Here is a 139,210-nt window from a genome sequence, read left to right as displayed (position 1 = left end):
GGCATGCTCCACAGTGGTAGGAGCTGCAGGAATGTGGATGGGGCACCGTATGTGTTTGCTATACCCGTTTATGAAATATTCTTTTTTAAAAAACAAAAAAGCATTGGTGGATTTCTGTACTCTTTCTTTTTTATGTAAGAGAATACTTCTTTATAAAAAGAGAAAAAATAATAAAGAATTCCATGAAGAAAACTACAACACACACACACACACACACACCCCAAACAAAGAAAGAATCTATCTCCTGAGGAAATATATCATGCTGAAAAGCAAGGATGATAATAGTTTTGCTACACGACTCAGCTCTAAATCACACAGACTTAGTTATAATACTGTAAACTATGAATATAAATTGTAACAAAATTGCAATATGACTTGATGGAGAGAGGTTGAGGGGATGAAAGAAATATGTGTGTGTGTGTGTGTGTGTGTGTGTGTGTGTGTGTGTGTGTGATGGTGATAAGAGGGTAAAGAGGGATAAATCCTCATTTTCCATAGTAAGAAATCAATAGATATTGCCTAAAATATAAAGACCAATAATAGCAATACACCCAATATTTCAAGATATGGAGATATATAACAAGCATACTAGCTAAAATTTAAGAGCGGTTGCCTCTAGGGAAGGAAAATTGGGGCAGAAAGAGAAGATGACCAAGGCTTTGCTCTTTGTCTTAAAATTCCTTTTAGAATTATTTGACTCTATTTGGATATACAATTTTGGTACACACACACACAAAAAAAATTTTTTTAAAAGAGTGAATTAGAGGTCAAGTGATGTGTGCATGTGTGAGCAGCCCTTAAGTGGTTTGGCTTCAAGATGGAGCAGACAAATGAGACATAGCTATAGGAAAATACAAAGTCAAGGTAGGGTATTTTAAAAAGAAAGGAGAAACTCGAGCAAATTGTGTGCTGACGAGAATGATCCAACAGGGAGCAAGAGGGTGATAGATGGATGGAGGTCCTTAGGGGTTGGAAGCCAGAGGACAAGTGAAGATGTGCTTTTGATGGAAGGCAGGTAATTCATGAAAAATAAAGTAAAATAAGATGAGTACAGATGCCAGCCCATTGGTATAGGTGGTGGGAGGATGAAGGTTATTTTCTCATTTAAGTACGAGGCAAGGGCATTAGTGAGAGAGGGCCACACTGAGAGCTAGTGCTCTAAATAACATAGGCATTCCTAAGTATCTATAACTAAGTATCTATAACTAAGCTTAGGTACTGAGATACTCTTCCCTCATAATTTAACTATATATTATAAAAGTCATCAAAACTGAAAAGACCAAGTATTTTACACTAAAATGAAGAGGTATAAAAATTAGGAAACACAGAGCAAAGTGTATTTTAACCCTTCAGGTACACAGGTATTCTCAGTAAGGTGGTAATAGTTAAGTAAATGAGATTGATAATGTTGTCAGTCACTTACCTTGGTAATATTGGAGTATTCGTCTCACAAGTTCATCTGGGATAAACAGAATTAAAAAGATGCCTCACATGTCAGAGGTAAATGGTCACCAGGATTGCATTCACCCCCTCCCTCCCCGTACTCCCTGTTGTTAAATCCTCACCAGCTGAGAAACAGGTGTGATAACTTGAAGCCAGGCAGGGATATTTTATTTTCTTCCAGAAGGAATCACTAGAGATTCAGGAAAATTTCCTTCTTCTTGCTCAGTTCAAATCTCTGGGACTTGCTGGAAGCCAGTCTGCAGGGGAAATGACCCCTCTAGTCAAGGCAGTTCCATTTCTCTATATTTCGCATATGTGAAGAAGATTCATGAAGTTATTTAAACACACGTCTTCTCCAGCAGAGGAATTTGATTGAATCAAGAACAAGATAAGAGAAATAAGGCTGAATGAATCCTTGAAATGTCACTTACCGAATTTCATTTGAAGCATTTCATTGTGGTTATCATTGCCATTTTTTTCCTTAGAAAACAGCTCCCAAAAAGTGAATTTCATAAACCCAGTTACTAAAAATTATTGTATTTTAAAATTATGGTTTGTCCATAATTCAAAGGAGATCTTCACGGTGAGTAGAAATACTTGCTAAAATTCTAAGTGTTCTACTAATCACATGACCTAGGTAAATCATGTAACTTTTCTGAGAATGGGAGTCAGTTGGATAAATTTATCTCAAAGGATTCTTCTTGTTCTAAAATTATTCTAGGATCCTGGGTTCTGAATTTAGGTGTCATTTATACCTGAAAATAATAATTTAATGAAAACCATGAATTATCTTTAAGCACTTTACTATATGTAAAACACTGTGCTAAAAATTTCTATATGTTAAAGTAGCTGAGTAATACCTAATGGGAAGCAGCACCATGTGGCTGTGTATATCAATAGCTCATTCCATTTTATTGATGATAAGTATTCCATTGCATGGTATTATGATTTTATTAAATTAACATTTGTTAAGTGGAACACAGGGTACCAGATAGTGAGTTGCTATTCAACAACAGACCCACAAGAGAAACTAAAATAGAGAAGTTTATTACTCATAGGTCCTGGAAGAGGTACATGGTACACCTTGAGGTGCCACATTGGAGGTCAAGATAGATTACAGACAGAAACAGGACATGGGGCACGTATCTTTGTTAGGGTCAGCAGGGGGAGTGCTTTGAATTTTCAAGGTTAGGGCCAGATTGGTCAATTCAAACCAAAAAGAGCAGGGTTTGGGTAAGCTCCGTGGGGGTCTTATCTGAAGGGCCTGCAAAGGGAAAATCCTGGGTGGCAAGGGAGACTGTTGATCACAAGGGCTATTGAGGAAGTCATTTCAGGAGCTTTTATCGGCTTGTGACTCTGCAGGCTGTTATCTAGACTATTCTTGCATGACGGGGCTAGTGCCAGGTTAAGGCCACTTGGCCAAATAAAATGGGTGCTGAAGCTGCAACACTATGGAGTTGCTCAGCTGAACTCTTGACATAGGGATGTACTATGATTTGTTTATTCATCCGTTGAAGGATATTTGGGTAATTTCACTTTGAGGCTATTGCAGATAACGCTGCCATGAACATTTATATACAAGTCTTTGGACAAATGCTCCCCCCACCCTGCCCAGTAAATACCTAGGAGAGGAATGGCTGGGCTATATAGTGGAGATATATTAATGTTTTGAAAAACTGTCAAAACCATTTTCCAAAGTGGTTGTAAAATTCCTGCCTGCAGTGTATGAGAATGGTAGTTGTTCCATATCCTTTGTCAACACTTGGTATGGTTGGGTTTTTTAACTTCAGTTGTTATAGTAGTAAGCAATGGTACCTCACTGTGGTTTTAATTTGTCCTTCCCTAATGACCAGTAATGTAAAACATCTTTTCATGTGTCTTTTTGCTATTTATGTATATCTTCTTTGGTTAAGGGTCTGAGCAGATCTTTTGTTCACTTTCCAATTGAATTGTTTGTTCTCTTATCACTGAGTTTCAAAAATTTTCTAAATATTCCATCTCAAACATTTATTTTTTATCTCTAGAAGTTCAGTGTGGGTCTTTTAAAAAACTATATCTTCCATGCCTCCCTTTAACATGAGTAATCTGTTTAAATATACGCAAATTTACTGTTTTAATTCTATTATCTGTGTTTACATCTCTTCGTAATGATTCATTTTTTTTTCATTACAAGTCATATCTTTCTCTTTCCTTCCTCTCTCCTCCTTATCAGACTCCTGATATTGTGAATTTTACTTTGTTGAATGCCGCATATTTTTGTGTTCCTATAAACATTCTCGAGCTTTATTCTGGTCACAGTTAAATTACTTGAAAACAGTTTGATCCTTTTAAGTTTTGTTTTTAGCATCCTTAGGTAGTATCAGAGCAACCTTGATCTGTGACTAATTGTGTGCTACTCAGAACACCATTTTTAGGATTTTGTCCACTGCAAGGTTTTCCGCTCTGGCTAGTGGTAACACGATCTATTTACTGCTAGTTGTGAGCTCCAAGCATTTTTCCTCTGCTCCTTTTGGGTGGTATGTTTCTCTGTCCTCCATTGGTTTTCTCACTGTCTCTGCTCAGGTGGACTTCCTGCCATCCCTGATGCTTTCCCTGTGGTACTGTCTCCTCTCAAGTACACTGCCCTGTCTCCCAAACTCCTAGCTCTAGCTTCTTAACTCAGGGAACTACTGCTTTCTGCCTAGGTCACCCTGGCCTGCACTATAGCTTGGAAGCTCTCTCCAGATAGTAAGCTGAGGCAATTATAGGACTTACTTCATTTATTTCCCCATCCCTCAGAGATCACTGCTCTACCCTGCCTTGTATTCAATGTCTGAGAACTATTGCATCATATGTTATATGTTGGGTTTCAGTTAGTTGTGGGAAGGTACATCCAATCACTAATGCCTTATCTTCCCAGCAGCAGAAGTTGCTTTTTGTTGTGGTTACTTCGAAAGTAATAACTTCCTTGCTTTTTTTTTTAAGTTTCACCATTTAAATGTACGCCCCTGGATAGTGTAATTTAGTCTTAACAAATTAAAAAGTACTTGTCTTTAAACCCGTTTTAATCTATAAATTTACTTCTTCATCCTTTTCACTTCCTCACAGCATCACTAAAGGGGAGTGGGGTGCTGCCCTTGGTATATCTGGAGATAAGCGGAGTCTGTAGAACTGAAGGCCAAAGGAACTGCACGTAAGCGCGGTACTGTGCTTTGGTAAAGTCCTTCCCTGTGAGGGTACAGGTTAATGATCCTGATGCCGCTATACATGTATAATAGAGCTAAACGGGTAAGTAAGTGGATGGCACGAAGTGGGAGACAAGTTTCTCCCTGTTATACTGGGGTTCAGATGAAGAGGGGTGCGAGTTGAGAGGAGGCTAGAATGATTCATTTGGTACCAGATTAGAATGGGAGACATTAGTAAGTACTCATGTTTAGCCTAACATAGATTCATATGATTACACATAGAAATATGGATAGACATATGTGTGTGTATACATATGTTCTGATTTGCATGTGTATATTTTTTGCTCAGTCAGCCAAAAGGGCTCAAAGAAACAATACCCCAGTAGCAATGAGTATATCTAGTGCCCAGATCTTGGTTTCTAATGCCATTTCTAATAAAAGAAATCAAGTTTTCTTGGACAAATGGTTGATTCTAGGACTGCTGAAGAATTGTACAAGATGAGCAGGGAACATCTTGGAGTTTTAGGAACTAAGGAAGTACAAAAAAAAACAAAAGCAGTACAAAAAACAAAAGCAAAACGAAAAGCTAACCACCATTCATGTGGGTCTGTGAAAAGAACACAGGAGCTAAATGAAAGTGCTCCCAAGGGCCAAGGCTGGAACAATTTAAGCAACGAAACAAAGTAGTATTAGGCTTCACAGATAGAAAATAAATAACCATGTGTCCATACTGGTATAAATAAATGAGTGAATACATGGGAGAGAGACAAATCTTCCATGCAGAAGAATTCTAGATAATTTATGTAAATATTCAACTCTCAAGGAGCGGGAACATACATCTCCAGTCCTTAAATATGGACTGTGCATACTCCCTTCCAAATAGTATTATGGAAATGAAGAGAAAAAGATTAACTACTCAGTACAGAAACTTGATAAACATTACTATGTTAGGTAATCAACACCAACATCGACAATGATAAATTATGTTGACAATATGTACTCTTGATGTGACATGATGAAAATGACACTTTACCTCTGTGATCTTCCTCCAAAAACCCAAGACTGCAGGTGAATCATGAGGAAAACATCAGACAGATTCCAGTAGAAGGATAACCGACAAAATACCTAACCAATATTCCTCAAAACGGTCAAGGTCAAAAACAAGGAAAGTCTGAGAAATTATGACAGCCAAGAGGAGCTATGGAGACATGACAACTAAATGTAATGTAGTATGCTGGATGGGCCCTGGAACAGAAAAAGAAATTAGGTAAAAAGTAAGGAATAAACGATGGACTTTAGCTAAGAATAATGTATCCGTATTGGTTCATTACGTGTAACAATGTCCCATACTAAGGTAAAACGTTAACGATGGGGAAAACTGAGGGTGGCGGTGTCTAGGAGCTCTGTACTATCTTAATGTGCCTCTGTACATGCTCAATTTTTCCATAAAAAAAAAAAACAGTTCTGGATAAAAACTACTTTTTTAAAAAAGGATCCTGACACCCCAAAACAAACACATTTCTTTCTTGTACTATATCCCCAAATGCTCAGCATGCTGTGAGCCTGTGTGGACAACAACAGCAGCAGACAAGTTCTGTTCACTCCTGGCATCTCAAGTGAATTTCTTCTACCTCTTGAAAATTGGAACTGTATCCACTGATTAGCTTGGTGTTCAGGTGTCAATCTTCTATCTATTCTCAGTGACATTCTAGACCTGGCACCTCTGTGGACTTAAATTGAATTTTTTGGGTGCTGTTCCTCACTCCTCAACACCATCTCCTAATAAATACCCCAGGGAGTGACTGCGTTTTTGAATCCCCTGTAGACTTATTAGTGAGTGGCCTGCAAACCTTTCTCCCGGTTTTCTATTACTGCCTAGAACAGCTCTGCTTTAGGCATCAACTGAATTTGACACAATAGTTTCAGCTTTACTGTTGTCTTTGCGTTTTCGCCTTCCACCTGTGCTCCCTACTATAATTCTTGATTATTCCTTTCTGTTAGTCGACGGGGGAAAATAACATGCCCAGAACTAGAACTGTTAGCATAAATTTCTGAGATCTTTTAAAGTCTCACCTACAGCCAGCTTCTTCTGCAGTTGTTGACTAAAGAGTTTCTTATAAGAGTTGAAAAAACTGCCTGAACGGTTGGTTTGCCAGCTTACCCTACCCTGTTCTACCTGTTGTTGGGCCCCCTAGTGAGAATTCCCACTGGGTTTGCATGCTGGTGAAGGGACATATAATACTGGTACTTCTCCTCTAACAAGACATTTCAATAAAGTGCTTTCTCATTTTGAATAAGAGATCATAGTCCTCCCTCCCTGACATCATATGTTAATTAGACTTTTTCAAAGAGTAGGAAATAGAGACATAGATGGGCTACCTCAGTTAATGAGATTTTATTCTAAAGATGTGTGAAGAAGGGGAAAGAAGGAGTGTGTTCAACAGCTGCACACCAGGATGATGAAGAAATCGCACCTTGGGTTCCCTGGAGTGGAAACTCACTTACTTATTCTCAGCTTCTGCTCCTACAGCTTCAGCCCCTACCAACTAACTGGCTGGTTTTCTCATAGTCAAACTACGCAAGTGACAGGCTCTACGATACGATTTAGGCTACCCGTTAGCCTAAATTACTCTCACACCAGGATATCCTTTAAGTGTCTGGCCAGCCTATAGAAGCTGCCTTTGGGTCAGGTACCCACCCGGAGTCTAGTCACCTGTGATCAGCAAAGGAAGTCATGTAGTCTAACGCACAACATTTAATTCATTAGGAAGCACCTAGAATGGAGTCGTAGGTCAGGGAGAAACTCAGAAATCGTATACTCCTCTCTTACATAATAATGTGTTTTTCCCAAAGTTTCTTCCCTGGAAACATCAATTTTTTGTAATGTCAAGGCTGTTCTGTGAAATAGGATCCTGTGATAAATCTCATTTAACAAATATTTATAAGGAAAGCGCCAGGCACAGTTCTATGCACTTGGTGTTTGGTACATGCAAGATTAAACAAAGTAAACAGATTTTTATACTGCAATTCCAAATTTATTAAACTGGGTGCTCTTTTTCTAAAAAGCATTTCTTAAGCCTCAGAGTACATAAAAGATACATCCGGAGAAACACTGGGTTTTACACGTGGGGATCCAGGGAGTGACGTTGTCGAGGGACATGTGTGCTGTAGTCACAGGTCCCCACAGCTGCCTCCTCTCCCCTAAAGAACCAGCCCTGCCTGTATTCACACCCTCCTGTGGTCCTCTCCACACTGAATCCTGGCTGACCCTGTCACTTACTTTAGCCAACAGAATGTGGCAGACGTGACTATGTCAGTTCCAGGCTTAAGCCTGACAATTTAAGAAATCTGGCTACCTGGCAAAAGAATTACGTGGAGAAGCCGCATGGAGGCTGAGGGTCTCTGCTACCACACGGAAAAGACCAATGAACCCAACCTACCAGAAGAACCGATGCCCCAAATATCGGACCCCAGTAGCACTGTTTCAGCCAAGCCCCCCTGTTCTATCCATCCTAGCTGAAGTGGCAGATGTGTGAGTGAAGAAGCCATTCTGGACGTTCCAGTTCCCATGGTGAAATAAACAAGTCATAGCCAAATCCCAATCCGCAGAACTGGGAGGCATAATAAAATGGTGTTGCTTTAAGCCACAAAGTTTTCAAGTAGTTTGTTAGGCAGCAATAAGTAAATAAAAAATACATGAACTGTTTTGGAAAAATTATATTGCGTAAACTTAACACACTGCCTGAGTTATATTTATAAATACATGTGTCTGTTTCAGAAATGACCCATTTTAGAGGATGTCAAGGTGAGAAATGTCCAAACCTGTAAAGAATTTTTATAAGATTTTATTTGAGCCAAACTGACGAGATGCCTGGAAATAAGATCTCAGCAAAGCGAGAGACATTTTCTCAGAATGGCAGTGTGCAGCTTCTTTTATGCACTGGACATTAGGGAGGGAACTAAGGTAGAGGACATGAAGGTGGGAGAAAGTAAGGCCAGGATTAGGTTACAGGACAGTTAACAAGATTCTGTACTTTCTTCAGGGTGGTTACACTCCTGAAAAGAGGTGTGCTAACGAAGATGCACAGAATGGACAGGGCAGAGATAATCTTTCACTGAAAGTTACATGCCTATGAGTGACCACTCACCATGACCTGCCCATTTGGCAGTTTATGATCACATCCACCTTTGAGGTTACTTTTCAGAGAACCACTTTTTCGTCCACAATGAAATACGTTAGATATTTATTCATAAATACTTAAATGATTTCACCATTTAGTACAATCATTTGCCTTCATTTATTTCTTAATATAACTACTTTATCAGTGAAAATTGAAAATCAAATAAAGTTATGAAATATTTAATCACAGAAAAGTGAATTTAATTGTGTATATGTCTTGCAGTAAACAAAATCAAAATACGTTCATACAATAAGGAAATAAGAAAAAAAATGGATTGAACTCGAGACATTCATTTGCTTATAACAGGAAAATCTAATTTAAGAGCACATCTCCTTTTGGCTGCAATAAATATAAATAGCAATTAGGAAATTATAAATTCTTGTCACAAAAACAGGTTCCTTATTTCAGTCAAGGAATATTATCCTATTAGTTACAGGCTTGGAAATACGAATTATTCACCCTACAGAGGGTAAAATGCACCAGTTAAACACAATTATCTTTCTTTCCTCCTCCTCCTTTCTGCTTCCCTCCTGCTCAGCCTTCCCCTCACCCTGAATCCCTTTCTCTCTGGATGCCCAGAGTACTTAACAGGTCACGCTGGTATGAGTTTTTGTGAAGTAGGATGCTGAGAAACCCATGGGTTTGTTTTATTTTTATTTATTTATTTTTAATTGTATTTATTTTTTTATGGTGACATTGGTTGACTAAATCCAATAAATTTCATATGTACATTTTAACAGTAAGGCATATATATATTTACACTGTATGTTCACCTCCCATAGATAGATGTATTTCTGCCACCACATATTTGACCCCCTTTACCCCATCTACCTCCCCGCTGCCCTTTGATAACCACTAGTCTATTATCTATGTCCATGAGTCTCTGTTTGTTTGTCCTGTTTGCATTTGTTGCTTTTAGGTTTATATCCCACATGTAAATGATATCATGTGATTTTCAACTTTTTCTGTCTGGCTTATTTCACTCAGCATGATTATCTTGAGGTTCATTGATGTTGTCTCAAATGGCAATATTTCATCTCTTCTTATGGCTGAGTAATATTCCATTGTATATATGTACCACAGCTCCTTTATCCAGGCATCTATCGTAGGACGCTTTGGTTGCTTCCACATCCCGGCCATTGTAAATAATGTGGTTATGAACACCGGTGTGCAAATATCTTTCCAGATATGAGTTTTTAAGTCTTCGGAGTAAATACGCAGTAGAGGGATTGCTGGATCATATGGTAGATCAATTCTTAGTTTTCTGAGGAACCTCCATAGTAGTTCTTTTCCATAGTGGCTGTACCAATTTGCAGTCCCACCAGCAGTGTATGAGGACTTAAAGAGGATTTTATGAATTTGACCTCAAAAACAAGGGAAGTAAAAACTAAAATAAATGAATAGGACTATATCGAACTAAAAAGCTTCTGCTCAGCAAAAGAAATCATCAACAAGGTAAAGGACAACCATCCAAATGGAAAATCAGCACCTCCAATAAGAGCCTAAATCCAAAATATACGAAGAACTCAAAAAACTCAACAACAACAACTACAAAACAAACGATCCAATCAAAACATGGGCAGAGGACCTGAACAGACATACTCTTCCCTAGAAGATATACAAATGGCCAACAAATTTATGAAAAGATGCTCAACATCACTAGCTATTAGGGAAATGCAAATCAAACCACAATGAGATACCATCTCGCACCTGTTAGAATAGCTATTATCAACAGGACAAGTAATAACAAATATTGGAGAGGATGCAGAGAAAAAGGAACTCATGGGTTTGTTTGAAACAAGCCAGTCGGAAGACCAGCTGTTGCATTACTATGTTCTCATGGTGAGAAATCTCTCCTGTTTTAGGATTTTCCCCTTTCTAGGTTGAGCAATCAATCCAGCATAAGAAGATGACAGAATCCTAGATCACAGCTCTTCACTCCTTAGTTAAAACTTATTCTTGGTTAACTTTATTGGACATGACTTCCAGAAATACACTCAGAAATATTCCATATAGATATTTTAATAAATGAAAGTCACTAACCCAAAGTTGTAGAATAAGAATTTAAATATTAAAGAGTAAGTTTTTATTTTGGAATTATGGCAACACATTATAAGATAATATGAAAAGCCACATTAAGTAACTTGTCCAATAAAACACAAAGTTAATAATATTAAAGGAAAGACTAGAAGGAAAGAAGGCTTTGTGAAACATCAGAGACAAAGCTTTCAGTCTTCACTGTGTCATAGTGATTGCTGTGTCTGAATGTTTATGCTCTCTACCCACCAAAATCGTATGTTGAATCCTAACCCTCAAAGCTGATGGTGTTTGAAGGTGAGGTCTTTGGGAGGTGACTATGTCATGAGGGTGGAGCCCCCATGAATGAGATTAGTGCCTTATAAATGAGAACCCACAGAAATCCTTAACCTCTCCCACCATGTGAGGGGATTGGGAGAAAGCATTATTTATGACCAGGAAGATGCCCCTCAGCAGAAGGCAACCATGCTGGCACCTTGATATTAGCTTCCAAAACTGAGAGGATTGACTCTATTGTTTACAAGCCTCCCATCTGTGGTATTTTGTTATAGCAGCGTGAACAGACTAAGACAGTGCTCATGTCTATAGTGTCCACAGGGCACTCATTTATGTCTCAGTTTGTAATTTGCGCGGAAACACAAATCAAGAACTAGATTATTGATATATTCAAGCACAATATCTTTCATGAAATATTTCCTCCAAAGTAGATTTAGATTTAAATTTGAGATAGTAATGTTTCTTTTGATAAAACAGTTGTTCTTAACATTGGTATAGTATGATCTGATTTATGATGAGAAGACAAAACACAGTTGAAACTAGGTACTAAAAGCTAAAATATGAAATATAATAAAGTAGGGTACTATTGTTACTTGATAGAGCTCATAAATTCTTACAGGAGACAGAGAGGTGCAAGTCAGCCTAAAACTATAAGACTCTTCTATTAAATATGTTTTTATATTCCAGCAGTTAACTTGGAACAGTCAGATGTAGAAAAGAGATTGAGAGGTAAAACTTGAAAGTGAAGCCACACATATTAAAAAGAACAAATGCAGTTAACCCTACACTGACACCTTGACACTCAGATTCAAGAAATGGTAAAATAATTCTTGGTTATATTCAAGAGTAAACCTAGAAAAATCAAAAAATACAAAGAATATATCCAAGTATGTTTTATTGCTCATCAGATCCTAAAAAGGTCATTTTATCTAAAGAGAAAGAAACCAAGATGAATAAAATCCTTGAAATATTTACTCCATTTTTCCTTAGTGTGTGTGGAGAGGAGTGTATATACATTTGTATTAAAACAAGGCCAAGTTTTTTTCTCATTTGAACACAAAGTTAGAGGTACTATAAATGTTCATTAAAGCAGTGGTTTTTTTTTTTTTTTTTTGAGGGGAACTCTATACTTAATTTAAACAATAAAATTAGTCAAGAGTCTTTTTGTTCCAAGTGATTGAAATCATTCAAAATAGATTTAAGCTAAAAGAGACTTTATTGGCAGAGGTAGCTGAGAAGTCCACATGCAGCATGGGCTTCTAGCATAGCTGGATGCTCATACCCCTGGATGCTCAAGGGGCATGAGGACTCTGTGTCTATCTCTCAGCTCTACTTTCCTCTGTGTCAGCTTTACTTTCAGGAAAGTTCCTATCAAGGCATATTGGCTTGGGTAGCAGTGGCTCCAGGCTTATGTCCTGTAACCATAGCAGAAAGAGAGGAGCCAGAGAGATGCAAGTCCGTCGTGCTAGGAAATGTCCTAGGCTGAGTCTCAGTGTGTCCTGGACAGTGCGCCTACCTATTCCAGAACTAATTGCAGCTCTGGGGAGGAGGCATGGTGTGTGTGTTCTAGTTGGCCAAACAGAGCCGTGAGTCTTCCGGAACTTTGGCAGAAGTAACAGAGTAGAAGATATTATCTCTACACAAACCACAGAGAAAGACAAGGGGAAAGGATGATTCACTAAGAAAACTTGGGGGTTCTTTTATTAGCATAAGACGGAATGAATACTTGGCAAGCAATGTCTTTCTATTAAGCTGCTTAATTTCTTACAAAGATACACAGTAAGGTGAAGAGAGGAGTCCAACTATTTGTTCTTAATATTTATTTGAAAACTAGACAAGGGAGAGTTTTAGCCAATGAAAATAAAAATATATTCAAGAAAAATTTAAGGAATGTAGAAAGGACAAGTAAGTCTCAGAGAAATGTACCATCAGAACAGCTTGTCAAAGAATCATACTGCTGAGGTTTTAAAGTTGATTCTCTGGCTTACCACCACCCTTGGAGCACCCTTTCCCTGTCTAGGCAATTTCCTGCCTTTTGATTCACCTCCCATGGCAGAAGCCAGAGAACTCATTCTCCCATACTCACAGCTGGGCTGCTGGCATAGAACCTAGGTTCCCCCAATCATACACCCATGCGAGACATCAAACCGGAAATTAGCTACATGACAAGTCAGGAGTGGCAGAAAATCCATTTTATTTTGTTGTTTTTGTATTTTTTATTTTTTTGCAGAGGTAGTTTCTGACATGTTCTCTTTCACGGTCAGAAGATGGAAGTCCCAGCACCTCACTCCCACAGTGAGAACTGTGCCCTGTGCACTGCAGTGTCTGGTTTCACTGGAGCGTGTGCTGGGCACAACCTCACAGCATGGTCTGCGGTTTACTTCCGACTCCACAGCCTCCAAACCTGGCTTTCTGGTCCTCCGAAGATTCTCTGAGCTATCGAATATCCCTGAAGATTTGTCTTTTTTCCACTTAAACTAGTGAAAATGGGGTTCTTCATTTTTCTTTCTTTCTTTTTTTCTTTTGTAAATTAAGACTCTGATCGATATAGTGACTGTACTAGTTTGCTAGAGCTGCCATAACAAAGTACTACAGACTGGGCAACTTAAACAACAGAAATTTATTTTCTCACAGTTCTGGAAGCTAGAGCTATGAGATGAAGGCTCCACGGAGATGGTTTCTTTTGAGGCCTCTCTCCTGGATTTGTAGATGGCTGTCTTTTCCCTGTGTCTTCATACAGTCTTCCCTCTGTAATTGTCTCTTCTTTTAAGGGCACAAGTCAGATCAGGGCTCACACTAATAACCTCATATTAACTTTATTATCTCTTTAAAGACCTTATCTCCAAATACAGTCACATTATGAGGTAATAGCGGTTAGGGCTACAACGAATGAATTTGTGTGTTGGGGGGGGCGGGGTGAGAGGAAGGTGGAAAACACAATTCAGTCCATAATAGTGGCCATAGTTGTACTCAGAGAACCAAGAGTTGAAGCGAAGAAATTTACCATTACTACAAATAAGTTAACATACACACTCTATAATTAAAGCAGAGTACTATATTTTTAAATGAAAGACAAATTTATGTGCTAGAGTTCATCAAGAATATAGTACAGATGTAAAAGGGAAAACAGAGCAATTGTTAGATGACTTTATCAGTGTAAACACCAGATCCAGATAATCAAAATAATAAAATTTGGTCAAAATAATTTGGATAATTGACTAAACTTTCTAATGTTATATGTTGACTCCAATCTATTTAGAAGTAAATATGGCACGTGGATTAAGAACACAGACATCGAAGCCAGCTTCTTGGTTTAGACAGTTTTGCCACTTACCAGCTTATAACCTTTTTGTAACCTCAACTTTCTCATCTTTAAAATGAGGGTAACAGAGTAGTTATAAAAGCCAGATATGTACTATATGCAAAGCATTTAGACTATTTGGCACTCACTAAACACTCGACTAATGATAGCTTTTATTATCTAAAACAAAAATCCTTCAAAAGTTGTAAATGTCCAATACATTTTATTTGGTAATTTTTCTATCCAATACATTTCAATGACCAATTGCACTATTTCCTACCACTTCAAAGATTCAACTGTCTTCTCGTGTTTCTTATTCATGCTAAAGGACCCTGCCTGCTCATTTATCATTTTCTCTTTGTACTAACTATCCTCATTCATCGCGTCCTTGCATGCATGTACACATACTTCTTCAGTAGCCTCCTCTTTTCTTTCCTTAATTTTAAAAACTGCTCTGTTACCTCAAGAAACAATCTTGACCTCTGGCTCCAAGTTCAAAGAATCAAGATCTTAACTACATTTTGAAATGATCTGTTTAGATTACAGTACTTTTATGGGGACAATTCTAAAAGGGACCACTAGATGGCAACATTCCTAAATTGTGCTGTTTTCCTAAGACCAAGTTTGATTAAGGCAGTTGCTGAGAGCCTCACGTCAAAGTAAATGAGTCTTTAATTTCTTGAAAAAAATTTTAAATCAATAAGGCTTTGATTCTCTCAATAAAGAAACTCTATAGTGTCTCATTCTTTAAAATAAAGTATTTCTTTTCTGCCTTGCATGATCACTAATCTTTACCTTTTTAAAAAATCGTTTCCCTAAAATAACAGAAACATAGAATGAATCTATTTATTGTCAGGTTCTGTTTGTGAAATTTTAAATAGAATTAGTTCTTTCACATAGCTAGTAAAGTTTTATTTAATTTAACACAGATCCAGAAAAGATATTTTTACATGACATATACACAGAAGAATACACACACCTTTTTCTTTATTCACATGTTTTTCTGGTGGAAATTTGAGCTCAGGAACTAGCAAATAATAGCTAAGAATTTTCTCATAATAAGGATGAGGGAGAGCAGAGGTGTAATTTTTTTAAAGGGGAAATGTACAAATTTAATTTTCCTTAGGAAATTAAAATATTAACAGATTTCATCTCTGTAAAATGTAAAATTTTATTAAATAAAAATACATTTTATTATACTTAAGGCAAAGAACTTTTAATACAAAAGCTAATTTAGGACTCCAAGACAAAAATGGACAAAGGATATGAAAAATAAAGAAAAAATGCAAAAGCCACATGGAGGTTGAAAATCACTAACATTTTAAAAAATAAAAAAAAAATTGTCTTTGCCAAAAACGATTGGTTCCCCACTCCCCAACCCTTCTGATACTGAGCACTAGAGAGAGTGTAGTAACAACTTGGTTCAAACCCCAGCTCAGGAATCTACCTATTTGATGTTGGTCAATTTTTTTTACCTTTCACAGCTGTAGTTTCGTAATTTGTAAAAGAGCTTAATTAGTAAAATGAGAGTTAAATGAGTTAATACAATTACAGTTCTTAAAAGAATTCTTCACTGAATTGGTAATACTTTGGGTATTCAGAGTTAAATAAAATATATTTTAAAATTTTTAAAAGAGTACCTGGCACATATATGTTTATTTAATATATGTAACAGTTGTTTTAGTACTATATAAATGTAACCTGTAGAGTATAGCAATTATAATTTTTCATAGAATAGAGGATTGGGAATAGGATATTTACGGAAATAAAGAGTGGAATTATTTAAATTACAATCAAATTAAACAATGGAATTGAAGATGAGCAGGCAAAACAAGACTAACAAGAATATCCTTATGTGAAAAAGAAGCAACAGGATTTTCTAGAATGTCAAAATGTTAATTTTGAAAAAATCAATAATCAGGTTTAACAGGTTTTAAAGATATATAGAAATAAATTTGATACATAAATATATATGAACTAAACTCACCAATTAAATGACTGGTTGCACAATTGTATTCAAAATCTAACTAAATACTATTTAGAAGAAAGAAAAACTAAAACATGACATAAAAAGTTTGAATGTAAAAGTAAGTGAAAAGATATACTTGGTAGATAGTAACTGAAAGCTTGGTGTTATGTTAGTACTGAAATAGTTTTCATGACCAAACAAAAACCCCAAAATTTTGTTAAGGAAGACTGAGTTCATCAAGAGGCTATAACAATTTTAATTTTGTGTGTATCTGATAAAAGAGCCTTAAATATATAAAGCGAGTTGTTAGAATTATAGGAAGAAATTAACAAATTTATCATATAACGGAAGTTTTCATTATCTGTTCACTCATTTTATTCAATAAATACTTTCAAGGGTCTTCATAGGAGGAAATCTTCTACTCAATTGTTATATGGCTGTAAATGAAACATAAAAGTCCTCAAGCTTTTGAAGTCTATGTTATAATGGAAAGAGAAAGAAAAATATACAGATAAATACAATAAAATCCTGTGAAAATACACTCAGGATATCATGCATTCTGAGATTATAGAATAGTTGATTTACTCCCATCCACCATCCAACCCACAAATGGAGCAGTGGGAGGCAGGAGGATAAAGTTCTTATGTTCTGAGGCTGGGGAATGAAACAGGACACAGGGTGGAAGGGGGAGCTGGGCAGGAAAATAGCACAAAACCCAGAGGGGAGGTGCAGCTTGAATCCTGCTTGCTTAGTCATCTCTCAACTCAATACTCCCAAACTGGGCCAACAAAACTGGTGCCATCTAGCCAGGAATTTCCTGGAATCTTTGATGCTTTCCCCAAGTGCAGTCAACTACAGACCCTGAATTGTTCCCATCAGTATGTAGGCTGGAGTGGACAACCACCACCAGATGGTGCCAAACTCTAGTGGGTTCCAGCATGGGTCTGGATAGTGAGGTAACAGCCCCTCCTGTGCGGGCTCTCCTACTCATACTGAAAGATACAAAAAAATAAATAAAAAACAAAAGGTTAGAAAGGAAGACAAATGGTTTCGTTTTTTTCACAAATGATGATAATCTATAAAGAATCTAAAAGACAACGTCTTAGAAATAATGAGCTTACTATAAGATCAATATGCAAAATTCAGTTGCACTTCTATAAAATCTAATAAGAACATTTCTATAGCAACAAGCACAGAGAAAACCTAATTTTAAAAGAGATTTCATTTAAATAGCTCAAAATTAAGATATCTAAAATTAAATCTAATTAAAGATGTATTCGAATAGTAGAAAAAAACTATGAAACATTAAAAGATATACAGAAGACCTAAATAAATGTAGAATATGCTCGTGAAAAGAAAGCCTCAATTTTTTTAAAAAAAGTGAATTCCCCCCAAATTGACCTACCAAGTTAATGGAATTCCAATCAAAATATCAAGAGATTTTTGTGAAATATGAGAGCTGATTCTGACATTTTTATGGAAAAGCAAGAATATCCAAGGAACTCTCCAATAAAATGAGGGAACTTGGCCAACCAGACATTGGTGAAGTCATAACAATTAAAATAGTGTTGTTTTGGCACGGTGAAGGCCAAATGACCGAAATACTTATGGAAACTTGATATATGACAGAGGTGGCAATGCTAATCAGTAGGGAAATTTTATATTGAGATTAAATAAATAGATGAGTTTCTACTGAGGACAAACAAACACATAAATAAATTAGAAAGAAAGAAAAGTTTTCCCTTATAGTAGAATTTCATGTAGAAGTTATGATGGAGGTAGAAAAATTGCCCTTTGCCAACTATTGTAGTAATAATGGAATCAGATGCAATTGTTAATGGATGCCAAAACTATTGGGTTGAAATCTGATGAAGAACAAGATAGTTGCATAGTATCAAAGTAACTCTGCCCAAATTACTTATTAATTATAATGGGGAAAATAAGACTTTTGGAGTGGATAAAACTAAAGGACATCACCTTAACCAAGTAATCAAAATTAATATCACCAAAAATGGAGAAAACTGACATTATATGCTTCCTGAGTGTTTCATTGAAAAAGACACAACCTCTATAGTATTTTTTTATCAAAAATTCATAACCTAAATTTATTTAAGAAGAAACATCCATGAAGAAAATCATGAAGTCATATTGAGGAAAATTCCACAAAATATTAGCCTGAAATGTTAAAAAATGTCAAGGACAGGAAACGCAAAGACTGAGGAACTGTTGTAGATTAAGGGAGACCTGAGAGACAACTAACATAATACGTGATCCCGGATTAGATACTATAGGGGGCTGAGGAGTTAGGTGTGGAGGGGTGGACTAGGATGGCTATAAAGGATATTTTATTAGGACAACTGGTGAAATTTGAGAATGGACGAACGATAAGATATAATATGTATCAGTGTTACATTTTCTGATTTTGACAATTGAATGTCCTTGTTTTTGGAAAATCCATGCTTGGATTTAGAAGCAAAGGGGCATGATATCTGCAACTTATTCTCAAATGGTTCAGGAATAACAACATGCACAGAGAAAATGAACAAGAAAACAAATCTGGCAAAAATGATAACAACTGTTGGATCTGGTGAAGGGTATACAGGAATTTTTTTTATAATATTCTTTAAGCTTTTCTGTGCTTTATTTTGAAATAAAAGGAGAAAATAACAAGGGAATGATATCTACAAAACAAAAAGCAGGGGTTAGTTACCTCTGGGAGTGACTGGAGGCCAAAGAGTGGGAGAGGAGGGAAATCATAGTTCTGATGATGTTCTAGTTCCTAAATTAGGTAATGTGATTGTGGGCATCCATTTTATTATTTAGCCCTAACACACACACACACACAGACACACACACACACACACATACACACACACATACACATACATACACATGTTATACGTATGTTTTTGTACATATTAAATATTATTTTTCATAATAAATGGAAAAACAAAGAAAAAATATAATAAAGCATGAGTACGATGTTTCTGGTAAGTTATGTGTATGTGTGAACTTTGTGTCCTTGAGTACGTTTCTTTTCCTCTCTGAAGTTCACTTTCCTCACCTACGAAAAGGAAATAAAAGATCTATTGTGTAGCTCTGTTGTAAAGTGCTTGGTAATAAGCGCTCATTAAGTGGCAGCTGCTGTTATTTTCTCTGCTAAGGCAGAGATAAGGGAAGAATACCCCTAGTGATGGCATTGATAAAAGTGACAGAAGTTTAGAATAGACTTTGCGGTCCATTGGTAGAGAAGTTTTCTAGGGAGTAAAATTGAGCTAATGTTGGCCATCGTCAAGTACTTATAGATACAATGAGCTTTGTGTATTTTTTTTTCCAAACTGCATTCCATAATCTGGAAGTAAGATTTGGAAAAAACAAAACAAAACAAAACATAATTTATGTTGGAAGGTCTTACAAGAAAGTCAATGGAGCAGAAAGGGCTGCCGAGAGTGAGGCAGGTGTAAATGGTAACAGGGCATCATGCCTAGGCAGTAAGCTTTCTCCGTTATCTAAAATTTTGAGAAAGGAGACATCATTTGGGGGAAGTAAAAGATATAAAGTGAGCTGATAATTTACTAGATCGACAAGAGACTGCATATGAAAGCAAGTCTAGCAAAGTAATGATTTTCTAGCACAGAATAAGAGAATCTATTCCTATTTTTCTTGCATCAAAAAAAAAACAGTTCTTACATGATACATATACACCCAGTTTGGACAACTTCCGTATAGTTTTCCTACTTTTTATATACCAAAAACCTTAAACAAATTGCATTAACAAAAAAGCAACAGCAACAACAACAACAAAGCAAATACGTATTGAGCAGCCACTTCATTCAAGAATAGCCCTGCTGTGAGAGATGTAACAGAGGAGCTGTTATAAGCCAGTCTATGATTGATTAAAAATTTAATTTTTCAGTGTTAATTGTAATATATACACACAACTAATTTGCACAACCATTATTCACAAAACTAAACTCAGAAAGAATGAACAGTAGAGCAAATCTGATGATGCTTATATTTCACTAACAGTCAATTTAATGAAGAAAATAAATATCAATTGTTTGACATCTCAAACTCCAAATATTTTCAATCTAGTAGTATACAAAGATAATCTGTCACCCTAAGCTACTAGAAATATTGCCAAAGAGCTACTTACTATGGGAAGTACTTTTGGTTTCTTGCTTCCATGTTTAATTTCTTAATTGTTAATTATTTATATTATATTATAGGTTAACTATTATCACCTCATTATTATATTAATATGATACATATTCATTAACACTGTGTTATCCATTATTTCTCCTTTCTTTGCTTCCTGTACTAAATGCAGACAATTCTAGAGATGAGGGTAGGTATACACAGTATTAATGTTAGGGATTTTAAAAGAAATTTACTGTAAAATTCTCAGTTATATGTGAAAGAATTGTTAGCGTAAACATTGTGTTGTTTATACTTTTACAGCTTCACATCAGCCACTGTGTTCTCCAGAAATATAATTATATAGAAACGTTATAATAACTAATACAAATTTCCTGAGAAATGCAATTTTAAAGGAATCGAAGAATAAGGAAAGGGATGATACTTAAGAGACATAGGAATGTTGTATCTGAATCAATATAACAAATTGATTATGAGGAAGCATTAATGAAAAGGAAAGATTTTTAAGGGAATGATAAAAAATCACTTGTGACAAACTAAAAATCACATTTTCAAAAGCAGCTCAAAGAATGATAATGCTACTCTTAATCCCCATGTTTACAAGAAAAAAGGAGGATGCCTCAATTCATTACTTATAATTCTGCCAAAATTATCTTTGAAAAACAAATTCCATAATGAATAATAAAGAAAATGATACACTACTATTATAGGATTCTAAATAAAAATAGGGATTTCTGATTCAATGTGGTATATTCGAATAGATGTATCATTTCCATTTTCTCCTGAATGCCTATGGAAAGGACAATGATAATATCTAAAATATGTAAGCCTAAAAGACAAAAGAAAAAAGAAAAAGAGAAAAGAACAGGAGAAAATACAACAGGGCATAGGATAGGAAATAGCAATGTGTTTTGGAGGATGGAAATCTGATGACTTAGAAGACTAACAAAAACTGAACCTAAGTTTCTTTGGAACAAAGAAGGTTCTGCAGAGGCTCAAGAATTGGGTTTTACATAAAGAGAGTATGAAGTGGAGATCAGGAATTAAGAGAATTATTTGAAAGTCTGTATAAGAGACAGACCTCAAAGAGCCTGGCGACATTCCCTCTGAATTCTCAGACTTGAGGCTGATCCCTTGTAAACATAAATCGAAATAATCCTGTGCTCAAGGTCAGCAAATACAGAAAAGCTCAAAGGCAGCTGAGCAACTGAAAATAGAGCAATTAAATGGAAATCTATATTTTTATCAGAGAAACACAAACCCACCCTCCACCAGCCCTCTTTCTCTGCCCAGGTCCCCAAACATCTGCAGCCATGCACAAGACCTGAGTGTCTTTCTATGCAGAAATTGAATAATTCCTGAAAATATTTTGCAGATTCGAAACCATTTTCAGGCATGCAAAGTCTCAAACAAATAGGGAGAAACCCAGGAAAGAAGAAAACACAATTTAGAAAACAAAGAATCCTATAGAGATGAGAGGATTGCCCAGTATAATAGCAAAAGAAAGTGACAGAATGACAAATCATAACATGGGGCTAAAAAGCAGCCAGTCAAGATCAAAGCAGGAGAGCAAAAGTTTTTGGAAATAAATTCAAAATGGAACTCTGATTATCTGACAACTCTTTTCCGCCTGCCTTTCAATACCTGCCTTTCTCTCCCCGTGCCCTCTGCCTACATAACCTTATTTTCCATTACATTATAACAGGCACCTTCTGTTCAAGTTAGATGGATCTCTTAGAACCATGTATGTCTTTACTTTTTGGGTTAAGCTATTACCTGGCTACCCGGGCCCATCTCCTCTGTACCTGAAAAAGACTTTCTTGTCCCTCAAAACCTGCTTGAAGATTGGCGGACATTTCTTATCATAATTCTGCTATTTTATCACCCTTGAAATTTTGTTTTTATTATTAAAACTTAAAATACTACTAATAGGAGGGAAAAATGAATGAGAGACACCCTTTATAAACTTCTCAGGCAAAAGGAAAATTTAAACATGTGAACATTCAAATTCAAGAGACTGTGCTAAATCTATAGGGTTGACACCATACTAGTAATTTTCACAATGTGATATTCCTGTTTTTTTTTTTTTTTTTTTCAGCATTATGGTATTCTCTTTTAAAGAAGGTTTGTCTTTTTAAAGCATTTTTTTCCCAACAACATGAACACACATATAATTTGTTATTGTCTATTTGAAGGGATAAATAGCAAATCAAGGGTGGATTGAGATGTCAATAAATCTGATAAGAATTTATTTTTATATTGATCTTTTCTGTTAATTACTTAAAGGTTACCATTTTCACTGTATTTATTGCCTAAACAACATAATAATAATGCCAGGAAACAAAAAAGGGAAAAACATCAGTACTGCCACCATCCAAACTGTCTTCAATTTTTTATGTACTGTTTTATTTCTCACCTCTATACCTACATAATTTTATGTACAAAGCAGTCTACTTTTTGTTCTTGGTATTATGCTATAAGCATTTTCATGTTGTAAAACTTCCTTCACACTTGACATGTTAGTATTTATATAATAACTCATTATTAATTCTATGTAATAATTCATCTATGACAGTACGATAATGATAATTGTGTCTCTGTTGCTAGTCATTTATAATTCTTTTCAATTTTTTTGTAAGCCGTGGGCAAATAGGCAGTCTTATACTCTGACAATACTTATCAAATTTAAAATGCCTATGCCCACTGCCCTAGCAAATCCATCTCTTGGTATCTATCCTTGAGAGATTATTACAGAAGTGTATAAATATATATGTGCTATTTGCTGCATTATCTAACAGTAAAAATTGAAGATGATCTAAATTATGAACAATAAGATAGTAGCTAAATAAATTCTGGTGTACTTATATATAATATATTATATGGTCATTAAAAATGAGTTAGATCTGTTTGAGTTGACTTGGAAGATATCCATGATAAACCAATGACTCACCAGTGGGAGTGGGAAAATAAGTTTTAGATAAATAGGTAAAGCTTGTTGTGGGGAAAAAAAAAACTATATGTGTGTATTTATAATAAATATATACATACATGTTTGCACATAAGTAAGAAACAGATCTAGAAGCCTCCACAGCAAACCGTGAATGGTGATTACCCTCAGGCAATAGGTTTGGGTCAGGCAGTAAGAGAAACTTTTACTTTTTGTCTTTGTATCCTTGAGTATTATTTGAATTACCATAAACATGTATTACTTTTGTTATTTTTGAAAAACAAAGAGTATAAATTATCTAAATAAAACTTATTAGAAAATTATTGCTTTATCTTCATAGATGATCACTGCTCCAGAAGGAACAGGAGACTCGGCCAGGCTGGTCCGTCTTCTCTTCCGAAGGTGAGAGGAGGAGAGCCCAATTTTCTCTGGAGTTGAACTCATTCCGGATCACCAGTGTGTGCGTTAGGTAAATGAAAGTCAGCTTTGTATTTTGACGTCTTATGACTCCGAGTAACAGAAGGGCCTAACCAAATCCATCAAAAATGTGGGATCTTGGAAAAGTTATTTAACCTCTCTGTCCCATCATTTCTTTATTTTTAAAAGATATTCTCATGGAGTTAAGAACATATTGTACAGCTAGTACGAAGATTAATGGATTTTTGTAAAATGCTTAGAACAGTGTTTTCCATAAATGTTGTCATTTATGATCAGCATTATCATCTTTTATGAAAATATAATATTCCTAGATTATCTTTGGAAAAAAAATATAAGAAAACTAGTGACAGTGGCTTCTACTGGGCAAAGATGTGGCTAGGGGGTCAAGAAAAACATAGTTTATACTGATGTTTTTCGGAGATTTTTGAATTTTTCTACTATTACTATGGAAACATTTTTTTAATTGGTTTAGTTTAAAAATCTTTTTGAGCATATGTTGAACTGCTACCTTATATTTTTTAAACTGATAGAGCTTCTGAGTAGCCCTTTTTCTTCAGCTGCTAAAATAATAAAAATCTGCTTGTTAGTAGATAATCAAGTAACGTCAAAATGTTGACTTTTTTTTTTTTTTAATATTCCTGGGGGTAGCAGAGAAAACATGGAGAAGCTTCATTCATTTCCAGTCACTTAAGAATAATAACAATTTTGTCTGATCTTATTGGTTAAACATCTTATTTTATAATGAATTCAAAGAACACAGTGAATCCACAGAAATAGGAGGGCAAAGTGACAGAGTCTTCAAAATAAATGTAAGTACAATGTGATTTTGTACTTACATTTTAATATAAGTACGTCTCACCAGCACAAATGTCTGTACTAAAAGTCACTCTAACAGTGGAAAGGCACTAAAAGTGAATTTAGTAAGTAATGACAGCAATTTATTAGAACATGTAGTTCTAATAGTGATAGGAGTGCATTTATTTGAAAAGTTTTACAACTAAAAGCCCACTCCAGTGAAATATGAGAAAGGATCAACTATTAGAAGGTAATAAAGAGAAAACCTAGATTTCCAGTCTAGCATATGAGAAGCTTAGATGTTACCACTCTGTCCCAACAGCAAGTAAGAATATGAACAAACTGAAAAATCATCAAATCTTCTTAGATCCTTCAGATAAGTGAAACCACAGGGCAAACCACTGCACTAAAATTTAGAGGGACAGACAGGAAGATAAAGAGGATCACAACTTACCAGAGCAGAAAGCTACATGGGAACCAGTGCTGATGACATGATTGTTTATGTAATAAGTCTAAAAGAATTGGGGGAAAAAAAAATCCTGGTACTAATTGGCAATTATAGCAAAATTGTAGGATGCATGGTTGATATGCAAAAGTCAATCGTTCTTCTATATACAGCAATGAACAAATAGAATTTTAAATTAAAAAACATATTACCATTTATTAACCAAAAAAAAAAAAAAAGAGAGAGAGAGAGAACTACATACACACCTAACAAAATATGTACGAGATCTATATTAGGAAAACTATAAAACTCCAATAAAAGATATCAAAGAATAACTAAATAGGGATATATTCTACGTTCATGCATAAGAAGACAATATTGTCAGTAAAGTCAACTGATCTTTGACAATGCAGCAAAGATAGTCTTTTCAACAAATGTCCTGGAACAACTGGTCATCACATGCAAAAAAATGAATCTAGACACAGACCTTACATCCTTCACAAAAATTAACAAAAAATAGATCATGGACCTAAATGTAAAATATGGAATTTTAAAACTCCTAGGAGATAACATAGGAGAAAACCTAATTGACTGTGTGTGCGGAGATGACTTTTTTACAATATTAAAGGCACAATCCATGAAAAAAAAGTAATTGATAAGCTGAACTTCACTGAAATTAAAAACTTGTGCTTTGTGAAGGGCAATGTCAAGAGAATGAGAAGACAAGCCACAGGCTAAGAGAAGATATTTGCAAAAGTCATATCTGATAACAGATGGTTATCCAAAATATATAAAGAAGTCTTTTGTCTTCCTCTAGGATTATTTGGCACGTTTACATGTAAAAAATTAAAAATCATTTGATACATCTATAACACACGTGCACACACACACACACACATACACACACTATCACTGAGGCATTTATCTTTAGAATTTGAAAGAAGAGCTATTAGATAAGGCTGTAGCTGTAGATTGAACATCAATTGTCAAACTGAAAGATTCTCTTATTTATCTCAAATTTGGAGTAAGAAATGCTAGTTGTGCAATATTAACCATCTCTCTTAAAGGTACATTCTACCAATGCTTAAACATGACATTTATCTTCATTATACACAAGTCCATTTGAAAGCCTTTTGTTTGGAAGTTTTAGCTGATTAACTTAACTGGCAGCCATGATACCTGCAGCCAAAATTTGGAGCATATTTTCAAGCCGAACTGGATCTCATATATAAAAAAAAATAACTATGACCTAAACCTTAGTAAAACAACCCATAGTAATCACAAAATCAAGATGAAACTGCTAAGCTATGTTAAAATTATATTTATATAAAAAACACAGAAAAATATTTTCTTTAAGGGTCAAAATAAACCAACCAAAATGTTTGGTTTCCTCCCTTCTCTTCAATTAAAGAATATCTCTAGTGTGTAGTACAATTTAGTGGTTGAGATTGAAGGTTCTGGAGTCAGACAGACTTTCTGCATTTGAATCACACTTCTCACCTACTAGCTCTGGTCCCCTGGCCAAGTTATTTAACTTTCTCAGGTCCTCAGTTACACCTTCTGTAGGGGACCGGAAGAAGTACTACTAGTTTCATAGGGTTGTTGTGAGGGTAAATTAGAAAATGCAAGTAAAACGTTTAGACCAGCATCAACGTAGAAAACATTTGCTAGTTATTGTTATTTAGTATCAGTGTAATTTCTCATTTAGTTTCCCAATTTTTCACCTGGGTCTCTCAACTTAAGAATATAAAATTGCCATTGAGCCGGAATTAGGTCTGTCTTGCTGATGTCCCCACAGCTAGCACGATACCCATGCAGAGCACTGACGTGTATTATGGAAGAAGGAAGGGAGAGAAAAAAAAGGACAGAGGCGTGAAGGAGGAAGGGAGGAGGGGAAGAGAAAGAGAGAAGAAGAGGGGAAAAGGGCGGGGAGAGGAAGGGAAGAGCCAAGGAAAGAAAGGTACTGGAACTGCAAATTTATAGGCAGGGGTAGAAAACCAATAATAATAATGCTGTGATTTCATGTTTGGGAATAGAATTCTCCTATTAAATTCACAGTTAGCATAATTGTTCTTTTTCTAAATCTACTTATTTAATACTCTTTATATATATGTACAATCACAGCAGACATGCTTTCTGGTTAACTTCCCAAACATTTTAAAGCACTTAGTTCATTTAGTTCACACCCAAACATTGAAAAGTATGAAGGGAAACATAGAATGAAGCATAAATTCATGTACACAGGCTAATTCAAAGTTTCGTTTTTAGACTTATTTACCTCATGGACTTTCCATGAGTAGATATTAACCAATTAGGTAATTTAATTTGTTAATTTAAAAGTTTTATAACCTTAATAAGAAATAATAAGGTTGTTATTTAAGATAAAAATGAAATTATTTACTGCATAGTGAAATTATAATTATATATAATATAATTATATACATACATAATAATAAAAATGATAATAATATAATAAAATGTAAAAATAAATTCAAACCTAGTAATTATTTTGCTAATTTAACTAAATCAAATTAGAATAAATCTGAGAGGTCTAAATGATCTAGTTTAGTTGCCTTGATTTTCCCCTAATAAAAAAGTCTATTTTTCTTTTCACTTTGTATCTTATAACAAAGGTATTTGTTTATAATTTCAGGTGACCTATTTTTCATGATATTCCGGTAATGCTAATTCCTATAGAACAAATATTTTCTTAAAATTTTGTGGTCAGCTGATAGAATATTTTTACCCACCAAATTAACATTTTCTTGTTTATATTCTTGTGTGAGCTAGTTATTTTTAAAAACACTCTAATTATCCATTTTGTTACTTTACAAGTAGGGTCATTTTTGTGGCTGTTTCATTTACTGTGGAAATAATACAGTGTTTTACTACAAAAGGAGACCAAAAAAGCCCTTTAATTCTGGTACTTCTTACCCATGAGTCATAAAAACAGGCTAGGGTTATGGAAGAAAAAAGATTAGAAGGCAATGTTTATAATCTAAGGCAAAACTATACCCAAAACTACTTACAAAAGTATGTCCTTTAAAAAACATTACACTCAGAACTAGGATTTTAAACCCCTTAATTTAACTTTGTTTTGCCTTTGAAGGCAAAAGCCCCTTGAACTTTAAATAGCTTTTAAAATTTAACTCTACTCTCTCATTGACTTTTTCAAGTCCCAAGGCTTCTATTTGTTGAATTACAAATAACATTTGTAAGAGAGGCCCCTCACTATGTACATGTCCTTGCCAACTACCATTTCTAGAGCCAATTCCCATTCTAGTGACCAAAGGGTAAGATTATAATAAACCCAGTGGGTAGAACAAAGACTAAAACAGCAAAACTCTGTTACCTTTGAGATCTTTCTCATGTTGAATTTTAAAATGTACTAAAAATAAAAGTGGAAAGGAGGAGAAAGTAGAGAAACTGTATTCCCCCCTTGCCCACCCCCTGAAGGGGACTTATAAAAGTTTGGGTAAATTCCAACATTAAGTCTCATAGGAAGTCTAGGTTAATAGATGCAAATGTAATAACGGCAAAATGAAAAAATGTAAACAGGTAAAGTTAAAAGAAATCTCCAAAGAATTTTGCCTGCATAAGTGGTTTTCAGCTCCAGTACACATTAGAATTATCTGGAAAACTTAAAATAATATGAAATGCCGGGGCCCCACACCTCTGAGATTCCAACTTAATTGTCTTGCCATGGAACCTCAGTACTGGCATTTTGTAAATCACCAAGATGATTTTAATGTGCAAGAGGGCTGATAACACAGATCCATATCTTACCAAATAAATACTCAGGCAGATTTTTAACCAAAGGAACTAGTCGCTTTAGTACCAGTAAACCCTCACTAAGGCCCTGGATAGTGCCAGGAAGTGTCTTAGGCTCTGAGGAAACAAAAATATCTGAAAATTAAAGACTTCATAACATACCTTCAGTTCATATTCCTAAAAGAATAGTGATTTTTTTAAATCTTCTTCTTTTCTTGTAGATATACCAACATACATTTCTGATGAAGTAAACTCTTTAAAAATACTAAGATCGATTTAAAAATAAACCAGATTTTGAAAATAAGAACATAATTGGCAATAACAATGAAAACATTTACTAATAAAAAATGAACATTAATGGTTCTAGGATTCGGGTCAACACTAGAATCATGAGTTCAAAGTAGATGGCCAAAAACTTTCTTTCAGATTGATATACATTAATTTTTAATGAAAAATCCAGAGAGTAACAATGTCCATCACTTAACAATGAATAAGCCAAGAGACCTCTCTCAACACAAAGGAGATGGAAATCACAAATGCTGAAAAGCAAGAAACTGCAAAGAAACCAGTTCAAGCTAGAGCTTTGTGATGGAGAGAAGACTGCTTTTTACCAGCAGAAAACTTGAAGTGGTGAGATAATTTTGAAAACTCCCCAGCTTCCTAAGCCAGAAATTTATCATGGCTTTAATTCTCTTGATATTTGAATGATAAGGAATCATAACAGTTACTATTCAACTGTGAAAACAAAAACATACTTCAAAGTTAAGTGAAATTATCTATAAATTATTAATAATAAATGAATTAGAAACTTTAACTTGATCCATAAAAGGGCACTTTCACAAAAAGTGAGAGATTGATCTTTAAAAAGCATAAACAATATCTCTAACTTGAATACCTGAATCATAAATATTAGTGCTAGTATTCTGACCAGCTGTAACATATATTGGTCTGATTCCAAAATTAGAGCTAATAAATATGTTTCATGAGGAAACTCTGAAAAATACATATCACCATTATAGGATATTGATTAAAAATACGTAGAGCTTTCCTCAGATGTAAAATGAACCTCTATTCAAAGGCAGCCTGTAAAAAAGCATTTATTTTGAGAAACCATTTATTTTTATTAGCCTTTATTTTCATTCTCCTTGTATTTGATTTCCTGAGAACTGAAATGCTTTTTCAGTCAGGAGTTATCTGAAGGAGTTCTTGTCATCTAATATCTTTGGAACAGTCCACCACTTTTCCATATTTTAAAAATGAGAGAACTGAGGCTAACCAAGATTTTTAAATTTGCCTGATGTCACAGTATTAAGAAGTGGCTGAACTACAACTGAAGTTCTTTAGTTTTCTTTTTCTTTTTCTTTTTTTAATTTGGAAATCTAATACATTCCAGCAATATATGCTCACTGTAGGAAAATTATAAAATATAGCAAAGTCAAACAGAATTAAAAGGCTTAGCCCTGAAAGATAGCTATTGAAACATTTTCAGTGTATTTCCTTCCTATCTTTTTGCTGTGCGTTTTACACCAGTGCCTGTGATCTCAAGTGCCAAGTTCTGCAACCCTCCTGAGCTTCCTTCTCTGTGCATTCAAGACCTGCCTTTTTAGAGATTCCTGGGTCATTCTCTGGCTCTGTGCTCTAGTTAGAAGTACGCGGACATGTACAAGTTGTACCTCCCTTCCTACCTCCCCATGGTTATCATTCCCTCGGCCTTGTCTTTCCTTTGTCAAAACTGGCAAAAGTAAAGAAGTAAAACTTTTTGACCAGACAACCAAGGATTTCTTCAAAACACATCAAAGTAACATAATCAGTCACTGGGAAACTGTGTGTCCGGTCTCAGAGTGTACAGATAGAAATTACCATCAACCCAGAGAAGACAAATACTCCATGATTTCACTTATATAGAGAATTAAAAAAAAAAAAAATCAAAGCAAATGAACAAGCAAAACAAAAACAGACTCATAAAGGGAAGTACAAGAGAATGGTTGCTGGATGAGAAAGGGATGGAGGGATGAGTGAAAAAAGTGAAGAGAGATATAGTCAACAGTAGTGTGAAAACAACTTCGCGTGGTGTAGATGGTTACTAAACTTATTATGGTGAGCACATCATAAGATGGATAAATGTCGAATCACTATGTTGTACACCTGAAACTAATTTAATATTATATGCCAACTGTATTTTAATAAACAAACAAAAAAATGTCATCAACCTACATCTCCGAAGAATGGATAGTGTGCAAGATGGAATCTTTAAAGTTCAACAGGAATCTAATGAAATATGCTTTAAGCTCTGAAACACACACACACACACACACACACACACACACACACACACAGAGCACACAGCTTTTAACTGGCTCCCTAATGACTTTCTTCTTGAGACGATTTTCTGAAGCACAAATTTCAGAAATCAGATATTGCCGTGACCTCTGCGAAGGGCATTTTGAAAATAGCTAGAAATGTAAAATATACTTACTCTTCGATCAGTAGTTTCATATCTAAAAACTTTTTCTTCAGATCCACTTAAATAAATACACATAAAGTATGTATAAGAATATTAGTACATCATGGTTTGTAATTGAGAAAAATTAGAAACCACTTACATGTCCATCAATAAGGGATTATTGTAGGTGCTGGGGACACAGGAGAGGTGTCTGCCTTACTGGAGTTTCATTCCAGTGGATGTCTGACTTACCCTGTGGGCTAAAGCATGCTCTGAGTTTGCATTCTGGAACGGCTTCATTGCTACCTCAGATGGTATCACGGAGATCATAAAATTAGCTTTTTTTTTTTTTTTTTTTGCTTTTTTTTTTTTTTATGTGGCAGAGCGGAACAACTAAATGGAGAACCAGCTAAGCTGTGTCATTGTTTTGTTTAAATGCTCCAAGAGTAACATAAAATTAATCCACCTTAAATTTTAAGAGTTCTACTGGAACTCTTTCTCCCCAAAGTGGCAAGGAATTTACATTCTCTGTTGCCTTCCAGATTCTCTTGCAGAGAGAGTGACAACGTGAGTATCCAAATCAGATTTAAAAACACCAGAGTGACCATAGGGGTCCTTCCAGAATTTCCATGGCTTGCAGAATTGTGGAAGCTTGTGAGAAAGAGTGAAATGCCTTCACAACCATTCTCTCCAAGGGGAGAGGTTCAGGGACAAGGATTATAATGTGTCATACTCTGAACATCGAAAATTTCAGAATGTGAGCAAAACATATCTTTTGGAAAGGAATAGAAGAACAACTATTGTAAACCTTTCAGTGGGAATTACAGCTTGCTATTGTGTGTGTTTTCTAGAAATTATCTACTCTTTTTTACTGACGAAACTACTTAGGGAATGATGGGAAAGATCAGATCAAAATCAATGTCTAGATTATATATTTCCTTTAAATAGTAATATTTTATATTTTTCATTAATATTACTCTCATTACTTTCAACTTTTTGTTATTTTCATATCTCACTTTCCTCTCATTATATAGTAATATGTAAGTAACTACCACCATAAGAATCATGCCAAAAATTTTAACGAAGGACATAGAGTGTTCTTTTTTAGGTTAAGACATTAACTACATACAAATTGGACTCCCAGATTTTGAAAACAGTTTGTCTCAGTCTCTCAAATCTCACATCCACTCTACATTTCTATATCAAGCAATTTTGATAAGGCAAAGGGAAATTTTAACATAACTAAATCTACTCTGTTATCACAAATTCAGAATTAGTGAAAATATAGAATTTTATGGTTGGAAATTTTAAAGTTTGTCTGGTTGAACCATCCAACATTCTGTAACAACCTTACCAATCAGTAAGCATATATGTACTGAACACATACTATGTGCCAAGCCCACAGTAGGTGGTTTCTAGCCTTTTCTGAAGAAAATCTCCTCAAGGAGAAACTTCCCACATCCCAAAAGCAGCCCATTTCTCTAACAATTAACTCTAAATTGAAACAATATACCCTCTAAAACTATTACTATGTTTGCCATCGAGTTCCCTGTTACAAAAATCAATGTCCTGTTTTTTTAATTTCATACTGCTTGAACTACCTTGAGCATTTGACACTAATGAAAATACCGTTTTTTGAACTAGTCTAATTTCATTTCTTCTTCCTAAATCAGATCAGGTTGCCTAGTGAGACATTATTATAGCATCATACTTTTTATATGAAACACGATGAGAGTTTGTAAATAAAAGCTTAAGGGTGTGGACCTCGTTGCCAGACTGCCTGGATTCAAATCCTGCTCTAACACTCACTCCTGTGTGACCTTGGGCAAGTTTTTTTTATACTCGGTTTCCTCATCAATAAAACAAGTATAATGATGGTACCTATCTCACAGGTTGTTATGAACATTAAATAAGTTAACATATACAAAGTGCTTAGAACAACGCAAGTGGCAAAGACTAAGCACTATGTGTTTGTGAGTCAAATAGATGATTTGATTAAAATTGGTGGTCTCTACTAGATTGTAAATTCCATAAAGATAAGATGAAATCATGTCCTTTCTGCTTATCATTTTATATACACTGCCTAGTTCTGTGTCTTTTGCACTAAAGTGTTTGTGGAATGGGTAAAAGAATGTACACAAACCAAACTTTGTAAGCGGAATAGATTTATTGTCTTAGATGAAGAGTATACACACCCAAGAATTATCCATTGGGCCTATAACAGTCACTGACAAACTTCTAGACAATTTCACTGGAATGTTCACTCCTTCCGGACTACACTAAATGAATATCCTTGTTCTCTTCTGAATTTCACGTTTGTAATTACACAAGCTGAACTTTAAGGAATGCTTCTAGCCCTTTCAGTCTTGGCAACCTAAATGGATACCACTTTCCTGCATACTGAAGGGGCCCCACCTTGGCCTTCATTTTGTTTACTCTCTTGATTTTGATGTTTTCTCAAAGCCTAAGGTTCACAGCTGGTATATGTTTAAGTTGACACCGGAACCCGGGCCTTCTGACTCATGATATAAAATATCATTTAAACTCTAAAAAGCTGCAGTTCTTTGATGGAAGGTTGAGACAATTTAGTACTCAGAGTACTTTCTATTCTCTTCTTCATTTCTCTGAGTTGGGATCTTTCCATTGCAGCCAGATCTAAAAGTGTGGTCCCTGTTCAATGTCTGACTACTATACATTTGATAAAGTCAGCTTAATATTTGCAACTTTATTTTGTTCTTAGAGCTGTTGTTGAGTTCTCTGTCATATTTTAAAGGGAATATTTTATAGCATTTAGATCCTGCAAAACATTTGGACTATGCTAGAAATTATTTAGCAAAAGAGAAGATCACAGGAGTACAAAATCAGCACTGCTCTAAAATGGTAGCAAACATCCTCATATTCTCTAGGTCAAGAGATGATAATAGCATGTAGAAGGAAAGAAATAACAGTGAATAGATTTTATTTTAAAATTTAGTTTCCTCATGTAATATTTAGTCATTAGATTGTGACTATGTGCCCACTGTAATATCTAGGCACAGAAACAAAACTTGAATGCTGCTACATAACAAATTCATGGGTATAAAAATGAGTTAATCTTTTTTTTTTTTTTTAAGAATTTTTATGAGTTTATTTAAGTCAAACTGACGACATATGCTGAGGAACAAGATCTCACATGCTCCCAAGTTTATCTTTCTATGTTCATTTCCTTCAGACAGAATAATTAGAATTTGGTCAAAGAGGTAGACGTCTTGGCCCTTGAAAGTTGAGAGAATCAGTAAACAAAATCATAGGAGAACTAAGGTCAAAGATCACAAAAAGTGCTCTTCAAATAAATCATTTCTCACCATCTCAATTTCCCTTCTGGATAGTTCTCAAGAAAATAAAGCTAGCAGTGCTTGTTAGATAGACATAAGTAGACTCTATTTACTCGGAAACAAGTTCTCCTGTAAGTCTAATATTAGCAAAGTGGTAGTAGAGTCAACTTTAAATTTGGGGGCTTTAATAGTTATTAAAATGGTCAAACTCTTTTAGATATACATGCACAAGCATGCACAAACACATGTCACATTTCAAAGTTAATATTTGAGAATTTTTTGTAAATGTTAATTTCCTTGTTATAGTTGTTGAAGATTTTTCTGGTGATACCAGTTGCTATTTACATGGGTGTTAGGGTAAATGTTTAAAATTTTGTATCAAAGAGACTCAACACCTCAGTGGACTAAAATAATGAAGTCTATTTTTCTCTCATTTAACAGTCCCACAGGGAGAACAAGTTGGCTACCCTGCTCCATAGAGTTATTCAGGGATTCAGGTTCTCTCCATCTTTCTCTTACTTCATTGCCTTTCAGAACATGACCTGATATGTCTCCTATCTTTTTGTTTTTCCTTCTCAGTTTGGGGAGAGCTAATTTTCCCTCATCTATCTCACCTCTGAAGGTTAGGGCACAGGGTTCAGTTCTTAGATTACTTATTTTTCCTATATCACCCACTTTCTAAGTGATCCCATCCAGTCTTGTAGCGTTAAATAACATCTATGATGATGACTTCTAAGTGAAAAATCTTAGTAGGGATTCCTCTTCTGACCTTCAGACTCATATTTTTATTGTCCACTTAACATCTCAATTGGAATTTAAAGGGCATCATAAACTTGCCATGTCCAAAACTGAATCACAGTTATTTCCCTCTTATAGTTGTCCTAATCAAAATTAACAGCAACCCCATTTTTCAAGTTCCTCAAGCCAAATTTTGGTGTTACCCTTGACTCCTTTTTCTCTCTTTCTCTCATACCCCATATCCCATCCATTAGCAAATCGTCAGCATCCTATCAGAATGCAACAGCTTCTCCTTCCATTACTTCGTACCACTATTTGGTCTCATTTCATTTCCTATAATGGCCTTATACCTAATACCTAATCAACATTTCAAATCTCCCTTCCTGGCCTTATTTTTCTTCTTAGTATTTATTTCTAACAAACTATACATTATACTTATTTGTCATTTTTGATTTTCCATTTGAGCTTAAGAGAGGCAAGGATTTTGGTGTCTCATGTTCACTGATGTATTCCAAGCATTTAGAATGTTTCCCACATGAAGCACACTCAGTAAAAATTAGTTTCAAGAATGAATGATTCTTGTTTCTCCTTCATCATCCAGGGTGTTTTTCTTACCTGCGTGGTTGAGACTTGATACCAGGATAGTCCATGTTCAGCATCCAGAAACAGGAAAGAGCATGAAGGAGTGTACAGTATTTCAGGGTCTGAACCTAGAAATGGCACACTTCACTTCCATTCATATTCTATTAGGGAATATGCCTGGCCACATCTAGCTCTAAGGGGGGTTGGAAATAGCACTCCCAGTTTGTAAACCATGGGCTCACCTACAACTTTATAATTTAGAAGAAAGGTAGAACATAATTTGGTAGACATCTAACAATCTCCACCTTACTTATTATTTACACAACACATTTTATCCAGAATGTCAACTCAACCCACTTTGAAGTCCCAGAAGTAAATTACAGGCTGAAGGTAGACTGAGCTATTCAATAGAGTGCAAACTCAAGTGTTATATAAACCATTGATACCAGTTTGTTCACTAAAGCATGGCTGTCGATTTTTATTATTTTATTGTTTAGGGCAACTTGAAAAAAGTTGCCCTAAACAATCTAACAATCTATGAAATGATCTTCAGAGAACTGGATGATGTAGAAGTATGGGGTGTGGAAAATTTACAGTCCAAAGTCCAAACATAGAGCTTTGCAGGAAACATAATCTCAGGTGTTGAAATTAATCAGCACACTGGAAATAACATTATTGTGCTTTACCTAAAGTTAAAAAATCTTAAGTCCTTTTAAGTCTTATAAATTAATTAATTGAAGTTAATTCCCACATTTAGCAGATAAGAGTTTATGTTTTTATGTTTCAGGAGATAAATTAACACAAAAAAGTGTTTGTTAAGAAGGCCTACTCTTTCAGCAAAATAAAATGTATTAAGAACCTGAAAATAACCATGGATCATATCAAAGAGGTTTATTATTGCCTCACTGCAAGAATTTATAACATGTTAGTCAGTAGGTTTGTTCCTCCGCCAAAGAATCCAAAGAAACAATTTCAAGTAAACATCCTTTCCTCCAGTTTTCACTGTGTCCCATGAAGGGTGTTCAAATAAAGGCAGCTGGTGGGAGCATGCCATTTTTACAGCTGAGAAGAGATAATTTTTCTGGTATTCTAGTATGGAATCATCTGGATTTTTAAAATGGGGCTCAATATGCAATTAAGAATCAGTAAGAGTGATGATGAAGTAAGTGTTTATGGAACACTGAGTCTATAGTGGTTTTGTTATGTAACATTTTATAGCGAAACTGCCTAGTCTAGCTGGCTATATCCGTTATCTATGGTCCAAGATTAGCTCAAGGATAAGAATGGTCTAGCTGTGCTCTCTAGAAGGCCAACTTCACGATCTTGTGGCAATAGAAATTGAGAAATATTTATTCAGCCCTCATACTGTTCAGTTCTGTGGATCCAGCCCCAACCTGTCAATGGCTTTAGAATTATTTTTCTTTGCTACAATATTTCTAGCTGTCAAGTAGGCTATTATGATTTTCCCACTTTTCTTAAGATTGTGAAAATGAGACTGAGGAGTTTTTTTTTTCTCCTATGAAGGCACACATAGGATAAGAATTAATTCAGATTTATTGCCTAAAGACTGGAGGCTGTTGATCATCTATTGAGCAGTGTGCAGAGTTCTTATATACTGTGCATATTTAGCACATTTCTGTCCTCATTCTCAATCTTCTGAAATAATTAGTCCATTGCCTCTTCAACCAATTCAGATTCATTCTGTAGCAGTTATGTCTGTGATCTGTACTATTTACTTAAAGGCAAGAATTCATCATTCTTCTGACCTGATACAATTGTAAACAATAGATCATATAATCCACCTGGTAGTCTATAAATCTTGTTTTTAGTCAACCACTTTCTTTTTTTAATATATGATGGTTGAACTCATAAAAACATAATTTGAAATGATAGTCTTCATCTCTATTAATCCAAAGCTTTCCCCTTTTCATTGAGGTTGTAGGTTTTGACACATAATTGTGCACATGCTTCCCATACACCAAATTTAAAAGAAAAAGAAAAGCAATTTGCAGGTGAAATGTAAAACATGTTGACTTTCATATTTACACACACACACACACACACATACACACACACACACACACATTATAAGATACGCTCTCCTTGGGATTATTATTAGAATTTTAATCAAAACCAAAAACTCCAGCCCAGGCTTTGCAGATATGGGCAGCACCACAGGCATTCTTTGGAATATTAAAGATTTTGCAGCTTGGTATTTTTTGGTGACTCTTTCCTAAAAATCAAAAGAAAAAACAATTTTTTCAAGCTTAAGAGAAAGGTCCAGTTAGTGAGTTATTTAAACTGTCCTTCTGTTTCATGAGCTGAGGGTAGGAGGGAGCATCTTGTAAGGAGAGGTTCTATTAGGGTGGGATGGTAACTGAACAATTGCCTTCGGATTCCCCTGTCGGCAGGGACTCTCTCTGTTCACTGGCTCTGCCTTCCTGGATGTTTGCACACATGTGCTCATGGCATTTGAGGTCTGGGGGTGACACAATCAACATGAAGTATTTTCCTGCATGATTCTATACCTTTCTCACAACCTTGATAAAGCACTGTCACCATCATTGATAAACTACAACGTGTTATGAGATCTGACCCAGTTTCTCCAGCCTTGTGCCCAAGGTCACACTTCAATCCCTGTTCACTTTCAAGAACCACTACTGAGCAGCACTATCATCAGATCAGCAGCTGGGGTACACCTCAATTTATCTGCCAGCTGCAGGTCACTGACAAACACACTGTATCCTTAGAATCAAATCACAAATGCACAAGACGGCCTACGGAGCCCTGAATGGCATGACCCCTGCATGCCTCCAGCTTCAACTCATACCCATCTCTGCCTCAGGCACCACATGACAGCCACATTGCTTTCTTTCAGTTCCTCAAAAGGGGCAAGTTTATCCCACAAGACCTTTGCTGTTCCTTCAGCCCAAGATACTTTCTATCTCCCTAGCACGTGACCTGCACACACACAGGCACAGGTACACACACACACACACACACACACACACACACACACACATTCTTCTCTCTCTCACCCCTTATTCCTTTCTCTCTTTCTCTCCTAACTCCAGTGCCAGCCTTCAACTCTCAGCTTAACGTCATTTACTCAGAATATGGCCTTCCCCAAACCTCAAATCTAAATTAGGCTCTCCTATAATAATGCCTCAAACAATGCTGTACTTCTCTTTTGCAAGACATATCACTATATGAAAAAATATATATGTATTTTTGTGATCTGATTTTAGAGTGTTTTTCCCTCATTAGGCTAATAGCAAACTCCATCAAGGTAGTCTCGTCTCTCACTTTCTGTGGTAGTCCTGACCATTAGCACGTAGCGAACGCTCAATAAATAAACATTAGTTAAAAGAATGAACTTCATTTCCATCTTGCAAGCCAGGAATAAAGACCTCAGAACATTTGCCAACCATTTGCTAGATTCCAAGCCCCTGTCCTACGATGAAGTTTTTGAAAAGGGCCAGGATATGCCTTTTAACTGTCAGAGAGCTGACCTATGCCCAGAAATTGCTAACCAGCCTTGGTCCCCTGGTCACTCAACCATTTTTCAGAAGAACAGCTAGTTCATTCCCTTCCTGGTTGTCACAGATGAAGGCTTGGTACAGGTGGCCACAAAGTCTGCAATAACAATCAGAAGCTATTTGTATGCTTCCCTCTGTTCTCCACACAGATTGTACATTCTCTCCACTTTCTTCTGGACAACTTCCTCCACTCACACAGTTAGAAAGCATTAAAGCACTCCCAATAACTGTTTTTCTTCAAATGTTGTCAGGTGCAGTTAAAAAATATCGTTTGCAAGGCCTCAAACCAAAATGGCGTGTGTTGTTAAGCCTGATCTCCAAGGAGATCGCATTGTATAAGTGCCAAGTCCAATTCTTCATCTCCGAAGTTCTCTAACTAGGAGAAGTTAACGTGCGTGCCTCTGCTTTGATGCAGGATAGTGTTGCCTCAAGACCGCCTTATGCAGCTATGGCACAAGCCACTGCTGAAGCATATTCAAACTAGCAGTGTCACGGACCCTGATATCGAACACATGCCACTTTATCTTATGCTTTTTGGAAATTTCTGTGCTTATCGTGACATGAGGAGAATGCTGCTCAGGTATAAAGGATGCAGTCTTATGAAAGGAACCTGGTGGCCCTCTATGGGCAGTCATCTGTGGAGATGAGCATGGTCCCAGAGCCACTTGTAATAATAACCCCTGGTGCTAGGCAGACATTGGGTCCCATTTACCCTGCCACAGCTGGCATCTCATGGCCACAGCCACATCAGAGACATCTGTTAGCATCCTCCTAGGCCATGAACATGACTAGTAGCAGTTACAAATAAATTGTTAGAAATTCTTGCTCTAAGCCAGCTGACTGTACAGTACTTGGGCCATTTGTTTTAAGTGTGGTTCCCTTGCAGTTCCTAATAGGTCTTGGCCATACATAATTTATGGCTCCTATTTTAAAAGTTCCATCAGAAATCAATAAGAATATAAACACACCCGCTGTTATAAATGTCCTCACTGAAATTGTCATCCCATGCCACACTATTCTTTTCACAGAGGTAACTAGAACAACTGATGTCTTTTTTATGTCAGTTGTTTTCCTCAGGTTGGGCCACGGTCACATGAAATGTTAGCTAGTGTTAAGGAAGAGCATTCTAACCTAGATGCTCATTTAAAGCCTAGTTACAACTGAGCAGCACTGTAGCACATTTGAAGTTTCAATATATTAAAGAATGTATATGCTATAGGTTATATTGGGATAGCTTTTTACCCAGAAAATCTAATTAGATTACTACCATGCTAATTACTTTTTTGGTATTTATTGAAGTTTTGGAGTATACTACATGTATTGGTAGTTTAACATTACAGTGTGATAGTCGCTTAATTAATTATGACCAATAACTTCATTAAGTCATTCGATAAACATTTATTAACTGCCTACTATGTTCTGGTCATCATGCCAGGTATTGGTGTTACCACACTGAGTCAGTCTCTACCCCTGCCTTCAAGGTGTGTTCAGTCTGCTCCATGTTTAAACTCTTCCCTAAATTCTAAAGAATAGTCAATAGGTCTCATTCATCTCTATGTTCCCAGTGTATACGGAGTGCTTGGCACACAGTAGGTACACAATAAATGCTCGTTAAATAAATTAATAAATAGACAAATGAATTAATGAAAACACAGAAGCCAGCAAACAAATATTTAAAGATCTAGGCTGCCCAGAGACAAATCACCAGACCAAGAAGCAATATCCATTTTTCTCTCTCTTCTTTGAGTTTAGAAAATAGGAGAGACACACTCTTTCCCGCCATTTCTACACAGCCCCTAATAACTGTATTCCCACGAACATATTATTTCTCTTTGCTCTTTCATTTTTGTAGATGAGAAGATTGTTTAGAGTAGCACAAGGACCAAGGTGTTTGGTTTAATGAGCAGCTAGTTAGCGGGGGTTCCTTCCCCTTCCATTTCCCAATGCAAGTCACATCTCAGTTACCATTAGATTTGTATCTGAGATTCTCTAACATATGAGTTTTCTCTGTGACTTATTAGAATGGAGTACTGAGTTAGTCTACTGTTCTCTACCGGCTTAGTCTATGGGCTGAGAGCTGCCTTCTTCCACCAGGTCTTCATAGGTGACCACTCGGCAGGTTCCTTGAAGGCTCTAAGGCATCCGGCACTGAGCACAATTCCCTGAACATTTCCACAAACAGACCCAGGAAAAAATTGGGCTTTCTAAATTTAAATGGTGGGGAAAGTTCTAAGTAATGAAAGAGAATGGTCAATATAGTATCACTTCTCTCAATATAGATCATTAAGCCTAGACACTTTCGTTTCTAGGTGTGAGGCAATTGCAATTGACAAATAATATTGTTTTCAAGACTGTAATAACTGTGTGAATCAGAAGGGTTCTTTGTTTAAAAAGACACTCGTTTATTTAACTAAAATACCTACAAAGTGACAGGCAGCAAATTAGGTGCTAAGGGTGGGTGTGAACCAATTCCTGTCCTGAGGGTGTCACAATCAGGAGAATGGAAAATTCCTGATGGGTTAAGTACAATGAAAGAAATTACACAAACTGCTCTCAGAACAGAGATAAGAGCAACTTCATCTGTCTTGTAGAAAGGAGGCCGTGGTTATGCAGTGTTCCCGAGCTCCAGCTCTGGACACAGCTGCTCTGCCCCGCAGTCCAGCATCGAGCCTCACAGGGTGTGCGGATTAAGTGAGCTAAAACAAGCACTTATTGACACTTAGCATTTATTAGCTTCTCTCCCCAAACTAAGATGCCTGGCTTGTTCTTCTACCCATTGCTATTTAAAACACTATCTTTGTCCCATGTGTAAGTTCATTTTTCCCGCTCATTACTGACTATTCATTCCCCTCCCCCCAAACTTTATTGAAAACCTAAATGCATATTGTTGTTGTGCATGAGCTGCTGAAAGCCATTCCCAAAATTAGTGAGAATAACGCTCCCCTCCCCACCAAAAAAAAAATAGTCTTGAAAGAACCTAGGCCTCAAGGGCATAGACAATTGGAAGTGGCCCCAAGTGCAACACCAAGGAGCACTCGTCTCTCAGTGTCTAGGTAACCAGTTTATTCAGTACACACTCATGCCCTAGAGCCTCAGGAGAGATGGAAGGACTCCAGCTAGCAAATTTTAAGGCATATTTCAAACACGCAGTTCCAAAGACCTATTTACTCCCAAAGCCATCCTCAAGGTATGTTTTGGGGAATGAGGGTGGGAATGTTTCCCTACTTTCTCATTCCCACAGGAAGCAGATGAAAATTTTAAATCCCAGCTTTAGGAGGAGAGAAAGGACTAGGAGCACTTCTGGATGCTCTCGAAGCCACCACTCCCCTTACTCCTTCCCAAGCAAGACACGGATGTCTATGGTGATGTTGGGGGCGGGGGAGGGGAAGGTCAGAACTTATCTCCAGTCCCTTTCACTGTTTTAGAGGGCCTGGTCTCAGGATACTGAGGATTGAATTGTGTCCCCAAAAGGGAAATGTCGAAGGCCTAACCCTCAGGACCTCAGGATGTGACATTATTTGAAAATAGGGGCTCCATAGAGGTGATCAAGTTAAAATGAGGTCACTAGGTGGTCCCTAATCCAACACAACTGCAGTCTTTATAAAAAGGAGGAATTTAGACATAAAGACAGACATGTATGGAGGAAGGCTATATGAAGAGATGAGGGAGAATGCCATGTGACCATGAGGACAGAGAAAGGAATTTTACTGCCTCAAGCCGAAGAGCATCTGGGGCTACCAGGAACTGGACGACACAAGGAAGGACCTTTCCCGGCAGCTTTCAGAGGAAGCATGGCCCTACTGATACCTTAATCTCAGACTTCTAGCTTCCTGACAAGTGAGACACCTAGTTTGTGGTACAGTAAGTTCTCACTTAACATTGTCAATAGGCCCTTGGAATTGCAGCGAAACGACGTGTAGTATAATAAAACCAATTTTAACATAAGCTAATCGATAAAAATAAGAGTTAAGTTCGTAAGGTATCTTGTCAAAATTATAAGGAAATGTCTTTGAATGAAACATTATTTGAAGACCTGCTATACTTTGTTACAGCAGCTCTAGCAAACTAATCCACAAGACCGACACTTTCGCTATTCGCTCTGCTATAAATGACCCTCCCCTACAAGAAAAGCCTGCATATCCATCTCAGCCTGAGACTGAGAGGCTTGAATCAAATGAGGGTCAAGTGGGTAAGGCAGGGAGGTGGTGGGTCACATTAACAAACCCATTATCAAGCCTCCTTCTCCAAACAGCTTTTATTGGTAGTAAAGCCTATATTTGATCATTATCATATCTCTCCATTACTTCTGAATTTCAAGTGGGGAGAGAGGCCTGATTTTCTGACCTAATCCTTCAAATCGAGGCTGAGGCACAGAGTTTACATTTATTAATTCATCAAATCTTTATAATAGCCCTATAAGTGCTATTATGCCCATCTTACAGATGAGAAAGTTTAGGCATGAAGAGGGCAAGTAAATTAAGCAAGGATAATGAATGCTGAAGACTGAGGGCCAGAGTCTGTCCTCGCTGCCTCTGCAAAGGCTACATCCCACAGAACAAGCCATTAAATGGTCTCATTGAAAGGGATCCCATAGCCAAATGTATGAAGAGAACTCCGAGTGAAAAAAAGTAAACTTCAATCTCTCCTGATCTTCTCAGAGCCTTTACAATCCCAAGGTGCCTTTTGACTCTATCAGGATACGAAGTGCTGCATTAGACCACAGAGCGCATTTTAGGTTGCATCCCTTGGGACTAATGTTCTAAGGAACACCAGTTTGGGAAACATTGAGAGAATACTTTGGGGAAGGAGCTGCTCTTTCATTTAAATGTAGTTCTAGGACTTTGGGTAATTTCTGTATGCCAATCAAATACTCAGAAATTCCCTCATTTAAATTTTACAGAGTTCGATAGGTGTGCATTCATAAGGCTGGGCCTTGCAATGCAGGGGCTGAAGCTGACACGTATCTAACCCACCGCAATATAAAACAACGGAATGGCTATAACAGAGCAAGGTCAGCAGAAGGTAAGGCTCATTCTCAAAGGGAAAAAGGAAAGATTTATGGAGGAGTTGGGGTTCAAGCAGGCCTTGAAGGATAAGTAGGACTTGAGACAATCGTTTTGGATTAACTACTTTAGGCCTAAATTAGTTCTACTCCAGAATATGGAGTCAGAAACCTTAGAGTTTGTACAGGGACAGTATTCCCTTCCCCAGGAAGGAGGTGGCCAGCAGACCCTTGTTTGGCCAGCACAATGTGGCTGGTGTGTGTGTGTGTGTGTGTGTGTGTGTGTGTGTGTGTGTGTGGATAAGCACAGATTTAATTTAATCCATGCACCCGTGGGTCCCACCATTGCTCCCAGTTTACTTACTTGTCTGGTGCCTGAAAGCATCTGAGTTTCCCTCTTCTCGCTGGTGTAACCACATGCCACAGGTAAAAGGTCTGGTGCCTTCACACCTTATCAACACTTCAGTGTGACGGACAGTATCATGGAAAACATCAAGGCGTTAGGTTCTTGATGGGGAACACTTTCGAAACACCCCTCCGGAAATGATTGGACGGTTCCTCCCAAGTTAGTTACCCTTCCGTCTAAGATGAATTCCCTCTCCAGGGCAGTGGCACATATTTGTGCACTAGCCCTGCCTATCGCATCTGAGTTCAGTAATTTTTGCAATGGATCGTATTACATTAAACTGTAGATCCGTCATTCTCTTAAATATAGTGGGAAAAGGAAAAGGATAGGATGCCAAATAATTTAAAATGTAATCTTTAAAAATCATTAAATAATGATCTTTGATGATCAGCTAAGTCATTTTCCTTAGGGGCTTTTTATGTTTGTTTTGAAATCTTTTATAGGCACCTGAGTGCAATTAACTGTCCCTACCTACAATACTCTTATTAGAGGTGTGACCACGAGAACTATTCTATGCTTCTTTATAATTATGGTGTTACAGGGTCTGGACAAAGACATAACAAAAAGTTTTTGTGAGACTCCTCACCTTTTCTTCTCAAGGAAGGCAGAGTTAGAAAATCACTCTATTCACTTCCTCAATTAAGTTCAGGCCTTACAGCTTTAAGGGACAGTTTTCTCTTTCCTCTTTGCACAGGCATTTCCCTAGTGAGGACCCTGATTCTGAGACATCATAGGCTTCTGTAGAGCAGAGCCACAGAAATGCCCTCACTGTACCTTCCTAGCTTTCCCTTTGGGCAGTCCTCCCTTTGAAGGGGCTGCTGGTGGTAAGACCTGGGCAGAACAGTGTGCCAGCCAGGCGGCTGACTCACGCAAAAGTGCAACATTTCTCTCGCTTGGCAGAAACGCTGTCTGTGCCTTCCTCTCCAGGCAGGAAATCATGCTCGCGCATGCTGCGTGGGAGAAGCCATATGCTTAAATGTTTATAAGTGAATGGAAAATGATGAGTTGGAAAGGGAGAGGCAGGAAACCTTGATGTTCATTATAAATCCTGCACTGTATTTGATTTACTGACTAGGTATTACTACTTTAATTTAAAAAAAATATTTAAATCCACTCAGGCGAAGCTTCCTGAAAAAGCTGTCCTCACTTCCTGTCTCCCTTTTTTCACCTCCTATATAATATATTTAAACTAGTTACAATGTGTAACTGATTTTTATCCAATATATGCAAATAATTTTTAAACGTCAAACTCATATGACAAGGTTTTAGTAAAAACTAACACACCCCTGTCCAATCATTGATGCTGTGTCTACTAGTAATTATGTACAAATTTTTAAATTATAAGATTAGACTGCTATTTCTTAATCTATTTTAAACATTTTCTATGGACCTCCTCTTACAGGTGTTAAAGTATCTAAGGCTTTTCTAGCCTCATCTTAACCAGTTATGCGGCAGGAGGTGACCCCGCTGACCCTTCTCTCCTTCACACAACTCCTCTCCAGGCGTCTCCTGGTTTCCACCGACATTACTGTTTCTAATTATTTGACTCCTTTATTGGTTTCTTCATCTCTATCTGATGTTGACATGTTGGCATTTCCCCAGTAATATTGAAACTTCTCTTTTCTAGTCCTGTTTTTTCCTTGAATAATTTTATCCCTGCTCATAGCTTTAACTATTGTTCACTCCAGGTTAATATTTTTTTAAATCTCACCTTTGCTCTAAGCTCTAGACTTATCTATCCAAACATCTATTTGACATCTCTTAGACATGAGATAATTATTTTTACTCATTCGACTAGTATTTATTGAGTTCTTACTATATGACATGGAATATTCTAAGTCCTAGGAATATATTAGCATCAATTCACTCTGTTTCATGATGCTTACATTCCAGTGAGAGAAGACAAAGGTTAACAATTGACCTTATGAAAGGGTCACAGTACAATGGAAGGTGATGAAATAGAAGCACTATGAAAAAAGAAATAGTAGAGTGCTGGGGATGGAAGAGCAACTTTAAGTAGCTCAGTATAAATCTCATTGAGATGCTGAAGTTTGGGCAAAAGTTTGAAGGACGCGAGATCAGGAAGATACCTAAGATACATGTAAAAAGAGCATTCCATGAAAAAGGAGACACTGCGAAGGTCCTAAAGTAAGAGTATACCTGGTGTGTTCAAGGAACAGCAATGAGGCCAGTGCGGCTAGAAAACGATGAGCAAATAGACATGTAGAAATGAAGTAATGACTTTGGCCTTCACTCAGAATTAACTGCGGAGTTGCTGGATGACTCTGAGCTACAATTTAAAAAGATCCTCTCGCTGTTGTACAGTGATACTGTAATACTGTAATGCAGTATGAGTAAAACAAGGGATACCAGGTAGGACTCTAGTGTAGAAATTTCAAACTTAACATGTACAAAATTAAAGTTTTCAATTTGTTCCCCCTAATCTTTTCTTCCCCATAGTTTTGCCTACATCGAAAATTAGCTCCCCCTAAAAGCTAAGGGCGGACATCTGTGAGTCGTGCTTGTTTCCTCCTTTTCTATCATTGTCTTCTCCCTAAATCCACTAACAAATCCCATCCCTGACCTGTGAGCTCTTTCCCTTCTCCGAGTCATCATCCTGGTCAACAATCCTTGTCTCTTATCTCTAACAAAAGGCGGCAGATAATTCAAATAAGGTTTTGGCATTAAATTCATGACAATTAGTGGGGTCTCTTACACTGGAATTACCAATGCTACAGGGACATATCCTCTGATGATGGGGTGGGGGGGGGGCGTCCCTCACTTAGAGATCCTCTTGTCTTCCTGACTCCCATTATCCTTCATCCATCCTCCAAAAAGTATTTTTTCCTATTAATTATTAAATTTCTTCCTTTTTATAGAAAGGAAAACAATGCTGATATAATCTTTAAAACAATTTGTTGCAGACAAAACCACCAAAAACGATACAGAAATCAAAAGAAATAGCAATAAAATTTTCCATTTTAGGAAGGGAAAATAATATAACTACAAAAGCATTCCTTTCCTTTTTTCTCTCTGCCACCCAAGTTCTACTTGTACTTGACAAGGCCAAACTAAACTTTTTGCCTTGTTTGGAACTGCAAGGATTTTTCCATTCTTCTCTTTTCCCAGACCACAGCAGTTGCCTTCTAGCATAGCTGGTTTACTTTAACCTCTTATTGTAAAATCCCATTGGATTTCTCTCCCTATTTTCTCTAAAGAATGTAATATGAATACATATTTCAGTGCCAAAAAAGGAAACTTTAGTTGTTTTTTAAATCACTGATTACTGCTCAGTAAAGTTGGAGCACCCTGATTTTAAAAAAAAAAAAAATCTTTCTTTCATTTGTGTTTTCATTTGGTGGGAACTGCGCATTCATCTTTCTGCTGTGGGTACTGTGGAAGAGGTCTTGGGAGGCTATCTGAAGTACTAACAAGTTGCTGTATTAAATGGTGGTCTCAGTTTGTTTTGCTTTATTGACTATTTCATTCGTTTCCTTAACGTTTCTGCAATTTGAAGCATTTCTACTCATGCATAGGAAGACCTTTACAGCAGTTATGCACACAGTTGTTCAGAAGCCAGTTGATTGGGTTTAAATCTCAGCCTGGCTTCTTCTTAGCTGTGTGACCATGGGCAGGTTACTTAACCTTTATCTCTCAGTTTCCTCATCGTGTTGATGTAAGATTGAGATCTGCCCAGCACATTCTAAGTGCAAGGTAAGGACAACCTACATCTAAGGGCCAGGCATACAGCTGTTGCTGAGAATCAAGTGATAGGCAAGACTGACACCATCTTGCCCTGTGGAGCTTTCTTGCCATAAGACTTAAGCAAATGATTTAACATAAGCCTTGGTTTAACTATTTGTAATCAAGCGTCTCCCCCAAAGGATCGTTGTGGGAATCATATGAGATATGCCAAGGAAAAGGCTTAAATAGGGTGTGGTGAATGTTAAACACTTGTTGCGAGCTAATATTGTCCATCAAGACAGGTAGATAATGAAATGGCTTAAAGAATACAATAACTTATGCTAGGAGAAGTTCAGGGTGCTATAGGAGTACCCACCAGGATCTTTAAATTGAGTCTTGATGATGCAATACAGGACAAATTTCCCCCAAGTGGGCCTGCACCGAGAGAGAGGGGGTTCTTTGAGTGCAAGAAAGAATTATAATGCCTATAAAAAGCAGCACAATTTACAATAACCAAGATATGGAAGCGGCCTAAATATCCACCAACAGATGACAGGATAAAGAAGTCATGGATTATTTATATATACAATGGAATATTACTCAGCCATAAAAAAATGAAATCCTACCATTTGCGACAACATGGATGGACCTAGAGGTTATTAACGCTGAGTGAAATAAGTCAGACACAGAGAGATAAATACCACATGATTTCACATATAAGGGACAAAAGAACAAACTAATCAAAAACTGGCTCACAAATGTAGAGGACAATCTGGTGATGGCCAGAGGGGAGAGGTGTAAGGGACTGGGAGAATAGGGTGAAGGGTTAAAGAAGTACAAGTTAGTAGTTGATAGATGGCCACAGGGATGGGGAGCAGGGCATAGGGAATACAGTCAGTGGCAAAGTACTGGCTAGGTGTAGAGCCAGAGGAGAGTAAGAGTAATTAGGAGGATAGTTTTATGAACTGTATAAATGTCTAACCGATGTACTGTATACTTGAAACTAATAAAATAAAATTTAAACAAAACAACAAACAAAAGAAAGTTATAGTCAAAAGGAAAGAGAAGGGAAAAAGCAAAGACCAAAAACCAAGACAGGAAAAAGCCCTGAGTGTCAGGGAATCCAGTTTATATACCATTCTTAGTTTCTGTGAATTACGGTTTAAAGGCTTTGTTTACACATTTTCCTTTGATATGAGCATACAGCAAGAAAAGGTGAGAGTATGCAGCATGAAAAGATAAGAATATATAGTATGAAAGGCCTCCTGGCAGTTCCTAGCCTTTGATCCATAGGTTCCCCATGATTTTAGACATAAGAAATGAATGATTTTGTGTAGGGCACAACTCTACACAAGACTCTGTTTTTCTGTTTTCCTTTTCTCAGTGTGGGGAAATAATTTGTTAGCAATCCTTGCTGAAATCTTCCTTTGTTCTGCAGGTTTCCTTAGGTCTAGTTGTAGGGCTGATCAGTGTATTGCAGTCTCTGAATATTGCTTGCTTTAACATTTTAGTTCTCTTGCCTCCTCCCTAAATTACTGATAAGTAGGGAAGAGTTAGCCAGAAAAAGAAGGGAAAGAGACTCCCCAGAAGAAGAAGCCAGAGATCCTCACTATTTTGAACATACTGAAGTTTAATACAGCGAAGCATAGGAGCTGAGAGTGGCAAATTTAAAAAGGGAGTGATAGTCAGAAATCAAGTAATATCAGACCTTTTCATCTACACTCTGAGTTGCACTCTATCATGAGAAATGGGAGAAATGGGAAGCCACGTATTGGGCTTAAGCAGGGAAATGATAAAACCAGAATGGCATTTTAGAAAGAGCTCAATGGTTGCAGAATGTGGAATGGAATGAAGAGGAACAAGGCTGGGGGCAGTACTCCCTTTGGGAAGCTGCTGCTGGTTCTAGGTTCTAAATGAGGGCTGGAAGGTGGAAACCTGGGACAGAATAATAACAATGTGAGGCGAGACCTGGCGTCTGTCTTTCCTCAGCTCTGCCTCTTCAGTGACCACTTGACGCATTCAGTTTGAAGTCTTCCTTTTTCCTATGCAGATGCCGTTTGATATGATCACTTCTGTGGCTCATCTCCTCTCACTCATTGCAGCGAGGTGTCTTACTTGTCCTCCTGAAACATTCCAAAACATCCTGCCTTGGCAGCAGAGCTGGAGAAGAGTTCACCAGTGTTTGCTGCTTTGAGTACTTAATTACTTCCCATAAAGAAAACAATTCTTAATCAATTGTTGCTTGAAGCTTGTACCATTTGTTTTATGCGCTGGCATCTGGGGTTGCCCCCAGATATGTCATGCAACCTCAGAGATGATGAGGATGGCAGATTTCCATCTAGAAAGTTAATGTTTACTTCCCTGGGAGAAGAAGTACAAGTACTTCATAAAATAAAATAATGAGTTACAGACTTCTTCACCGCCTGACCATACTTTATCCAACTATTCTAGAACAATTCCTTGGAAATGACTTACCTGCTGGATAGTGGGGAGGGTGTGTACATAAACTCTTTCATAGGAGCCCAACCCACTCTAATCACCTAATCACCATCAGAGTTCAATGTGACTCATAATCCAATATAAAGTTTGTGGGTTTTAACAAAATACATGAGCAATAAATATCTCATTCAAATAAAGAAAAAAAATGCTATTTTAAGGTCATTGGCCCCACTCTTATTTTCTCCTAAACTCTTATAGTATTTGGAGTTGAGAGAGTTTTATGAATTTTATTTCTATTGTCATTCGTGCTCAATAGAAGCCCTAATCAGAATAGCCTCAAGCAAAACTGCAATTAAACAAGGTGAATTGTGACATGTTCCACTTTTCAGTACTCTGCACTCCCAACCTTCAATGCCTTAACCTCTTGAAAGCAGGAAAATGAACTAATTCACAATAAAGCTTTAGTATGTGTGTCTTAGTGTAATGTGGACCCAGGGAAGAAAAGGTGACTTCAGACACAGAGGGCCCAAGGAGTTTGCTGAAAAACATGAATTTAGGGTCACAAAGATAACAGGAAAAAGTGCAAGTCAGAACCAGTTCAATTCAGATCAATATCCAATCTGAGGGCCCTGAACAGCAGGGTCCCCATCTCCCCTCTGGCCATCCGCTGTGCAACCTTAACATTTAGCTTCACAAATCTTCCGACCCCCTGACCTCTAACCACCACTGCTGTACCAAGGTTCAACAACCCTCTGGTACTTCGGCAAAATCTCACAGACAGATTGGCTTCAATCATATCACTTTAGAACTGCACGTGCTCCAAAATAATAAAATTAGAAATCTCTGTCTCGGAAAACACTGTCCTCTGACTTACACTTCAAGCTCATGGAGATGTCAGTCTTTACTCCTTTCGTAGCTTTAGAGCCTCTATTAATTCCATTCCCTTATTCGCTAAACTGAATTTACGTTATACTAGACATCATTCTAGAGAAGTTGTTTTCATTCTTGGCTCTATACACTGGAATCATTCAGAGACCTTTAAAAAAATACTGTGCCTCGACCCACCCATTTGATTGGTTCATAGTGCAGTTGAAGTATCAGGGATTTATCTTTCTATTCTACTTGCTCTACCAGGTCCTGGTTCTAGATGAAACCATCAAACCACTTTATCTACTCAAGCACAACATGTCCCTGCACAGCCGTGTTAAGCATATAACTCTGCTGATTAGCTTCGTTATAAATTTATGAGCTTTATTCTCAGCTTAGCTCTTGACATTGGCAAATTTTTACTTATCTTTTGCCAGCGTCCTTTTTCATTTCTGATAGCAGATATTTCACATCTTTATCTCCCTCTTAAAAGGCCATATCAAGATTCTGCCTTTCTCTCTCTCAGCCAATGACTCGACTTCTTATTTTAACAAAGAAAATAGTCGTCATTGTAGTGAAATCCCTCAGCACTCCTTTCCACCTTAACATTAAATAACTTTTCTTTTTCTTCTATCTTTAATTTCATTCTCAGACCAGAACCTTCTCTACTCTCTACAAATGTGCTCAAGCATCTGCCTATTGAACTTAATTAGAATCATTTATTTCCTCTCTTCTTTCTTTCACTGACATATATCTTAAAAGAATTCTCTATACTTGGAGCCTTCACCTGCATTTCTCCACTTGGTCCTTTTGAATTTTTCCTTTTTTTTCTCTCTCTTTTTTTAAGGCGAGGCAACTCTTGGTTGATATCACAGATTATAAGCACCATGTCAGTTTATAATCCCTTATTTTTTATTTTTTACGCCTACAGCACTTGGTCTTCCTAGGTGGTCTCCCATCCAAGTACTAACCAGGCCCGACTCTGCTTAGCTTCCGAGATCAGACTGGTTGGGGCTTTTTCAGGGTGGCATGGCTGTAGACTCCCGAATTTCAATTTGACTTCCACTGCTATTATTTTACAGCTGTGCTCTCCAAACTTTTCCATGTCATAGCAACTAGAGAAAATTATTCTATCTATTTGGCTCCTTGAGGACAGCAATCAAGGTCACTCTACCCCTTCCCCAACTGTGTCAGGAACTTAAGGGGCTTATTCTTCAGCTCACCTGCAGTCGTTCATGGATCACCAGCCTACTTTGGCTTACCCTCCTCCTCTGAAACTGCTCTGGCAAAGGACACCAGTGACCTCAGTGACAAATGCAATGTCTGCTTCCCTGTCCTCATCAGTTCTGTAGCAGAGTTTATTGATTATGGAGATTCTTTACTTAAAATGACCACAGTTTGGTCAAGATAATATGGAATTGGTGGCCAGGATGTAAGTGGGGATGAGCAAAGGAGGCTACTTTCCTTTCGCTGTCTGCTTCGCTAAAGCCCAGTAATTCAGGAGAACTCTGCCATTAACAAGCAATGCCTGGGATCCATGGTCAGATTACACGACCAGAGAAGGTCATTTCCTTCATGCAAAGGACCCCAGAGCCTTCACTGACTAAGCAGTTGGTAAACCGCAACTCTCAAGAATGATTTGGTGTATTACTGTATCCCTCGAATATTTTCACAAATTAATTCTAATTAATTAAGATCCTGAGCATGGATTATCTACATATTTCTGAGGAGAGGCTGCTTAGGGAGTCTTTACATTACAAACCTTGGGATGATTTTTGTTGTGTGTGTGGTTTAACTCGGGATTGTCCAGGACAAACCCTGATAACTGCTAGCCTTACCTTTGTGTTGGCCTTTTTATCTTAATTGGCCTTTACCATAAAGGTAAAGGTTTGGCCTGTCAAAAGAACATTTTCTCACCAAAATAAGAGAGGATGGAGCATGAACAACTAAATTTTGAGGTCACTGGTCTCTTCAGTTTGCCTTATTATAACTATTCCCAACTATGCTGCAGATGTTGGAGTTCGCTGCCTTAGAAATACCATATCATAAGTTCACCTGCCACGGACTTCCAAAACTGTATAGGGAGTTGGCCTGTTTATTGTACACTTGCCCTTTTAGATCCATTCTCACCCTTCTCAGCTCTTTTCTGTACTCCTGGACACTGAACCTTTACCTACTGCATCATCTGGACTTCCTCGCTCATCAACTTTGAGTTAGGGTCAGTCACCAGCAAGAAATCTGAAGGCAGGAGGAGAGAGGACAGAATCATTGTTCTCCCTCTCTCTCCTCTTGCTGCAGTTCTGAGGGGCTACATTTCTCACCTAAGGCCCCTCTCCTCTCTGGCAGCCCCTTTTCCACAGTGGTAGCTCCTAACTGACCCCGAAAACATCTTTCCCTCCCCACCCCCCTTCTGTCCTAGAGGTGGTAATGACTTCCCAGTGTCCCTGGGTGCTTCATCATTCTTGTTGTATCTTTGTGCTAACCTTTCTGACTAGACTTTACAAATAGTCTCTTCATTAAACCCTTTTTAGTTATACTCTTCGGGTATGCCATCTTTTTCCTGCTAAGACCCTGACCATATAAGTACATGTATAATCAAATGCCTATGGTTCAACATTTTTCTTAATGTAATTACTATAATCTTATGTTTTTCTCTTAACTTGTGCTATTGATTTAGTTATCTACCAAATTACTTAGCATGTTTCAAAGGGTGATGTCCGAGGGATGAAGGGGTAATGAGAAGACAGAAAGTAGCCTGTTGGCACTGGTAGACACAATTAAAGTGGATTCTAAACAGATTGGTATGCTGTCTGTTAGCTGGATTGAAAACCTTTGAAAACAAATGTGAAGTAAGTACATTAAGTTTTAAGTGAATTCCAAGTGAAATATGATTACATTATTAGAATGTAATTCTAATGTGTTTATCTTATTTTACTAACTGTATTGATAATGCTTTGAAACCAGATATATATGCCACACCTTTGTCTCCCTTACAAAATTCAGCATGAAGTAGGTAGTACTTTATAAAGCTTATGGGATAGATGGTCTCAAATGGGTGAAAAGTGTAATTAATGAAATGTATTTATTGAGTAGGGTAGCTATAAACAGGTTGCTAAGTGGGAAACCTAGAATACATACAATAAAAGTAAGATAAAATTTTTGCTTCGAATTTAACTAAAAGAAAAGTAAATATAAGGAAAGAAACCAGACCAGAGGAAGAGAAGGTTAAAAGAAGGACAAAGTTAATTTATGAGAACTAGATTAAAAAAAGGGGGGGGAGGGCAAAGGCAGGAATGAATGAAGAATGTGGGGTTGGATGTGTGCGTGTGTGCGTGCGTGTGTGTGTGTGTGTGTGTGTGTGTTAGGGAGGGGGTTATGTCAAGAAATTAAATAGAAAACTGCATCTTAAAAACACAAAGGAAAATATGAAATGTTTTAAAAATATATTATATGTAATTACTTCCTTCTGAATCTTAAAGCATTTGAACTTAAATACTGAATACAGACTAAGGAGTCATCGCAATTTGATTTAAGAGGATGTCATAAAGATATCATAAATCAATTAATGATATCTGAAATACTCTGGTTCTTCTAAGTAACAACATTAGTATAAAAGCCAGGTGTTATTTCATATTGAATTTATAGATTGCATACATATAATATATATTTTAATGCCCGTTGTCTGAAAACACACCTAAGATTAAAAGGGTTGAAGAAACTGAGAGGTCAAAGATTTTTGTCTATTATTACTCTTCTTCTATATCTCTTTATCTCTGGCTATATTTAACTACTAGGAAGCTGTAAAGATGTTTTGTATAGTATATATTACATATTCAAGGTCATTGACTGGGTAGTTTCATGTAGAAAGCACATCACTGTGCAATTATTACCTACCCTACATTAAGGAAGCTTAGATCAACAGGAAGACTTTGTACCTTTTTTGTTAGGCATTTTAGTTGAAGCTGACAGGTGAAAAGTTAGGTCTGCATAAAGTTAGTTCGTCCTCTTGCAATATCATCCTTCTTTGTATTTTAAATTAGGAAAAAATAGTCTTTTAATTTGCAGTTCAAGTCTCATCCCCTTTAAGGAGGGCCAGTTTGAGTATGGTAATATGATTACTTAAGGTACCCTAATAAACTGTGTGGAGGAGGATGTATGTGTGTGTGCACATTCTAATTGGAATAGAACCGGGGGAAACAACTGGAGAGGAAGCCAGTGAAGAAAGTGGGTGCAGCCTGGGAGATAAGCAGGCTGTCTCACAGAGAGTCACTTTCCTGGTATGGACACCAATCTGTGACCTCTGGTCTTTGGTTTATTTGGTAGGCTTAAAATTCAACTGTGCTGGAATAGCAAGATGACTAGCTTTGTAGACTGACTCATGAGAATTACAGTCACAAAACACTCTAAACATCAGGATATAACTATTAGGCTCATTAGTGAATTCTCTTTCTCTAGACTAGAACTTAGACAAGTGACTGTCAAACAGGGAAGGAGGTTGGGGGTGGGAATGGTAGGGGATGACCCTCCCTATTAAGAAGGAGCCTCAGTCTCACTAGGGAAGCTGTTTAATGCTACTTAAGTCTCCTTTATCCTCTCTTCCCTCCTCCCTCTTACCCAGCCCCAAACAGCCCTAAAATTCTGATAGCCCCTTCTAAAATGTCATGGTCCTTGATCGAAAACTATGGCTAATATTTCTTTAAGAAGGATGTAATTTGCTCAACTACCTTATGGGGAGCGGGGCAGGCGGTGGTGGTAGAGAATCACTGCCTTAGGCTAAAATTTTCCAAATTTTTTTCAACAGAAGAATTATCTCAGGCACTTACTTTAAATGGCATGTGAAATCATTCCTTTGAAGATTCATGTGGGCTTCACATGATAATTCTTATGTAACTGGCAAGTTTGGGCAATGTTGCTCCAGACTAATCAATCTGGGAATCAAATCAAATTGTCATCGTGCAAGCCTCCTTTTTGCTGCTGCTGAATTTTCCAAGGTGCCTGTTCCCATTACCCTCCAGGAAACTGAGAACTTTATCTGTCATTTCTCATGTGGCCCTAGTGCTTACCCCTTTGTGGGGGGAAGTGAGGGTCATACAGTAAAAACAAAGCAATCTCAATGTTAGTCAGTCAAGTATACACATAGAACCCCAGAGGTAAGACCAGTCCTTACTTCTGTTTCAGGTACTATATTTCAACCAACCAAATGCCCCCCAGGTGATGAATATTTTGTACTGTTCTCTCACCCCAATCAGTTTACTCCCTTTCCATTCCTGCTCTACCACAGCTGTATTCTACCCTAACAGACATTTGGCTTCCTCTCTTGATCAGTAGAGTGTGGCTCCCCAGCCTCCACCCCTACCAGAATTCTATCTTTCCCAAAAAGGACCACTCAGTACTTTTAACCCAATTTCCTCCTGCTTATTCCCAACATATTGGTCATGATTTGTCATTATCAAGTATATCTGAGTACAGCTGATTAGGGGCAGGTTAGTGTTTTCTGGATCCTGAGAGAGGAAAAAGGGAGGGGCAGGGATCCTCACAGTAGTTAGGTCTCTGAATGGAACAGCTAATATTAAATGAGACCATTTGTACTGATTAACTTCCTCTTGACATATCTCCTGCACTTTCTTATGCTAAATAAGTATGTCTTCATTGTAGCCTTAAGTTACATTACACAAGACTACTTTCTACTATCCTAGCTTCAGGAAAGGATCATGCTGTCAGCTCCAGAAAAGGTAGGGGTTGCGTTTAGGAAGAAAACCTTCTCAGCCCCACTCACGGGTCTGTTTTATCTCCATACACTTATTTCCATAATACTATGTGATTTATTTTCTCTAATCTTCCTGACTCTACCCATCACTCCCTAACCCTTCCCATGTATCCTCTGAAATCCCTACTTTATGATTGCAAACTCTCCAATGTGCTCAATCATTCTTTGGAATATTCCCTATATTTTTTAGTCTTAACTGAAATCTGGGGACACACTTTCTCTGGGGCCTGCTGAGGATGTCTGATGATCTTCGCACACTCTATATACCTTAGAGTTGAAAGGTAAAGTCTGTGTCCCTTTGATTTCTAGAGATTCTTCTGGTCCAAGGTTATGCCAGGCTTTAGTGGAATGCCCCTCTCCTTTGAAGCATTCACATCCGCTATGCCATCTTCTTCCTCTGCTCATTCCCACTTATTATTATTAATTGTTTGGCACCTGATTTACAGTCTTTTCTACTTCTGGTCTGGCCATCATTCTGGGTAACTTCAGCATCCATGAGAATGACTCTTCTGATGCCCTGAACTCTGAAGTGACTTCTTTCTCTTCTCCTTTCCTCTACCTCACGCATCCGCTCACAGCCATGTTCCAGGCCTTGCCATTGACTCAGACTGCTCAAACAGTTTGTACACTTTGCCACCTGATCTCTCATGCTTCCAAATTCTCCCACCTATTATCCTTGGTTCACACAATCTACAATGTCACCAGGATCCCTTGGCCATTGATCCTTTTACTTTTATCCTTTGGCCCTCTCCTTCCTCTCTTTGCCTCTCTCCTGACATCTTTTATTCCCTATTCTATTGTTTCATTGATACTATCCCAAACTCCCTCCCTCCTTTGCCTATCTGTCTCATCTACCACCTCCATTCTCTGTGCCATGCCCAAATGGCTGAGTGCTGCTGGAGAAGGACATTCTTGGTACCTCTCTGGCCTCAACTTCAATTCAGTCTTCTGTGCCATCTGTCAAATTTATGAAGATTCTCTAGTGAATGCATATTCTTACTCTCCAGAGTGGCTACTTCAAGCTGTTCCCTTTCTTTTAAACACCTCTCCCACCTGTTCCACTTCCTTATTCTCACTTGATGATGTCAACTTGTGGTCAACAGAATGGGCCCCCCAAAATGTCCACACCCCAATCCCTGGAGCCTGTGAAATATGTTACATTACAAAAGAACTTTGCAGATGTAATTAGGATCATGGATCTTAAGGTAGAAAAATAATCCAGAAAGAGCCTAGATGATCTAGGTGGGCCCAATTGAATTACATGAGTCATTAAAAACAGAAAACTTTCTCTAGCTGAGGCAGAGATGAGACAGAGGAAGTCAGAGAGATTCTGTGAGGAAGGATTCAACACATTGTTCCTGGCTCTGGGACAGATGATTCTAGCAGCTAAGGGTAGCCCACAGCTGACAGCCAGCAGAGAAATAGAGACCTCGGTTCAGCCACTGGTGGGAAGCTGATTCTGTTAATAACTTCAATGAGTTCGGAAGCTTGCTAGAGCCTGTGATAAAAACCTAACCAACCTTGCTTTCAGCCTTATGAACCCCAGAGCTAAGAAACCAGTAGAGAAGTCTGTGGGACTTCTGACCTGCAGAACTGTGAGATAATACATTTGTGTGGTTTTAAATAGTAATTTTTTGATCCTTTGTTATAGCAGCAATCAGAAACTAATACATACCTCCTTACTCACACAAAAAATGGAAGTATCAGAAGAAATGATTTCAACTTTCTGTGAGCAGTCTATAAACAAAACTGTGTCAATCTCATGCTTTTCTATTCATATTTGTTCCTCTTGTATTGGAGATGATATTTCTTCTCATCTCTCAGGCCATTTTTTCCCATTTATGTTCTAGATACTATCTCCTCTGGACTTCTCCTGAACCTTGACTATTGATTGCCCTCCCATTATCTCTTTCCTCATCTCCTTTACTGATTCCTTCCCATCAGCATTCAATCAGTTATAAAACATTTTAATCACCCCAGTACCCTGTACTCATTTAGCAATCACTCTTCGTTTCCCACCAACCCAAACTGTACTTTATGAATTTATTCTGGTAATACTTTGGAACTCCTTATAGATCAGCGTTCCAGAAAGCCAATTCACTGGTCCCCTACTGAGCTCCTCCTTACCCCACTCCATCAGGGCTGTGCTCCACCATTGCATAACCAAACTCCCTCTGGTTAAGGTCAATGACCCTCCATGTCACCAAATCCAATGGACTTTTTTGGTCTTTATTTTACTTGCTCTCTCAGGAGCATTTGATATAGACGGCCATTCCACCTTCCTTAAAAAGTCTTTTCCTTGCTTTCCTTGACAGTATATTCTCCTGGTTTTCTTCCCATCTCTCAAGTTCTGTATTTGCAGGCTAATCTGCAGTGTTCTCCTTTATCAAGCCTATATGTTGGGCTCTTTCTTAGATCTCTCCACATCTCTCTTTGTACTCATTCCAGGCACTCTCATTTTTTCTTATGGCTTTCTTATTAACTATGCTGACTATTCTCAAATGTATATCATTAGTTCATGCTTCTTTTCTGAGTTCCAGACAAATATTATCAGCTGCCTACTTAATATCTCCATTTATACACTATGCATCTCAAACTCATCACGTTCAAGTCATCATCTTCCTCTACAAACCTGTTCCTACCTTGACATTCCCTGTCTTGCATAGTAAAAGGCAGTACGATCTAACCAAGAGTTTGAATAAATAAGCAAAAAAAGTAAGAGTTCTCTTTGGCTCTATCTCCATATCTAATTGATATGCAAATTCTACCCATTATACTTCAAGTCCTCTTTGCTTCTTATATTGTTATCACCACTTTCCTAGCCTAGACCACTGTCATCTTGTACTTGAACTGCAAAGCTGTTTATTGCTCTCCCTACACCCTCCCCATCTTGCTCCAGTCCAGAAGAGCATGGAAAATAATACTAATAAGAAGTAGCACATAGTACCTTTTATTTACTTTTCTCAATACCCAAAACGCTTTAATTAGAATATTCGTATACGTAGTATAGTAGTACTAACTATAAAAAAGATAGTCCAAGGGTTTTCATGAACAGAAAAATGTAAAAATATTATAAACTGCTCCCAAATTAATAATTAAGCTACTAGATATCAGATTAATTTCAATATACGCTACACATGCACAAGCACATACATTTTCTGGCACACTGTCGAGCCACTAATATGATAATCATGAGAAAGAGCATATAAGATAACGCTTGAGTTAAAAAAAAAAAAACAGAATAAGAATCATAAGCATGATGTTGAAATTATCTAAAATAATAGAAATCAGACACCAAATGTTAACAGTGGTTTTATTGTTTTTCTTCATTTCCAATAGCTCTATAATATGGCAGTATACCTTATATTATATTTTGATCAAATTTAAAATAAATGTTTTAAAAACTAAAAACTCAAAAAGTAAGATTATTGTTACAGGAGGAGAATTATATCAGTGTAGATGCAATTTAAGGAATAGTGGTCAAAGTATGAACTTTGGGGCAGGAAAGTCCTGGATTTATGCCTTGATGATGCCAATTGAGTGTGATCTCAAAAAAATGACCTCTCTTGCCTTTTGTTACCTCATAGGTAGAGGAGGGCATTATGAATACTTACCTTAGAAAGTTGCTAAAAGGATTAAATGAAATAATATGGGGAAAGTAATTTGCATGGTCCCTGGCATACAATACTCAGTAAATGGTAGGTGTTCGCTCTTCAGATGGGCCTGGTACAGAGCAAATATCTGAAACCTCAAGTCCACAGAGTGAGCAGCCTTAATCTCTAGTCATTCCGGGTGTTATTGTCTCTCCAACTAGACAGTAAGCTCCCCTATGTCGTGAACTCATTGTAAGTTCCAAAAAGTAATTCAGGCTCATTGAAAAATAGTCCAGAAATACAAGTTTTCCCTCCTCACACTCTGTCTTTTCACAACAATGATGTGTGTGTGTGTGTGTGTGTGTGTGTATTTTCTCTCTGCTTGTATTTTTCACTTGACAAGGACAGTTTTCTGAGTCAGAGCTTATAGAACTATTTTTTTTTTTATTGTCTACATAGAATCACATAACATGGAGTTACTTCACTATTGGTTTGTTCTCTAAGTCTTGTTCATTTGTTTATTTCACTCCCTCAATAATTACATGCCTTGCACCAGGCTGGATTCTGGGAAAATTTTAAATAATGTTGCAATAAACATCCTTAAGCAAAAAATTTTAAAAAGTAAACTTTCCCATTGCTGAGACATATATTTAGAAGATCTACATGGTGATTCTTAGATAAACATTGTGGGCACAAAGTGGCAACTCGATAAACATTTATTGATTCAGTGAATGACTTAGGTACATCCAGAGGAGTTATTATAAGATAAATACTACAGATCCATATGTTTCCCTAACTTAATCAGTATATTTTATCAGACCAAAGAAATAGCTGTAAAACTTGATTTACAGTATGCATTGGTTTAGAAAAATAAAATTGACAGGAGCATACCTGTCAGCCTTTACTCTCCCATAGAGAATTTAACATTATTATTTTTGGAGGGTGACTAATCAGGGACTTAGTAAACTTGGCACATCGTGAGAACAAAAAGGTATAGTTAAAAAGAAATCACCTCTCTTTGTGAGATGGACAAGACACTATTTTTCAAAAGAGAAATTAAGATGAATAATTTGCTTTCTCATATGTTAACAATGAGTAGAACGGAAAAACTTCATGCAACACAATCACAATGATACTATTACATTTACTGGGGGATATTTAAATGGTATAATAAAATGACCTAATCATTTATTTCACTATATTTAAACTGGGGCCCCGTAGTAACCACAAATTCAAAATTACTCACTAAGCCTCCCAAACAAACAGACCATCCTATCCTATGGTAAAGCTAAAGGATTTACGTCATGCAACAATGCAGACAGGATGGCAGGCTTTGATCTTTTATACTTCATCCATGTACTCAGGCCCAAAAGCCCACAACATTTTCTAAGATCTGGAAAAAATCTTATGTACACATACCTCCATAATGTCCAAATAATTGAGTCATGAAGTAGGGAGCATAGGGATATTCACCCCAACTGTTCTGTGGCTAAGCATTTGAATCTGGTCCCTCTGTGCTACCCATGGACAGGGCATCCAAGCTTCTGATTATGTCTGTGCCTATGAAAACTGTTGGTTTGAATTGCCACTTCCTTTGACTGCATCCTAGCAAACCAATCCATTTGCTATTGCCTTCTGGGCAAGATGCCTGGGCTTTGTAAAATGAAAAACGAACTCCTATTGAAAGGAAAAAATAGACCCAAGGAAAATAAATTTCAATCGTTGGTGTTCTGAGTGCATTTTCCACAACAATGATTGGAACCTTTGGTTAATTTCAGAAACATTTTCATTTGGAGGAGACTTCTCTAGTTACATCTAAGAGCTGTCTGTTTTGGGACTGCCCTATGTTTTGTTTCGTTTTCTTGTTACCATTGTGTTTAATATCCATAGACAAATAATTATGTACCCACATGATTTCCGCACCGGGCACCCAGAGATGCCTTTGGATTATTTTTGTTGATTACATGGAATCGCCCATAAGCCAGTGCACATCTCAAACCTGTCCTCAAGTGGAAATTAACAGAAAACATTTCTGTCAATTAAATTCAATAAAGATTTGGCCAAATTCCCGCTTCATCCCAGTTAGAATTTGAGGCTGTCATCCTTACTTTGAAAGCTGCCCAGCAGGTGTATGAATAGCAACTCCAAGAAATGTAAAACCTCGACCATTTTTAAGAAGGCAACACCCCTTCTAAAAACGTAACTGCTGAGCTCATCGAAGAAACCACACACGAACACCTCGTGCCCCTCAAACTGCAGAAAAGTGTAGTGTTCAGTTGAGCAAAGAACAACTCTTTCATTGTTTATTTTAGTTACGGTTTCTTATCCTTAAAGAGAAGCAAATTAATAGAACAAATGACACGGTGGTTAGTCACTGAGGGGAAAGTAGTAGCCTCATTAACTTGGAGCACCCTTCCAGCTCACACCTAGAGTTGCCACGGTGCGAACCTATGACTAATCCTGCTAAGCAACTCTGCAGTTTAGACACCCACCTCTCTGACTGAGGCCCCGGCAAAACCCTTTGAGTAACCGCTAGTGCCTCCAAGCCCACTCACATCGACGTCAGGAAGCAGGTCCTGAATAAGGCTAGGTGCGGGGGTGGGGGATCCCCTCCCAGCCCCACCCTTGAAAGTTGCTGAGAGTGACACCCAAACAATTTTCCCAGATTGATCTCTTGTCACTGCTCTGGGGAGGTCTGCCCTCGGCGCTGAACCTTTCCGTCTTGAGCCAATCCGCCCTCCAGCCAAGCCCCTCCTTCCCTGCACCTTTAATGGCTGGGAAAGGGGTGGATCCGCCGGGGTTTTCTTAAGAAGTCGCACCGGTTTTTCGGGCTCCGCTCTGCGCCTGGAGAGCCACCACAGCAGCAGGAGCCGGCGCTGCTGCCACGGGGCTGGCAGTGAGTCACTGTTTGGAAATAGAGTGGGCGGGTGAGGGTGTGAGAGAATGAATGATGTCAGGAGCGCGCAGGGCGGGGAGAGCGGGCCCCGGGGCCGTTGTAAACACCCAGCGCTGCGCCGCGGGCCGAGCGGGGCGGGGAGACCCCGCCCTCGGCGCGCAAGGGGCCGTCCACGGCCGCCGGATCCCCGCCGGGGTGCAGCGCCGCCCAGAGCGGCCTCGGGGGCGGCGGCCGCGGGAGGAGCCGAGGGACCTGCTTCCCACGCGGGGCCGTGGCGCAAGGGGGCGAGATCCCGAGTAAACTTTCTAGTGGCTTCGGCCGGGGGTGGGGGTGGCTGCGGCAGCGGGCTTCGTCCGCTAGCATATCCTCCGCCAGGAGCCAGTGCCTTCGGCTGGGAGCGTCTGGAGCCCCAGCTGGGAGCGGTAAGGAGCGCCCGGAGGCGCTGGGAGGAGGATGGGCTGGGAAGACGCGCGTCCTGCGAAGCGCGGGGAGGGGGAAGGTGGATTGCCAACCGGGACGTGGCTCGGAATCGGCCCCCACGCACCCCGCCTCACGGCATCTTTCCTTGATTTTGCCTGATAGAGGATGGATGTGTAGCTTGTCTCCTTGCTCCGAGCATTCAGCTCATTCATTTGCAACCATTTCGGGTAACTCGGTCTTGGCGTTGAAAGGACACTTTAAACCATAGATTGTCCAGAGCCACTCCGGAGGTCAGGGCTGAAGTTCAGGTGGTGGAGGAGGGACTGCCTTTTTCTTTTTGAGAGGCACTTACTGATGATGTGTGAACAGTGATAGCCCAGCTCTGGGCAGCATGCGCTAAAACCTTTCAACGTTTGGCGGTCCAGAAGCTACTGCTAAGCAAAGACTCAGCGCACATAGGTGCGAAGAGACGACCTGTTTATCTTTCTGAGATACGGGTAATTGTTAGTAACCCGCGGCTGCGTCTTCGAACAACTCTAATTTCATGTCCAGTAATCTTTTATTTATAAATCTTGGCTGTTGTGTTTAATCTTACCTGCTCTGATATGACCTTAAAATTAAATATTAAATCATTTTGACATGTATTTTAAATTTTCGAAGAGATCTGTTTAGTGTCTCTAGGTTAACTATGGATTTTGATTTTAAACTTAACTTTTCAAATCCGTGGTTTCACTCCTAGTCTCATTCATTAAGGGTGTGTTCTCAGTTATATTAAACACACCGATTCAGTAAAATTGGACTATAACGACTTTTGAAGATAATAATGAGGATTAAAGCGCAAAAGACCTATCATAATGTCTGGCACAAAGTAGACCCCCTACAACGTGTAACTATTTATATATAAATAGTGCATTTCAGCTGGCTCAGGTAAAAACCAATTGATTTCTTCAAATATTCTTACTTATACAGCTGATTGGCTGAGATTTTTCATGTGAAGTCCTTTGGTAAGTTCCTTGGAATGTGAAGTGAAGTCTTCAGGAAGTTAAACATTTCAATGGTGGCTACCACTTCATGTCAAGGGAACTGACATTCCGCGTTTAAACAGAGTCAGAGCAGTGGCTGAAATTGAAAATCTGGAATCTGGAGGAAGAATGGATGGATGTGTGGAAAACTCTTTTGACCCTTAACATTTTATTTTCTTTTTAAAAAACAAGCTGTGCAAAATTTTCTTCTTACAGCTCATTGATGATAGTCTTACTTTACCATAGCCTCTGATTGAAGTGTTTGTGTGTGTGTGTGTGTGTGTGTGTGTGTGAGAGAGAGAGAGAGAGAGAGAGAGAGAGAGAGAGAGAGAGAAAGAGTGTTAATATTTAATTTGGTTTCTTTAGTTTCGTTTTTAAGTAAAGCTGATTGACTTATGAACCTGGAAGGAAACACTTGGACATTTTGTGTTGTCTCCTGTCCTCAGTTTCTCTTCTGTAATCTCATAAAAGCCCTAGGAAATATTTGGAAGAAGCATAGCATTTGCTCAGGTGTTATTGAAAACGTTCGTTACCATATCTACAACAACTTTTAGGGCCAAAGGTCATGGGAGATTTTTTTCAGAGCGCCATTGTAGAGAGATTCTGGACACTGGCCTGCGGAAGTCCTGAGGCTATCTTGTGTGGCAACTTACTAGTTGTGTTACTTCCAGTGAGTTACTTAAACTCTTTAGGATTCTTGTGGGACTTTAAACAAAATATAGAGGAAAAAAGTAGAAATACTGTTACATCAATTAAAATAGACAATGGAATACAAGTGACAACTTTTTAGAAGCAAGACTTTGAAGTGAGATGTTTGTTTTTCCTTTTTTTTTTTTTTTAAAGGAAAAATTACTGAGAATTCCAGACAGTTTTAGGCTAAAGAGTTAGCCTATCAACCTTTATCCAATTCTCTTACGGGGGAATTGAAGCCTCTATTCTGAACTATCAGACATTATTCAGTTGGTGAACATGTAGTTAGCAGCTACTGCTTCAGGTACTATGCTAGATACTATGGATGCCAAGATGGAGACACTGTTACTGCCCTTGAAGCTTAACAGTCCTGTAGAGAGCTCCTAGCCTGTGATTATGGAAAGGAAAATTCAAAAGGAGAAGGGTGGGGAGTTGGGAAGAAACAAGAAATGATTCCTCCCACTGATAATGGAAGATATAGTGGCATTCTAACGGATCTTGAATTGGGGCTCTTAAATTCTTATGAGGTTGAGCAATGTTAGTATGCCTTGCTTTACCTGATAAAAATATTATAAACAGGTTTAACTGTTAGATTCTTCCCACTGATAATAGGAGATATAGTGGCATTCTAACGGGTCTTGAATTGGGGCTCTTACATTCTTATGAGGTTGAGCAATGCAAAGCTTTATCCAATAAAAATATTATAAACAGATTTAGCCAGTAAGTTAAATTTAAATGTTCCAGGGCAAACTTGATTAAATGAAACCAGAAGAGTAAATTCAGCTCAACCAAGATTTTTTTTTTTATTGTGAGCAAATCACTATGGTAGATTTTTAAGAGAATAATTACTATGTGTGAATATTCTAATTTATTAATACTTACCCATATCATGGGTAGTAGATATTTGTAGAAGTTTAAACATACAAATCAAATTAGCCAGCACCTGGAAAATCACTTAATGCTATATCCTCAAATTCTTTTTCACCCCATGAACATGTAACTCAAAGACCTAACATGTATTGAGCTTGCTATTGGCCAGGCAATGTGCCAGTTGCTTTATTCACAAAATTTTCTGTAATCCTCATTCTAGCCCTATGAAGTATGTGCTATGATTATTTCCTTTCTATTGAGGAGAAAACTGATTAGGGAACTTAAGTAACTTTCCTGAAGTTGCACAGGCAGAATGTTGTTCTCTACAAAACTGGGCCCATTCTCTACATACTGTTTTAAGTTGCTTTTTTTTTTTTTTTTACTCAAATATGTATATCTTTATATAGCTAAAGTACTCATACATCATCATTTATAGTCTTCTATTATATGTGTGCATCTCGACTTAACTGATTCCCTATCGTTGGACAGTTAGTTTCCAGTTTTTACTATTTTAAGCAACTTGCATTAAATATCCTTTTAGCTATATGTCTGTGCACATCCATGATTATTCATTTTGCATTTAAAAAGTGAATTCTGGTGTTTAATTTAGAGAATGAACTCTTTTTTTCCTCTACCATATTCAGAATTAGAAAACTTTTTCCTTTCCCTTTAAAATTTAAGAGTTTTTATTTCTGTGTTCCTTTTGTGTTTTTCATAAGATTTTAGCAATGGATCAACATTCTCTATGGAGGTTCACAATAGGTCAGTAGCTCATTACACAAGGGATTTATCTAATGAAAAGGGAACACACAGGGGCTTTCTTAAAGAACTATTTGTGTTTGTATTCTTATTAGCCCTAAAGCTGACTTCTTTTGTGGGAAAGGATAGCAGAAGGGAGCAGTCTGAGTTTGCCAAGCAGCTGTCTAAAAGAAATTCTACTTTTGCAGTTTGCTTCCTTAGACCCCAGTAGGGCAGACATGTTAGATTTTACAGATACTACATTTAGCAGATTTATCACTAGATTTAAAATAAGCTCCATCACTTTTAAATAGGTCACCTTTTAAAAAATCTTACACATTTTTTTCTTTGATCTCTTGAGAAGTATATTATTGGTAAGACATTTTGGGTTAATTTAATGAAAGTGAAAGAAATTTCCATTAGCTAATTTTCATTATAGGTAAGAAGCATATCTTCGTTTAAACATTCTCAAGTTTTATTGTAATATCATACCTTCATTGCTACCCTGAATCAAAATTTTAATTTCTCTCTGGGCTTATTTTTTCATTTCTCATGCTAGTTACTTTATTTTGACAGTTTTGTTAAAGGATGTTGGAGTATGAATGGTAACCAATTCAGCCTCTTCATAGAGAAACCAAGATCAGTTCAATTTATTAATTTCTAATAACGACTTGTACTTCAAAACAGAATTTAAAGAAACACTTAATAGAATTAAAGTGTAAATAGGATAATCAGTTATTTGCTGATTGGTTTTTCTCTACTCCCAAACCCTAATTTGATTATTTGCTTACAGTTCAAAATTTAACCTTACGATTTTGCGTTTTAGTTTGAAGTGTCACTTCAAACTTTCAAACAAAACTTGTGCACTTTCTTAGATTTTTATTTTTCGAAGAAGCGTTAACTTGATGGAGTGTTTGTCTTACTGTACATCTTTGTTTTCGATATACCCTTTTGTACTATTAAAAAAGAAAAAGAAAAACCACATACTAAATTAGGGGATTGAAAAGAGATGAAAGATAACAAGTCGAAGGCCCAAGAAGCAGGAAAGACATCCAGCTACTAAAAGTCAGGTCAAGTGAACCAGTCTAGAAGGGCCCACTTCTCTGCCCGGTAGTGCCTGTGCTGAGTTGAGGCTCATGTGTAGTGAGTGATGCATTTCGACTGTGCAAGGAGAGATGCCCGGCTGTGAAGGCGAGCCTCAGAGAAAATTGAGTTGAAGCTGAAATACCCACCTTAGGCATCCTCAAGGCTAAGTGTACCTACCCACCATACTTGCCTACACCACGGGAGGGCTTCATGACTATCTGAATAAAGGCAAATTACTATCCAATGGAAACCATGGAACTGGAGGCATCGTAGTTATGGAAAATTGGGGACTAAGCATCTATCCTTGGAATTTAATTACCTCTTTTTCATTGAGATGGTTAGAAATGCAAAGTACATGATAAGAATTAAACTTTTCAAAATCTTTCCCACTAATCAGAAGGGGCAGCCCCGGAGGTGGGAGGAGAACTGCAGGACGATGCCGAAGGTGGGCTCTGTGTTCCTCAAGGGGTTTGTGTCCTCTCCAGGCCTGCTGGGAACTGACTTCTCCCGTTGGAACTAGCGTTATGTTGAATGATCCCGGAGGGTGTGGCAGGTGTGAAAAATGTGTGTCAGGGGTGTCTCTGCCAGTCATCCTAGGAAACCGATTCTTAACACATAGCCCGCCTAGATGAGTTAAGGATACTTTTCCTTTTCTGGGAATTACTTTAATTATATAGTGATTTGGGGTCATGGACTGCTTAACTCATTGGGGTGCCATGGAAGGATACCTTTAGGTAGCACCCAGCTCCAAAGAGAAATGAGACCTTTCAGGAAAAGACTGGCAGCAGTAGTTGGAACTGAAGCTAAGCCTTTGAAACAGAGGGGCCAGAGAGAGAGAGGCCAGATGCTCAGGTTGGTTCTCCACATTTCACCATACACAGAGATGGAGACAGTCTGGTAAAATGTGGTGGTTAAATAATGGTAGATACTCTGAGAGAGGTACTAGTGAAGATCAAATGAAATGCTCTCTTCATCTTCAGGTAGTCTTGCAAAATAGAAATTGTGTTATCTCCACTCTGGAGGTAGAAACAGTCTAGAAAGGTTAATGCGCTCAAGAGCTGCAAAGCTGGGAGTGGGTGGAGCAGGGATTCGAAGCCAGAGCCAGCTGATTCTGATGCCCGTGAGTTGCCCAAGATCCTTGCTGGCTCCCCATCATGTCTCCGCTCATTTTGGAGATATATGGCAGGTTTGTTGGGATGTATTTTGACATGGAATTGTTTGTCCTGGAATGTTTCTCTGGTTTGTGCTGCGTTAGGGTCAGGAAGTCATGCCAGAAAGATGAACACCCACTGGCCTAAGCCAGTGTGGACTTAAGTGCCAAAACTACTGCCATTGCCTGCTAGGTGACCTTGAGCAGCTTCCTCAGATGAACCTCCATTTCCTGGCTGTAAAATGGAAATAGTATTTAGTTCATGAGATGGCCATATGAATTAGCTGACTTTATTTGTGTAAAACACTGAGAATAATGCCTGGTTCAATAGTGAATACTGAGTGGCTCAGCTATTGTTCTATATAAGCTGCACCTCTAACTTTTAAAAATAAAGAGTTCAATTCTATTACCTCAAAAACCAAATTGTATTTTTCGTTAAGGTGGCTCGTTTCTTTTGTAATAGAATATCCATTTGTCACACCTTGCCTGTGCTGGTACGGTCTGAGTCCTATCCCTCCCCTTTTCCTCCCCCTTTCCTGTGGGGTTAAAATAAAAATATTGAAGTCGATCGTACACTGCTATTGAATTCAGGAACTTTCATAAGAAGTTTATAACATCAGCTGTGAATGCTGAAAAGCTTTCAAAGTGCAAGCAACAATATGCCGGCCCTCACGGCAGATGCTGGTGGCATTAGTGTAGTGTAACTGCTACTGTCCCTTACAGAGCTCAGCCTTCTGAGGATTATTGTACCATGAACACCACTGTCCCAGAAAATGCTGGGGCTATTAAGAATCACAAACCCTACTGTCCTCCCTGATGCTGTGTGTCTTTCTTTAGGAGGCCCTGAGACGGTTTATTTAACACAGCTGCTACTGTTTTCTGAGATTTGCATTTGTTCAGTACGTTGCTTAACCATCCAGTTATTACTACCCCAGTAGTTGCTACCAAACTTTAATGGCAACAAAGGGTATTGTTTTTGTTAAAACAATGTATAATATCATATCCTCTATGATGGGTTAGCTCTAAGAAGTATATTCCCTTTGAATATAGCTTGGTTGGCAAGTTATAAGCAGCAAGCAGGAACATTTAAGATTTTATTTAACAAATACAATGCTCACTATATGCCAGGATTTGTTTTCAGCACTTACAACTATTAGTCATTTACTACTGCTGAATCACTCTCAGGTAGTACCATATTAGAGTCCCTATTTGAAACATAAAGAGAGGTTAAGTCATTTGCTTAAGGTCACACAGCAGAATTAAGTTCTAAAGCAGACAGTTTGGCTGCAGGGTCTATCCACTGCACTGTGGTGGAATCTAGCACGTGTCTCACAGCTTGGGCTTCATTCGTGTCCTTACACCTGTATCTTTATCAAAGGAAAAATCACACCTGTCCAAACATCCTTATCAATTTATGATTTACTATGTGGAGGGTTACAACTAGGTCATATGTTTCATTATCATTATTGAAAGATATTGACGCTTAATTTTCAATAGACTATTGTCAAACATTTCTCTCTGAGCCTTCTGAGTGCTCTGTTTGGCCTGGTGACCTGGGAAAGGAGCATTGTGGTCTCCCATTCCGCTAATTAGTGTACTCAGCTCAGTGAGATGAGTTGCAATCTTATGCCTGCTATTCGACCAGTTTATTTTTTTAAGTTTTAGGGCTTTCACCTATTGTAAATTAAAATAGTTAAATATCCTTATTGGAGGAGAGTTGCTTGTGCATGTGAGGTTTATCTAGCTGTTTTCTAATTACTATTGAAGATGGTGTTAGGCAAAATAATGGTCCCCCAAAGATGTTCACATCTTATTCCTCAGAATCTGTGAATGTATTATTTTACATAATAGAGGGGGAAATTATGGTTGCTAATCAGTTGATGTTAAGATATGAAGATTATCCTGGGTTACCTGGGTGAACCCAATGTAATCATAAGGGTCCTTATAAGTGGAAAGGGAAACAGAAGAATCAGAACCAGACAGTTGGCATTGTTAAAGAAAATTCAGATGGCCATTGCTGGCTTTGAAGATGGAAGGGGGCTATGAGCCAAGGAATGCAGTCTCTAGAAGCTAGAAAAGGCAAGGTTCTCCCCTAGGGCTTCCAGAAAGTAATGCAACCCTGCTGACACTTTGGTTCTGGCCCAGTGAGACCTATTTTGTACATCTGGCCTCCAGACTGTAAGAAAATAACTTTGTGTTGTTCCAAGTCACTACATTTCTAATAACTTGTTACAACAGAAACAGGAAACAGAGAGTTTCCTAGAACATAAAACAGACAGTGACTCGAAGAATCTATGTTTCGATTGTTTCTTATGTCAGCCATGCAGCCCTGGGACAGGGCTATGTACTCTCGTGATATATTTTTGTGGACACATCAGGTATAGCAAGTATTTTACGTTTTGAGGGCTATTTTATTTTACATGTAAAATTCACCACTTTGGGGAAGGGTAGTTCACTTTTTATAATTGTATACATTTCCATAACTAGCAGATATTTAAAACAACAGTACCAAGTTTTCAGAAAAAAAAAAAAAAAAAGACTTATTGCTTATATGATTATGGAGCAAGTTGAGCCACCTCAGGCATTTTTTCACTAGAGTCGCCTAGGAAATGTGGTTCTGCATCCCATATAGTGCCATAGCAGTCAGAACAACCTGGCATTTGTTTGGGCTGAGATGTTGGCCCAGATGTGGTGCTGGTCGTGGTGGTGGGAGTTGTCCCTTGAGTGTTTACTTCAGGTTCTCTTTAAATTCTTTTAATCTTGTTTGCTCTGCTTTCCCAGCAACATTATTATGAATTTTCTGAAAGCAAGGGCACATCTATGTACAAGGGCTTCCCAAATTGTAATGGATTAAACAAATAAATGGTGGTAATCATTTGTTGGATCATCTGTAATAAGGACCTAGAGGGTGATAGGACCCAGAGTAGACGATGTCTTGAGATGGAAGTGTCAATTACTGAAATTAAAAATAATAAGAATCATCACGAATGGAATTAGTTTTTGTTTTGTTTTGTTTTTGTTTTGTATGAAATCCTCCAGTAACAATCTAATATCGTGATTCGGAGACAACTTCCTCCAGTTAAGGGCCTCCCATTATGCAATGTAGAAAGAGCACCACTGTAAGAAATAAAATCTTGGGAGTCTTTCTGCCTTGAAATGAAATAAGGGATAATGTAGGATTTAAAAAAAAATACTTTTAAGGAAATATGGTGGAGAATTAGTTGGATGGTATAAATATATATAACAGTTTCTAAGGGGGAAGAGACTTGTTTAGAAGTATAAAAATATTAGAAACTGTTAAAACCATGAGATAAGATATTTTCATATTTGTAATTCTTTTTAAGTATGTTCTTTTTAGCTCTGGAGTCACTTTGTTAGTTTAAGGGAAAATAAATTGTGTGTGTGTGTGTGTGTGTGTGTGTGCGCGCGCGCGTGTAGTCAATTTCCTCTTATAAATGTTATGATGTGAGTGAAGGAAAAGTTTTGCCTGTATTCAAAAATGCTTTAGCAGGAGATTTTTCTAGCCCGTCACTTCTCTTGTCTAGGGAGGTCTCAAGACATGGCTCTGTGGGCGTAGCGTACCATAGGACTCTGACTCATTTGCTTGCATTTTATCCTCATCAAGCGATTCTTGGTTAATAGCGTGATTTTTCCTGCCAATATCTCCATAGCAGAATGAGGATGTATGGCTATATATGTCTCCAAGTAACTTCCTTCACTAGTCTTCATCTCCCACCCATCGTTGATAAATTAACAATGTTTTCTGTTACATCTTTCATTAGAGTACCAGAGCTTCTCTCTCCTGGGTGAACTGATGAAATACTCTCTGAGCTTGCAAAGACCATAGACAAGGTTCTAACCTGTTTCCAGGGAGTAACCATACCCTAAGAACCCAGTGCTGTCCGATGAAAATATAAGGGGAATCACACATGATGGCCATATATATATTTTGAGTTTTTCAACAGCCGCATTACAAAAAGTAAAAAGAAACAGGTGAAATTAATTTTAAGAACATTTTATTTAACTCAATATATCATAATGTTATATCTGATAGTATCAATTAGAATCAACATATAAAATATCTGAAATGTTCATATTTTTTTTCCAAGTCTTCAAAATCTGGTGTGTATTCTGCACTTAGAGCATATCTCAAAGTGGACTGACCTCATTTCCAGTGCTCAGTAGCCACATGGGGCTACAGCTACCACATTGTGCAGCTCTGGCCAGCCTTATACTTACGGAGCAGTACCCTGCATGAATCTGAGGATAATCCCTTAATAATCCAATGACTTTGGTCTGTTATATTTAAAAATGGGATTATATGATGGAGTCGCCTTAGTGAGCAACAGAGAAAACTGGTTCAGGTACCTTTTGCTAGAACAAAGAGATAGGCTGAATGGCACAGTGAAACATCTCTAAGGTCATCTGTCATGTAAATTTGTGAATTTTGGTGCCAGGAGTTGTGTCTGGGCCTATAAATGAAATATTTAGACTATCAGATCCATACATATAGAAAAGATGGCTGCTCATATGCCTTCGTGAGCTATGAAACAGGATGTTGTGTGCAACATCTGGCCTAGTTTCAGGCCTGGTGCCTCACCACATGTATCTCATCTCTGTCACCTCACTGTCTACCTGTTTATCCATCACCACCTCTTCCCTATCCTTGCCTATTTATGTACATTATGTTGTTTACTAATGTGCTCTTGTTCACTGGCTTATTGCTACAAATTTGGAAGCAAACCACTAGCTCAGAGAAGTCAGTAGTTGACATTAAATATCAGTCTATCAGGAACAGATAAGACTAGAGCATAAGAAGACAAGCACAGTATGAGCGAGGGAGAAAAGAGGGGGGAGGAAGGAAGGGGGTAGTGCAGGTCTGTTGCGGGGAGGGGCAGGGAGAATAACTAAATGGAGAAGAAGGATTTCATAACAGCGGATTTCATAGCATAAAAGCTCCCTCAGCCACTGGGCAAGCCACTGTTCTCATCCAGCTCTTGAGGTAGGTTGCTTTGGATTTCATAAACGTGCTGATTTTATCAAATACCTGCACTACACAAATGGCTGAAACCGTCCAAGCCTTCCTTGATTCTTTCGGAAACTGATTAATGCATTCAACACAATTTTTCAAGCACTTGCTATGTGCTAGATGTTATTCTTGATTCTAGGGGTTCAGTGAACAGTAAATTAAGTGTCTACCTTAATTTAAGAGATTGAGTTTGTGTACTGAGAGAGGAAAAGGTACTGAAAAGGGAGGTTGAGCAGATGATAAGCGAGTAAAACCAATAAACAAGATAAGTGTGGATTTGGACTTCTTTAAAGGAAATATGGTAACACTAGCGAGTGGCTGGGGAAATCTTCTCTAACGTTGTCAGGAAAGGTTTGTTGGAAGAGATCAGATTTGCACTGAGATGTGAGGGATAAGAAGGGGCCAGCAGAGGGAACAGTATGCATCTACAGGGGAGGGATTGTGCTTCATTAGACAAGTTTGGCGGCAGTGTCCTGGCAAGAGAGAGGAGTGAGAAAGAAGGTCACAAGGCAGGCAGGACCAGGGTGGGTAGAGCTTGCAGACCCTGTAAGAAGTATGAATCTCATTCCCAATGCGATGAGAAGGCATTGTGAAGTGATCAAAGAAGGAGAGGGACATGATCTGATTCACACTGTAACATCTCCCTGGTTGCTGGTCAGGGTGGAGTAGAAAGGGGCAAGTAGAAGCAAGAAAGATTAGTTATGAAGCTAGTGGTAGCATTCTACAGGAGACGAAGTAAGGTGATCTGGCATAGAGTGGCAGTATTGGAGGCGAGAGTGGTGGATGGGTTCGAGAGGTTTGGAGATAGAATCAACAAGACTTAAGGATAGGTTTAGGTGGGTGACATGAGAGAGTAGTAGAAGTCGTGCAGACTCCTAGTGTGTTGCTGGGTGACAGGGTTGTACGGAATAGAGTTCTGTTTTGGCCATCGGTTAGTTCGAGCTGCCTATTTGTCATCCAAATGGAGATGTCAAATGGCCAGCAGTGATTGAGAAACCTACATTCAGGGAGAAGATCAAGGTCAGAGTTGTCTCAGCACAGAAGTGATGTGTAATCTTATGGGACATCTCAGATCACCTAGGGAGATTTTGTAGGGAAAGAAGAGAGACAGAGATCAGGCTCTGAGGAATAACAGAGTTAATGGATCAAGTGGGAGACCACGGAGTAACCAGTTGATGTAGGAGGACTGGAAGAGCCAACAGAATCACAGGCTTAAAGCAGGATGGAATGATCAGTTCTGTTGTAAGTTCTTGAGCAGTTGAGTTAGTGAGAACACAGTACTCGTTGGGTTTCGTAATATGGAAGATTCCTTTTAGGTGGTGATCCTGTTGAGCCATTTTTAGAGGAGTGATTGAAAGCACAAATGCATTGACTTCCGGCATCCCCTGTAGGGCGCCTTCCTCTCTTCTCCACTTTACTCCCATGGGAGAGGTGTTTCCTCCTCGTTCCAGACTACTTAGGCCTTTCTCTGTCATAGGACTACCATATTATAATATGATTTTCTGTTGAAATTATGTGTTTTTTTAGATGGAGCTCCTTAAGAGCAAAATTTATGCATTTTTTTTTTTTTGGTATTTTCTAACATGATGCAGATGCTCAATATATACATTTTCTGAATGAATGAGTTGAGTAGACACAAATCTTGCTTGTTTGCTTGTATTATTTACTCCTGTGTTGTGTCAGGCAGAGGCCAATGCAGAGCCCTGTTTTCCTGATTCTCAGTCTGCTCCCTGTGCCTTCTTTAGCTGCAGCCTTGCCTGGGCTGAGAATGTCTTTGGCCCAGGATCGCCCCGCTGCCTTCCTCCTTCCCTATCCATCGCCTTTCCTTCTGCTCCCTCCTTCACCTCACTCATTGCCAGGGATTGATTTGGAAGGCTCGCTTAGTCTAGTCCTTTCTTCTGAGACCCTGCACCTTCTTGGAAGCTACAGATGAAAACCTATGGAAATCACGTCTTACGTACTTCAGAAACCTCATCTCTTCCCCACCTCTGTGTTCTTTTGAAGTCACCGCAGTTACTCCATACATTTCGCCATTTCTGAAATGTTTACGTGCCCTATTGCATACTTAAGTAACATAAAGGCCTTATAATCACTTACCTTAGCGACCTCCAAAGGGTTCTATTTAGTGAGTTTTCTTTTTTTTCTTGGTCATTCTTTTCCCACCAATGCTGTTTGAAGTGTTTTTTTTTTCTTCTTCTACACTACTATTCCTTTGTTTTCTACTTCATTATCCTTCTGTTGCAACACTCCAATTATGCTAGTTGCTGTGGAGATATTAAGTGTATTGCTATAATGGAGATTATTCCTTTAGGTAGAAGAAGAGAAGCAAGAGGAGGATGTAAATCTTGTTTTTGTGCAAATGTTTCCTAGTAACAGAAATAACTAAGTGGTACTAGAGAGTATGGTGCAGAAATGTCCGTATGGGGTCAGCTTATGTTTTCAGAAAGGATTGGTTTTCTTAATTAAAGAAAATATTAGTTTAAGCTTCTGTTCCTATTAGAGATTAATTAATTTCATATGTTAATAATTTACTATTCTTTAATTTATATCCTTTGTTTAATAGAATGTTGCCTCGTAGGGTCGAAATGCTTTGTGGACTTTATCTTTTAAAATTCATCTCCTAAACACTTTTGAAAACATTTTACTAAAGGAGACACATTTTAATATTGTTCATCTGATTTTTATTTCCTGAAATCTTGCAATTTTCTATGGGCTTTATTTATTATAATCAAGGTGATTATGTGTCCTGGCTTGCCCAGGCTAGCCCCAGTGTGTACTTGTTGTCCTGGCATAATTATTAGTAAGGCTGTCTTTCACTTTCAAAACTGGCCTGGTTAGGATGTTAAATTATATGGCCATCCTAATTGTAGACCACATTTAATAGAAAACTGAGAGAATGAAGTATTTTTTGTTTTAATCCACATAATTTTTATATAGAGATATAGATCTATATATAGAATATATGAATTAGATACATGCGTACATGCATGCACACACAAATACGTATGTCTTATCTTTTACTTTTTCCAATTAAACTTACAGTTTAGAACTTGTCAAATGTCTTGATACAGTAGGAAAAAGGTATATAGTCGTTACTGTAAGGAAGTCCAAAGAATGTCTCATCGTCCTGATCTTCTCATGTTATATTTTCACTAACACTCATTTCACTGTAATAATTCCTGATATGGCTCCTCCTAATTGAGTAGAAGCTATTTTTGGGGGCGGGGGAGGCGGGGGGAAGAAGTATGCTTTCCAAATGTGAGCTGTTCTGATTTGAAATGACTTCCCATATCTCAAGTTTGCTTTCCCTCTGCCTGGCACACCTGCTCGCCTCTCCTTTGCATTAGGTTTCCTGCCCATGGCGTGTGAAACAGGTGTGTCCTAGACTTCACGGCCTCATCTCTGTTAGCTCAGTTATTGATGCACCTGAAAGTGTGACAGCAGCCGCTGGAGTAAGAAAGGGAAAGTCTTTTAAATTCTCTGGACATCTTGAAGAGTGAACAAAAAGGCATTTTGATATTCAATCTTGCATTCTAAAAATATGCACATTCTTTCGCCAGCCCATTCCCTTAATATCAAGTTTATTATTATAAAAACTATAAAAGTCATACTAAAATTTTTATAAGTGATCAGAGATTTAGGGGAAATTTTCTGGCAGGTTATGCTCTGAGGCCAAGGGGGCCTCAAAGTGGTTTTAAAGAGTTAGTGAATTACTAGTATTGGAGACCATCCTTTGGGGTTAAGCTCTAAAAAAGGGTCTTGGCACATCCTTCAGTATTTTGGGAAAGTAAAAGTTGGTGAAGGGGAAGTGCTTGGCAAGAACCAGCATGCACCTGTTTTGTGTCAGGCTAGGTGTACTGTTGTAAACAAACAGACATAGTCCCTCCCCTCATGGAACCTGTCACCTAATGTAGCACACATCCAATCAAAGCAAGGAAGCAAGTCTATAGCCACAGATTGTGAAAGTGAATCAGTAGTGCTGAGAGAGAATAAGAGGAAGACCTGTGTTAGACCCAGGTCAGGAAAGGATCCCTTTAAAGAAGGAACATTAAACTTGTGAAGTGAAAGATGAGAAGATGTAGTTGGAATCCAACCAAAAAAAAATCCCATAATGTTAGTGGTATATTAAGGTGAGACTCAGGTTAAGTAATTTGTTCAGGGTAATTTAGCCAGTTTAGTAGCAAATATAAAGCTCTCCGTGGGTTCCTCTCGCAGTGTTTCTCAGCCTTTTTAATTTTTTGTTATTGTCTTAGACAGGTTTTTCCTAACCATTCCCTTCCTCCTCTGAAATTTTAATGCCCACAAAACAGTTTTTCACTCTTAGAGTACCAGTTTCCACCACTGAGAATGCACACTCTATCATTCATCTGTGGGGCTCATTTCAGAGCAATCAGAAATAGACTTTTATTGGGTTTAATATAGCATTATTGTGTTTTCAACTGGATTTTAAGTTCCTCGAGGCTTAGACCATCTCTAGTAGGGACAACAGTAGTAATAGATGCCACTTAACATGGCAGTTTTTTTTTTTTTAAATCTTCCATGAGCTTGGGAGGGGTAGGATAAAAATCTTGGAAGTAGAGCATGAAAAATCCTTAAATAGTCTAGTTAGCCTAGTTTCATATTTTGAAGTAAAAACTAAGATTACTAGGAAAATCAGTATTAATCAGTTTCTTTAACTCCATTTAGGACACTCTTGGGAGGGACCAGATTCAGGAAGATGGTGGTTTTCAGGAGTTCAGGTTTTATTCTATAGCCTAAAAGATTTAGATGTGTACAAAGTTGCAATCTTAAGAGCATTAATTTGGCAGACTCTTCCCATACTTTTCTGAAACATGATGACAGTCATGACAGGGGATAAAAAGTAAAAATCTGATCATTCCTTCTCTGTTTCAGAGGTAGCACATTTGTCTACAAAGACAACTTTGTAAGAATCGAGAAGAAAAGTGAACTAAAGATATAGAATACTAGTAACTTTTAAGAGAAGAAAATTAAGAGGGTGATAATAACTGTTCTTTATCACCGAGATTCTTTGTCATTAAAGGTTAAGGTTATACCTGTCTAAAGCACATGGGTTTATTAAGGATAATTCACGTTATATATTTTAGGTTGGGAGGAATGCAGGAATATATTTGAAATCGGTGAAGGAAGTTATATTCTGGATCTTATTCTATGAATCTTCCTCTGTGTTAATGTGTTTGTGTGAGAGAAATTTACATGAAGGTATTTCTAGTTATCTGGCAAATAGTCATGGAAACTGGAGTAAGGGGTATCTGTCTTAATGAATGACCTGTCTTATAACTTCCAGTTGTGCCTCAAAGACTTTTGGAGGTAGGCTCAGTCTTATCAAACCACTTTAAATTTTGCAGTGATTGCTTTTTATTGTTTCTTTGTCGACCACTAAGTCACATATACTATAGATATTAATTTTTTTTCAAGACTCTTTATCCAGTGGTATAATGTAAACCTACATTTTTTCTCTCTTTTAATCATTTTTGTTGTTTTGTTTTCCTTCTTGACAAGTCAGTTGCCTTTAATAGGCAAGCAAGGAGAAGGAAAATTACGAAACAACAGCCAGAAGGATGAAATTTATAAAAGTTCTTTCTAAACGGCTTAGTAGGGAAAAAAACAAAAACAAAATAAAGGTAATATATGGTATTAGTCCCCAGATTTTATTTCTGTTCTTTTTGCCCCATTTGTACAAACAGTTGAACCCCTGCACTACTCTGCCATCATCATTAAAGAAAACGAGGCTGAATTTTTGATGTACCTGAACCTTACTTTTAGAATGCTATTTATAGAACAATCTTAGGGTTGCATACAGACTCACTTTTTATACAAGTAATTAATTAGCTGTTTTTGAAATCTAAGAATCTTCTGATCCTTTCCAACATGAAACTTAAAAAGAAGGAAATATTGACAAAATTATTTTTTTTTGGAATCACTCGTCCTCAAAACCGTTTTTATTCATTTAAATGAACTTTGATTGTATTCTAAAGAGAATTCGGATTGACTCTTTAAACCTAACCAGAATTTAACCAATTTAGCTGTCTGATGAGCAAGCTTTATTATTAACCATTTGACGTGTGTCACCAGTAAATATTGTGTGTGGAAACGGAAGCAGGGGAAGTGGTGTGGTGTCAGCTGCGATTTGTCATGGACACAGTTGTCAGCGAGAAGCAGAACAGGCTACGGGTGTGGCTGCAACGGGAAATCGGAGGTGGGGCTCCAGAGTCCTTAGCACCCACCTCCGTTTGAGGTTGCTTCCACAGGAAGAGGCTCAAAGACCCCATACCCTTTGGGTTAGGACTGAAGAGCAAAATCATTGTGCCGTGGAGTGCTACTTTATGAAAGGTGTTCGGGGTGACCAACCTGACTGTAGATGTAATTCACAGAAGCCTTAAAAAGGCAGTTTGAAATTGAGGTGTTTTAATTTTGCAAATGGTGGAAAAATATCTTCTGAGACCTGATTATTATTTCTGTATCCAAATTTCTGGCAGATATATTTCATGTTAGCTGCGTCTTCTTAGCTGAGAGCAAAGCTCTTGATAGCATAGTTTCTTGAGGTACGCAGCTTGGGAACTCTTCTCTTAGGGGCCTCTATTAAAGTGTGTCTTTGGCTTTGAGAATGTTCTTAAGGGATGTTGTAAAGATGTCATTTTGGAACCAAAGCAAGTCTTCGGTGTAGTTTCATCAGTGTGTAATTTTGCAGAGGGCATAATACAGATTTGTGCTAGGCCCCCTCCCTATATGTGCTTATGCTGCACGCTGAATGAAGCCTTTACTTTCAGCAGGAATAAGGTGTGCTCTGCCATTTGGTATACAAAGCATTGCCTTCATGTCTGTTGGAATAAATATGTACATAAAATAGAAAAATCTGTGGGGGCATTGATGGAGTTACAGATCTAAACATGTTATACCACAAAATGGGGTTCTGCCTTGACCACAGATGTTATTCCATCAACATTCAGCAGTGTTTAGGATGCTCTCTACATTTAGACTTAAGTGCTTTTGAATTATAAGACAAATTTAGATCAGTGGCTGTGCTTGAGCAAATTTTTTGTTTTTCTTAAAGGACATAACTGAGCCATTTGGCCATTAATGTTCAAGTGTTGCTTTATAGCTTAAATCACAATATTTGGAGTATTTCTTATTTTTTGAGAAGATTATTGCAGTCTTAAATATGAATGAGTTTATAGATCATTCTGAGAAGTACTTCTTTTGTAAATTAATGGGCTTTATTTTTTGGAGCAGTTTTAGGTTTATAGAAAAATTGAGCAGAAAGTAGAGTTCCCATGTGCCATGTCCCCTCATCCTTCAGTTTCCCTATTATCAGCATCTTGCATTAGTATGGTACATTTCTTACAATTGATGAGCCAATATGGATACATTAACTAAATTCCTTAGTTTACCCTAGGGTTAACTCTGTGTACATTCCATGGGTTTTGACAAACGTATGATATATATCCACCACTACAGTATCACATAGAATAGTTTCACCACCCTAAAAATACCCTGGGCTTCCCCTATTCATCCCTCCCTTCTTCTGCCTCACCCACTGGCAATCACTGATTTTTTTTTTACTGTCTGTAGTTTTTGCCTTTTCCAGAATGCCAGATAGTTGGAATCATATAGTATATAGCCTTTTCAGATTGGCTTCTTTTACTTAACAGTTTGCATAAAGCCCTCTTGTGTCTTTTTGTAACTTGAGATAGTTCATTTCTTTTTATCACTGAATAATATTCTATTGCATAATATATCATGGTTCATTTATTAGCTTACTTATTTAAGGATATCTTGGTTGCCTCCAATTTGTGACAGTTATGAATAAACTTGCTGCAAACATCTGTGTGTGTATTTGTGCAAATATGTTTATCCTTTGGGTAAATACCAAGGAACACGATTGCTGGATCATATGATAAGAGCATGTTTAGTTTTTTCAGAAACTGACACACTGCCTTCCAAAGTGGCTGTGTCGTTTTGCATATCCAGCAGCAGTGAATGAGAGTTCCTCTTGCTCCACATCCTCATCAGCATGTGGTGTTGTCAGTGTTCCAGATTTCGGTCTTTCTAATAGGTATGTAGTGATATCTCATTGTTGTTTTAATTTACGTTTCTGTGTAACCTATGATGTGAAGCATCTTTGCATATACTTATTTGCCATCCATATATCTTCTTTGGTGAAATCTGTTGAGGTCTTTTCCCCATATTAATTGGGTTGTTTGTTTTCCTGTTGTTGAGTTTTAAGAGTTTTTTTGTGTATTTTGGATCATAGTCCTTTATCAATATGTCTTTTGCAAATATTTTCCCTCAATCTGTTGCTTATTCCCTTGACATTGTCTTCCACAGAGCACAAGTTTTTAAGTTTAGTGACGTCTAACTTATCACTTATTTCTTTCTTGGATCATACTCTCGGTGTTATATCTAAAAAGTCACCTCTATACCCAAGGTTAATTGGTTTTCTCCTATGTTGTCTTCTAGAACTTTTATAGTTTTGCATTTTACATTTAGGGCTCTGATCCATTTTGAGTTATTTTTTGTGAAGGGTATAAAATTTGTGTCTAGATTCTTTTCTTTCTTTCTTTCTTTCTTTCTTTCTTTCTTTCTTTCTTTCTTTCTTTCTTTCTTTTCTTTCTTTTCTTTCTTTTCTTTCTTTCTTTCTTTCGTATGTGGATGTCCAGTTGTTCTATTACCAGTTATTGAAAAGACTGTCTTTGCTCCAAAGTCTTTTCATTGCTCCTTTATCCAAGGCCAGTTGACTTTATTTATGTGGGTTTCTTTCTGGGCCCTCTCTTCTGCTCCTTTGACTTGTTTGTCTGTTCTTTCACGAATACTAGTCTGTCTTGATTACTGTAGCTTTATAGTAAGTCTTGAAGCCAGGTAGTTTCAATTTTTGACTTTGTCCTTTAAAATCAAATTGAGTATTCTAGGTATTTTGCCTCTCCTTATAAACTTTAGAATCAGTTTGTCGTTATCCACAAACTAACCTGCTGGGATTTTTGATTGGAATTGAATTCATTCTGTGGCTCAAGTTAGGAATAACTGACATCTTGACCATATTGAATCTCCCTATTCATGAACATGGAATCTCTCTCCATTTATTTAGTTTTATTTTATATCTTTCACCAGAGTTTTGTAGTTTTTCTCATACAGAACTTTTGTTGTCGTTGTTAGATTTATACCTAAGGGTTTCATTTTGGGAGCTGCTAATGTAAATAGTTTTGTGTTTTAAATTTCAAAGTTTACTCATTCATTGCTGGTTTACAAGAAATTGATTGACTTTGGTATATTAAACTTGTATCCTGCAATCTTGCTGTAATTTCTTATTAGTTCCAAGAGGTTTTTCTTCTCAGTTCTTTCACATTTTCTACATAGATGGTCATGTTGTCTATGAACAGCTTTATTTCTTCCTTCCCAATCTGTAGGCCTTTTATTTCCTTTTCTTATTGCATTAGCTTGGATTTTCAGCTTCATGTTAAAAGGCAGTAGAGAGAGGGAACATCTTTGCCTTGTTTCAGATCTTAGTGGTAGACTCGTGAGCTTCTCAACATTATATATGATAATAGCTGTAGGTTTTCTATAGATATTCTTTATCAAGTTGAGGAAGTTACTCCCTTTCTTTCCAATTGACTGAGAGTTTTTATCATGAGTGGATGATGAATTTTGTCAAAGGCTTTTTCTGCATCTATTAATAAGATCATGTGATTTTTCAAATTCTTCAGCCTGTTGATGTGATGCATTACAATAATTGATTTTCAAATGTTTAATAAGCCTCGCATACCTGTTATAAATCTCACTTAGTCATGATGTATAATTCTTTTTATACATCGTTGGATTCAGTTTGTTGATGTTCTGTTTGGTTTTGTTAGGGTGATGCTTGCCTTATAGAATAAATTAGGAAGTATTCCTCCCGGCTTCTATCTTCTGAATGAGATCGTAGAGAATTGGTATAATTTCTTTCTTAAATGTTTAATAGAATTCACCAGTTAACCCATCTGGGCCTGGTGCTTTCTATTTTAGAATGTTATTAATTGTGGATTCAGTTTCTTTAATAGAGGTAGGCCCATTCAGGTGGTTTGTTCTCGTGTGAGTTTTGGCAGATTGTGTCTTCAAAGGAATTGATCCATTTCACCTGTGTTATCAAATTTGTGGGCATAGAGTTGTTCATAGCATTTTATTATCTTTTTAATGTTCATGAGATCTATAGTGATGTTCTCTTGTATTTCTGATATTAGAAGTTTGTGTTCTCTGTCTTTTTTTCCTTATTTAGCATACCTAGAGGCCTATTGATTTTATTGATCTTTTCAAAGAACCAGTTTTCTGTTTCATTGATTTTTCTCTATTGATTTCCTGTTTTCAATTTTATTGATTTGTGCTCTAATTTTGTATTTTTTTTTCTTCTACTTACTTTGGATTTTATTTGCTCTTCTTTGTCTGATTTCCTGAGGTATAAGCTTAGATCTTTTTTAAATATATGCATTTACTGCTATAAATTTCCCTCAAGCATTGCTTTTTCTGCATCCGTAATTTTGATAAGTTGTATTTTCATTTTCATTTAGCTCAAAATATTTGTAAATTTCTCTTGAGATTTATTCATTGACCCATGTGTTAATTAGAAGCATGTTGTTTAATCTCCCAAGTATTTTAGAATTTTCCAGCTATCATTCTGTTACTGATTTCTAGTTTAATTTCATTGTCATTTGAGAGAAGACATTGTATAGTTTTCATTCTTTTAGATTTATTAAAGTGTGTTTTATAGCCTATAGTGTGGTCTGTCTTGGTGAATATTCTTGTAAGCTTGAGAAGATTGTGTATTCTATTATTGGATGACATAATCTATAGATGTCAATTAGATCCAGTTGATTGTGTTGTTAATTATGTTCTGACTGATTTTCCACTTGTTGGATCTTTTAAAGTGACCCTTTAAAGATCACAATTAGTAATATTAGTAATAGAATCCAGATTGAAACCAGATCTTCTGATTGTAATAAAATTGTTATTTTCCCATACCCTTTTCCCCGAGAAAGCTCTTTCTTGTGTTTATCATATTTCCCACTGATCTCGATCAGAGTGGGTCACCAAGTAATACGTTATTACACTTTAACCAAAGTACCATGAAAAAAAGTGAAAAATGAGTGTGTATATATATCCTCACTGGAGAGAGGACACATGCTTGCATTTCCTTTGCACGTTTTTGTTTGTTTGTTTAGAAATATGATAGAAAACTGGGATTATTTACTCTCTGTAAACCATTCTGCGAGGATGAGTAAGAATTATTTTTTACTTTTCCCTCTAGCAAGCTTTAGACACTTTAGGGTGTGGGGGGAGTACCTCAAGGGTTCTTTTTCCATGTGCCAAACCTCATCTGTCTCTTAAGAGTGCCGTATTCTGAGATCAAGGCAGCATCTTAGGATTGTGCTCTGAAAGCAAGCTGGAGAGTAGCATGATTATTAACAATGGCATTCATAATGTTTACTCCTTAAACTTCTCCTTTCTGTATCCTGAGGGATAACCTCTGATCACGCATGACTTAGAAACTCAAGGTAAAAAGCATGTGGCTGATTTATTCATTAGGTCAACATCATCATGCACTTTGTGACGGCACATTAGAGCCTGAGTAACACCCCTGGTTCCACCAGCAGGACCTCTGGTTACATCTTGCCGCTCACTTCTCGCCTCTACCCCTAAATTGTGTTCATCATCCCTGGCATCTGGGTGCTTTGCTTCATCTTCCTTTATTTTGCTCAACATTCAGTTGCACAAACTTCTACTAGTGTGCCCCTCATCTCACTGCATTCTTTCTTTTTCCTCTTTTCCAGTTATTTTTGGTACTTTAATTGTTCCATATTCGGACACCAAATAGTTCCTGGAGGTCCTTAGAGTTTACTTTCTTGACTCTCATTTTGTTCTCTGAACATCATTCTTTCTCCAAGACTTAAAATACCTTGAAAGACGATGCTTTGCAAAATAGAGGATTATGTAAATATACCAAGATGTAATTTGCTTTCAGACTGCTTAGAAGAAATGTTGGAAATCTGTTGGGTGAGGATGTCTGAGATGAATAATGTAATGACACACAAGGCAAAACTCTTTTACAAAAGAGTTAAAGTAAATACAAAATACTGATTTTCTAAAACAAGTTTCTCACAAGGGAAGCAAACTGCTAACTAAAGAGGAGGCAAGAGTAAGCAAACTCTTAGAAATCTTAAGACAAGGATAGCAAATGATTAGGAGAGAGAAAAACAAACAAAAAAAATGAGTAAGTGGATTACAGATCCAAGAGACTTGAATGGCTGAGAATCTGAAAGAAAATCCTAAACAAAAGCTGGAGAGTTAGTACAAATTTAGCTCTATCCAGATCAGATTAATCAGGCATGGCTAGTCTGTTCATACTGTTAACCTCCTCAGGTGTATATACTGCAGGATCTTTGAAGTTTTTATTATAACACTTATGTATATCTCTGACTCCCAACAAATGTCCTCTCTCCTTGACCATAGGTGAACTCTCTCTGGAAGCTCTCTTTCTAATAATACTCCCCCTCCAAAATTTGTTTCTATCTTGATTCATATTTGTCTAGTTTCATTTTTACTTCAATTTTTATTTTTATTTTTAAAGAGGATTTTATTTGAGCAAAAGTAATAGTCATAGTAAATATGTACATTTTACTTTAATTTTATAAACTATATAATTATACTATATTTACCCAGAGAGGCTAACCTTTTTTGCTACCTGGTGGTCTATCACCACAAATGGCATCTTGCTAAAAAGAAAACTTTTAAGTTTCTAGGACAGAATATTTTTATTTGCTTACCCCACACTTAGTGACCAAAATGAAAAGTGAGGTTTACTATTTTTATCGTTAGTACATAATGATATTAAACAGACTGTGCGCATATCATGACAAACTTTTTTTAGAGGCTATTAATATGATAGCTGATACTTGGAAATTTGTGTTAAGAGTTTTAGACTCATGTTCTCTTTAACTTTTTAGTGATAATAGCTCATGTTTATTTTAGAAAATTTTAACCCTGGATAAGCCATAGGAAAATTTAAGTCATCCGTATATTTATCACCTGTTAACATTTTGCATTATCTTTCCAGCATGTTTTGCTTATACATGCAGCTTAAAAAAAAAAAGAATAAATAGGGTCATACACATATTATTGTTTTGTATACTCAACTATATCATGAGCTCTTGTCCCTCCCTGCTAAACATGGTAAAGAAGTATTTCAGTATTCCATTGTATCCATCTATCACAATTTATGTAAGCAGTCCCCTATTGTTGGGCACTTAGTCATTTCCAGTTTTTCACTATTATTAATGTCAGAGACTCTGAGCTATGTTATTAGGGTGTTTTAAAATATTAGAAATGTATTTTATAAGAGTTCTGCAGATCAACTTGATGATTTTGTTTTTGATTTTTTGGTTTCTGTATTTTTTTTTTTTTTAGTTAATTTAATTTTTTCATTTGGGTTCCTTTGCTCACCAGTGAAGTTAAACACTTTCTCATTTTCAATGTTAAAGTATAAAGAGTTATTTCTTTTTGTTGCTGAAGGTCTGAAAGCATTTTATAAAATTAAATAATTATTTAGGTTTTACTGTTATACTATATGACCTTCTTGTCATTTCTTACGATTTTTTCTCTAAGGAGTTTTAGGAGTTCAGATGCAAAAATAACTTTACGGCATGAAGGAAAGAACTCGATTGGCAATTATTTCTTTATGGAGGATCTCACAGAAAAACCGTAGAAAGCAGAGGTTGCCAGACACAGGGCTTTTTAATCTGTTGTTCAGCCATCCTATCTAGGCTTAAAGAAAAATCCTATTTCTGAGATATTGTTAATGCAATGTGTATTAGAGGAAAGTACAGAGTGATCTTTCAAGATACTTTAAACGTACAAGTCTATAATTAGAAAACACCGTTCGAGTTCTCATGATACAGTTTTATTCTTAAAGCAGCCATCTAAACTAGTGGTTCATTTCCCCCTGCTCCTCTTCTCCTTCCTCCTCTCATTCATATCTGCCATATGTACATCCAAGGGCTCTGCTTCTGAAAACATCTTCAAGGCATCAAACTTGTGGATTTTATAATATTATAAAGTACTTCCCTCTTCCCCCTATGTAAGATTACTTCACTGACTTTATCTCACTTGCAAGGAGCTTACATGGGATTTTAGGAACACAGCTGGCTGTCTTATAAAGAGGAAGTCTTTGGGGGAAAAAAAAAACTTCTGACTTCGTATAGGAAGACAGCAGAAAAACTAACAAAGATGGTCCCTTCCCTCATGGGTGTACTGTCTGACAGAAAAGATATCAGTTCATCTTTACCAATAGTTGATTAAATAATTATAATTAGCAAACTGTTACAATGGAGAAAAAGTATGAAGTAATGTGGAGCCGTTGAAGGGGGCTCTAATCCAGTCTGGAAGAGTTAAGAGAGGCTTCTCTGAATATAAGTGATGTTTGTCCAAGATGCTTAGGGGTTAATTATACACACCATCCTTTACACTTCTTTCTTGTAGAATGCTACATTTAGTGCCTGTGGACTGCAAGTGAAGAAATCTATTTCCACTCTCTTTTGGTGGCTATAGTAATACCCACAAGTATTAAAATGAAAATATATTGCTACAATTAACGACTTTAAGATTAACACTGTTTCATCTGAAGAAAAACTTTAAAAATTAGCCTTAAGAACAGCATACTTTCCCTGTTTGAATGAAAGAGATGACAGCTCTCTGGGACATCAGCTTATCCACAGACCTGTGAACTAGCCGTGGCAGTTCAGCTGTGTTATGTCTTCCATGAACGGTACAGGGACACCTGAAGAAGCAAAGGTCTCTTTTTAGCTAAGATTTGCTCTCTAATAACTAGTGTTTAAAAATAAAAACTCATCTGTTTTCCAAATTAGAATAAAATGTGCCTTAACCACAATAGCTTTCATAATTTGGAAAAACTCCACACTTTACTGTTAAGTAGAGCTTGAGATGACTGTGACCAATAGGAATATTCTTCTGAATTGTTTAATCCCTTGAGATGATTATGGCTATTCTTTTGCCAGACAATGACTTTCAGTCCATTAGACTTAAAAACAGATACTTCTGGAGGAAGTTCCTTTTCAATGCATCGGGTTTGCTTAGTGTTTTTATGTGGCTGCATTTTGGCCATGTCCTGATGTTAGAGAATTTGTTCTACAAATTTGGAACTGCCTCTCCTCAGCCCTTATCAGACGCATGGCTGAGGGACATGGAAGTACAGGATAGGTGTCTGGAGCAGTTGTGTCCCTCAAGCGAGCCAGACCATCCGAGCTGCTTGTTTATATCACGTTGCCTTGGCTTCCTCCCAAAGATATGCTAGAGAGTTATGCTTTGGAATTTATTGAGGGACACAATGAAAAACTGTCCTGTGACATCACACGGTGGTCTGCCTGGTCTGTGCTCTTGCTCATTGCCTCTTGTGTGCAGACCTGAAGTGACCGTATTAGAGCTAAGTGTCAAGAAAAGCGTTTTCCCTCTGGGGCACAAAACATGGGTTTCTGTTCCCCTTTCTCCAAACACATAGATATGGAGATACATACACACACTCTCTGTGTTTAGAAAATTGGTTTCTTCTTTCTCCTATTCTTGCTACAAAGTCGTTGAGAGCCAAATAGTCATTTTGTAAGACTTAACTAATATATTCTATTAGCCCTGCTCTCTTTGCCTCTATTTTAGTCATTTAACAGATATGGATGATGCATACTATGTACAAGGTGCTATTTTTAAGCTTTCTGTAAATATTATGTCCTTCAATCCTCTTGAGGATCCTCAGATGTTAGTATTGCTGTTACCTCTATTTATAGGTGAGAAAACCAAGGCACAGGGAGGTTAAGTGGTGTGCCTGGAGTCACATAGGTGCTAAGTGTGATGTTGAGTTTCAGAATCCATCCTCACAGCCTTGATTCCCTATCAAGAGCAGGTGGAACAGGATTACCCCTCCCTCTTGTGATCAGGAACCTCTGATCTCTACTTACCAGGCTCTCTGATTCTACAATGCTCTTCTCACGGTTGTATTTTTAAGTTATATCATTTACTTTATTCCTTTCTGAAGTCATGCATGGTACATATATTTCAGATTAAAACAAATCATAAACTTCTGTTGACACTTTAAAATGGGTCCTTTCTTAACATGACACAACATTAGGATAAATGCACAAAGAGTTTTTGGACCAGTAAATATGAATTTGCATTCTACTATGTACCCTGTTTGTTTGTTTGTTTGTTTGTTTTTCATTCTTCATTTTGACAAGGGCACACATTTTAAGTTTGACTAGATGAAAAGCACCATCTTTAGCTATGTATTTGATTAAAGTTTGTGAGCTGGTGACATTATTAGTATTATTAATACTGCGCTGTAAACAATTGTAATCGTCACAGACTTAAGTTATAGCCCAAGAGCAACTATTGGCAGCACTTATATCATTTGACTTGTGCTTGCTACCTAAGAAATAAAATGTTACTGTTTTTGAGCTACTTTAACTTTCAGCTTCTCCCAGTTTGACAGTCTTTGCTTGTTTCTGTATATGACTGTGTGTTGGTGCTTGAAAAGCGTTGGACCTTTGGGATGTATCTCCTTGAGAAATCTCTTTGTTAGCCTGGTTCTTACTTGATTTATCATGTATTTATCTAAGCTAACTAAACTCAACTTTATAAAGAGGTAATTAAATTGATCCTTATGATAGAGTATAGCTCAAGTTGGCAGGTACAAAGATAAGCCCATGAGACATTGGTGGGTGTTAACAATGCAGCACTGTCACCAAAGACGGGGACGGGCACAGTTTGGGGATACCTGGAGGCTGCATTTGTAAGCACCTTTAATACTAAGAGCCACATGACCCCTTTGGTTCATTTATATTTGATTGAATACACATTAACTTTTTCTGATGGTACCTTAGTGAGCTGGAAATGTCTCAAACATGGGGAGCCTCTGAAGGGTTTAAATAGGAGAGTAAAATTTTAGAAAGACCAATGTGGAAAATGGGGGGCAGGAAGAGATAACTGTAAGCCAGAGGAAACACGATGGTGGCTGAAAGGAGGGCGAAGTTAGTGGGGGGTGTGTGAAGTCGAGAGAGACGGTAATAGCTAGAGTAAGGCTCCAAGTGAAATGAGGAAAACATCTTCCACGGGTGCGGTGGTCTTTTCAAAAGGTGTACATGTCCCACTGAGAGTGTCATACAGCATGTGAAATATAAAGCTAAACCGCTTACCTCTTACTATGGGACTTACTGGGACATAGCGTTTTTGACTAGGAGAAGTTTATTTCATCTCTATACGGCATTTTAGATGCACTTTTGGTCATTTATTTTTGTAATAGCTTTATTGAGAAATAATCACATACCATAAAATTACCCTTTTAAAGGGTAAAATTCAGTGTTTTTTTTAGTGCTTTCACAGAGTTGTATGACCATGACCACCGTCTGATTTTAGAACATTGGCATCACCCCCAGAAAATAAACGCCCTTTAGCATTCACTCCCCATTCCCCTCTGCCTCCCGCCCCTGGCAACTGCTCATCTACTTTCTTCCCCCCATGGATTTGCTTGCTCTGCACATTTCACATAAATGGAACCGTACAACATGCAGGCTTCTGAAACAGACTTCTTTCATTTAGAGATTTAGAGCATAATGTTGTCAAGTTTCACGCACGTTGTCACACGTGTCACCGTTCCATTCCTTTTTACTGACAAATATTTTACTTATAGCTACCCCACATCTTGTTTATCCATTCATCAGTTGATGCACATTTGGATTCTTTCCACTTTTTGGCTATTACGAATAATGCTGCAGTGAACATTTGCATACAAGTTTTTGTGTGGACGAATGTTTTCATTTTGGGGAGATATATACCTAGGAGTGACACATTATTTCTCAAGTCTCTTCTAATGGTTGAGTGTTATTTGGTGAAAGTAGAAGCTCAATTAAAAATCAGTTTCTGGTTGCAGAAGGGTGTACCTCCTGTAATTGTTAAACATAGATTTAATGAAATTTGTTAACCAGTTGCATGTGTGTGTGTGTGCATGCGCGTGTGCCCGTGCACATCAAACTACAGTTCGGTAGTAGATCTCAGCACGTACTCTTAGGATATTCATGTTGTGCTTTTATAAACTCTAGCCCTCCGGACAGTGGCATATGTTCACTTCTACCCACAAGCCAAATTTCAGCTGCTTAAAAGCCATTAAAAGGGAGCGGGAGAAATAAATAGGCAGAGCACAGAGGATTTTTAGGACAATGAAACTGTGTTCTATGATACTGTAGTGACAGGTACATGTCATTATAAACCTGTCCAACCCCATGGAACGTACACACCAAGAGTGTGCCCTGATATAAACTGTGTGAGACTGGGTAGTAATCCGCCAGTGTAGGTTCCTCGATTATAACAAATGTACCTTTCTGTGGGGAGATGCTGATGATGGAGAAGACTACGCATGTGTCGGGGTGGGGGGAATACGGGACATCTCTGTTCTTTCTGCTCATTTCGCTGGGAATCTAAAACAGCTCTAAAAAATAAAATCTATTTTAAAAATCCATTAAAAGATCACAGCAACGGTGTATATTTCAGAGAGAATCGTCCATCGTTTTGTTTGACAGCGGCGACTGACTCTATACTGCACCACAAGCAGTTTCTGTAACAGTTGGTTTGCCCTGTATGTAGGCGGTCCCTCTGCTTGGCCTGCAGAGTCCTTGGTCACCTGGCCTCCACCCTCTTCTGTACTTTTTTATTCCTTTATCATAGTGCTCCAGCAGTGCTTGCTTTTTTAGTTCTTTAAATCCACCTGGTTCATTCTTGCCCGAGGGCCTTTGAAAAACCAGCAGCTCCCTTAGCCTGGAGTGCTGTTTTTAAACCTACCTGGCTGCCCCTGCCCCATTATTATTAAGTCTCAACTTAAATGTCATTCCCTTAGAGAGACTCCTTGACCACCCGCTCTAACACAGCCATATCAGCCTTGCTCGAATTTATTTATCTGTTAGTTTGTTCCCGTGTTAGAATGCAGGCATCGTGAGGGATGGGAATCCGCCTGCCCTGCGCCCCCTCTGAACAGAGGGAGTCCGGTATTAAGTAGATGTTCATGGAAAGGATAGCCAAGTTGTTCTTCTCCTCCTGACATGCTGGTACCTGTGAGGGCTGGCATTTTCCTGGGCATAGTATCAGAGAACTCTTCATTTCTCCTCCACTCTCAGGAAACCAACAAAACGTAACAACAAAGCATCATCCCTTAACCTCTCATTTTTTTTTTTTTTTTCACCTTTTAGAGCTGTTGTCCTCTGCCCCGTACCGCTCTTCCGGGAAAGGATCTGCCACGAGACTGGGAGTATTGACTGCCGTAAGGACCAAGGTGGGAGTCGCTGTGGCCGTCTGCACACAGGGGGTTTGGTGCTTCCTGGCACTATGTCAGAACTATAATTTGCATCAGCAGGAGCTTGGCTGGCTCCCAGTTGTCCTGTAACGTCTCTGCTAGCTTCTCTTTTCCAGTTAAGACATTTATTTCATAAACTCCCCAGGAATTTCTATTTTATTCTCAGGAGAGTGCTAGATTTCAAGCTGTTTCAGGTGAGTGGATGTTTCCTCACTCGTTGGATGTTGTCTTAAAAAATGCCAGCAAGAAAAATTGACATAACACAACAATTTCCTAACCTCGTACCATGAATGCAGAGACAGCATGCAGAAACTGCCTCAGCCGCGCATTAAGAAAAGTTTGTGGCATTAAAGATCTTCAGAGAAACATCCATCAGCTGCGCACCTATGGAGCAACGTTGCTGCAATTATTGCTAGCCCAGTTGTCCTTTTTGTAGTTATGTAAACCAAAGGTAAAGTAGGTAGTTACACCCACTCCGTACCTGCCAGGGAGCAGGGAGGTTTTGTCTTGTGATTGATTTTGTGCCAGTCAGTTCACTGTCTATACCAATTTGAACTTAATTTCATTGATAATTTTATTTTTAAAAATGACAATAGCAAATGCAAAATATTTTCTCTCTCTTCTCTACATCTATGGGCACCTTACGCCTGAGACTCATTTGATTCCCATGATAGCCTTTTTTCTAATTGCTAATTAGTGAGGTGTTTGCCCAGACTTCAGCCCTAAAATGGATTCTAGGGCCGTGTAATCCCAAATTAATTAAAAATAAATTTTTTGAATATTTAAGAGTCACTGTTCAGCACAGCTTTCTATAGGCGTGTTTGTCGCCTGTAAAATTCAAAATAATTCTAGGAATGTTGCTAGGTTTCGAAAGCCTTTATTGGGCCGATACTGGGAATGACAACTATTTCTGAATATTTGTCTTCAGTGATATATCTCCCTCTGTCTGGCAGTGTCTGTCCCAGTGAAGCTGGGTAGAGAAAAGAATTCATTTATTCAACAAATACTTACTGAACAATTTGTGTGCGCCAGACACTTTTTTCAGTTTTGAGAACAAGGCAGAGAACAAAACAAAATCCCTACTTTCTTGAAGCTTCAAAAACAAACAAAACAAAACAAAACAAAAAAACACCTCCTAAATATTCTTAGCAAATGAATGGGAAAAGGGAGGTGCAGAGAACGTGACTCACTCTGAGGTGTCCTGGGGAAACCCCCTTCAAGATGGCAGACAGACACAAGACGAAAAGAAGATTGTGGGAACCTGATGTGGAAAATACAATAAAAACAATCTTATGCTCTATTTTCATCACTGCAGCACAATAGAAACTTATTAAAAAAAAAAAACAACAACAAAAAAGATGCCCAGTCAATATAACTTGGGTATAGAAAAGAAAGAGGGATTACTTTGCAAAGGTACCATTTTTATACATTTTTTTCAAATTCACAGATTCTGCCCAAATTCTGCCTGAACCATCCCATCCCAGCATCTGCGGTCAATGTCTAATGCATCCTTCTGATTTCCGTGTGCACAGACACGCAAATTCATATTTGCCCCTTTGTGAAATAAAAGATAGCCAACTATACTTCTCTACAATGTATGATTTTTTTTCTGGTATATATAGGAGGGTTTAACATATCAGTACTAAGAGCATCTTCATTTTTTTTTTTTTCTCAACAGTTACAGAGTAGTCCATTGTATGGATGTACCACAATTTAAATAGTGACCTATTGATAGACATTTGGGTTGTGGCCAATCCTTTACTCTTAAACAATGCTGCAGTAAATAACTTTGTATATGGGTTATTCTGTGTGGAGGCAGTTATATCTGTATAAATTTGCAAAACAGAATTTCAGATCATAAGATGTATGTATAATTTTGATAGATGTTGTCAAATTGCCTCCCAGAGGAAAAGGTTTCTTATTCTCACCACTGCTTGGAATTAACTGTATTCAGGGTCTGGATTTTTTCCAACCTGGTAGTTTAATGGTGTCTCAAGAGTAGTTTCAATATAAAAATACTATTGGTTGAGAATTTTCAGTGCTATTTTTTTAAAAGAAAAAAAAATGCTCAGAAAACTAAACAGGACTAGAATTCAGCTGTTTTTATTATGCAAGAGTACTACTGAAGTCCATCTTAGATCTTCTATTATATAATTTAAAATGTTTTTCCTTATGAAAAATACTGAAAACACACAGGATAAAAATGCTTCTCAGGCTCATGATGTACCTAGGTAACCCACTAAGAGGAAGGCCTATCTCCTATAATTTGTCTGATAGCTAATTGAAATAGGACAGTCTACAAAGATGAAGTATCACAGCAGGCCTGAGACTGCTCTCTTTAGAAAGGCCTGCTTGCAAGATTGGCTGGCCCTTGGCTGGTGTCTGGGAACCTAGGTGTGGAAGGGCTTCTCACTATAATGGCTCACTGTGCCAGAACTGTTTGTGCAGTATGGTTCGTGTTGAATACCTGCTTACATTCCAGGAAGAATTTGGGTACTTGCCTGGCAGTAGGTGTCTGTGTGACCAACCCCCTTAAAAATCCCCAGGCACTGAGTCACTTATGAGCTTTCCTGGCAGACAGCATGTCACAGGTGTCTCAGCTCACTGCTGGGAGTTGAGCCTGGCCTGTGTGACTCCACTAGGAAAGAAGGGATCTTGGCAGCTCGCTCTTAGTCTCCTCTGCACTTATCTCCAATGAGGCTTATTCCTTTGCTGATTTTGCTTTGTTTTATTTTATTTTATTTTATTTATTTTATTTTTGCTATAACACCTCATAGCCACGCATACAACTGTATGCGGGGTCCTGCGAGTCTTCCTAGGGAATCATAGAACTGGAAACAGCTTCGGAGAGATTTTAATATTCTGTCTGCAGTGTTAGATGTGACACAAATATTTTTAGCATGCAATTAATTGACCTTTGGCGTTATATCTTGACTTGTAGTAGTCTGTGTCCTATTGTAAAATGTGTAATCCCTTCGATTTCTGAAAGTGATTTAGCATTTACTACAGATGGAGGCGACAAGAAGGCTGCCGGATGTGTTCAGTGGTGAACCCACGACTGGTTCTTTGGCCCTCTTGGTGTCTATATTTAGGCTTAAAAGCTTCTTGCTTTAATTTTATATAATTCAATTATTAAATAAATGGATTTTCTCAAATTCCTTTGGATTCATAACACAGAATGTAGCTAGGCGGTCTGATTTCTAAGTATGCTCTGTTCCTGAAATAAGCTTATCTGCAAATAAATTGTCCCAGAAACTTCACTCAGGACAGCCATCTTTGTCCAAATAGCACATAAGGCCCAAAGATTTTCAAATAAAGCTTTATTTTGTACAATTGTATATTAGCATCTCATTTAAAAATTTTAAATATTCAAATAGAAAACTGATAAAACTATTAAAGATCTATTTGTTTAAGCTGCTTTGCCTAAAGAAATGAGATGGCAGCTAAAGAGAAGCATTTATATTTATGTGGTTTGAAATGTTATGTATAGTCCAGAGTACTGGTTCTTAACGCTCACAGTTGAGTGATATACTTTTGACGATAATAATTAAGATTGACTGACACAGTGACAGCCACTGTTCTTTATATATAGTATTCATTTAATTTTCATAGTACAGTATTCATTTAATTTTCATATGAAGTAGCTGCAATTAAGTTCACTTTGAGACACACAGGATTTAAGCGACTTGCCCAAAGTTAAGTGATTCGCTAGAATGCGGTAAAACTAGAATTTGAGTACAGCTCACTTCTCTTCATAGGCCGAGGTCATAGCCACTCTACTTCCCTGGGTTAGATGGTAGCATCTCACTGGTGCTACAGAAAGTCAATTAAATGACAACTCATACATTTACCCTTGGGTATAGGTATGATCTGATCATTTTTCCGCTGAGTGTAAGAAATCCTTATCTCTTTGGTTTCTAAGTTTCAGCAATTATAAGTGGGGTCCTTACAAAACACAAACTGAGCATGTCACTCCCTGATCTCCCTGATCCCTTTATCCTGGGGCAGAATCCAGATCATCATAAAGCATTACCAGGATCTTAAAGAGCCCACCTTTCCTCGTTTCAGGCAGGCTGACTTTTCTTTTGTTCTCACATGTACAAACTGCATCTTCCTTCTCTCCTTAAGGCCTTTGCGCATACTATTCCTTCTGCCTTAAATTACTCCATCCCAACTTGCCCTATCTTCTTCTTCCTTCAGATCTGAGTTGAGAGGCCATTTCTTCTAGGAAGCCTTCCCTGACTTTCTCAAACTGGGATGCGTGTCTTGGCAATGTGTTTCTATAAATTCTTGAACTTTTGATTATCTAGATTTTTATTTTTCTGTGTTAACAGTTGTTTGTTTCCCTAGTTAGACTTCAAGCACTGTGAGGTCAGGGACAAGGTCTGTGTGGTTCACCTGGTCATAACAGACACTCAGATATCTAAATGAACGTTAAATAAGGTTGCAAAAAATGAAACAGAATTAGTGGTAATTTAGCTCTCACAGTACACAAATGCAAGGAACTCTGCCTGCTATCATAGATGAGGCTCTACTCCCATATAATTATCAGAAAGCTTTAGTTATAGCATGGGAACAAATATTCTTCCTTTGTTACTGAAACTTGCATCAAGCATGTAGTCAACAAAATCATGAGCTTAAATCCTAAGCATTTTGCTGGCAGTTTCATTTCCCAAGACTGAACTCCACCTTGAAAATCTTAAGAATGAAGCTTTCTATCCTTAGTTATATGTATGAACTCAAACATTTTATAGAGCTGCAGCAGGTCCACTTATCAACTATGAACCCCAGATTGGGAGAACATTCTTTAGACATGGTTAAGGACTTTAAAATATTTTGGAGAGCAATTCACCTCTATGTTGCTTGCCCCAGTAGTAATTGTAACCTGCAATAAGCCAGTTCTAAATAATGAGGGTACCCATTTCTTAAAGCTGTTACAGACTTTGGTGGATTTCAAGAATTTCTAGACGTGAAAGCTCCCACCTCCCCCTACTCCACCCGATATATATAATATGCCTTTGAATAAGAGTATTTTGGAGAAAATAAAGTTTTAACATGTTTAAGATGAAAATCTTTGCTAAGTAGTAAATTTCGATACTCCTTGTATAGCTGTAAAGGACAAAGTAAAACATATCATCTACTAGACTCTCAATAGTACTTAATAGATGTCAGACGTACTGGAAACCCTGTGTTAGGGTGAATGTTATTTGATGGGGGACGAAAAAAGACTATTACCTAAACTACTTCGTATCCTTTAGTCCACAGTGTTAAATAAATAAAGTTAGGATTCAGAATTTTCCCGCAAAGATAAGGTAACATTTAGGCACACCCTTAGGCCTTATTCTCTGTGTCTTTAGCAGGCATGGCTGAAAAGGAGGATGAAGAGAAAAACCCCAGCATCTGTATGTGTGTATTTGCTTGCCTTTGTTTAAACCACATTGCTTCCTTTGAATATGTAATGCATAGAAATGACTAAGAAAAATAGTGGAGCCCCAAAATATTAGAGGACTAGCAATAACTGGTAGAGAATTTACATGGAACGCAGGTCATTTTTAAAATTCTAGATTGTTTTATCCTAGATTTTTGGCTTCTAGAGTGACCTAGGCATGCGTGCTAACTTAAGGTTGAAAATAAAGGTCGGAGAGATGACCTTAGGCTGACTGTGATAGCTTTATATATACTATGGTATTTGAAGGTGAACTGTTTCAATTCTGAAGCTATTTATATGTTGTCAGCAATTCTTTCTTTTTATTCCCCCTAAGAGAGAAAGATAAACAGAAAGCAGCAAGAGAGGGAGGGGGAGGGTGGAGGCAGACGCTGACAGGTCTGTGTAGAACAGTTTTTCTGGCCTGAATGTGGCCTTCCTCTGGTTGCCTGAAAAAAATTCTTTCTTGACTGTGAAGTCAGAAGTAGTAACCCAGTGCTGTTTAGGAATGCATTATATTAATTGAATTCTTGAGAGAACTAATAGGGATGACAAATTACTTCTACGACACCATATAATTCCAATTCCCTTTTATATGTAAGAATCCTGTAATTGCCTTTAGTCTTAAAGCTTTTCTTTGAACAACTCAATAAGGAAAATAATGTAGCATATGTTTCAGCTTCAAGCTGTCAATTCTATGCACAGCATAGTGCCTTTTGAGTTTCCCTGACTTGCAAAGAATTGAAGGAGCCTCTACTAACAGTGACGTGGGAAAGAACAGTGTCAAGGTTAAGCGTGAAATCAACAGTCTAGTGCTGGGAGGAGGTTGTGCTGAATAAATATCTTCCCTGTGTCTGACTGTACCTGTGCCTGCCTGAGTCACCTTCCTCCTGCCAAACACAAAGGGGTTTCTAGGCAACAGGAGTGATTCAGACACTAACCACCTCACTACAGTGAAATGTCCACCTGCAATATTTTCAGGAAATGTCCCTCTTATAAGTCACTGGGGAGCAGGATAAACATTCATACAGGCACTAAGGCTTCACATGACCCAGAGTTGGTAACCGTGTGTTAGAAGGTGGGGCTGGCTAATATTTGGAAGGAAGTCACCTCACAGGGCAAACACAGACTGTTACCTGAGTGGTAACTGTGGGTGGAGAGGAAGAGGGGAGGAGGGAAGGTGGAATGCCCCCCCAGAAGGACTCGCAGGGAAGGGAAATCCATTGCTCTTAGGGGGAAAAAAGAGTACATTCCTACGTGTAAAAATAGACCAACACCTTGGAAAATTACAACATAGCATAGTGACTAAGAACATAGACCTGGGTTGCCTGGGTTCAAATCCCACCTCTGCCCACTTGCTAGACTCCTAGTTTCGCTTCCTCATACCTCAAACAGTGGTGATAGCAATACCTACCCCACTAAGTGGCTGTGCACATTAACATGTTAATATTGGGGGAATTCCAGTCTCTGTTATAAGTCTCTGGAAGTGTTTTCTGCCCTCCACCCTCCAGACAAATCTCTAAGAGGTGGGGTCAGAATTGAAGGAAAACCCAAAGATAGGTAAGAACTTTTCAAGAATTTATCTGTTCTTTATGATTTTGAGAACTACAAGTATAGAAATTTGAATTATAGCCACATTTAAGAAAACTCTCCAAAGGTTTTCGGCATTTATTTAGAAGCCTCGGTCAGTGGTACAACATAAGTACATGACATCATTTTATTCAATAACTATAGAGGTTTTATTGATCGCCAAAATAGTAGCCTAATGACTGAAGCTTAACTTTCAGATCTCTCTAAAAATTAAGGGAAAAACCTATTTAACCCTAAAATTGTCTGACATTCCTTGAAGCCACATACATACTGCTTCACTGAATTTAATGCCTAAGGTAGAATCCATGTTTTAGATACACTCTTATACTTTAAATAATTTTCTATGAGTGTAGAATGTCAATTTAAGAGAAATGCTTTTTAAGCTTGATTTGTTTCATAAGGAACTTAGAGTTTTTCCATTAATTTAGATTCTCAGTCTTTCATCGGAAATCTTTATGTTACTTGATAGGAAAAGGCATTAATCATTATACATAATGAACAAACAACTTCAGAAACAGAAGAAGCCATAATTAATGCTTCAAATGATTAAAATAAATTTTGATGGAGTTCACTTACTTAGTTTTTATTTATTTGTTCCAAAAATGAGGTAGGAATTGGTTATTTTAAAAAAGTTATAACACATGATCAACTGCTTTTCCAGTTATTTAACTTAGGGGTATGTGTCATGTCTGGGATTAAAACTAGAATAGCCTGCTGCCCAGAAAAAAATAATCAAATAGAGGATTGCTAATCCATTACCAGAGGGGTCTAGTTTTGTTTGACACTGTAAGCTGTCTGCCTTTAAACATTACTACTAGTAGAATAGATTAACTCTTTAAAACAAGATATGCAATTTCAGATTATTTGGGATATTTTTATTTCTAAATTTTAAATATTTCAGAAAAGACCTTTTTAAACATGAATTATTTTAAACATAGTTTATACTAATTTGTATCATATTATTTTCTAATTTCAAATCTGTATTCCTATAATGGCCAATTAGTAAAATAAAGCATAGTATTTTATTCTTTTATATCCTTCAGTGTTGGCCTCTGAGCTTACCTAGTAACTTTCTGTTGTTTACCTTGCATCTAGTTAACCATCTGTTGTTCTAGCGGATATAACATTTCCCTTTCAAACTCATAAAATTATTATTATTTTTTTTTGGTTTTTATGTCTTCTCTAATAAGCCTGAGATCAACAGCTTTTCATTAAGATGATATTTAACTGGCTTCAGCCTGATGGAAAAGAGGAATCTGCATCAGATCCCTTATAATAGTCTTCTTGCTCCATTCAGATACCTAAACAGTGAATGGAACCTACGGGATGATTCTTCCATGAATTTATTTTCCTTTTCATGTAGCCTATTTTAACAGTGTGATCTCTGACCATGAGAAATAAAGGTACTTGATAAACCATGTTTTTTCATTGTAAAATGCCAGTGGCCAATCATAACATGGTCCCTTAGTTGATAATTGTGAGAGAGAAGGCAGAAGAAACTGAGGACCAAGAAGGTCATTTTCATTCTCATCAAGTGATGGAGTCACACTTGGAACCTGGGTCTTAGTAAACCCCTCTGGAGCTGTTACCCATAAATCATCTGCATCCACTAAATGACAGTACTCCCAGTGTTTAAATCTTTGAGGGAATTGATTGCTCACACCACAGGACCAGTCTTAGGGTGGTGTCCTGAGCACCAGGAGGAAATACCGAGAGCATCTGGTTTTTAGTACACTCATTATTGGTAAGTTACCTTACTTCTTTCTGTGAGAAATGGGATTTTTGTTTGCCCTCTTAACTATCTTTGGTGAGATCACTAACATATCTTTACTTGATATACATGTATATATTTTAATATAGCAAAATGTATTATAAATCTGTAAAATAATGAGGTGGTATTAAGTGAGAAAACTGGGACACAAAGTTACTAAATTATCATGGTTTTTTCGTGGCCAGATAGAAATAAGAATACTGGTCTGTTAACTTCTGATCCAGGGCCTTGAACTGACACCATTACTTTTTAAACTTTCTGGCCATAGAAGAACTCAGATTTCAGCTGAGATTTTGGGGCAGCCCCCCACCCCCCACCCCTGCAAAACAGAAAGAAAACAGAAGTTCTTTAGTTGACACACAGGTTGGGGGCCTGGTCTCCCTGAGACACCGCACTGTAACAGACTTGTTCTCCGTGTGGATCTCCCTTCCCCCTCGTCCTTACAACAATAAACTGAACCTGGTCTTGGTCTTGTTCTACGTCTCTGGAGCATTTCTGTCTCCTATATCTGCAAGTGAACATAAGTGGAAAAGTTAGGAGAAGTGAGTTGACCCAGCCTGGTAGTCACAGCTGTAAAAGAAATGTCAGGTCTTCTTAGTTGTCGCAGGAATGTTTTACTATGCCTCAGGAAGCAGCAGCAGGAGTGGACTCGCTGTGAGAACCTCCCAGTCTCCAGCCATGGTTGGTTCTTCCGACCTAGCTGGGGCATGCCGTCCCATTTCCTTTTCTTTGCTGTAAGAATTCATCCCGAAGCTCGGTGCTCAGTTGTAGATGCTTTTTCCAAAGAGTGGTAGAGTGACTGAATTGGAAACTACCAAAGTGCCAAATGCTGGCTCCACTATTTACTAGTTGGTGACTTTGGACAGGCACTTAACCTCTCTGTGCTCATCTGTAAAATGCGGGTAATAATACATCATAGAGTTGTAGTGAAGATAAGATAAAGCATTTAGAATTGCGTTTGGACAATAATAAGTACTGTATTAGTGTTAGCTCTAGCTCTTATTCTTAAGTCTAGGCCATATAAAGTTAAATCATTAATGGGATACAAATTCAACATTTTTTAAATGCTAAATACTGCAGTCTATTTTTTAAAGTGTATATTTACACACTTGTTTGAACAAAAGCTTATTTAAAATAACTACAAAGCCAAAAATATAATAAGTTGGCTTCACAGAATAGATTAGACTTGTTAAGGCCTCAGAATAATTTTTGTTTCTACCTAGTTATTATGTATAGTTTTATGTTGTAAGTAAGGCAAGATACACAAAATCATGAACCAACATTTCCTAGAAAACTTCCAGTAATCGATCTTCCAATATCGGTTTCTGATGCATTTTGGTGAAAATCTCTGCAGAGAAAGTTTATTTCAGCAGTTATCTATTGAACACTAATGTTCTTGATGGGTACATGTTTGTTTTTCGGAATTGATGCCACTTTCAGAATAAATTGAAGCGGTTTTCTGCTCCTGTAACAACAGAATTCCAGAGCCCTGCTTTGTTTGCAGTTAGGTCTTTTTCCTCTAGCTGTTTTGTCCCTAACATTATCATACCTAGATATTTGGCAAATATCTAATTCACATTCAAAAGGCTTTATGATTATTAGAGAGAATATTTAATTCCATAGGTTTTCTTACTATTGACAATCTTTGAACTAACATCTGCTTTGCATCTGTAGCACACCATTTATAAGAAGTTTGCATAATGATTTTGCATGAATATGTAAGTCAAAAGGCAAACATAAAAAATAGTAACTGTCCCCTGAAAATGTTGGACACGAAGCACCCCAGAGGGGACGGTGAGTGTCCAAGAAGCCAGAAGTTATAAATTGGCATTTGTTTTTAAATGGGAGCTTGGGGGAGAGGGGACATTAAGTTTTCTAACCTCGCTGGTCATGAGAGCTGTATTCGACAATTCATTTCTGGGTCCGGGAGGTGTAGCAGGAAAGTTTCTTAGAGAAAGTAATGTGTGAGCTGAGACCTGAAGCAAGAGGGTGAGGCTGAGAGGAGATTTAGGCTGATGAAAAATTATATCTGAAGGCCTAATAAAAGGGAACAGAAATTAAGTAAATATGGCCAGAAGCACAGGGAAAGGAGAAAGTTTCAAAAAACGAGCGTGGAAGGAAAGCAGAGGACAGATAATGAAGGTCTTTGTAAGCGGCGTCAGCTGTTAGAAGGACACACCACCACCTAAAAAGCAGTCTGGAGGAAAAATAAGATAACTGGGGAAAGGTGACCTGACCAGAAATTTATCATTAAGGAAATTATGTTAATTTTGTTTACCTGTAACAATGACATTAACGGGTTTGTTGGTTTTGAGAGGCTTTATCTTAAGGAAGCATGCTGAAATATTTACAGATGAAGTGATATGATTTCTCGGATTGCTTCAGAACAATCCAGAGTAGAAGATAGATGAAAAAGATTTTCCATGATAATTGTTGTACCCGATGAGGTTGTTCACTACACTGTTCTATTTTCAATATAGCATGCTTGGAATTTTCTGAGCTTTTTGGTAGGTCTAAATAAGCAATGGACTTTTGACCATAGGGAGCCATTCGAAGGCTTTAAAGAAGTCAGTATCGCAGGAGGTAGACTGTGAGCAAGACTCTGCCGCGTGAAGACCCACAGTCACTTCCCCACAAGTGAAGGTGGCGCCTCAGTTTCTCCTTGTGCAAGAATGTTCATGATTTACATCTTGTTAGTGAGCGGTTCCATCGTCCATTTTGCTTTATACTTCGGTAGTATAAACTACTAATAGTACCTGGTATTCCTAGTACTATAGCAGCTTTTGTTTTGGTAAAAAAATATATATATAAATATACATATTTATATATATTTATATTTAATGTATCTCTTTGGTGGATGGATTAAATTTGTTATGGCTATTGATACATTTGGACGAATTCCTGAACTCTGCTACGAAGAGGTGTTTGTGACCTGAACTAAGTTAGAGCACAAGTAATAGATGGGAGATTAAAATGGACAGGAGCTGGGTGATTGTCAGAGGAGCAGAGAAGGGAATTTGAAGCTGAAATGATAGCTAAGATTTTATTTACCCTGAGTAACTGGGTGGATGGTGGTGCAGTTTACAGAGATAAGAAACAGAAGGAGGCACGCGTCTGGTGGAGGGAAACGGCAAGTGCAGTTGGGGCATGAGTTGTAAGCATCTGGTTTTTCTATTCTCAGGGCCGTGAATCCTTCTGATAGAATTCACTCTTTTCTTTAAAAATACCCATAATCCTTTTTGACATTCCTAATATGTGCCTCTTAAGTATAGATATATGTTAATGTCATTTATGGTCTTGTTTATTACAAGCTGTAGAAATGGGCCCCCAATTCTAATATTTTTATTTCTGCAAATTATACTACAGGGGATATTTTAGAAGCAAAAAAAAAAAAGCCTCCCCAAAACAGGAAACAACTTCTCATTTTCTAGGCTGTTACTTTGTTTCCATTTTTTTAAAAAATATAGATTTTAAGTAGCATATGTGTATTTAAAAAAATTTTTTCAAGTGATTAAAGTCAAATACTTTGATTTATTTAGGGTCATCAATGAAAATTAGATTTAATGGAAATAAGATTAAATATGGAATTACATCTTTTAGCTTCCTGATGCTAATTGGACATTGAGTTTGTAGCATTTCCTATTTCTTGGCATGATGTTCAGATTTAGAGACTGTGCTTTTAATCATCTTGTGTTCTAAATCCGCTTCACTCTGTAGAAAACAGTTCTGATTATAGTTTATGTCTCAGGATAGACCAGTGCTGAACCAAATAGGATACCTACTTCACTGGTTTTCTATTCACTAATTTGTGGAGCTTGGTGTTTTTAAGGCTATTTTAAAAAGAAAAAGACTATTCTACTTTTTAAAACTTTTGTTTTTAATTTCATCTGTATATCTTAAACTTATAAAACTCCTAAGTGACATATAATCAGTCTCCCCACCCCATTTTATGTTCATTATTTTAATTTTCTTTTCACTTTTACATCTGTCATAAAGTTTTACTCAACTTCAGATGTTATTTTAGGATCTTCTCTAATTTACAAAAATGTTTTTATTGCTCACTGATCTTTTTAAGTGACTTCAGTTGGAAAGGGGAGAAAGAGACTTAGTCAAAAATCCCTTGAGGATAGGAACCAACCTTTTCTGCTACCTTCCTTAGCACGTAGAGCTCAATCTGCACAGAACGGAAGGCCAGAAATAGTTCTGTCTTCTGTGTTGGCTGTCCGTTTATTTGCCTTACAGTCCAGGCTTTCAATAGTGATAGAACAGTTGCTGCATATTTAACCCTTGAGTACTGCTTGAGTTTGGTCATTGTGTTTCATTAAACTCAGGGTACAGTTTTAAGTTTTCTATAGCTGTAGTTCCTATCCCACCTACTTAAGATAAAATTATAAAACTTCTGCATTGAAATTTAAGTTGAACCCTGAAATCTCATTAGAGATTTGATAGCTTCAACTTTTTTGTCTCTGTGTAATACTTTTGTTTTTGTTCTTACTGTGTCTATGATATTGCAAATTTAACCTTTTCTTAAAAGCCTCATGTAGGTTAAATATTCCTTAGAAGACAGCATTGGGATGATCAATTAAACAAAAGTCCATTGTGACCATATAATTAGAATATTATACACAAGCACAGATTATTTTGCTCTAGTAGAAAAGGAAAAGAACTCAAAGGCAAAAATTGATAACTGAGCAAGTATGGGAACATTTTCAGTAGAATCCCTTTTTAGTTTTAGAAAGTTATATTTGTACAGATTTCTAGAAGCTGTTTACTGTACTTGAGTGTGAGCTGGTTGGAACATGGATGTTCTTGATATTCTTTTGATTTGATAGTGCTCTGATTTTTTTTTCTGATAAGGAGTATTCATTTAAAATGTTTAAATTGAATATTACCTCGTAAACCTGGTGATCCTAGTTTGAATAATCCTCCTGTGTTACTCTGTTGCCCATCCTGCTTTATTTTTCTTTATAGCACTTTTTGTTATTATCATTCCTGTTATATGCTAGCAGCATGTAAACATGAGGGAAGTGACTTTTTTAAAACGATTGTATCCCTACAACAGTGCCTAGTACAAAATAGGTATTCACTAAATACTGTTGAATGAATAATTATCTTTGACTTTTTTTGGAAAGCGAAGTCAAAGCATTCTACTTATCTTTTCAATATAAAAAGGTAAAAAAATAAGTAAATGTTCCATGTAATATCACCTTTCCAGTGATTATGTTATAGATAATACAGTTTTCCCCCAGAATTAAGAATTGTGCTATCCTCACCATTTTGCAAGTTAACTTTCTTCACTTAACATTGTATGATGGTATTTTACTGTACTCATAAAACATAATGTAACTAGTCCCATCTTGGTGGACAGTGTGGTTTTAGTCTTATAGGTCCAGAATCACTTATTTGCAACTTCAGAATCTAAATTTCTCTAAATAAAAGGCCCCTCTTTCCTTCTCTTCTTCCCTTTATGGTCTTTGGTGTCAACACTCTTCTTGAACTGACCAAAAGTTCTTTATAGTCGTTATTCATACAGCTTAGTGTGAATACATTTATATGTCTCATTCAGATATATTAATGTTTGAATATCTGGTGTTCCCCAGACCGGACAAGGTGTTGGTGGTGAGCTCTCTGATCTAATATACGGAACATGGACCTACAATCTTTCTGAAATCCAAAGTTCTGAATTTTAAAATGCATCTGTTCCAAAAAATTCCGATTAGTGAATTTGGAAAACGAACGCAATATCTTTAAGATAAATTCCTAGAAGTGATTCAAAGTAGATTACATATAACTCTTTAAGTTAGAAAGAAAATTACTCATTTAAAAAAAAATAAGGAATTGTAATTTTGGAACACTTGGGGTTGTTATTTAGTAATATTTTAATGGATTTTTGCAAATTGGTTTAAATTAATATTTCCAATCATCATTCAGTTTTTAAAGATAATTTGTGTATATAGTGAACATACTCTTTTGAAAGCCATAATTTAATCACTTGGTAATTTTAGCTTATAGCCAAAGTTTTGTTGTCACAGAGAGGACAGAAACTATTAGTTGATAATGAGTACAATAAAGCAAAAATCCACCAACTAGCAGGAAGAAGATATTTTTAAAAATACTCAAATACACAACCTTATTAACACAGACAGCCTTTGTGCACAAAAATTACCAGTATTTGCAAAAGAAGGCTTGGGGATTTGCATTTTTGACTAAATTGTCTTCTCCATCAAATCCGGTTTGGCCTGATTTTCTGCTATTTGTAGCTGGTTTTATTCAGGGAACCAATACCACATAAATGACTGGTTTTGTTTTGGAAAATATTGAATGACATCCATTATACCGATATGGTTCATTTATAAAGCAGTGCTCACCCTTTCTCATAAACTCTGCAGAAGACATCACACTTTAGCACAATTCTCTTCTTGAAAGTAGACACTAAGATGAACTTAATTGTATACGTGTTCTTCAGGTTAGGGCTGTAACATCCAAATAGTTATTAGTTTATCAGACTTTCTCAAGCAGCAGCAATACAAACTTTTCCAAAAATAACATTCTAAACATATATTTTTTATTGCACTTAATTTTGAGGCTGAGTTGAAAACACAAAATAGAGATTTCAGTTAATAAATGCTTCCATAAAAGCAACAGCAACAACTATACAAGGTTTCTTATACTTTTAGCTATAACAGATTTAAATGAATATTTTTAAATTCAGACTGTACACAAATGTAGGAAGGGAAAAAATCTCATCCTCCTACCACTTGGACAACCATTCTTACTATTTTAATGTACTTGTGCTCTGACTTTTCTGTATATGCATTTTTTACATACTTGAAATTGTACAAAACACAATACCTTTTTAAAACAAAGCACATTCTCCATATTAACTCTGTCAATGCTTTTATAGTTAAGATAGCCATTAGTGTTTTCTTGATTATAAGAATGATTAATGTGGAAAATTTAGAAAATACAATCCAGAATAAAAAAGTAATAATAATAAAAACCACCATGAATTTATCAAGTGGTGTTAATATTTGATATATTTTCTTCAGACTCTTTTCTATGTATGTAATATATATCTTTACATTGCTGAAATCATAACTAATTTCCTTTTCATTAAAATCTTAAACACAATTTTTGTAAACTATTTGAAAATACTTTTGTATGCAGATGCAAGAGCGAATACTTTTATCACAAAAAAAAAATTTGGAGAAATTAGGAATTAGTACAAAAGAGTAAAACTAACTGGTAAATCCTATGACCAGCATTAATATCCGATATTCTTTTAGCACATTAACTTTGTCTTTTTTAATGCATATGTTTACATTTTTGTGAAAATAAGAATACAGTGTTGTTTTTTAAACAATACATTTAAATTTTTCATGGATACTTCAGTTTCCTTATGGAGACAGGTTATTTTCCAGTTTCACCAAGTATATTTTTGGATAATCTTTCTCTGTATTTAAGACATGTTCCAAAATAAATTCTCAGTAGTAGTTACTATTTCAAGAGGTATAAGCATTTTTAAAACTCATCATATATTTAAAAAATACAGATTCTCAAAAGAATTGTACCAATTTATGATCTTACCAGCATTCATTGCGGTTTTCATGTTCCTTTACACTTACAGCTTAAAATACATTTTAATGGGCTTTGTTTCGATGTAACCTTCCAGTGTTCTTATCTATGTGTTATAATGATGTGGCAGCTTGTGAATTACTTTGTCAATGAGACATTCTGTAAGAAGTTTTTGTTATTAATAATTAGGAGATACTTAGTCATGGGAACTCTTCGTCAAAGAAGGTATAGGGAGAATCAGCTCCAAATAGAAAGTAAGGAATTGAGTTCTGGCTATGAGACTGGGCCACAGCAGTTTTATCCCCTGCTTCGGTTTCCTTGCCTGCCCACCCCACTCACTGCGTGGATATCACAGCAAACGTCATTCTTCCTGCCTCTTGTCTCTTTCATGTTCTCCCAATGGCATGTGAGGGTGGACTTCAAAGGTCAGTTAGGTTTCTTAATGCAAAATAATATGAGAATGGAAAGCTGACTTAATATACAAAGAAAGATGAGAGTCAAAGTACCATGTGAAAGCTTCGATTAAATATATAATCATAATTGTAATATATTTTATATTTATGTAGAATTTATGTTATGATTGTATTATTTGTTTTTTTACATATAGTAACTAACAGTTCCTGCTAAATAGAATATCTGATTCTTTTTACGTGCTAAATTAGTTTCATCTGTAGTTGTGTTTACTATTGCTGTGGTGGAAATATTTCAGTGTAGGTCCCAGATTTTCAATACTATGTTGTTGTGCAACAGCACCTACCCCTAATCCCTACTACCCCAATTTGGTTTACCATCCAAATATTTGTGGCTCTTCTGGTTTTGATGACAGACTGATGCCCAGCTCCATTGCCTCTGTACATTCCCCGGGCTGTAAGCTGACCTTTTACAGAACATGTCTTACTTTGGGCCCCTCAGAGTCATTTAAGTACAGCAATCATGTCTCTCTTTACTCTTCTATATTTTCTTTCTCTTTTAATGCTTCACTATAAAAACTTTTTTTGTTCTGCTATCCCTTTCTTTTCTAAACTTTTTTTCCCTCCTTTCTAATTATCTCCTGGAGGGTCAACTTGGGTATATTGGAACTAAATTTCTCATTTCCAAAAGAACTAAATTTCTCATTCCTGAAAGAAATACAAAATGAGCAGTGTATCTTGTTCTAGATTTTTGCTTATGGGAAACGGGCAGTTGGCTAAGGATCACTACATAGTGGTGTGATTCACTCTGTGATCTTTATTATACCCATACCCGCCAACGCTTTGGGGTGGAGTGTTCAAGTTCCAGATGGGAAATTTAGTACAGCAGGCAACAGAAGACACATTTGTTTATTAAAAATGTTGCAACTTTGTGAACCAGCACAGTTGATCACAAATGGAAAATGTCTTAAGTGAGCCATTTTCTTTGTTTTCAGAAACAAATGCATCAAAATATTTTGACACAGCTGAAGGTGATCATTTGTTCTTGCTAAAGACATCAGGACTTACATCTAAAGAATGTCATATACCCCCAGCAGACTTTACGGCTGTTGGCAATCATTCTGAATATCCAGATACTATTGTGTATAAGCCAAATTTCTTTATTCCATTCAGATGAAATTTTTTATATATATAGATTTTCTGAAAAATTATAGAAATGGACACTTTGTGTTTGTTTCTTTTCTCCCTTAATTTATTAAAATAAATCAAAATTCAGTAGATAAATTTTAGCTCTATTTCAGATAACCAATGTTAACAGTCACTCGCATTTCTTAAAATTGTTAAAATCGCATTCTGTTAGACTCAGACTTTCAATCTTTCAGTGAAACTTTTGCTGCCTCTCCCCCATGTGTGCTCTTCCTTGTGTTGGATGGGGTTGGGAAATCTGGGTCTCCCTTCACAGACCCAAATTTAGGAAACAGACATCACTATTATTAGGTTATTTGTAGAAACCAAAGCCTAGATTGGAAGCATTGGTCAAATAAATGCTTTTGAGAGACAAATAATTTATTCAAATACAACATAGCAATTTAAATTCTGGGAGAAACTAGAGCCAAATACACTGACCTTAATGGCTTTGGAGTTGCTTTTTATAGTCTCATCCCATTTCAAAGCAATAGCTTATTCTGCCAGTCATGCGAGTGCAACTCTAGAAAATACACAGCCCTGTGTTTTTTGATGGAAACCGAAAATAGCATATTCCATATAATGCATGAAATACCTTCTTTATCACTCCATTTGTTGAACATTTCCGTGGTTGGCATAAGAGAATGAGAATGTAGGCTTTTACAGAGCTTTCTAGGTCTTCCATGGTCCCTTTCTTTTCCTATATTTTTTCTCTCTTTAGAGTGAAAACCATGCCCCGCTTTGAGGATCCAGGTGGACTAAAGCCCAGGACTTTCAGACACATGGAGCTGTCTAGCCTGCATGCTCCTCATTCGCCTTTGCCCTCTGCCAAGGCCTGTATAACACCACACTGAAATTGCAGCAAGCTAATGGAGCTGACAGGCTGATAGTACAAATTCTAGAACCTTCCTTCTCCTTAATTTTTCAGTGTTTAATTCTAGCTACCAGGAAGTGCTTCCTAAATCTCTCAGGCCAAATTTAGCTATTTATTGAATTTGTGCTGTGGGCACGGAACACCAAGAAATATAATAACCGATAACCTATTGTATTTTAAATACATATCAAAGTGTCTAGCTTTAGACCCCCACAAGGAAATTGTGTTGAAGGGCAGCTACGTGTCGTTTCCACAGCAGCCCCGTGATTGAGTACACTTCCTGTTCTTGGGCATCTCTGCTGTGACCACAACGTGTACTAACCACAGGCGCCTGGTTAAAGGTTTCTGCTAACTTCGCTGCTTTTGCTTCACACTAGAGCAGGATTAGTTAACTCCTTTCTATATATTCTTGTTTAAAAGTAATTTCACCTAAATCTCAAAACAAAGTGGTAGTAGTCTCTTCTAATGCACTACTAAACAAACAAAGTTTCAGGATATTTTAAAATACTCATTTAATACTCATTTATATTATTCTATGCAAATTTTTATTTTGAAATTGTATGAAATGTACGCTCAGTTTGGTCACCATGAGGTAGACAGAGAAACCAATAGGCATGGAGTAGAGGACTTTCATTAACGAAAATAGAGAATTATAAAATTATGTTTAAGGAACCGTTCTTTTTTTTTTCTTTCTCTTTCCTTAGCGTGGTTTTCCTATAAGATATTATGCTTCCCAGTCTAAAAACATTTTGCTGTCAATGAGGAACTGTGTTATTGACTCTGATGGTTATCTGCCCGCTTCCTTAGAATGAGATCTTTAGATCACTTAGAAAATGTGTGCTTTAAGGAGCATAATGTCAAGCCGTTAGACCCAGCTTCTGCTTCTTTCTTAGACCAGCCACTGTTCTTAGAAAATATGAGCTCCCATATCAGACTTAAATATCTTTTAAAAATATTAAATGGAGTATTTTTATGGTTTTCAGTAGATATTCTATGCATATTCCTACTCCAGAGTAATGAGTATTAAAACCTATTGCAATCAGTTTCTAGTTATGTAAATCTTTGAGGTGTATAAGGAAAGCTAGGAATGTACAAGCAGATTGTTATCACTGTTGTGGAGTGAAGCTGTTAGATTTAACCTGTCTGATAAAGCCTCTAGGGTGCTTATGCTCAACAAGTGCTGGCTGCTTTTGTTTGACCATTAAAGATGGTGCATATCTTGCCAGTTATGTGACTCTAGTTACATCCTGTCTGCACAGTTTCTCGTGAATTAATGGATTTACAGTTAATATTATGAAAAGTCCAAATGTCTGTTTAAATTTTAGGGGACTTCTTTTGCTCACCTGCTAAACTAGATAGGCATTTAAACACAGAAATAAGCTTTTAACATGGTTTCTTCTCTGAGTCCACGGGTGTATCACACATCAGTGGTAGATAAGTTTGGAAAAGAATGGGAAGTAGGAAATTCTTTTTACTTAACACTGAAGACAACCAGATAAAGGAGGAAGAAACTACCTGACCTTCTCTTCACACAACCCTCTAGAAAGTCTCTAAGCTTTCCTAGATAAATCAGGAGTGGAGGTGGGGAAAGGGGTTGAGGCAAGCATGAGCCAACACTTGGGAAAAGAATGTGATGTGTCCCCTGCTCCACCCCTTAACTCTGAGAACCTCTGATTTAGAGTATATCCAAAAGGAAATTTAAAGAATTACTTTAAATATTTCCTAATCTTTGACCTCTTCTATCTCTGGGTACTTGTCTGTCTGGCTGTCTGGCTGTCTGGCTATCTCATCCATCTGGTTTGTTGATGATCTGTGTACCTGTCTATCTTATTCACTCATTAATTGTTAAATTGTCTTTTACTTTAACTCCAACTCTCATTGAGATTCCTCTCCTCCTACTGTAGAACTTCCTTCAACTGGAGGACCGCAGTTTTGTCTTTCCAAAATAGGCGATAATTAGATCTGATCATTGGAATTCTCCAGCCTCCAATAAAAAGGCTAACAGCTAGAATATAGAAGCCAAATTTTAAAACATCCTATGGAACTTTTTTCAAGTTAAAATTTTAATGAAGGTACTTTGTGAAACTGAGTTAAATCAGAAGCAGTGATACCAGCCTAGGATGGACTATTCCACCCTCTCGGTACGCTGCATCCTGATGATAGGTAGACCTTCTTGTGAGATACTCCCAGTCTTGCTAGTCATCGTTTTAAAATTTGCACAGCTACTATTTGCTCTGTGGAAATAAGTATTCATTTGAACAAGTATTAAATTGCCTATGAAAGTTACCAATTTTTTTTTTTTTTGGTAAGAAAAGACCATCTTTTAAAAAATTTTTAATCCAATTCATAGTAAATTTCGATGTGTTCTGTTAGAAAACCCATCTGTTTTTTGTCACTTTGTATTGTTTAGTTACAAGTTTATTTTTGGACTGTAGTTTACACAAATTTTATTAAACAGTTTGCTTTTCATTGGTTGGTTCTTGATCTTGTCTGTAGAAAACTTAGAAATGTGTATTATTATAGAGTCACTGCTAAAGAAGCGCCCAGCTGGTAAGTACAATACTTTAAAGGGGTAAGTGAGGCTGGAATATAATAACAGTACGAGGTGGTCTTTGGTTTTCTAATTCTTTAGAAGCAATTGATCTTGACAGGCTCTACTTTTTTTTTTTAACAGCTTAAATGAATTATAACTTACATAACTTAAAAAATACATTTGTTTAAAAAGAGTATGGTGAAATGATTTTTAGTAAATTTACAGAATTGTGCAACCATCATCACTCTCTAATTTTGGTACATTTCTGTTACCCTAAAAAGAAAGTTCCAGCCTATTTGCCGGCACTGTTCATGCCCACCTGCCACCTCAGGCACCCACTGTTGGTAGGCTGTATATTTCTCTTATAACAGCTGGATGTAAAACTAATATTGTCAAGTCTGCCTTCATGTGGGATGGTAGATAAGTACCAGAAATCAAAAGGCCTGCCTTCTACCCAAGCACATCCCTCCCGAAGTTCAGAAGAGTAGTCATTGGTAGCTGACTTTCAGCTCTTTCACATTAAAAAACAAACAAACAAAAAACCGTGATTATTTTCCATTTTCTGTAATCTAGTCTCAGAATAGTATCGCCTAGCTACCTTACAAGCCTACCCATTTCCCTAATTTAACTCTATTATACCTATACATGTGTGGGACCTAGTGGCAGTATAAAAACTCATAATGATCTGACAAGGACTCTTCCATGTTACTTTTGTTGGAAAAGTACTTCACAGATATACACGATAATTATTTAAGTTTTCAAAAACTTTCCAATAAAAATGAATGAAAGAGAGTAGCTATATTTAATAAATTTTATGGGTACTTCTGAAATAGAATCCCATGATTCATAAGGTGTCCTTGTATTACCCATAACCACATTAGTACTTAACACTTTTAGGTGGCAAGGTTTTAATAAGCAAGCTAAGCTCTAAGAATGTTAAGGAAAAGCTAAGATGTCTTGGTCTCAGAAAAACTTTATGGACATGAAATTTCTTAGCTAAATAGTCCTGTTACCATAAAGTGATATACCTATATTATAAATTTAATATTAGTAACAGTAACTTTAAGTGGTATATATGGGTAACAGGGAAAAACTTAATAGGCTTCTTTCGTCCCCATCACAAAAGGGCGAATTATGTATTAAATTTTTTCTTAGAATGTATTAATTTTTACAAAATTACAAAGATTAAAAAATGCCTCTAATGTTATCTAGAGAACTTTCCTGTGTATTTATGTATCTTCTTGTGATTGACTGTCTCTTAATCTTTTTCACTGACTATATCGTCGACCCCTCGCATGTAATGCATGGCACTGGAAGTGGTGGCGTGCCATTAAGAACAGGCTCCCGAGGTCTGATTTCTGGATCAAATCTGGGCTCTGCCACTTCCTACCTGTCTGATGTTGGGCATCTTACTTTATCTCAATTTCTTTTCTTTAAAATATTCCCTGGGGTGGTTATAAGGATTCATTAGATAATACACAAAGCACAGTAAGTGCATGTGGGTAACATTTACTGAGAACTGTTATTTTGTGGCTGTTTTATCCTATGCCTTGACTTTTTAATGGCTTTATGGTGAGAACTGAATTTTATTTTTCAGGTCTAAGGAAGCTTTTGTGTCTGTTAATAAACTCATCAGCTGTTTGTTTTCATTGATATTCAGTTCAATAAAATTCTGTTTCAAGACCAGTTTTTCTTGAACCTTTAAGCTCAGTGTAGAAATCTCTTATTCATTATTCCAGTTTGTAAATATTAGAAATACATTTTCTTTATGTATTTCTATGTTTAACTTCTGTCTTCAACAGATTACATTAAACCCCACACATAAACTTAGATGTTTCCTTAATTTTTTAAACTCTATTTACACACTTAATACATTATCTTCTTAACCACATCAAATATACAACCAGGCCAATGCAAATCTAGCAGCAGAGAATTTCTAAGCCCTTCAACTGGTACTCCTGTCCAAGCTGTCTCTTGCAGGATGCAGTTGTAGAGCCTCAGTTCAGAGCTGCTGTGGGCAATGTGTTATGACTTTCACACTTGTACCTGTTCTTATAGCCTTGAATATCTGTCTCACGGCCCCTTCCTCCTTTTTTTACACCATAACCTCTCATGTGAATTATGGAGACTCTAAGTTTCTACTTCATTGGATACTGCACCCTTTTTATATACTGTTTATGTACTTGACTCATAGTTTTGTAGTTACTATATCAAGATACTATGGTTACTATTAAGATAACCATAATTCATTTACTATCTTGCCATTGGATATTAGGCTAGTTCTAATTTTCTCTTATAAATAACTGTGTCGAAAGCATACTTAGAGAAATATTTTTTTGTACATCCTTATTTCCTTTGGCTAACTCACAAAATAGAATAACCGAATGCCATTACCCCAATATTCATTATGTAATGTAGTCTGATATATATTGGTGCAAACCTTTTACTGCTGCTCCCATTACTGCTTCCTGGTGAAGCTTAGGATCATTTTGTCAAATTACAGGAGCAAGCTCATTGGGATTACTAAGAAAAAATGATTAATATTATAGGTTAATATGGTAATATCAACCCCTATATGGTGTACTAGAGGTAATAGTAATAAAACATAGAAGCAAAATGATGTGGGTTTTTTTGTGATTTGACAAAAAGATCCTAAAGTTCTCTTAGGGATGAAAAGAGTAGCATCAGTGGAAGACTTTTTTCACCAGATATTAGAACACATACGACACAGTTAAAAGTTGTGATCCTGCCATTGAAAGAGTAGCTATATATTGAAATCTCTCCCAAAGTTCAAGTGGATGTTAAATCTTATCAGATACCTTTTTGACTTCACCCCAGATAATCATATCTTTTTTATTTTTTACGTATATTTATATTATATTACCGTCATTTCATATTTGAAATCTTCCTTGCACTTCTGGATTAAAACATACTTAGTTCAAATAAATAAACCTAACAAAACAATATCAGTGTGCTAAAAGTTTCAGAGTTTTGCATTTGCCTTCAAAAGGAAGACTAGGCTATAGAGATCTTTAGCTCTTTAAATATCATCTAGATTAGCTCCCAGTATTTCACAGTGTGAGAGGACTTGGAAAGCTCTTCATCCTCTTTGTGCCCCACCACGGCAGATGCTAATGGGATTGCTGTCCGTGGGGAGGAGCTATTGTGGCTTTTGTCACTTTCCCAGATACTTGCTGGTAGGAAAAGGTCACCATAGGGATGAGTATTTTGTAATCATCATCTTGATGACAAATATTGCATCCCAGGACTGTTTGACACATGCTGAATGTGCTTTGTGTATTTAATCTTCTTAATGAAATCCCAGGGAAAATATCAATCTAGCTGCTAATGATGAGAAACGGGCTTTGCTCTCACAGAGCGCGCTAACTCCCAGTTGCATAAAGCTCTGCATGATTAATTATTTCAGTCATCCTTACAGTTTGTCCCATGAGGTGGATGGCTGAGCACGTCCTCTTTAAAATAAATAAATAAATAACTAATTGGATTTTCTTCTATTCTACGTTCTGTGTTCTAGAACTAGGTAGCTACCTTATAAAGACCATCTGTATGTCAGCTGGTGGATCTGGGTTTTGATATCACAAGCTTCTTTCACGTGCGAATGCCAAGCCCAGAGCAGATGTGGAGTAGTAAAGTCGGAGGAAATTTGGATAATAGTTTGGCAAGACGCTGTGAGTGGTATAGCTTAGAGCTGGTAAAAAGAGAGGCAATGGCTGAGTTAGTGCTTTGGTCTCTCCATTAGCTATAGCCGTCTGTGGTGTTGAAGGTTTGTTTTTGACAATATCCTACTGAGGCATCACTTCCTTATGCTTAATCTTCTCACGGCATTATGCTGGGGCATGGCGGAGAATATCTGTCAATCCTGTTTTGCAGAGAGGGCCGCTACTTCTTTCTCATTCTGCTGTAATGTATTAGTAGCTAGGGGTTTTTCACAGGGACAAGAGAAAGTGAGATGTCTGAAAGTCTTAGTAGTAGCTCTTCTCTGGTCTCCATCCTTCTGTGATCCTCTCTCTCCCAAGCTAACTTTCTTCTTGCTTTTCTTCCTCAGATACAAACAGTGCCTCTCTGTGGGCACATCTTGTCAGGGGAGCAGGGATACAAGTAAAGCTATGTTTTTATCTAGTGATTCACCTTATCCTTCTTTTACAACATGCCATTCAGTCTTCTCAAATAGTTTTGTCATTTTAATTCTGTATTAGACTGTGAGCTCTTTGGGTGAATGTTCAGGTCTGTGTGATTTTTTTGTTGTTTTTTTAACTGCTTTTAATTGCCACCACATACCCCTCAGGACTGGGACATCTTAGGTCCACAATAAATACTTGTAGTTGCTCTATTTGCCATTCACAACTGCCAGCAAATATTGCCTGTATGTATTGACTGTGTCATTTTAAGTGTTTTTTTTTCTTTCGTTAAATAAAGGCTTAGCTGTCACCACTGCGAGGTTTTTTTTTCTTTAGTTACCATGAAGGAGAGGCCTTTAAAATGCAAAGAATTTTTCTTAAATTGTGCAGTGTATTCAGGCTGGGGACTAATTACAAGGTTCGAAAACCTCTTCAGGTGGCTGGGTTCTGTAGTATGACTAAAATACTGCTTTCCTAAATTGAGAACAGCTGGGGCCGTGTTGCTAGCTAGTATAAAAGAGTTGGAGCCGGTGCTCTGTGTTGTGAAGAGGTCCTTGCTCTTTGGAGCCTGTGGAGCTTCGGGTCAGGGCACCGTTTTCTCATGGTGTCGTGGCGGGTAAGTGCCCCAAGCTGGTCATCTTGGTGCCAGTTTCTGTTGTTTGCTAGAAATTGTGGTGGCTGCATCAGCATGTTACTGATTTACCATGTCAGTTGTAGTAAATTATTTTATCCTTCAAGAAACAAGTAGAGTTTGGTACCTAAGTGAGACATACCTAAGGCTTTGTGTGTTTAAGACTTTGTGTTATTTTGAAGGCTGTTAGCTTTCCTTGTGTGGGGGGTGCAGCTCTGCATATAAAAGGATAAACTGAGGCAGTGCCATTTAAAATATATTTCAAATATCTTGAATGTGTAGTTCTTGTATATGTTTTGAAAAGTGGTCACTTAAAAAGATTACAGATTTTTAATTGGAAAATAGAAAGTTGACTTTTGATGAATGCAGAGGGTAAACAGTTATTCAGTGCATATAATCAACTCATCACAGCATCACAGGATTTTTTTATTATTATTATTGAGGTTCATAGAAAAGATGCAGTCTTGGGAAAGAATGATGTGATCTGGGGTCGGGGGTTCTAGCTTATTATGACTTCATGGTTAGCAACAGGTAATAAGTGTATGATGAAGTGTTTGCAAAGTTGGATCCTGACTTCTGTTCAAAGAAATTTAAAAGGAATTGATTATTTAAATGTTCTTATTTATTCTGATATCAGCTCAAAAACAGAAGAATTCCAAGATAAAACAATTCAATATTTTCTAAATAAATTCCATCTCAGCAGCTTTAACTATGTTCTGATGATATATTTATAAAGCAAATGGCTTTGGTATTTGTTTCAGTATTTTGATGATAATTTTGCTTTGGATGGTTGACAATGGAAGAGTACGGTTTCTGAACATAGTTTTGTTTTTACAGGTGGGATCGTAACATCTTTTGGGAGAAGAAAATTGGCTTGTTTTCCTGAAAGTGGTGAATGTACAGTGGATAGCTGCATGGGAAGAACAGTAACCAGGTGGCTACTTCTACGTTTCGTACTGGGAAACAGAATCAGTTGAAGAGTCCATGCTGATCTTGGAAATAGAAGGATTCAAATACGTTTCTATAAAAAACTTTACCATCTCCTTTTTGATCTGAAGACTGGGGGACCATGGATATCGTAGAGACAGCAAAACTTGAAGAACATATGGAAAATCAGACCAATGATCCTGCAAATACTTACACAAGACCTGCCGAACCTGTTGAAGAGGAAAACAAAAATGGCAACAGTAAACCTAAGAGCTTACCCAATGGGTTGCGAAAGGGCACCAAAAAGTACCCAGACTATATCCAAATCGCTATGCCCACTGATTCGAGGAACAAATTTCCCCTGGAGTGGTGGAAAACAGGCATTGCCTTCGTTTATGCTCTTTTCAACCTCGTCTTGACAACCGTCATGATCACAGTTGTACACGAGAGGGTCCCTCCCAAGGAGCTCAGCCCTCCACTCCCAGACAAGTTTTTTGATTACATTGATCGGGTGAAATGGGCATTTTCTGTATCAGAAATAAATGGGATTATATTAGTTGGATTATGGATCACCCAGTGGCTGTTTCTGAGATATAAGTAAGTAGGTTTAACATGTTTTGGGGGGGCTCGCCATTAGTTTGTATTTAAGTGAGTAGATGTGTACTTGAAATTATCTTTCTTGGTTTTACCTGGTAAATGCAGTCTTATCCAGGCTTTTGATGAAAGGAAGCGATAGAAAGATCTTCCGTATTGGATAAATCCAGTCACTCTTCAATAAGCATGTCCGGGGCAGCTGGGGAGGAGAGTGACAACTATATAACAGAAGTGCTGTGGCGGGTGATTCAGAGTTTATGAACTGAAGGTGCAGTTCTGATTTCAAGAAACTTGGCACCGTGCTCTTTGCATGATATATCAAGCTGCCCGAAGAGTAATAAATAACATGTGTTTCATCATGCTTTTGTTATTTCAAGCTCTCAACAGGTGGAGAAAGGAGTAGGCTAGAGCTTTTTTCCTCCGTTACTCACGAGGTGATGACGACGTTAGTCTATAGTCGATAGCATGCTTTGAGTTTCACTTCTATTCAGGTGTTCTCAAATTGTATGTTTCTTTTCCTCTCGCCTATTGCAATCCAGTGACAGTATTTGTTTAAGGGACTGAATTTAGAAATGGGCCCGTGCACTTTGGTTTTAGATTTCTAAAGTCAACATGCTGTCTGGCTTCCCCGTGGCTCCACAGAGGAACTTTCAGTTCACTGGTTTCGGTCTCTCTGTTTTGAATAGCAGGAATCAGGAAGTACTAAACCAGGTACTTTTGCTTTGAAGACAATTAAAAATAGTACATAACTCTAAAGCAGTTATTTTGCTTTCCCGTGAATTCCATTAAAGGCTTCTCTCTTCCCCTTTTCATCTCATTCATCATTCAGATATGCGTTCTCCATTAAGAATCTAGTAATTATATCACTAAAGTATAAATTCGATGAAAACATTGGCCACAAACTGAGGCTTTTGAAACTGTAACATATGCCGGCTTAGTTGATATAATTCAAAAATCCAGAATTCAAGAGGATTTCAATATTAATGCTGCAAGATCATTTTTAGAAGAGAAAACTTATGCTATATCGTTTTTTCAGTTGGTCGTTGCTTTGAGATTAGAAGCATTCAGTCTCTTTGCTAGTTCCCCACATGCAAGTTTGCAGTGTTGAAAACTTATTCCACAAACGAGCATTTTCTTTAAAGTGTCTCTCTTAATAGGTTTCGTTAATATATGTAAGTAAAATAGCTATCCATTTTCTTTTACTTAGTAGAAGAATTTTTTGCTCTAGACATTGTTGGTTATGGCATGCTTTATGTTAAAGTAAACTATGGCATGCTTTATGTTAAACTATTTGTTGAACTTTAGCGGGGGTTTTTTTTTTTTTTTTTTTTTTCGTGTCTGGAATTGACACTGAATACGAGAGAGACTGCCTGGGCCAAAGACGTTTGCTTTCTCTTTTAACTTAGAGCAAAGTTTTATTAATATATGTGTGAAGAGAGTTTTCCAGGGTCTGGTATGTAGCTGCCTGAAGTACAATCTCAATTTATTTGAATCTTTGAATTTGCAGAGTTGTTACCTGCCTCTCCATTATCACCTTAGATTTTACTATGTCAAAACTTGTGGTCACATAGCTGGCCACATATGTTAGTGATATCTACTGTTTTGGTCACAAACCATTATCAAAAACTTGTGGTAGGAAATCACACTCATTTTCCTTTTCCAATTCTACTTTTGAGGTAGAATTGGATCTTATATTGTAGTAACTAGTGGAGTGATTTTTATACCCTGTTTTGAACATCTCAGCTGAATGCGGAGTCTCACCTGTGCTTCCTCGTATGCACACGCCCCTCCCCCTCCCTCTCTAAAGCACCTTCAAAGCTATGAGGGAGAAATCATTGGCAGTAGCTCTTTTTCTAAATAAGGCTGCAGAATCCATGCTTTACCTTCTAAGTTGATTTTCCGTTCTGAGCACAGCTGAACTCAGAATAGTGGTATGAATATAACTGACTCGTAATTCCTGCTTGTCAATTCACCTTGTCTAGCAGAATGGAGCACAGTCCAGCACTCTTTGGGGGCCTAGGGTTGAATCAAAGGGTGAATCGTTTTCCACCTAACCACGTAAAGTAACTCAGCACTGTTTATCACTTGTTCCTTCTCAGTGCTAGAAAGTTAGAGCTAGAATAACAGACTTTGAATGAAAAGCTTTGCAATAAAATACATACGTTCATCAATTAGTCAATGTGGTGTTCTTCTCTGTATTTTGACCCCAGAAACCCTGGAATATTCTTAAAATAGTTACTAAAAACAGGCATCTAAAACTGTACACGATTCTTTAAATTAGCTACCTGACTTAGACCCTGATCCGTGATCCAAGTCAGACCACAGTCTTATAGAAAACTTTAAAAATATGCCGCATGCCTGAAACTGCCTGGTTTTCCAGAAGTCTTTGATCAGTACAAGTTTTGAAGTTTGAGAGCTCTGAAAATAGGAGACCTGCAGTAATACAGTTTATGTACTAGGAAAGTAACATCTGGTAGTTCTCGGGGCTTAATAGAGCCCACCCATCTCTTAATCCCCAGAGCCCAGCGTTTCTAGACCCACCGTCTAATGACACAGTAGAAAAGGAGCTGTTACCTTCACCCAGAAGTGAGGGCACTCGGGACCTGTGCCCATTCAGGTTCCCATGAGGCGGCGGCAAAGGGACAGAGCCCTTCCCTTCAGAGGACAACACTGTCCTCCAGGTACTTAGTGCTCAGAGTCGAGCGCTGGGAACCACTGCCTTGGACAGAAGACAGAGGTGGCAGAGGACAGGCAGTGATGTTAGTTGAGACAACTACCTTCACCAAAAAATATAAAGTGAAAAAGGTCTTGTGGGTTGTGTTTTTTTGTTTTTTGTTCTGTTTTGCTTTTTTTAAAAAAAATTGATCGAATAAGGGTAAACTAATCATTATGTAACTTCGCTATTAAATATCCTTAAATGCATGAGGACACTTTTGAACAGCTTCAAATATTCTCTGAAAATCTGTTGTGTAGATATAGTCAAAAGGGTTCATTCCAAATTGTTAAAATACTTTCGAATGGTCCCCAAATAAACTTTGCTTAATATATAACTTAGGTTAAATGAGTTGTCCCATTTCCCTATGTGTCCAATTATGTGGCATTACCTTAGCTCATTAGCTAATTCCTCTGCAACCATGGCTTATACCTTCGATATATTCTCAAGAGAGGGTTTTATTAATGCAGCGAGTTGACTGAAAATGGAGAGAGCTTTGTTGAATTCTGTGAAGAGGTACTTTTTTTAGGAAAGGTGGTTATCTGCATTCCTCTGTCTACTTTAACTCTTCCACTCGCCACAGACTCACTCCTTTTGGGCCCGACCCGCCTAAACTCATTGCAGTTTGTGGCTCTTCATTTCTGAAAACTGCAGTGCCGCCTCTCTGTGGAATTGTCGGGACGGGCAGCTCAAAAATAAGCTTTGAAACTCTGTGAAACTGTGGTCTGTTAATGCCATTCCGTATTAACCGTTTGTTACTCTTCTAAACACTGTTTTATATGGCATCTGGAACAGAAACAACCAGTAAACTCGTTTTCCCCCATCTCTGTTATTCCTTTAGGTCAATAGTAGGGCGCAGATTCTTTTTTATCATCGGAACTTTATACCTGTATCGCTGTATTACGATGTATGTCACTACTCTGCCCGTGCCCGGGATGCATTTCGAGTGTGCTCCAAAGGTAAGCCCCTCTGAATTACCTCTTAGAGGAAATCAAAAAACAGTTACTGAACGCCTGTTTTCTCCTATGTATTCTTCAAGACACTTTCATCTGTGTTAACTGAAATCTAGCATATTTTCTGTTTTTCTTTAGATTTTGGAGGGGACAAATTAAAATGTGTTCATAAAATGTATATCTTTGTACATAAAAAATTGACTTCTTTTGCGAACCGAAAGTTATTATTGGGTGCTTAACTCTTTGCTTTTTTACCTTCTCATTTACTTACTTATGCGCTCATTCAACAAGTATTAAGAGGGAACCAAGAAGATGGAGTGAGTTATGTGGATGGAGTGAGAGCTTCAGGCCAAGGAAATGGCTCAGTCATGGTGGAGTCAAGAAAGAGAAGGGAGGCCAGCATGGCTGTGTAGAATCGTGAAGGTCCGGTGATGCAGCCATAGAACCCACGGGGCTTTGTGGCCATTGAAGGAATTTGAATCTTGGTGGTGGCAAGTGAGGAAGAAGTAGTTGGACTCACTTGGAAGTGAGAAGTTGTTCAATTTGGGACACATTTTTAAGGTAGAACCAACAGGATGTGCTAGTAAATTAGATATGGGTTTAAGAGAAAGAAGTCAAGGATGAGCCCAACATTTTTAGCTGTTGGAAAGTGGCCTCTAGCTGAGACAGTGTGAGAGGGGACCCCGAAACTGTCTTAAGCGGGATTTATAGCTTCTCCAGGGAGTCATTTCTTGAGAGAGCTGTTAATCATCTTAGACCCCAGTGCACCCTGGTTTATAAAAAAAGGAACCTTATAAATGCTGTGCTTTGTGGACTAGGGAATGAAGTCTAACATCATATTTAACTGAACACTAAGCAGATGTCCAAGATGGAAGGAAAAACAGAGTTGTTCTGAAGAAGTCAACAGTCTCCCTTACCAAATATAGGTGTGGTTTGGAGACGCTGTAATTTTCCACAGCCATCAAAGCAGAAAGTATTTGTAATTAAAACAACGTACATACTGAATTTAAACATTGGCTGATTTTTAGCGAAACAAAATTAAGACATGAGAGAAGTTCAGAAACATAATAAACACTTCTGAGGGGTTATTGCAGTGTGTTGAATGAAGAAATGGCCACAGGAAAAAAGGCTAGCCAATCCTAGTAGCAGATGAGGTTTGGAGGGATGAGTTGCTATCATTGCGGAAAGAAAGTATCCTCCATAAAGAGTTGCAATTTTCAGAAGCCACATGATTAAACATACCCCTGAATAGCCAAGCTACAAACACAGTGGAAGCTCTGGGAGCAGCCTTACCAATCAGCTTCCTTGCTCAGTTGTCAGGACCTCATCCTGAAGCATAAACAGGCCATCAGCACCTGACTCGTGGTTCAGTAAAACACACAGTCACTTTGTTTGATGAAGTGATGTGGTGTTATAGCACAGGAGTCAGAATAGCATCCTGAATGTGGTTCACCCGCTGGCTATGAGTGCTCCTTAGATTTTGTGGTTACAAGGCTATTAGGTAATCTACCTGTCTCCTTTGTTTCTGACTCTATAGAATGCCCTTCGTGATTATAAGCAATGACAGGACAGTGTATACCGAAGTTACGCGCAATGGGAGGATGTTATATCTAATCACCGACGCCTAACACAGTTTGTTACTCACTGGATAATGTCACAGGAGCCATCACAGTGATAGATTCCTTGGTGAAATCCTTGACTTTCACCATTTTTCAGCTGCCTTCTCCCTCATCTACCCTCTGGTTAACCTTAAGTCTGTTGCTTATGATCTACTTCAACCCACCAGCCCAAGTGTTAGTTAGCAATCACATAATTTGTGTTCCGAAAGTGTATTTAAATAAATTTTGGCCCAGTTATTATGACTCACATGAAATTATATAGTTTTTTAAACTCATTTTTCCACAGACAAGAATGCTGGGTGGGCATAACTGCATTCCATTCCCTGAGAAAGCTTCCCTCCCGCCCTGGTCATGGGTGTCCAGAGGGCTCCTCCTCTTAATTGAAGGGACAGTATAGATGGTAAGGTTTCTGGTTTGTCAGTAGCCAAGTCGAGCTCTCTCGTACCTCCCTTGTTTTTGTGGGGAATGCTGTATGATGGTCCCAGTTGGAAGAACCCTTATGAACACTGAGCCCCGTCTGCTCTGGCTGTCACAATTTATGGTTCTTTCTATATCTTCGGTCCTGTATCCAGTAATAGCATAGAATGGTGTCTGAAAAATGAGGAAATTTATAGGAAGTAGGGTCTTAGTTTGTGTGTGATAGGGAGTCCCAGTGAACTAGAACAGAATTTAAAACAATCCATTAATCCTAACCCAATTCTCCCTCCATTTCCCAGTTTTCTTTCTATTCTCTTTTCTTCCTTAATTTAGGTTCTACTTAGCATTTATGCTGGTCGTGATCTGACATTTTGGGGTAGCAATGGCAAGGCTGGGGAATTAAGAACTGAGGAGAGTGAGCAGGAAGAGAGAGTCCTTCCTCTGTTCTGTAAAGGCGTATTGAATCAAACGCGCAGAGATCTCTGTCCACCAGCACCGCTGAAACTGGGAGACGAGGAAGTGTCTCGCTTATATTAGCTCCTACATTGTTTATGCCTTTGGATCCATCCAACTCCAAGTAAAGGGCTGATGGCTTTAAGTGTTTGCGCCCTTAGAAAATTAAGAGTATTAAGTTGGGATGAGTGAGTAGATAAAAATTTATGGTTTCAAAATAAAGAAAACTGTGACCTTTTAAACTGAGAACACAATGGTTAGGCAGAGTGTTCATACCTCTTTATTTGATCTCAGTGTTGACAGTTGTTTGTACCAACCGCCTGACAAATCCCTAAGAACTGGCTGATCCGATAAAGCACATGGCTAGATTCTGTCCTCCACGCAAGGGCACATCACGTGAGCTCATGCAGTTTGCGGGACATCTTTTCTGAGCTGCATCTGAAATGAGTCCTGCAGCTCTGTCAACAGTCCTTATCTTCTTCCGGTGTGGACCCTTTACCGCCTTCTGGGTCCTCTTTTTTCAAGGCAGGATCACCTGGTACTTGGCATGTTTGGTTTAAGGACTGTCAACTCCTGATAAAATACATATGCGCTCTTGGTTTTTTGTTACCTGGGTTTGCCCTAAGCAAACTTTTGAAGAAGATCAGGTTTCTTCAAAACCTCCAGCTTCTCACCCTACCCTCTCATCCTGTATTACGTCATTTTCTGTTGCAGAGCCTTACTTTCAACTGCTAACTGATCAAGGTGTGTTTGCTTTTTCACAAGGGTCGCCTGAGTACCAGAAAGCTTTCCAGATCTATAAGTTTTTTTTTTCCATTGGGAAAGTTTTAGATACCCCAATATAGATGCAATTCCTTATTGTACTGAATAGGATGGATTTCCACGTGTGTTGGAGGCTAACTTAATTTCTCTACTCCTAGACTCTCTTCCCACCCATTTATACATGTCTTACCCTCCTTCACCACCACGCATCCCCTTGGACAGGACAATACCTGTCTTTACCACTTCACCGCCACCATGGCTGAGCTGGCCACGCTTCAGGGACCAGCTTCCCAGGAGGATCATCGTTGAGTACAAAAGGCAGCATGTCATACAGCTGTCACCCATGTCCCAAATGAATAGCCATGAATGGTCTTTATTTCTCTTTTCATGTGTTCTATTACTCGATCTTATTTCTGAGTTTAGTTTTCTAAGCATGGTCACCCTATTCTACAAAAGGGGGCTCTTTCCCGGCCCCTGCCATGGCATATAGGTTCTTTATTTGGGGGGTGTTTTTCCTGATCAAAGCTACTTATTTTTAAAGCTGCCAAAACATTTCTAATCCATTATTTTCAAATCTGTTTAAATTACTTAATGTGTTGTAGCTCCCCTTTTAACTGAGTTCAGTCAGATAGTAATACAAAGATATGCACACTTAACACAAGGTATGAATGCACTATACAATATTAGTGATATGGTATGTAGCTGAATTGAATATCAACCATCCAAAACCCTGACTTCCTTCTGCAAAGAGGAAAGAAAGTAGCTTTGATTTTCTTTTTCATCATGTAGCTGTGGTGAAGTCATTGGTTATTAATATTTTTAAAAGCTTTCCCAAGGACACAGCATCACCAAAGCATATTATTAGTAACATACTGAATAATTTAAAACGTGTCACTAAAAGTGGTCAATATAAGGATTAAAACCCAGTTTTAAGAGCTTCCTCCTGGGATTTTATTTTTGACTTTTTAAGTTAGAAAGAAAAAAAAAACCACACCCTGGTGACTTTTCTAAGTATCTCACAAATTAGGCTGAAACGTGATTTTGTCAGCGTGTAAATGTCATGTCTGATCTTCTCGCCATTCAGCTCAACGGAGACTCTCAGGCGAAAGTGCAGCGCATTCTGCGCTTGATCTCTGGCGGTGGGCTGTCCATAACTGGATCGCACATCTTATGTGGAGACTTTCTCTTCAGCGGTCACACGGTTGTGCTGACACTTACGTATCTGTTCATCAAAGAGTGTAAGTAATAATTCATTCCCACTTTATTGATTGATTGTTGTAGTGGGAGGGATCCCTAGGCCCCGAAACTGATGGGAGCCCTTATTCTATTGGAATTGATAGCTATGAAAGACGTGTGTGTGTGTGTGTATGCGCGCGCACACGTGTGTGCACGCATGTGTGTGCGCACATGTGTGTGCATGAGAGAGAGAAATCACTTCAGTGAGTCATACGCAATTTAAACGCTGAAGGCTTAAAACATGGTGCTGGCTTCTCTCTAACATTTAGCATGCCTCCAAAATGTCTCCCTCCTTGGTTAGTACATCTCAAGGTATGAAAAGCTATTTTAATTTTGGAACTAAAAAGAACAGTTGTTATGTTTATTTCAAAAAGAATCAGAGCACTCTAAAGGCAGATGTAAATGACTTTTGAGTGAAACTTTCATTGTATGAAACTTCCATTCTATCATTCCAAATAATTCAATGTTCTTTGCTTTTCCTTTTTAAAACATTTCCTTGTCCTATTTTATTCTAATTTCATCATTTCCAGCTGGCTTCTATGGTTCAATATGGTTCAGTACTTCATGGAACATTTTGCCAATACTGATCATTTTCTTTATAAGAGGCAACATGGAGACAAGAGTGTGAAGTATCTTTCCTTATTTATACACTTCATTCCCAATATACAAAATCCTTGTGTATCAGCAACTTTAATGCTCCAATATCTTGTACATTGTGGGCTATATTTGCTTTTAGCAGATTGATCCCATTCTCGTAGATTTCTAAGGTCTTATATAGTTAAGCCTGTTATCTCAAAATTCTTTTGAAATAGTGATGCTTCACCTCCGTTTTTGCAAAGCTGGTCGGTGATAACTTTCATGTTTAGTTCCAAGATGCCCCATGCCAGTTCATCTCAATTCTCTTATCATAGCATAGAGGAGATCTTTTGAAGGGCCCAGCAGAAGGCGGCCTACACCCTCTATCCCCCTTCCTTTTCCCTCCTGTCTTGGCCTGTCATTAATCCAAACAGGCGTGGCCTCATGTAGTGACAGTACAGACATTACAGTTTATCTTCCAGTGGTCCAGACATGAATTCTTGCCCCATAAATAGCTTGGGGTTTTAGGTTTAAGTTCCGCTTTGAGGACAATATGACAAAGAGTTGAGATTCTCTGTAGAAGATGCAGTAAAGTATTTTCTTTTTTCTTTTGGTGAGAATTATGTAGCTTCTGAATTATTTCCTTTCTAAATGCTGCATATGACCTTAGAGTAGAGAGAGTAGCGTGTTAAATGTATGGCCTTCGTCCTACCTGACTTGAAGGTGGAGGGGCTTTTGAACGCTTCGCTTTATTTCTACTCTTATGCTTTCTGGGAGGTAATGTATGAGGAATCCAGGTCTGTCTCTGCACCGATATCAGGAGATAGTCTCTTCCTTACATTTCACTTACTACATCTCTAACACCTAGTTATTGGTTCTGGGGGGCAGGTGGAGTGATTTGCACTGAATATGGTTCTAACTCTTGCTTTTGCCAAGAGATGTTCCATCTGCATGTAAAATCAACCATTTTCAAGTCCAGAGGTGCATTTGAGGTAGAGGACCTTCTCTAATCTGAGAACTATGAAAGGCTTGTAGAAGATGAGGATGAGGGTGAGGAGAAGTTAAATGTGAAGAATGAAGCCACTCTGGTTTGAAAACCATAAAGTAGTGAAGAGACAACACTCAAGGAAACTGAGAGTGAGTTTTACAAAATAACCGAACACCACGTGATATTAACAAGAATAGAAAACAGACATAACATCTCCTCTGTGCCAGGCACTCTTCTAAGATCGTGATGTAGATTAACTCAATCTTGCAGCCACCCCAGGAGAGAATCACTGTTCTTCCTCATTTTTGAGGGAGGAAACTTAAGCATAGAGAAAGTGAGTGACCTAACCATGGTCCAATGTTAGTAACTGGAGGATGGCTTATCCATACTCAAGCAGGTTGACTCCAGAGGTTATACTATTAACTTTTTGGCTCTATTTAGAATTTTTGGAAGCCTAAGTTGTCTGATTTTACAGAAGTACTAAGGAATAATCTGGATATATTGCTCATTATTGTTCTATAGCGGGGCAACTTGTGATCATTTTTATATCTGAATGAAGGCTATACACTACGTAGGGACATTTTCTTCCCAAGATGTGACTTTGGCTTGAGGTTTTTTTTAATTGTGTAAGTTTACATACAGCAAGGAAAGAATGACATTCTGCTTTTTCCAATCTTCGGTGAGAAGCAAAATGGCAAATGTGTAAGCTTAGTACAACTCAGCTTTATAGTCAGTTCTCTACATAAACAGGGCATTTCTTGTTTATGCCCGTTTCCTATGCAATTAGGAAAAACAATCACTTTCTAAATTACATGATGTTATTGTTCTGAGTAAGCAGTGGTTCCAGTGGTTTCTTTGAACAGCTGGGTTCTAGAATTAGATGTGTCATTTACATGTTTTTTGCTTTCCTGCCTTTTGATCATTTTTGACTCTCTCCTTGTTTGCCCCGTTGTCAATGAGTGCATTTGCATTTGGTCGTGAAAGGAGATGAAAATGTGGGACCTGGACCATTTTGAGATCTAACTAAAGAGGGCTTCACACAGTTGTACACACGTTATCTTTGGGGCCTGGGTTTCATATAAAATTAGCCTGGAGAAATCAGCCTACCCGTTAGTACCATGTGTCTTGCTAGTCATGATAACTTTTTTTTTTACCTTGCTGCCACATAAAGTCCTTCGTCTCTACTATTCAATGACAAGTAGAGCGAGGATCCCACACAGACAGTGGCATTACTAAGGTTTATGTTAGTTTGATGTCATCCCTCTGGGTAAAATGAGAGACCAGAGAGGATGACCATTTTGCCATTTCTACTCCAAAATAATTTTTAAATCTTTTCTTTGGGTTAGCCAGTGTTCTCAACGAACGAGCAGTGGTCGCAGTGTGGGAGCATACTGGAGAATGCATTTTTATGGGAGAACAGGGCCAATACTCCCAGATAGCCTAAAACTTCATTTAAAAAAAAAAGCTTCATTTTCAGTCCCATGGGAAGTAAAATGACCGTCAGGCCACCTCCACCTCCTTACTCCTTAACCACTTTGGCTTTGCTTCTTGTGGATAAACAAATACAAAAGAGTTCTGGTTTACTCAGACATCCTGAACTTTTAAGGTAAATAAATACCAGATGACCTCTAAGCAGGGGAAGCAGCGTTGATGTGAGACTTTAGGGAGGGGTGAGGTCTGTGGTGCTGGATAATGCACGTTTAGTGAAATCTCCAAATGTTAGGCTCAGAATGTTAAAAGTTGAACTACCCAGAGCAGTTATGGGGACTGGATCTCCCCCCACCCCACCCCCCCCACCACCCCCGCCTCACAGGCTACAGGAAGAAGGCCTCTCCCAGCTTAAAATTCTAGGAATATAAGAGTTCTCTGCCAGAACTTGGTGGCAGGATGACCCGAATGAGAAATGATGAGTTGCACATTCAAAATTAGAAGGTCAGACTTTCGAATGCAAATACAGGTTTATTATCGTATTGTTCCACTTGAGACCAAAAGAACACCAGCTGTTTTCCCCAAAAATGTTTTATTTGAATGATACCTGGTTTGGTATTTCATCTAAGTTTCTGGAAATGGATCCTTTTGCTATTCGACCATTCTTCCACACTGGAAAGTAAATATCACGATAAATATAGACACAATTAAATGTGAAATAGATTTCAGTTCATTAGATTATTAATTTTATGAGCTAATAAAGCTTTAAAATAGAAAAAAGACAGTTATTAAAGAAAAAGGAGGAGTTAATAGAGATGAACGCTGGTTCATTTACATCTGTGTCATTAACACTGGTGCGGGAAGGCTTCGGGGTGTATGATCACATTTAACCTGATGAGTGCTCTAGTTCTCGCCTGTGCGATGAACTGCTCAGTGCCCTCCCGAGGAAAGCTGAAATCCCTAAGTGAATGGGGAAGAATCCTAAGCTTTTACATAGGGAGTATTTATTGTTGCTATTGGCAGTAACAGTATAAAATTGCTGAGAATCAAACTATTACTAGCCATAATGTAAGACCTGAAATTACTTCTATTCTCTTATTTCTCTCACCATCCCCCCCGCCCCCCGCAACTCCCATTTTCATTGACAGTTACCTTTTCTTTTGACCCTTACTGTTTTCTTTTCCGGTAGGGTCCATTACGTAAGCCAGTATGAGCCAAGTCCAACAAACCTTATGAGAAACAATTCTGTTCTCCTCCCTGTTCAACAGAGTAGCAGTGGCAAGGTCTAGCGTACCCAGTGTGACCAGCCCTCCCCAGTGAATGAGTACTAGAGCTGCTCCCAGTGGTCCTGGCCCTTCTCCCTTCCCGCCTGAGAAATCCTGGGCTGTTCACCGTGACTCTCGTCTTGGGCTATTAGTTGTCTCCTTCCAGTGACATCTTGACCTTAGATTATTCTACGGCAGGTCATGAGGCTAGACTGTAATTGTTCAGTTCCTCTCTGGGAATCTTATTAACGCCTCAATTTCTCTACTGCCCAGATTCGCCTCGTCACTTCTGGTGGTATCATTTAATCTGCTGGCTGCTGAGTGCTGCCGGGATCATCTGCATCCTTGTGGCGCACGAACACTACACTGTCGATGTGGTCGTTGCCTATTACATCACGACACGGCTGTTTTGGTGGTACCATTCAATGGCCAATGAAAAGGTAAGAGCCGTGCGATTATCTTCGGATAATTTCTTTTCTTTAAATGCAGTGGGCCCCTGTGCAGACAGTGGGGTTTTAGGTAGCTTAATGGAAATGACTGCTGTTGCCACTCCCAAACTGTGGTTAGGTCAGGTCCGTTCATGTAAGATTGTAGCCATTATTGCTTCTTAAAATAAAGACCGTCACAAATAGAAATGCCATTTACGGATAACAGTGCTGTGTGGTTATAGAGCATAGTGTTTTACTAATTCAACTAACTTATATGAGAATTAAAGTAGTATATATACGCTAAGTTAAAATTTTAGGAGCCTTTTCTGTAGAATCATTGTGGTACAACTAGGTAAGACACTTCCTGCTTTCAAAAAGTTTAATTTTGAGGACAAGATGACAACTACTTTTGAAAGTCAGGCAAAATAAGCAACTTTTGAATAACCGGGTTTGATATACCTTTTGGTGAGGCTGGGCTCTCTGACTTCCCTTTTCATTCTTCTGTATTTCTTCTGCCTCCTGTCAGATGAACTTTTTCCCTTCTTCCTTTCATTCTGAAAGAGCTAGCTCAGATGCCATCTCTTCTGGGAAGCCTTCCCAGACTCCTGCTCTGTGCCTGTAGTCCCAGGGTGGAATTATTCCCCCGCTCCTGTGTGCCTCCCTAGTCTTGGTGTGTGTCCTGGGTGTAACAGAGTTAGTCTTTGTGCCATGACGTACTTACCGTGGGATAGTCTTGCCATATCGTCTGATGCATGTAATGTCTGGAGACATTGTGAGAGATCAAAATGTGTCTTTCCCAAAGGATCCGCATCCAGTTTTCATTTAGTCATGTCCGCTAACGATTGTCCTCTCTATGCATCTATTTGTCGTTAAGCTCCTTTTCCTTCCACGTAATCTCCTATTTTCATCTCCTCTGTACACTTCCATCTAGCCGTCTGCTGGCACCACTGACTCGGAATTTTCATCGTTCCTCTTCAATAGGCGCAACCTCGTGAGCCCTCTTTTCACTCTTCCATATTCTTTGACCCCTAGACCTGACGCCGCACAAAGCCCAAAAGGTGTTCTTCCTGGATAACTCACATCCACCCCCCCATTTCTGAGTCTCCATTCTCTCTGGAGTTGCAGGCAGAAGATTGGCAGGAGCCACAAAGAGGAGAAATGGAGTGGAATGGGGTGGGGGTGGACCAGAGCCAGAGTAACTTCAGAGTGAGGGAAAAGGCGCAAAGACCATTTCTGACATGTGATCTGGATTCTGCTGCTTTCCCTGTTAAGTTACAGTGAATGATAGGTCAAGAAAAACTATTAGTATGCCAATCACGAAAAATATGTCTCATTTTACTTTTTCCCTACCTTTTACAGAACTTGAAGGTCTCTTCACAGACTAATTTTTTGTCTCGAGCATGGTGGTTCCCCATCTTTTATTTTTTTGAGAAAAACGTACAAGGCTCAATTCCTTGCTGCTTCTCCTGGCCACTCTCCTGGCCTCCTGGCTGCTTTAAATCATCATGCAAAAAGTATTCACGGGTTCAGAAGATAGGTGAAGATAACGAGAAATCTACCTGAGGAGCAAAAGAAAGGTATCAGCTCTTTTACCAAAAGAGGTATCGCTGTAACCAAAGGTATAGTTTTTTTTATTTTAGGAGAACTGACTGGTAAATGAAGAAATGGACCAAATTTGTGTAAATGATTAGAAAGATGAACAAAGTATTACCCTTTGACTGGTTTTTTATTCATCCTGAGAAAGTTATATTCTCCTGTGGCTCTTCATTCATTGGTGACAAGCCCTCAACCTGGGATTTTACTAATGAGCTTGCTAAAGAGGTGCCAAAGAACATATTACTCCTTTCCTTAGCATCCTGCTCCCCCAGGAAAGCTCTCTACTTTAGATTTTTTTCAGGATTTTTTTTTCTTTCAAGGTCAGAAGAAGTTGTTAATGATTTAAATAAACTATCTGGACAGATACAGCTACGATGTAAATGGAATAACCTAATGTGGAGAGTGCATTAAGCTTATTAATGAGGGGGAGATCCCAGGGTTGTGAGTACACTTCAGGTGAACTTTGTTTCTACCCTGTCACAGGGAAGGTCAAGGTCAGGTCTGGGAATGTGCACTGCTGCTAGCACCCAATGTACTGTGTGTCAGTTTTACTTTATTTTTTAAACTGATCATTTATTTTTTTTAAAAAAAATGAAAGAAATATAATCTAAGTGAATATGGAAGTATCTGACACACCCCACAGATTTTACATGTGTGTAAATATTTCAAGGTCTCCATGACAGACGTGCAGGCAGCATGGAGCTGTTTCTGCGATTGAGTGGTCCTCGTGTGCACACTTACCTGCTGTCTGCCTGGTAAATCTGCACCTGGTGGCCCCAGGGCAGTCGACTGTGTGAACACAGGCTGGAAGCACCTGTGTGTGAACCGATGCTCATGCCATCTGGAGAACAAGCCTGCACTTCCCTCCTGGGTCTCACCCTTTGTGAGATCTGTTCTAGAGCTGCTAGTTGGAATTCAGAAAAACAGTTGGTCACATTTCGCTGAAAAACATTTCTTTCTGGTTACATTGTGCTTTATGGAAAAACCAAGATGGAGTCCAAATGTTTAATTTACCCTTGCTTTTTTGCAAGAGAGCCAGTTTCTTACAACCTGAGTGTTTATAAGAAGTAAAGACACATACCACGACTGGGTCATTTTACGTTGCCCTGAAATTATACCACGGTGCTGCACTATAATCTACTATTGGAATCGGTGTGCTAAACAGTTACAGCTACTCGGTAAAGGCGAGGAGGGGGTCATTGTTTCTAAAGTTCTTTCAGGTGATGCAAAAGAGGATGGACTTTTAAAAATCTAATCAGATATACTATGCTATCAGATCGAGGGCATTATTTAATGCTGTTGAATCTTTTGGAGCATTCTCGGCTTAACTTCTTACAACTTCTAGTAACCTTAGAAAAAGATTTAAGGTTACAAAATCATCAATACTAGGTCAGAAGTCAGAGAGGCAAATTGGGGTAGGAAGAGGCAGTTACATTTTTACATTGAAGGTAAAATTTCCCTCCACTTAAAATGAAAAAAAAAAAAATCCCTAAATTTGCCATTATAAACTAGTCATCCTTGATTTGATACATAAAATTGACCTTTAAATTGCTTGAGAGAAGCACAATACAACTTTAAGGCTGTTCAGAAGGGTCATCATCCTTTGGTGCTAAAATTCTATATATGTTTTCAGTATGGCATTTGTTCTATATAAGAAACACTAAAGGAAAAGTAGTTGAATTTAAAGTTTGGAAGAAAAATGTTTTAGTCTGGGTGTTTAAAATAAGAAATGAAATTCTAAACCTCCTTTGCGGGCTTTGAAATGCAAGAAATTTTTCCGGTGTTTATTATTAAACCAGTAAGAAACATGTATAGCTTACCTGATGTGTTTAGCCTTACTTCTACATAATTTTCACTTATTTTCATTTATTAAAGATTGACACTTGTGATAGAATGAGGTATTCTCCTTGAAAACATTGATTTTAAATTCCTGCTGTTTGACTGTGGGAAAAAGCATCCTAGGCTTTGCTCTCCTAATGCCGGTATAGTCCTTGAGCCTCTAAATGAAACAACGTAATATACCTTAGAGCCTTCAACTGCATCTTAGATGACTCACTTTTCTTCAAATTAAAGAAACACATTTAAGCTTTTAAAAATCATGGTGAGTTGATTATTGGACACCCTTGAGAACAGTAAACTTTGCATTTTAGTTCAGTAATCCAGTTTTTAAAAAAATAATACCATCACCTTTTAAAGAACTTTAAAAACATATATGATCCCAAATGTGGACACTTCTGCTCCCACATTATTTACAGCATAGGTCACAGCTCTCTAGTAGATGCTGTGAAAGCATGTGGTATCAAAATAAGGGCGGGGGATATTAAAATTTCAAGATGGGAAAATAAAAGAATTAATGGATCTCATTTACATTTAGGAAAGCAAACTTGAGGTTTAACCCAATATGCCACTTTGTGATTTAAAACATAAACAATTACTACTTATCGTGGTGTTCATTTCACAGTATATAGAAATAGCAAATCAATATGTTGTACACCTGAAACGAATATAATGCTATTTGTTAATTATATCTCAATT

At 37.7% G+C, this 139,210-nt stretch overlaps 1 protein-coding gene and 1 pseudogene across 4 annotated transcripts; one reads left to right on the top strand and one right to left on the bottom strand.

Annotated features, from left to right (window-relative positions):
• Window positions 1-52,861: 52,861 nt before the first annotated feature.
• Window positions 52,862-52,980, bottom strand: LOC118608989 (annotated as a pseudogene).
• Window positions 52,981-63,866: 10,886 nt separating this feature from the next.
• On the top strand, window positions 63,867-137,043 carry SGMS2 (sphingomyelin synthase 2). Of its 4 annotated transcripts, none has more exons than XM_016160830.2 (7): window positions 63,867-64,195; window positions 94,484-94,566; window positions 121,558-122,244; window positions 125,796-125,913; window positions 130,243-130,396; window positions 134,925-135,091; window positions 136,439-137,043. In XM_016160830.2, exons 3-7 carry the CDS (start codon window positions 121,790-121,792, stop codon window positions 136,640-136,642), a joined length of 1,098 nt encoding a protein of 365 aa, XP_016016316.1. In that variant the 5' UTR covers window positions 63,867-64,195; window positions 94,484-94,566; window positions 121,558-121,789; the 3' UTR covers window positions 136,643-137,043. The 4 variants fall into 4 exon arrangements, with proteins under 4 accessions (XP_016016316.1, XP_016016317.1, XP_016016313.1 ...); XM_016160831.2 differs by having other exon boundaries at window positions 94,484-94,781; XM_016160827.2 differs by lacking the exon at window positions 63,867-64,195 and adding an exon at window positions 64,398-64,617.
• The last annotated feature ends 2,167 nt before the right edge of the window (window positions 137,044-139,210 follow it).

Source organism: Rousettus aegyptiacus, unplaced genomic scaffold (genome assembly GCF_014176215.1).
Source record: "Rousettus aegyptiacus isolate mRouAeg1 unplaced genomic scaffold, mRouAeg1.p scaffold_m13_p_10, whole genome shotgun sequence".
Taxonomy (NCBI): Eukaryota; Metazoa; Chordata; class Mammalia; order Chiroptera; family Pteropodidae; genus Rousettus; species Rousettus aegyptiacus.
This window is presented reverse-complemented; position numbering and strand designations above follow the sequence as displayed.

Bases quoted from the DNA above. Each gene is read 5' to 3' on its own strand.
- SGMS2 (XM_016160830.2), top strand. From the start codon at position 121,790: ATGGATATCGTAGAGACAGCAAAACTTGAAGAACATATGGAAAATCAG. The intron at 122,245-125,795 runs GTAAGTAGGTTT...TTATTCCTTTAG, and splicing joins TGGCTGTTTCTGAGATATAA to GTCAATAGTAGGGCGCAGAT. The intron at 135,092-136,438 runs GTAAGAGCCGTG...TACCTTTTACAG, and splicing joins ATTCAATGGCCAATGAAAAG to AACTTGAAGGTCTCTTCACA.